Source organism: Crocodylus siamensis, chromosome 1 (genome assembly GCF_052110815.1).
Source record: "Crocodylus siamensis isolate JL-2025a chromosome 1, ASM5211081v1, whole genome shotgun sequence".
NCBI classification, from domain to species: domain Eukaryota; kingdom Metazoa; phylum Chordata; order Crocodylia; family Crocodylidae; genus Crocodylus; species Crocodylus siamensis.
The window spans coordinates 217,263,519-217,407,697 of record NC_143395.1 but is presented as its reverse complement, the minus strand read 5'-3'; positions in this window follow the sequence as shown (position 1 = coordinate 217,407,697).

Genomic DNA, 144,179 nt, shown 5'->3' with positions numbered 1-144,179 from the left:
AAAATGTGGCTCGGGGGCCGGATGTGGCCTGCCAGGCCATTCTATCCAGCTCGCAGGGCCCCCCCAAAAATTTAGAAAACGAATATTAATCTGCTCTGAGCTGCCTGTCATGCGGCCCTCAATGGCTTGCTGAAACTCAGTAAGCGGCCCTCTGCCCAAAATAATTGCCTGCCCCTGACCTATAGCATAGGTTTGTGTATGTGTGTAATTTTGTGTGTGTAGGTTTTCAAGGGGCTTCATAAATATTCATTCCAAACTCAGGAAGATAGATAATAGTAAAATAGCGTACCTTTTAAAGATGTTAAACAGAGGCCTGGAGAGATTTAATGACTTAGCCACAGTTTCATCTGGAGTCACTGGCAGTGATGGGAAAAGAAGCCATCTTCTTTAGTCCCAGTGTTCTGTTCTGAGCACCAGGTCAGGAAGTATTAGGGTTCCTGTGGATTGCCTACCTGTTCCTATGGGGGATACTGATCACAGAAAGAAAGACTGATATACTGATCAGGATGCTAGCTTAGACTTTTTGATATTCTGCTCTGTGGATTTCTTCTGTGACCTGGGCAAGACACCTAGGCACCTAGGCATTTTTAAAAAGCCTACCATATGTTCATGGACAATACATTGCACTGGCAGTCCCTTTGTGTCTTAGTTTCCCATTTCTAACATGAGACAACTCCACCATGCATTTAAAAAGGCATCCCCCCCATGTCCATTGTGAAGCAAATGTTTTGAGTGAGACAGTCCAGGGCAGGGTACAACCAGAGCTGCCTGTGCAGATTGAGGAGGAACATTTCTTGGGTCTATTCACAGATGCTGCCTTCGCTTGAGCTGGGACTTGGAGAGTCTGTCTTTCTCTCCCTCTCTGGTTATGATTTATGACTTCAATCCAATTTATGGCCATTTACAAGAATGCTGAACTGGCTGTAAATCAGCAAAAGACCATAAAATACTCATGAGAACTGCTGGAATCCATCTGGGTGAGCACTCTTTCCTCCCCAGAGCAGCCAGAGGAGGGCAGGGAGATGAACCCCTCCCATCACAGCTAGCAATGACTGAGGGTGTGAGGAAAAGGCAAGCTTAGGGGAAGGGAAACTTCAGCTTTCAATAAGATTTTATAGGACTTGGACACACTGTCCTTTGGGATCATTGGTGACAAAGGCAAGTATGAAAGGAGTCTGCCAAAAGGCTTTCCCAAAGAGCTGGTCAAATGTGCCATTCATGGCTGATGCTGAAAGGACAATAAAATGAAATCTGTTTTCATGAGCTATGTGTGCACCCCAGAAGTGCACCCAGTCATCCAAACTCTTCTTATACAGTGCCCAGGGAGGCCTAGATGCCTAACCGGGGCTTGTGGATTCTGCAAGGGGTCAGGGCACCTAAATGTTAAGGCATCACATTGCTGAGCCAAAGTCTTTCTAGTGAATCAAGTCCTGTAAGTCCCTGGTTATTTACTCTAGACTTCCAGATAAAGCAGGTGCCTGGTGGGAAAAAAAAAGCTCGAATTTAAGTGATACAGAAACCTGTCAGTGTCCCTAATTTGTTCTTGGTTTCATTGTCAAATGCCACGCAGGTAAAAAGATGATTCTCTATTCCACCTTTGCTAATTTGAGGCTGTGTGCACAGCCTGTTTATATCCACCTTGGCTCCTGCTCAGTTGTCCTGGGCCAGTTGCAGACTTCATCTCATACTGTGTCGCACCATATAGTTTCAGTCTCGCTGTGAATGCCAGAGCAATTTATGTACATTTCTGCTCTCTGCCTGGCAAGGGCCCACTTTCTGCGATGCTTCAATGGCCAAGTTGAGGGGAGATGGCCAGATAAGCTCTCATTCCACTCCCAGATATGGGTGTAAGGTTTCCTGGAGAATACAGCATTAGCTTCATTCCCCCCCACCCCCGCGGTCATGTATTGTTGTTTGGTCTTAATACCCAGTGGCTACAGTACAGAAAGTAGGGTCCAAGTCTATTGGGTAAGTTTTCTAGGGATAGAATCACCCCTGCAAACTGCACAGAGATGGAGAATCTTCCCATGGCCCTTACTTATTAAGTGGTTCCAACACCTTGGCTATAAAATTTGCTCCTCATTTCTAGCATGAATTTGCCTAGCTGATGTTTTGTCACCTATCCCAGCACTGTGTATCTGTGCACATTACAGCCTTCTACTCCTAAGTCGCTCGCTGACTCTAATCTGGCTGGCTCAGGCCGCCTTTCACCTCTGGGGTGCCAGCTGCAGTTTGCCAAGAGCAATGAACCCTGGCCAGCGCTGTGTGTCTCTTTTCTTTCTCCTGCACTGTGCCTTGGGGAGAGATAAGCAACTGTGCTGTCTCTGTGCAGCCTGTGACCCTGTCATGCCCTGAGAATGAAATCCAGGCTTCGCTCTGCTTCACATTCAAAACAACAGCAGCAAATAGCTTCCACTTTCTTCATTGCTTTTGGGCTCAGACTCACAGACAATGATAACGAGGAATTGCCACGGCCCAGTGGTGAGCAAGCGATGCTGTCTGAAATGGAATCCACCCTCTCTCTTTGCCTGGCATGGGGAGAGCAGTGCCAGGCCACTGGAGGTTCACTGCTTATACAGACAAAGCCAAATCCATCCTGGATGTAACTCCACTGCCTGAGAAGTGCAGGCCACAACGGGCACCTAGGTTTCTGAAGTCTGTAGTGTAATGGTTCAAGGTGCTTGTCCTGGCAGATAGGTGGGAATCCACACCTCTGCATGCGCCAATTGCATGTGGGCAATTGGGAATTAATTGGGAGTGGGGGTCGAGGGGGTACCCCAGCTCTAAGGCTGTCTAAGCTCCTCTGAGTTATGCAGTAGTCTGCTCCAATTCATGGTGCATTACACAATACAGTCTACCTCTTAGTGCAGTGGGCATCAGAACACTGGCTGACAAAGCCTGTGTACCTGCTGTTCACCTGAAAAATATCAGGGTGAGGGCAGTTTGCAAGTCCTTTTTACCATGCAGCAGAGACTTCAAGCCTGTCTAAGGAAAGAAACAGTTTCTTCATGACGTCAGCTGCTCACTGAGGTGACTGACCTCTTTCTATATATTTTTTTCCTGATATTTGTATAATACCACAATCTTGTGTCTATGACCATGAACAAAGTTCCTTCTTTAGCAGGCACCCTTCCTCTATGGAGTTTGGGGTGTAGGAGGCATACCATGATAAATGGTCCCTGTTGGACCCCAAATTGTTTGCACTGCCTACCCCCTCCCTTTCATGCACTGCGGAGGCTTAAGTCAGAGTCACTAGCTCATAGCTAAGAGTTTTAGTTAAAATGAAGGTCTTGACTAGTCCAAGATTCTGTGGCTGTAGAGTTTGCTGCAGTTTGCCATTGGCTATACATTCAGGCTTAAAACACTAAGAAATCCAGAGGTGGTGGGGTTTTTTCTCCAATTATTTTTTTCAAATAGAACCATTCAAATAATGGAGTTTTTTTAATGTGGTGACTAAATTTAAAGAAATTGGAGGTGAAAAGTTGCTGCCCTTTCAACTGGATAGGTTTCATTTGAACTTGTATGACAACAACCATAAAGATTTGTTTAATGTTTGCTTATTTAACTCTTTTTAGAAAAGAATTAAACTTCCTTTAAAAAGGTGTCAATTGAGAAACAAATATATAATCTATCTATATAAATTAAAACTTATTCTGAGCGCCAGATTCAGAGGCTTGTTACAGTCTACAAGAAAAGAAAGCAAATGAAAACAATGGTCTGAAAGCTTTTGAAGTTGAAACAGGCAATGATTCATAAACCATAAACTGAAAATGTTGATGACAAAAGGTTGTAATTTTTTTTTAAATCTTCCACAGCGAATCACGTGTTCAACTAGTTTTGCAATGAAAAGTCAAAATGTTTCATTTTGAAATGTTGAAAAGAAATGCGTTCACTTTTCTGAAATAGTTGCCTCATATAAATAGCAAATAGTGTGATTGCTGGTCCTGAAACAGTATTTTTTCAGTGAATTCACCCTAAATTTTGCCCACCTCTACTTACAGAGTCTATTGGGAGAGTCTGTTCCACAAAGTGACAGCAGACTGGCTTTTGAGGTCCTGTGTTTATATTCTCTCAGTTACTCTAGAGCAGTATGGTCAGGTTACAAGTAAAAATACTTTTCCAGAACTGGAAACTCAACTGCAATCTCAGAATCAAGTTCCCACAGGTCCTCAGAAGTGATAAAAGTTCTGCAAGCCAAATTAGGTCCTCAGTGACACCTTGTGCACTTCTGTTTCCTTCACTTGGTTTTCACAGATGAAACTGATTGGAACATAGTAAATAATTCTGTCGTATAAGGAAGTGTAGACTCCAACTGCCTCTTCCAGACTGGAGTTGTCTCTTGAGGGCTAGTAAAACTTATTTTGGTCAGTAATGACACTAAATCTAATACGGATATGCACAGATCACATGTTTGTTGAATGTGAAAAAGAATTGTTTTCTATCTGATAACAGACAGACAGGCAGCAAGCTCTGATTAATGCTTCTAACTTGGAACAATTATACACACGTTTGTTAACTCATATCTCTGATTCCCCCGCCACCCCATCCAGCTTAGTAGTCTTATCCACCTGTAACATTTTGTCCTTTAGATTATAAACTATTTTGGGCAGGCAATAACAATATTATTGACTCTTGCCTTCCCAGCTTGGCGACTGGTGCCTACTGGGTCTGGGGCGGGGCACCCAGGGTCCCCCTGTGGCTGATGGCTGAGCCGGGGGAGCATGGGGGGCCCCCAGTGCGCTCCCTGGCAGACCTAGAAGTGGACCAGAAGTATTTCCGGTCCACTTCCGGGTTCACTGCTCAGCATGTTAGACAGCCCCCCATGCTCCTGTGGGATGCTGCATCTGTCCCAGGGTCACAGCACTCAGGAGCCCTTGCTACCTCAAGGTATGTAGAAAAAACTTTTAAAGCTGTGCCTGTGTCCGAATCACTGATTTGCTGAATTGGCATCTAATCTTCAAATTTGTATTCAGCTGAATCTAATCAGGGACGGTGATCTGAATAAATGGATCAAATCAGTGTCCCTGATTCGGGCTGAATCTGAACTGAATAATGCCCATTTCACACAGCCCTGCTGATTTGGGTCAAACCAGTTTATGCAGTGTCTGTCCCAGACCCCCTCCTGGTTTAAGCAAAATCAGAATCCTCCAGCATCCCAGATGCTTTGCAACTCTGGGTGGGGCTCTACCCTCTGCTCAAGCCCAGCAGGGCTGGCTCTGCCCCTCTGCTCCCTGGCTGGAACTCTGGCAGAGACTGCAAGCACAGCAAGGTCTGCCTGGCTTTGCCCTGCTCCCATCACCCCCCAACCCCTCACCACTCCCTGCTCAAGAAGGGATTCCACCCTCCCCCCTGCCTTACACAGATACCTCTCAGCATTAGCTAGCATATCACATGCTGACTATGGTCTGTGCTGTGGGAGGTGGGACAAAGGCAGACAGGACTGTGTTGGCTTAGGGCTTTTTAGAGGTAATCAACAGGTAGCTGGTAATATCCCTCCATTCCTTCCTTGGAAAAAAAAGTTTTAGAGCTTGAACTAGTGAGAGAGGCTATTTTGTTTTGTTTGATGGGCTGATAAATGCTAACAAGTCCCTGTGTAATTCCCTGTGGTGTAACTCAGTGCTTTGTTATCAACTGTGAGGGGGGAATGGGACCCCTTTCCCTAATCAGAGAATCCTGCCAGGGCCTAGCCATCCCACCCTCAGCTCAGCATTATGGAAGGGAAGGGAGGGCTGCTTTAGCATCCTCCAGCTTCTAGCCTGAGCCACTGTGAGCATGTGCCAGCATTTTTTCAGTCTAGAGGGGATGTCTTTATGATTACAAATTGGTTTAGCCTACCCAGGTTAGACTAACCTGCAAAGATTGAATCAATTCAGGTTCAAGCTTTTTGAATGTCTGTCCCTATTCCTATTGTCTTTTTAATCTAGTATGGGCAAGTGTTCAGTGTAGGGAAGACGTACCACATGTTGGTGCTGGTTTTGTTTCATAAGGCTCTGTGAAGGAGGCACTATCTGAGCAGGAGATTTTGTCCTCTCCCTTGGATACTGTATAGATTCAATTACTGAGGCAGATTTGTTCCTTGGGAACTGGCCATTGGCAGTGGTATGAGATTACTGAAAGAAGGAATTATCTTGCATGCTTTTTGTGACATGCTCTTTTCCAGGACCAATAGCATGTAGCTAAAGCAAGTTGTCCACACTGTACAACGTTGATTACTCCTCCTTGGAGATAGCTCGGCAAGACCTTCTACTTCTATTACTATTTAGGAAGAAATAGCAGGGTGGTAGTGGGTGGAACTGAATGCATCAAGCCCAGATGTTGTCATAGAGCAGTGGGCATAACTGTCACAGAAGCCCCAGTCTAGCTGCAAGTAACTAAAGTGATCATCTCATCCAGCATTGCTTGTAACCAGCATGGGCAAGGGCTAAATCCAGCAAGCTAAGAAGAATTGGTGGTTTGATGGGGAAGGTATAAAGAAAGGCAGGGCAGAGAATACAAACAAATCGGTACAGATCAGCTTGCACAGCCATGTGTCTGAACTATGAGTCACAATTGTGAATGAATTGCTGAGGTCAGCATTTCCTGTTCAAGCCACCATTGGTTCACCCATGTGTTCATGGAGATGATGATGGCTGTGGTTGCTGGACTAGGCCATTGGTGCATTGATGTTCTTGTTACCAAACACAGCTCATATTAGGGAAAAACAGTAAGTGGTGTTTCTCTATCAGACCCAAGCTTCACTCATTCATGAAACTAAAACTGGGGCACAGTGAGTGTGTCTACACATGCATTTGATTCGGGCTCAGTGTACTATAGTGTAAATTACTGTGGATTAACTGCTCCTGGGCAGGTGTCTACACATGCAGGGACTAGGGACCAGATTTGCTGCTCTTAGCACCAAACCTCCTGCAGTTCTGCAGTGGGCCCCTGCCACCACTGGGGGATTTTCCAGGCTCTGACTGCAGCTGCCAGTAGCTGAAAGCCCTCTAAACACCAGCCCTGCTTTCTGCTCCTTGGTTAGCCCCTTCCCTGCGTAGGACCAGTGTGCTCAGTGCAGCAGCAGCATGCAGCAGCTGTCTCCCTGCCCACTCTGCCTCCCTGCAGTGTGGCTGCTCCAGCCCCTTCCCCTGGCAGCAGCCGGCACACAGGGCTCCTGCTGGCTGCTGTGATGGCCCTGTTGGCCTGTCATGCCAACAACCACCTGGCCCATGCCCATTGTACCCCCTCTGGCTCCCCCATGTCCAGTGATGACCTGCCTTCCCACTGTGCACCATCCAAGGGCCACCGCCACTGCCACACAGTTGCCACTGGCAGGGGCACCAGAGAGGGGCTTTTGGATGCCACTGCTGGGGCCACTATCACCCTCCTGGGCCTCCAGGCCTGCTGCCTCCGAGCCTGCCATGCCAGCCAGGACTAGTGGCTGCACGTTGTCCAGCACATCTGGGATGACAAGCAGTGGCTGGACACATTCCAGATGACCCAGGCCATCTTCTGGGACCTCCTCCAGCAGCTCTAACCCCACCTGGAACAACAACACACTGACATGGGCCTGGCCCTCCTTGTAGACACCTGGCTGGCCCTCACCTTCCTGAAGCTAGCCATGCCCACCAGCCTCTGGTATCTCAGACACCCGTTCGGTGTGGGCAAGGTCACCACTGGGAAGGCCATTCTGGAGGTATGTGGGTGGGGCCCTCCAGAATGTGCTGGGGCCCACCATATTCCATGTCCATAACCCCCTGGTGGTGATAGTGGGGGGGAATGGGGTTCCATGCCCTGGACTTCCCCCAGTGTATCAGGGCCTTGGACAGGACCCACATGCCCATCACATGCCTGCCCCATGGAGACTGGTCCTACTACAGCCACAGGGGATTTCACAGTGTGGTGCACCAGGCCATCATGGACTACAGTGGGACATTCACACGTAAGCATTGGCTAAGCAGGCAGCTCCCATGACACCCAAGTGTTTCAGAACTCCAGCCTGCCGGGGGTGCTGGGCCTGCAGCTGGGTGCCATCATGGTCCCACCCCTGCTATTGTAGACCCCGCTTACCGACTTCTGTCCTGGCTGATATGGCCCTACACTAGCCACCTGGACCCCCACCATGCCCACTTTACCCAGTGCCTGGACTGGACCCATTCCCTTGAGGAGTGCACCTTCAGCTTCCTCAAAAAACAATGATGCACCCTCACTACCTGCCTCAAGTTCACTGAGGAGAATCTTGCTTGGGTCATAGTCACAGTCTGTGCTGCATAACATCTGCATCTGTGAGACCTGGGGAGAGCTGTTCCATGAGGCCTGGGCAGAGGTTCCCTGGCAGTGGGAGTACCACCTGCGGCACCAGCAACAGCAGCAGGCCCGCCCTGCTGAGGAGAGCCACACACCTGCCAGTGGGGGCCAGGGGTCTGAGTGTGGGAGGCTCTAGCCAATCACTTCCTCCAGCACTTCCCACTTTAGCGTGCTTGCACAACCACCCATGGACCCCCAGCACCACACTCACTACTGACACGTCAGAAGAACAAGTCTTTATTTTCCTCACATCAGACAGATCCCCCTCAATACAAAAACCCCTCTTCTCTGTGAATTATGTACAAAGTGTTTTTTGTGGTGTCCCAGAGCGGGGGTCCATGGGTTGGGGAGCCTGGGGGCAGGTGGCCAGCACCTTGGCCTTTGGCCATTCCCCCATGGGTGGGGAACTTGCCCAGTGGGCAATGGCAGCCACTAGTCCCACAGTGCAGGCAGCTCCCCATCTGCCAGGCCCTGTCCAGGGCCAGCAGGGCTGGTGTGCAGTCCTGGCCCTGCTGCAGGCAACTGTACCTGCATAGAGCCAGGGCGAGCAGTGGCCTTAGACCTTGGCAGGGGGGCTGGGTGGTAGGGCATGCAGGGAGGGGACTGGGCCAGGGGCAGGGGATGTGCTGGAGAGGACCCTCCCCCCAGCACAGACCTTACCACGTGGCCAAAGCTGGTGTGGCTGGTGGATCCTTGCAGTCCTGCCTGTTGCTGATGGCATGTGGCTCCAGCCAGCATCCTTGGATTGCGGGGCATAGCATGCAGTAGAATTGTACAAAGCTTCAGGTAGTGATTCAATTCGGAGATTTTGGCCCAATTCAGTGGCTGAATCTCCAAATCCAAATCGAATCAGGGGACCAATAAAAAGGTCTAGATCGATTCGAAGCTCTTCCAATCTTCGGATAAGAGGCGGACAGCTTTGATGATTTGGGCAGTCCCTGCCCGCTGCATCAGGGACTTCATGCCAGTAAGCAGGGGGCAGGGGAGGTGGGGCTGGAGAACGGGGGAGGGGACCATGGGGGGATCTCTGCCAGGCCCCATCCCCCACCTGCTCCCCCATCCCTGCCCCATGGCTGTCCTGCTCACCCCAGTTCCTGGTGCGTTAAAAATAGCCCTGACTCTGCAGGTGCTGCCAGGTGGCGGGGGGGCGGGGGCGATCGCTGCTGCTCCCCACTGCCCCACACTGCATGGGGGGCTCTGCACAAGCTTCTGACCCCCACTTTCCCAGCCCCCACATGGCTGCCCTGCCCACCTCAGCTACAGCCATTCAGGAAAAAAACCCCTCCCCCCCGGACTCGCTAGCTCCTGCAGTGGCCTCAGGCTGGGAGAGCGGGGGGATGCGGGGTGGCAACGGGGATTGCCCTTGCCCCGCAGCCCCCGGTGAGTGGGGGCTTTTTTTTTTTCAAAGTGCCGGAGCTGGGTGGGCAGGGCAGCCATTGCCAGGCTGGGAGAGTGGACAGGGGGTCAGCCTAGCTGATGGGCCTGGCTGCTGCTGAATCTCCGAATCAGATTCAGCTGAATCGATTTGGGACAGTGATTCGAATCTCTGAATCAAATCACTGTCTCCCAAATCAGCTGAATCCAAATCTGAAGCAAATACTAGATGCTTTGCACAAGCCTAACATGCAGGCACCCAGGGCCCCCTTTGACACCCCCCCCCTCGGGAGGAGCTGGCACTACTGGCATCTAGTGATGTCATGGTCTGTCGTGTCTCATGGCTGGTCCTGGGGCTATGGAGCTGGTGAAACAGGCACTGGCCAGTTGCTGGATGGCTGAGGGGCCCTCCCTCTATTGACATGTTACCAGGGGTGTCAGGCCAGGGCAGGGACTCAGGCAGGCCACCTGTGCTGCTGTATATGGCATGGATGCAGCCTGGGTCCTGGGCTGCAAGGGCGTCTGCCAGGTGCCGCATAAAGGGCATAGACTTGTGGGCACAGCTGGACAAATGATTGTTGGTCATGGTGACCTACTGCACTGGCAAGACCTTGACCTTTATGTGGCACTGCTGTGCTGACCAGTTGTGCCCATGCTCCTGCATCCAGTCTGACAGGGCCTCATAGATGTGTACATTGGAGAACCCACCCCGCTCAAACTGGTTCTCAACTTCTGCTTTACCCCACATTACCACAAGGTCACCCATCTCCTCCTTGGTCCTGTTGGGGTTCTGGGTGGCAGGCACAGCTGTGGGCATATCTGTGGATGGGGAAGAGACCTAAGACACTTATCCTAAAAAAATCACACAACATGACATTTACTCAGAAATCAACACATGTCCTGTGCTGGCTGTCTGGGCCCCTGCGTGTCTGTCCCTTAGCTGCTGAGCCTGAACAACTGCCTGCTACACCCAGCATAGGGGCATGGTAGGGGACAGCAGCCAGCCACGTGGCAGAGGCTATGCCCTGCACCCCCTGCAGGCTCTGGGCAGGCTGCTGGGGGTATGCTGCAGGCAGGTGTACCTGGCCCTGCCATCCAGAAGCACAATTAAGGGCTTTTACTGCAGAATAAACGTGTGTGTGTAGACATGCACACTTACTGTGTAGTAAACTAGGGTACTACGCAGTAAAATGTCTGGTGTAGGCATGCCCAGTGGGAGATACCGCTTGCAGTAGGTTGTGCAAGTCTCCCTAATATGAATTTTCTTCTCCTTTCTTGTTGCTTTGCTTTGTTTTCTTTTCCCACTCCTCTTCCCTTCTTTTCCTCTTTCCTTGCTCCTTCCATATTTGATCTTCCTTCTCCCTAGCTTCTCCTTTCCCAGGGTGATAAGAGGGAGAACAGTGTTGATGCACAGGAATCCCTGGACACAGCTAGTTTTTTCATCTGTAGTTAATTTTCCACTTCTTTTATTTCCTTTGAGATTCAATACATCTACTTTCATGCTTGTGTGATTCAGTTTATGGAGGAGACAGACAAGGGAATGCAGAATAAATTTCTCTCTCTCTGTTTCAACCCTTCACTCTCATCTTTCGACCTCTGTTGCTTTCTTTCTTCAGAATATGTTTTTCTTACTTCTCTTTTGCTGCTGGGGAACTGCTATAGGTCCAGACCCTATGAGTGCTACCAGGGGCATAAGTAGCCAGAGGTTAGGGTAAGAGAAGGTTACAGTTTTAGAAAATGTATGCTGGACCCAGCTTAAGTTGTGACATGGCTCCACCCAGGAACTCCAGCCACCATGGGCTATGTTAACCCTCTGAAGACCTTCCAGCCTACATTGGAGTTTTCCCAGTCTGAGGAAAGAAAAAGTGCCAGTGGTTGTGTTTGGGTATGAGGAAATGGGTATGGTAAACTCTTCACCAACCAAAAAAATGGGAGTGGAGAAACAGGAGGGAAAGGAAAAGAGAGAACAGTATACTTCTCCAACACTATATAATGCAATCCATCCTGTCTCATCTCTCTGTTACATTAATACAAGTTCTCAGAATATGCCAACATTGTACCTTGGGACATTGTGTTTCACTGCCTCTCACTTATTCAATAAAGGGGCAATAATTTGCAGCTACAAACTAGTCTGACTCTAGTTATCACTTTATCTAGAGCAGAAAATGGTCATTATGTAGGATGAGTAGGTGACTGACAGGGGGCTAGCTAGCTAGCTAGTTTTTAGGCCTGTGCAAAGTAACTAGTATTTCCTTTCGATTTGGATTTGGTTGATTTGGGGGACAGTGATTCAATTTGGTGGTATGAATCACTGTCTTGAATCGATTTGGCCGAATCTGATTTGGAGATTTTGCTGCTGCCAAATCTCTGAATCTCTGAATCAGCCAGGCCCACCCCCTTCAGCCCAGCAATGGCTGCGCTGCCCACCCCAGCTCCTGGCTCTTTGGAAAAAAAAAGCCCCAGTTTACTGGGTGCTGCTGAGTGGGGGACAATCCCTGCTGCCCTCCACTGCCCACTCTCCCAGCCCTCCCCCCTCCATGGGTGCCTCACCTGGGCCAAGCCCTTTAAAAAAAAAAAAAGAGAGAGAGAAAACCCCAGACTCACCGCTTCTGCTGCTGGGGGTGATCCCTGCTGCCCCATGCCATGTGGGGGGCTCTGCATGAGCCCCTCAAAGCCCTGAGGCTGCACCAGGAGCGGTGAGTCCCAGGGCTTTTCTCTCTTTTTTTTCCTTAAAGGACCTGAGCTAGTCTGGGTGGGGCACCTGTGGGAGGGATGAGGGAGTGAGGAGGAGGTTGGGGGGCTCATGCAGAGCCCCCCCAAACAGTGTGGGGCAGTGGAGGGCAGCAGGAATTGCTCCCCTGCCTGGCAGCACGCAGTGAGCCGGGGCTTTTCTTCAAAGGCCCAGGAGCTTAGGCAGGTGGGAGCAGCCATGGGGGCTGGGGGAGCAGGTGGTGGTCAGGGGGGCTGGAGAAGCGGGGAGGGGTCAGGGGGGCTGGCAGGGGTCCCCCCATGGCACCCTCCCTCCTCCCCCAGCCCCACTTCCCCCGCCCCCTACTTACCAGCTCTGAGTCCAGCTACAGCACCCTGCTGCAGTCACTGGGGCTGCCCAAATCATCGAAGCTCTCCAGATCTTTTCCGAAAATTTGGAGAGCTTTGAATCTATTCGGACTTTTAAATTAGTCCCCTGATTTGATTCAGATTTGGAGATTCAGCCACCAAATCGGGCCAAATCTGCTCTGAATCGAATCACCACCCAAAGCTTTGCACAGCCCTACAGTAGTTTTTTATACCCTCCTCATCACCATGGTGTTTGAATAAGCCTCAGTAGCTGCAGCCACAGGCTAAGGGTACCTGTCATGTCTTGACGGGACACATGTTGATTTCTGAGTAACTGTCATGTTTTGTGAATTTTTTTAGGATGAGTGTCTTAGGAGACATACATGGCAGGGAACTGTCAAACACATTTCAAACTCATCTGGGGAAAGTCTGTTCTACAGCCAGCTAGGACTTATCTGTTGCATTAAAAAAACCAGGCAAATAGTATACAGAATATTAACAATGATCCCTATGAGCAAGAGAGAATATAGGACCAGTTCACATGAGAACAGAGGATATCGGGCTGAATTCTATTTGTTGTAACATGGAACATACCATGAAGGAAATCAATGGGAGTAACAATATGATGGAGAGCAGAACTTAGCTTTATGTACCAAAAGGCGCTTTCATGCACATACCTGCAGCTTCACCAACATCAGAAAGGTTGCAAGAGGTTATCATGTGGGCCTTTAAATGTTTGCTCCAAGCTTATGAGGCAGGAAGAAGGAAGGCCAGGGAGCTGGCAGGCCAGTGGTAGAAAATAGTGCTGCCCACCTGCTAAGTGCTAGTCTTCAGAGGCAATATAAAACAAGACTTCCTCAGCTTGGCCACTGTGAATCTCTTGACTTTTGTTGCAAATACCATGAAAACTCTTTAGCTTGTGTTTCTGCCACGTGCTGCTGGTTTTCATCCTAATGAGGCACTTAAGACACAGAACAATCTCTGGACTATATACCCTCTTTATTCCCTTTGCTTGATTCTCAAGATATTTTATTAATGGCACCAAAAGGAGGGATTCTGTGAACCTCTCAGGGAAGAAGTTTGAGAGTCTACAGAACCCTGTGCCTGAGACCTGGAGAGACTGCTTCATCCCCATCATCTGCCATCATTGTGTTCTTTACTTTGGAGGCTTGGACTATTTTTCCCTAAAGATGAACCGACTCCCAAGAGCCAGAGGGCTCTGAATGTGTTAGAACATAGTGAAAGACCTATCTGTCTCTTTGCTCAAGAAGTTACTTGGGGAAGGCCAAGTGGGAATTGTCCATTGCTTCCTATCTCTGAAAAGAGGCAGATTTATGATATTTTTATTCAACTATGCAAACGTGACCTGAGCCAGGGGAAAGGCACGTCTTATAAATCTAAAAATAGATCCATCAATTAAAATAAATGTTTATGTGTCTCATAGGGGAGTCCTTTTCTTTGAAACGTGCTGAAGTATCACTTACCTTGAGCTGAGGATTCATTGATAGCAGGCATAGTCTTTGACTGTCCCTGTCAAAGGCCATCTAGTCTGTTGTGGGTTCTGGTACAGCACTGGGCAAATAATAGCTTTTTTTGGTTTCTTGGACAAACTGAAAAGACTTTGGAAGGAAAGGAGGGGATTTGATATGAATCAAAACCAATTATTTGTGGATGTTTTTAAAATGAGATGGAAAAATAACATTTTTCAACCTAGAATATTTCATCTGAATCAAAACCAAAGTGTTTGATTTGATACTGTTTTTAAGTTTTTTAAAGACTTTTAAAAGCGTTTTTAAAATTGTTAATATAGTCTGACCATACAGAAATTGCCTCTTAAGAAAAATCCCATTTTCAAAATGAAAACTATAATTTATGTTTACAAAATCCCTCAAAAAACCCCCCAGTTATCTGTTTCTACACTGAAACATTTAATTTCATATTTTTGAAATTCCCACCTTTTTTTTCAGAATAAGGACTATACACCAGCTTCCATTCCATTTCTTAAATACTTTTGGTACTCCCAATCATCCATTCTCCTCCCCATTCCACCCCACATATTTTTAGTTCATTCTAGTCATTTTCATATATTCTAGTCATTAAAAAAATCACCTAGATATATAAATCTGTTCAAGAACTCAGGGAGCAATAGTACCAAACTACAGGAAGTCTAATACCCTTGTGTTAGTGATTTGGGTTACACTTTGATGATAAGAGGCTCTATTCTCCCCCTCAGGATTTGCGTAACTCTCACAAAGTGAAATGAGAATATCTTGTATTCTATGAGTGAAAATTAGGGGTGCACTGATAGAGATTTTTTGGGGCCGATACTGATGGCCAGTTGTTAAGGATCCATATCAGCTGATACCAATCTGATTCCAGTATGCAGACAGGCAGCTTGGAGACCAGCATTGGGTTGGTAAATCTGTTGTGGGGGAAAGGAAGAGGCATGGGGGGGGCAGATTGAGGCTCCCGTGGTGAGGGAGGGAGTGGGGCTGGGGCAGGCGCTACTCAGCCAGAATGGGATGGGGCAGGGCACAGGATGGAGCCATGCGTGGCTCACCTGGGGGGCACAGGTGGGGAGGCAGCTCCCACTGCTGCACACACCCCACGAGATCATGGAGGGCTGCTGCTGTGGACTGGGGCCAGGGCAGTGCCGGGCTCTTCCCAGCAGGGGCTGGACCGGGCTGTATTTGGGGTGGGCAGTGCTGGAAGGGGGTCTACGGAGGTGTGCACCCACCCCAAAATTTGCCATATTCCCCCTGATAGCCCTGCTCCCAGTGCTGTGCCATCTGCCTGGAGTGCAGCCCAGCCCAGCCACCCCACTGGGAAAAGCCTGGTGCCACCCCAGCCCCAGGCCGCAGCAGCATCCCACCCTGCCCAACACAGATCCAGGGGCACATGCCCCCCATGTCCTGCCAGGGTGCATGCAGCAGCAGGAGTTGCCTCCCCCTTGCACCGCGCAGATGAGCCACTTGTAGCTTTGTCTTCTGCCCCCCCGACTGTGCACCACCTGCCCCCACCCCACTCCCTCCCTCAGCATGGGGGCCTTGATTTGCACCCTCTGCCCCATCCCTCCCTCTGCCCACCCTTTTCCCCACAACGGACTTACCAGCCAATGCTGCTCTCCAAGCCACCAGGCTGCTTTCCTGGCCATGTGCATGCTGCAGCTGTGTGCATGCATGGGGCATTTATCAGCCACATTATTGGCCACATCAGGCAAAAAATTCTGATTGCCGATATTCTCAATTTTTCCTATATCGGTGCCAATCCAATATGGGACCGATGTATCAGTGTACCTCTAGTGAAAATAAACCAGAGTCAGACCTATTCCACTTGGACACCTTAGACATCTAATGGCTGAAGTGTGAGCCTCTTCCACCCTGTTGAGTCCCTGAAAGAACAACAAGTCTACTTTTGTATAGCATGCCTACATGTTGGCCATAAGGCTAATTAAAAACAAGTGGTTAGTTTGTTCCGTTAATTCTTTTCAGGTGTACATAGGGTGACACCAAGTGACAATAAAATGCCTAATAGGTGAAACAGGCTCTGGACCCAAGACAGTAATCCCAGCATGCTAGATTATGCCTTTTAATAACAGTAGAAGAACTCCTGTTCATATTGCTGGGAACAAGTCTGAGACCAAGGAATTTGTGTGACTACTCTAACGTTGTGATTGTTCTGTGTTTCAGTTCATCCCATTACTCACGTGTGACAGAGCTATGAGTGAATTATTCATGTTTGCCTGAATAAGTAGCACTAAAGACCTTGTAGCATCCAAGCACAATGACCTTCTCTGCTTTCTAGCAAGGAGGGAGAGTAAAATCTGGCTGAGAACTGATATGCACGCAAGGACCAGGAGGTGCCAGCCATGGCACCAGAAGAAGACATTGTCCCTGAACTCGGGCAGACAGGGGGAAACCTGCCTGCCTTTGAGGTGCACCATCTGCTGTTGCCCGTGGACAAGCCTGCTGCATGCCATAGTCACCACAGCCCTTGGATTCATGGGGGAACTGGCCGAGGCTGGTGTGCAGGTAGTCTGTCCCTGGGCTGTGCCCCCTAGGCACCCCAACCCCATAGCTCCCCACTTCAGGACTCAGATAGCAACTGAGACTATTGTAAATAAGTGTGTGTGCAGCAGGGCAGGTGGGGGGATGTGCAGGAGGGGGCTGGCCAGGTCCTCCTGCAGCCAGTGCCCTGGCCTCCACTGCCATGTGCATGGCTCTTTTGGGGCCTATTGAGGGGCGCTGCTGGGGCCAGCACCATGGCTAGCACGAGTGTGAGGCACTGGCTGTTGCTGGTGGTGGCAGGGCTGGAGCAGCCGGGCGCTGGGCATCACTGGCAGGGGCAGGGGCAGGGTGAGAGAAGAGGAACCAGCCACTGCTGCTCTGGTGCTGGGCATGTGGCTTCTGGGCAGGGAGGGGCTGGCCAGGGATCAGAGGGCAGGGCTGTGTTTCCAAGATGGCTGCCAAGTGCTGGCAGCTGGCTCTGGCTTCAACATGGCTGCCAAGTGCTGGCAGCCATGTGGCTGGAGCTCCCTCCACTAGTTGCAGGAGCACATGGCAGGGCTGGAGGGGCTTGGCATTAAATTTAGTAAATTTAGTTGTGCTTAAATGTGACTGTAGATGCACCCTAAGATGGGGGAAGTAATAGGATGGCTTAAGAGAGGAGAAACAATGGATATGAATTGTGGGATGGTTTCTTAAGGGAAGTGATGGAAGTACCATGACTTGGACCATTTCCACCTGAACTAGTCAAATTGCTGGGGAATGTACTGCAGGCCTCAGCAGCAAATGACCTGCAAGGATAATGTCAGAATAAACTGGGCAGCTCTTGTTTTTTCCATACTCATTTTCTGTACTAGTTATGACTTTTAGGAGTCTGTGATATGTTGGTTTTTCTTTCCAGGTACAGTGAAACATTATGTGCAATGCTAAGTTTGAAAAGTCAAGCACAGAATGCAGGGAGCTAAAATGTTAAGGTTTCTCTACAGGAGTGTAGGTTGTAGCTGTGTTGGTCTAAGGACATAGGCAGACAAGGTTCTTTGGGTGCATCTGATATCTTTTATTAGACCAGCATGGGGCAGCGGGGATCACCCCCTCACCCCAGACTGGCAGCACCTGGTGAGCTGGGCTTTTTTTTAAAGGGCTGGGAGCAGGGGTGGGTGGGGCAGCCATGGGGAGGGGAGGCTGGGGGAGCAGGCAGGGGATGGGGCCTGGTGGGGGTCCCCCATAGTCCCCTCCCCCCTTGTTCAGCCCCTCCTCCCCCTCCCATTACTTACTGGCATGGAGTCCTGCTCCAGGTCCCTGCTGCAGCCACCAGGGACTGCCCAAATCATGAAAGCTCTCTGAATCTTTGCCAAAGATTTGTAGAGCTTCAAATTAATGAGGATCTTTTTATTGGTCCCCTGATTTGATTCAGATTTGGAAATTAAACCACCAAATCAGGCTGAATCTCTTCCGAATTGAATCACCACCGGAAGCTTTGCACAGCCCTAGTGTATTGCTCCCTCACAGAGAGCTACACTTCCACCTTTCTTCCCTACTCCGTCCCTTCTATGCAGGGCGTAGCCCTCTATGGCTATGCTCCAATCATGTGATGAGTCCCACCAGGTCTCCATGAGCCCTAGTAGATCATAATGCCCACTGGAGAGTAGGAGGGCTACCTCCTCCTCCTTGTTCTCTATGATCTTGGCATTAGTGTACAGGCACCCAAGTCCTCCTGTTGAGATCTTTGGCTTCCTGTCACGCTGCAGAAGAGCTATTCCTTCAGCCCCTGCAAGAGTGGCTCTCCTAGTGTCCCTATCTACAGATCTTTCTTGCATGTCGGTCCCCAGGCATGTTTCAGTCAGTGTTTCTCCATCCCCCAGCTATCTTAGTTTAAAGCCCTATCTAGAAGATTGGCCATTTTAGCCAAGAACAGGGACTTACCTCTCCACGTGAGTCCTCTCTCCCTGAAATGTGTGCTGTGGTTGAGGAAACCAAAGCCCACTCGGTGGCACCACCATCGGAGTTATCAGTTCACTTCCTCAATGCATCCTTTCCTCCTAGGACCATGGGCTGCAACTGGGAACACAGAGGAAGACTACTTGGGCCTCCAACCCCTTAAGCCCAGCCCCCAGAGCCCTGCCGTCACTCATGACCTGGTCTGGATTGCTCCTGGCTGTGTCATTTGTTCCCACATGGATAAGAAACATGAGGTAGTATTTGGAGGGTTGGACGAGTCTGGGGATCCTCTCCACAACACCTCGGATGCAGGCCCCAGGAGGGGAGCACCCCTCGCAGGCTAGGGGTTCTGGATGGCAGATGGGTCCCTCAGAGCCCCACAGGAGGGAATCCCCCACCACCACCACCTTAAGCATCCTGCTTACCTTCCCCCTCCTCCGGTGTCACCCTTGGAGCCTCCTCATGCATGGGGAGGGCAGCATACCTGTTGCGCAGTGCAAGGGGTGGAGCAGTCATGGCCCTGCGCCTGGAGCAAGAGGTGACTGTCTTCCAAGAAGCTCCACATGGGTCTTTTTGTTTAGCCTTCTTGTTGGCCACCATCCTTCTATCTCCTTCTCTTCCTCCTTCTCCAGAAGAAGGGCCTGGCAGTAGCCATCAATGAAGTTTTTTTGGGTCCTGATGATGCATAATGTGTGGCCCTCCAGAGATTCCACTAGGGAGCACAACCCACAAGTGGGGGTGCCCCCATTGGCAGCTGCCAGCATCTGTGCCAGGCAGCCCCCACAACCCAGGGCCAGGGGCTCCGTCTGGTTGGGGGCCAGATCCACAGGCTCTGTCTAGGTGGAGATCTCGGCAGTGCCTGCGAGCCTCATGACTCGTCACCATGGCTGGGAGCGAGTTCTTGCCCTTCGTGGTCCCAGCAGCTCCTCTTCGGGCTTCTGGCCTCAGGCTCCTCACTCAGACCAGCCCTCCAGGTGCCTTCTGCGCACCTCTCTGCAGAAACTCCTGTGCAAACTGCTGCACCCAAGTACAGCCGCGCTTGTTTGCTCACTCTGTTCATGTGGCACTGGTCACAGGGCTCCCTGGGGCCTCAGCTAAATAGGGACCTGGGGTGGTGGGGTCCCCTCCCGGGCTCCACTCAGCCGGCACGACCCACCTAGCATGGCCCCTCACACTCACACACACGCACACACACACACACACACACGTGCTCATGTGGCATCCTCTGAGCGCCCTTGTGCTTGCCCACCCTCTCCTGGCTGTGGTTCACTTACCTCCTGGCTCTATGCTGGGGGGTCAATAGAGTTCAGGTCTGGGTCTAGGTCTTTGGCTTCCAGGGGCACAATGGGCATTATTACTCCATGCGTCTCCTCCAGAAGCAGGCCCAAACCGGGGAGCTTCTCCTCCGGTTTCTCTCTTCCAACTATCCTGGACCACATGGCTGGGCTCACAAAGCGGGAAACGCTAAACCTATTCCATGATGTACACCTCAATACTCCAGCATATTGTTGAGATCTCACTGAGATTCTAGGGAGGTAAGTGTAATGACAAGGGAATGAGGGGAAGTGAGCAGAAGAGTAGGAAGCAGAATACAGGAAGAACATAGAGCAAATGAAAGAAACTATTTGTGAGAATGGAGGGAAGGGGGTTGCCACAAGCATTACCGTTGGCTTAGCTACTAGGTGAAAGTCAAAATTGCTGTTGTGGGGGAATTCCAGTATTTTGACACTTCTTTTTGTTCTATATAGGGATGAAGGGTCAAAGTGTCTACATTTTTTTTCATGGAATGACAAGTTCAGAAAAATTTTGATTTGGAAATGTCGACATGTTTCACTTGTAGACAGCTTGATATTACATGGTGTCTGCTTACAGCACTGTAGTGCCCCATGGGAACTTGTAATTGGCTTGTAGTCCATAGGGATGAATTAGGGGTATGAGTCACCTGAAATACGTTTTGCATAACCCCAAAGGTTAGAGATTTATTCATCTGTATAAGGTAATGCTTCTGCTCACAGAAGTATGCCATACACACTATGAATGAATTGACCAGCCTGTGGTGAGTTAAACCCATGCAGTGGTAGCGCTGTAGAGTCTATTTCTTCCTTCCCTCTAAGCTCCATATTAGCTTGCTTAAGGCAAACAAAAAGACTGATGAGGGAGAAAACGGGGAGGGATGCTGGACTTGTCTGAGGGGAATGATACAAATGAAAAAAGAATGAGGAATGGTAGGGGGCGAATAGAGGAGGAGGGACACACTCTCTTGAGTCTACAGGGATCATGTTAGGGAGATAATATGGTGAGATCTGCTGTAGCTGGGTGATAAGCTGCCTAGTTAGAATCGGCTGGGAGGAGTCTTCTGCAGAACAAAGACCTCTTTAGCTGGCAAGCAAAGTCAAAGGGATGAAACAGCTGGCACAGCTAAGAAAAGACCTGCTTTGGGACTGCCAGCATTTCCAATTCCAGTGAGAACTGGCAGGCCTGTGGGCACTCCAGCCAGGCACTGGTGAGAGGAACAGGCAGGGTCTCAGAAAAAAGGAAGGGCAGCACATGGAGAAGTGGGGTTTGGAAGAGGTGAGGAGGAGTAGGAATGAGATGCAGGGCAAAGTTTGAACAGGAGTGAGGGAAGAAATGGGATTGAGTGCAAGCGGTCTCAGGTAGGGTGCCAGTGTTTACTATCTCAGGCAGGATGACTATGGGCATGTTTACATGTTCATTAATGTGCCATAGTTACTGTGCATTGTTTAGTACTTAGATAACCAAGTACTAAATCAGTGCACAGTAACTGGCACTACTGTACAGTAGCACTGGTGCATGGCTTTTTAGTGACACTAACTGTGCAGTAGCCTAATACTACTGCGCACTAGTGTATTAGCATGGGTTTTGCCCGGCACACTGTGCAGTGTTATTAGGCTACTACACAATTAACGTCTCATGAAGGTGCACCCTATAATGACCAAGCTTACAGAGCTAACTGAGATTTCATGTTGTCTGGCCTGTAAGATGATTGAAGTGCAGGGCCCTCATCCCTTCATTGCTGATCTAGGTGGGGTAAGTCTGTGTAATACTCTTCCTGGCTTGTATTCTGCTTCTGGCTAGTAGCAGAACCTCCCTGGGCACCTTCTTAGTCCCACTGCCTCCAGGTTGGAACTTGCTGATGACGGGCCAGAAGCCAGAAGGGAAAAATTACATTGAGGCATCCCTCCTCCAGCACAAACACACATTCATAGGCACCTTTCCAAAGCAAAAAGGGCTCCCCACACATCTGAGAAAATTCCCTCCTGATGATGGGTACTTCAACAAGCAGAGTGACTGCCCAACGAAAGGCAAGGGCACAGGCAAGATTCCCCATTTGAAGTGGGCGGATGTTTCATTGCCTCAGTGCAGTTCCCCAGCCGTGATATGCAGCAGTTGTGCTTGGCTCTGGAACCCACTAGATGACTGACTGTTCCTGTGATGTTGATGGATAGGATGCCCAGAGCATCCGGGACCATAAACACTTGTCACAGGAGATTTACAGTCCTGAATCTGAACCCTGCTCCAAAACTGCTGTTGGACCAAATCCCAAAGCCTTTATTCATTCAAAAATTCTTATGGCCTTAAGTAGAGTTTTGCCTGAGTAAAGACTGCTGGAGTTGGCCCATTAATCAGCTAATGTAACTCCACAGAATTGACATGATTTACAGTGCCCAGTGCTGGCTTGCATACAGATCAGTTTGGGTTGTGAACTTAGTTGCCCTCATAAGTTAAGCACGTTTGGAGCTGATAAGCTTGCAGGAAAGAAATAGCACTGGAAGTGCTGGTGTCGATTCAGTAGGGGATCCTCTGTCCTCTATCACAAGTGGGAAGCTGACTTATAAAGAGTTTTTGCAAAACTACAGCTTAAACTAAGACAGTTTAAAATTGTCTTACAATTGCTATGGCTTATGCTGGGTTACACTTCTCCCTTTTGTTTTGGGGAGTACTAATTACATTTAGGGCATTTAAAAAGCTTTTAAAATGTAGTTTCACTGGAGGGAAGTCACAGCACCTTTAGTGCTGAGATGAGCATACAGCCCCTACCCTAATCAGCCTGACACTTACCAGGAGACAGCCTGTAACACTGGCTATCACCAGATGCTTCAGGGAAAGATATAAAACCTTCACAGCAGGTAAATATGTAATGGCCTGTCAAAGACCAAGTTTCTTCTTCTCAGGCCACTCCTCATTGGCTGGTGTACCATTGCATGACAATTCCTATTCTATACAATTCTTTATTTTGTCTGATCTAACTGGAGATATTTGCCATACTAATACAAATGTCTAGTAGCTTTCTTTGCACCCTACCGAGTCTTAGTTTCAGTGGTGTCTTGTGGCAATGAGTTCTTCAAGTTATCTAAACATCATGGAAGAAGAAGCATGGCTTTATCACAAAATTCCCAATAGTGAGACACACCAACACTTTATTTCTTTCTTTCATGTTAAATTTCCCACGTGGTTGTAGATGTTTATGAGAGAGGATCATTCTTCTTCAAGAGACGTGGATTCCAGCTGCTTGTGCTGGGATCTATTCAGTAATGTGAAATGCTCTTTCAAGATTCTGGAAGGGCCAATTGTCAAAAGAAGTTGCAGGGATGTGGGGAGGAGGGTGGACTGCTAGGTCGGATGCTGATGGAAGGTTTTTCTGCACATGCTAATGAATTCAGAATGTACAATCACTGCAAACTTCAGGTGGTCCCCATGATAGTACAGGCCACTGCTGAGTTACATCTTGATATAGATGGGGAGCAAGAGTTCTTGGAGGATGGGAGCTGCAATACATTGGCTTACTAAGAATAGTCACGTCTCTCTTCAGCAGTTACTCCATGCAAAGACAAAAGGCTGCTTACTTACTCCCAGATAACAGTTATTCTTTTCAAGCCGCAGGTTGAACGTCCATGCTTTAGTTCCTAATGACAACCATTGCATCTATCTACATGAGGCTGGTTTTTTATTTTTACAGTAGCACTTCTCCATCCAGGTGAGATGGCAAACCCTGCACTGACTTGAGTCCTGATGAATAGGGAGGCCAAGTAGAAAAAGAAGTGGCATATCATCCTGATTTACCGCAAACTACCAGGATGCAACAGTAAACTCTGTGGCTATCTTCTCATTACTCTTATTTATATTTAACGTCCAATATTTTGGCTGTCATTCTTTAATCAAGATTTCTTTTAAACCTGCCTCAGATGCTAGGGAAAACCCTGGGTAAATATTGTTATTAGTTAAGTAATAAGACACAACAGGGTGTGAAATATTACCCTATAACTCATGCCTGCTCTGCAGTAGTGCATTGGGTGGCATGAAGCCAAATGGCTTTACATTTTATTTTTTTAGTTAAATCAAATTAAAAAGACAACGCAAAGTGTCTGTGGCTGTTAAAACATGGCCCTTGCTGCTGGAGGAGGAAAAGAGAAGTGTCATTTAATAAGGTGTGCTGTCAACTGCTTATTTTTTAATTTAGTGAATGGCAAGGAATTCCCAGGTGGAGAGCCCTGGAGAGAGCTGTCCTTCAGTTATCCAAAGGATAGAAAGCATGTGGGCAGAAGCACTGAATGTTTCCCTATGCAGCCCCACTATCCTGTGCAGGGAAGTTTCCCACTATGGGGTTATCAAAGTGCTCAGACTTAAAGGTCCATTCAGACCAAGGTGTCATTGCTGAAGGTGACCTTACAGGCTGATGAGCTGCAAACAAGACATTGAAGATTTAGGGGGAGTCTATCCACTAGAAAAGTTTTTGAGGCTCCTATTTAGAGAAGTCACCTGTTTGCAGATGGCTACCAGTAGTCTAGGACCAAACTTGGCCATTTCATCAGTGGCAACGGTTTCTTCAGAAATATGTGATACAAGAGGCAAGTAGGGTTGTAGGAAAAAATATTTTTATTAAGCATTCCCACGGGCCAGTGTTGCAAGCTGAGAAGCCTGGTATAGTAGGACCATGCCCCAGGGTTGGCCGTTACACTCTCCAGTGGCCACACAGCTCCTTGGGATATTCTCTCTTTTCCTCACCTGCCGTGCTTGGTGGAGTTAAGGTGTTACTGGAGGCTGTCCCAGAATGAGCCCTAGTTCACTTTAATGAGCTGGTACCTCTGGTACGCAGCTGAACCCAGTCTTGCCCCTCAGGCACTAAGTTGTGGTCCTTCTGGCCCTAGTAGGGCCTCAAGGCACCTGTTGCCTTATAGGCTACATTTGTGGTCTCTAGCCTCCCCTGTAGCAACACTCATGCCTCATAGACGTTATTCCATATTCATTCATAGGGGTGGCCCTAGCCCTAGTGTATCTTTTGGCCCTCAGGCTTTATCTGAGCTCCAACCATCCCCATCTTGGCCCTTTTTATTCTGGCTGCACCCCTCAGCCCAGGTCCACTGCCCCAGACCTTGGCTCCTGGGCCCCAGCCCTGCTTTGTACCTGTACGCTTTGGGACCCTGGCTCTGTCCTATGCTCTCATGCCCTTAGGCTCTCAGCACTTAGTCCTCTGGGTCCCTGTTCCCAGGCTGGGCTGCCTGTCACAGAGTACCCCATCAGGCACCCTTCCGTGGCCTCCACACCACCCCTGTATCTACAACCTGGTCCTCCAATATCAGACTTCAACACAGTCTAAGTGTAAGCAAGCTGCTTTACAAACTAAAAGCCTTCCCTACTCTGAGTCAATGTTCCCACAAGCCATACCTCCTCTCCTCCCAACTACTGTCTCCTGCCACCCTTCTCTCTTGGGAGCTCCTCTCCCTGCAGCACGCAGGACCAAACTGCCCCCCTTCCTTCAGTTGCTGGGATTAGTAAAGCATCAGAACAGGTTACCCAGAAAGGTGCTGGAATCTCCATTCTTGGAGATTTATGGGACCCAGCTAGACAAAGCCTTGGCAGCGATGAACTAGTTGGGGACGGTCCTGCTTTGAGCAGGTGGTTGGACTAGGTGACCTTTGAGGTCCCTTCCAATCCTCATTTTCTATGATTTTATATTACCCAGAGCCCTCCCCTTCTAGTCACATGACTCCCAGCCATGCACAGGGGGTTTCTTTTGGGCTTGATGGCCAGTTTGCTCTCCTCTGCTACAGCAGCCAGCAGTTTTCCCCTCTTAAAGTGACAGGGGCCTTGGCCCCTGTTACACCTCGGTTTGAGCAATAGGAGCCTGGGTACTATCTTGCACTTCTGAGCCTTTGGTGCACTGAACCAGGCTCCACTTGAAACCTTGACCATCTTTTTCCAATGTAGTTTCTCAAACTACACATACAATTCCTAGTGAAACCAGTGGGAGCTGAGCCTGTTAATGGCAGCCCTGAGCTTCGGCTGCAGAGATAAAAAAGACTGTTTCCTGAGCCAGCCAGTCATGTTTGACTGGTCTTTTGTTGCAGGTATTGGATTTTTATTCTTTGCTTTATCTAATAGTCTAATTGTCTTTTGTTGGAGTTTGGCACGAATTTCTCTGGAAGGAGCAGCACTTTGGTATCAGTTGAGTTGTATGCAGACTTACCAGGGGCACACTTCAAAGCAACCTTTAGAGTTTAGCATGTAGTTCCATCTTATTTAGAGCTGCTGTGTACCCAAGGCCTGGGATCCTGGTTTTCTCTGATTAAAAAAAATCCCCAATTTTTGGATTAAAAATGTAACCCAAAATCCACATTTTTCTATGATGTAAAATGTATCATATATAGCAGGTTCACCTTTCAGAGCTTGCATTGAGTCCCAGGCTTGAGATCCTGCTGTTTTGATTGGTGGAGCCCATCCACCAATCAGGAGGCAGCAGGAGAAATAAAGTCACGCCTCTTTCCTGAGGGGAGGGGGAGAAGAGCTCACCTGAAACTGTCAGGTCCGGAAAACTCCAGGGGCAGCCTGAGGGGGGATGCAGCGAGGGACTCAAGAAGAGCAGAGCCAAGAAAAGCGTGGGAGGTGTCCCTCAGCGGGCAATAGGCCCAAGGCTCCTGAAGCTGCCACTGAAGGAGCAACCTTGGGAGCGGTGTGAGACCACTTGGGCTTTTGATGGTGCACAGGGATGGTGTGTGGAGACCTGGCCTTGGGAGCGGTGTGAGGCTGCTCGGGCCCATCACGGTGCATAGTTTCGTGCATGAAGCACAGGCTTTGGGAGCCACAAGCGGCAGCTCAAGCCTGCAACCTGGGCAGCGCCAGCGGGCCACACAGTGCATGGGGCAGCGCATGGGGCAAAGGCCTTGGGGCTGCAGTAAGGCGTCTCAGGCCCCATCTCCCGGCAAGCGGCCAGGTCCCACAGTGCACAGGGTGGCACACAGGCCTGAGCCTTGGGAGCCAGGGACCAGCAGAGTCTGCTTGGGTTAGCCACCCTGCATGAGGACAGCTGGCTGGAGCCGGAAAGGCCCGGCTTGTGCTGAGAGCCCTCAGTGCCAAGCTAGGGCAGGGGGAAATGGTAGTGCTGCGACATGAGGCTCAGCACCCAGGAGCCAGCAGCAGTGGTGCAGCAGCTGAGGAGCTGAGCCCTCGGTGCCCAGAGCCGGGCACAGGGTGGGGAGGAGCCCAGCAGTGTGGGGGAGGCCTGGAGAGGCGCTCCAGCAGAGGAGACCCCATCGAGCTGCGTCCTGACCACCGCCACCTGAGGGGATGTGAGTCATTGGGCCCTTGGGTCCCTCAGGGGAAAGACATTTGGGGGGGCAAACCCAGAGAAGGGGCTGGGTGAGCAGCCCCCTGCCTAGTCAAAGCCATAAGGGGAGGGGCCCCTGGTGCTTCCTTGGACACCTCCCAAGGGACCCCATTGGAAGGAGGACTATCTCTTGCTATGGGTCAGGGACTATATTAAGATTATACTATTATAAGACTATATTATATTCACGCTAGTAGGGAGGGAAAGACTGCAGCAAGACCTGGACAGGTTACAGGGGTGGGGTAACAAAAACAGGATGCGTTTCAATACTGACAAATGTAGGGTGCTGCACCTGGGCAGTAGTAACCAGCAGCACACTTATAAGATGGGAAACTCCCTTCTTGAGAGCAGGGAGGCAGGAAGGGATCTTGGAGTCATTATTGACTCCAAGATGAACATGGGCCGGCAATGCGAGGTCACGGTTGGCAGGGCTAACAGGACCTTGTCGTGCATCCACAGGTGCATCTCAAGTAGGGCCAAGGGGGTGATCCTCCCCTCTACACGACACTGGTCAGGCCACAGCTGGAGTACTGCGTCCAGTTCTGTGCGCCCCAGTTCGGGAGGGATGTGGACAACATGGAGAGGGTCCAGAGGAGGGCCACTCGCATGATCCGGGGACAACAGGGCAGACCCTACAGTGAGAGACTGAGGGACCTGAACCTGTTCAGCCTTCACAAGAGAAGGCTGAGGGGGGACCTGGTGACAGTCTATAAACTCACTAGGGGGCACCAGAAGGGTTTGGAAGAGACCTTGTTTCCCCTAGCGCCCGCTAGCATAACAAGGAATACGGCCACAAGTTGTTGGAGAGGAGGTTTAGATTAGACATCCATAAGAACTACTTCCCAGTCAGGGCGGCTAGGATCTGGAACCAACTTGCAAGGGAAGTGGTGCTGGCTCCTACCCTGGGGGTCTTTAAGAAGAGGCTTGATGCCTACCTGGCTGGAGTCATTTGAGCCCAGTTTTTCTCCTGCCCAGGCAGGGGGTCGGACTTGAAGATCTACAAGGTCCCTTCCCACCCTACTCCTATGACTCTATGATTCTATGAAATAGATGTTATTAAGATTGTTCATGTTTGCACTTTATATTTTGTAAGTGAAATGTTGTATTGTGATGTTGTAAATAGTATTGTTTAGGGTTTGACCTTGGTTTTTGGCTAGTGGTCATGGTGTAAATGTATGCATATGATATTTAGTTTTATGTTTATGTATATTATAACTTAATAAATGTTATATCTGTATACATATACATACATATGTATGTAACCTGGGTACACCCAAGGGTGTGCCCTATTTTCAATTGAATGGGATGGGTAGGGAGTAGGGGGTGCTGTGTGAGGGATGCCAGAATTTCAAGGAGATCCCTCTTTCCTCTGTAGAATTAGCCCAAACCCAAAATTTTTCACTATATACAGTTTATTAAGTTATAATATACATAAACATGTGTGTGGGGGGGTATTATAGTGGTGTTTCATTTTAATCATGGAAAATGTGGATTTTGGGTTACTATTTTCAATTTAAAATTGGGATTTTTTTTTTTTTTTATTGGAGAAAACCAGGATCTCTGATGATCACCCATCAGACTTCCATTTAAGGAGTCAGGCCACCAGTGCACAGATTTACATAAAAACCATATAATGCTAGTTAATTCCTACCCTGTTCCTTTTTTCCCACATGTCCCAAACCTCTTGTGTCCCAGAACACTGTAAAAATGGAAGCTTATCTTATCTTGGACCTAGGCCTTTTTAAGGCCCACAAGTTCATATGAAGAAGGTGGGGCAAGTCACATTTCTGCTCCAGCTTTTGGAGTTTTAAGCATCACTCCTACCTTAGGCTACTGTGCAGTTTTGCTGCAAGCAATCAAATAGAGTCGGCATCTCTTCCTCTGTGATGTGGGGGAGGGAAATGGGTCCTAGATGAACTGGCAGGAAAGAGCGTTTAGTCTCCCCATCCACAAAGAGGACAGGCAATGAAGAGAAGGGTTGGTGACTTCAAATCCTACCACGGTACCTCAGGTCTGGGACAATTCCCAGAGCATTTTCACACCCTCTGTCTGTTGCTTTTAGTGCTGAGAGATATCAATATTCCTGATGACAATAAATACAGCTATTAGGATGAGTCCAAGGCTTATCTTAATTGGCTAACAGATGAACAGGCGTGTGGTGCTGTTGAATCCATCAGCATTAACTGGGGAGAGGTAAATTTGATCAATACTGACACTTGAGTACATGGGTAGCCACTGGAAAATATTAATTTACAATTATGACCGGCACCTCTCATTAACCAGAAATGTGTTAACCCTAATTGGTTCAACAGGCTGTGTTGTATCATACTGTGCCTCTCAGAACCTTTCCTCCAGTGTCTTGTGACTGTGCCAGGGTTTCCTGCAGACAGGAACCTGATGGATCTGAAACCTGTGTTGTGGGGTGGCCAAACAGGCAGCTGTACAGGCAGCTGGCTCTGGGGCTGTGCAGCATGCATATGTTGGTGTATAAACTTGTATCAGTGCGTGTGGATGTGTGTGTGGGACTCTGCGCACATGTCTGTTTATACCTTATGGGCAGAATGAGTAGGAGCCATACTGAGTAGGCTCTGTGCTGATTTATACCATCTGTAAACTTAATCTTATTGATCTGCACTTGTGCTCATGTCCATGCACCTGATGTATGCATGCTTGTGTACATGTGCAAGCTTGTTTACATATTCACCATCTGCAGGTGGATGATGTATATGCTTGTCTTAGCATTAAGAAGTGTGCAGGTCTGTATAAGGACAATGTGACTTTCTATGTGTTGTATGTCTGTGTACACAGAATACATATGCATGAAGGCGGGTTGAGTGATGTCTCTTTTACTGTAGTTGCTGCAATGAGCGATTGGCCTTTTCCAGCGCTGCAGAATCAGCACAGCAGCCCGTTCCAAGAACCAGAATGGCATGTGTAACAAGAATGCGTAGTGTACATAGAAATATGTGTTGTGGGAGTTGACATAATCATTTAATTAAAGCACAGGAGAGCGTCTTTACTTCTCTATGTCTCAGTTTCTCAGCTTGAAGGTGTTAATCATGAATAGTGCCTTCATTTAAGTTTTCCTTGTGGTTTATTTGCATTGCACTTATACACTGCTTTCCTGATTCTAAGTTTAGCACTTTACATGAGCAGCTTAAACTCCTTACTGACTTTCCACTTTCTCCAGTAGTCTGGAAGCTTTAAGGGAGGGCACTTAGGAAAATGAATCCTTTTCACATGAAATGGGTTTCAGGCTTAGGACATTTATATACCCTGAATTTTTTGTACTCCTTTCCAACTCCCCCAAATAATCTCCCTACCCCCATTCCCTCCCATCCCCTCTCATCCTTGTTATAGCACTGTGTGGTGCTCAAATGTCTTTAGATTGGCTTTCAGAGAAATATACATGATTCACATATGATCATATTCTCACTTCAGCCTGTCCTGTGGTCCATATTGGGCATTCTCTGCTTATATTATACTTTGTCTTCAATCCAGTTCTTCCAGTGTCCTGATTTATTTTGTTTCTCTCTCCTTCACTTTATTCTTCTGGTACTGAAATGTCCAGAAGAGAATGAAATATCTTCACTGTGGTAACACCAAGTCACAGCCTAAGAAATTATTATTTCTGTAGGATTCCACAGAATCAGATCACTTTTTTCTTCCCTGCTCCCTCTCCTTCATCCCCCACCTTACCCAGGTCGAACTCTTCCCCCACATGATTCAAACTCCTGACCATCACTTGCTACAGAATCAGAAGGAAAATCCTCTATTTTATAGACACAGCCACATTGTCTTACACCAAAGGAATGTGGAGGAAAAAGACTAGTAACTCCACCAATCTCAGTATTTGACCTAATACAGGGCATCAACAATCCCAATGAGTCTAGCTGAGAAAGATTTATTAGTTGGCAACAGATTAAAGGAAGCAGAATTACCATTGGCTTAACAATGCTTTGGAAGACAATTAGAACAGTACATGAAGAATATAAAACACAAGGTCGCACCCTTTAAACCAGAGCCTGTTCAGTGATAGAAATGGACTATGTGCTTATCTGCTGCCTGTTAAATAGCATTTCTATATACACTCAGACACACACCACACACCTATATCTGGTTTTGTCCCAATGCAGAATGTGAATTTTATGAAGTTTTTATAGGGGACTAGCAAACCATTTTCTGTCCAGCTCTATCGGAAACAGATGATTCAGAGAGGTGAATTAGAAATGGATGTGGAAGGGGCTAAGGGGCTAGGGGGAAGGAGGGGAATTAGGAGACAGAGAGTATGGAGGAGGTAAAGCCAGAATGGAATTAGAAAGAAGATGAGGGAAGACAGTCAGAAGAAAGTACAGGAAGGAAAGAAGACATAGAGCAGCAAGGGTGAAAGAATGAAAATGAGGAGGAGAAGGAGAAGGAAGCAAAGTGAAGTAAAATATGTGGAGTATGGATGCTCATTGCTGTTCTGCTTGAACTCAGATACAAACAACTGTTGCCAGTGCAGGGAATTGCACCTTCTGACCTGGGGCCTGGAGTTGGGACTAAGTCTAGGGAGCTTTAGCAAAAGATTTAATTACCAGTCTGACTTTATGGAAGATCAGATTTATGGCTTGGCTGAATCTGACTGTAATGCACTCCCACTATCTTGGATCTGCACTGCACCTACTCAGTAAAGAAGCTGCCATAGATGAGGCTGACAAAACCACTACCCCCTGTGATTGGATGTTAGTGTTTGGAATCCAGCCTCACCAGGATTTATAGGGAGGATGCTGAGCATCCATTTGTAGTTTAGACAGCTAATCAGTTTAAGGCTCTTCCAAGTGACTGCAGCTTCTTTTCTTCCTCTTTGTACTCTAATTTCATTCTGGGTGGTCGTATTCCTAGTTTTTAGGTACTGCTGTGAGGCTGGACCAGAATTTCTTCCAGGTGGTTCCAAATTCATATTCTTTTTTGCTTCCACAAGTTCTTTGTGGAAGCTCTTCTATATTTTTTTTTCTACAGAATCAAATCCAACAGTGCCCAGATCTTGGCTGAGGCTTCTAGGAACTACAGTAGTAAGGAAAGTTCTGGGAAGAACTCACCTGGCACAGCACATGATTTACTGCCTCTTGCATCAGTAAGAGTAATTTGTACCCTGTAATGGGGGAATGGGACTTCTGGAGTTTGTATGTTGAATTGAAATGGATATTGGTGCTTGCTTGATGCTAGCGGGCTGAGGGAAGAGGGCAGGAATGTGAAGGACAGAAGAAAGAACTTGCTCAGGGGAGCTACTGACAGTGTTGAGGTTGGATGATTTGCATTGTCTGAGCATCCATATTTTAAGTCCACCTGAGCTGATGGCTGCATTTCTGCTCACAATGTTGCTTAACTGAGTAGAGTTTTATTTCCCGGCTGTACAATAAGGAGCACAAAGGTTACTACAGTCGTTAAATCCCAACGGAGGGAGAAAGAAAGAGATGTGAATGCACACAGTTCATCTCCGAAGTGACAGAGAATAGGGAGAAGATCACAGAGGTCTTCAAAGCAATTTATTGCCTCCTCTTCATCATTAGTGGTATTTCCAGAGTACATGAACAATAGGTGCAACCAATCCAGCCCGGTCACTTGCTTTTTGTTGTTGTTTTGTTGTTCCTCAACACTTTCCTTTTATCTGCCTCTTGGATTTTCTCACTAAGTTATTTTTGTTGTCACTTTGGATTGCCATAGCCCATGAACATGAGGCAGGGTGACAGCTCCCAACAGCTTAGCAGCAGAGTCAGTGGAAGGCAGAAGCACAAAAAGGCAGAAAGAGAAGTTCTCATTCCACGCCTTTGTATTATTACCTGTTTGTAGCAACTAAAATAAGGAAAAATACTACAACACATTGCTTGACTGTTAATTATATCTGATGGCCAAGTCTGACATTGTTGAGTCATTCTGAGGAACTGTCATCAAGTTTTTCTTCTCATTCCCTTTCCACATCCTTCCACATTTTGGTTAAGAATACATAGCTGCCATTGCTCATGGGTAGGACTGCAAATTCATGATTTAACATGCCTGTATATTGTCTGGCCATAAATTAAAGAAATCTGAGTCCAGCTAAAACATAACTATGTTAGTGAGCAAAAATGGACAGAACTGAACCTCCAAAATCTGGTTTAAGAATCTTATATGCTCCTTATAACCCCTCAAGATGTTCATAAACTCTGTGGAAACTTCAGTCTCTGAGGTTACCCAGGGCACCGCCTATATTATAGAAAGTGTCACCAATGTCATAACATGGAGGGTAAGGTACAATATTGCTCAATACCTTAATATAGGCAGAGCCGAGACCTCCACCTAAAAAATGAAGCTGAAATAAAATGTAAATTATCCAGAGCAAGCTACGATTTTTAGAGGAATATTAGAAAATTTCTGAGAAAGTGAGAACCATTTTTTTCCTGTCCCACTTACCTCCAAAATACCTTTTCTCAATTGCAGGTTTTCCAGAAAATTCTCTTCAAGCAAGAGACCCAAATTTCAGGAGGATAAGGTTTTTCTTGAGAAGCTAGAAAAATTAGCTAGAAGCTAAAAATTGGGAGTTGAATGACAAATTGCAGCCCTACCCTGGCAATTTTGGATCACAGAACATAGAGGTGTTCTAAAAAAAACTCCTTCTTTGCCGATAACAGCCAGAAGATCTTGCTTCCTACTGATGCAGAGGCCTTCAGGGAGCACTTAGAAGTTCAGAATGTTTGCATTTGAGTGCCAGATTGTCCATCCAATCTGCAAAAACAGTTCCTTCCTCTCCCCTGCACTTCTTTTTAATGGGCTGCAAACTGAAGTCCCTCCACTCTATAAAAGCCTCTGATGGAACAAGAGAGGGCAGGCACTGTTAAGACAGGTATTTAACCCTGTAGTTGCTTGCTGGCTGGAGGTTACCTAACCTTACCTTGTGTTCCCTCTTAGCAACTGTCATTTTAGACCTGCTACGTTTGTCCTCCCCATGACTGTGATCCCAGGGCTGCTCCAGTGCTTGGGATAAGGCTTGGGAAGGCAGTTTTGTACAAGTGGCTTCATCTCTTACTAAACCATATATGAGAATTTCTGCTCATTAAGGAAATAAGAACATAAGGTCTGCCAGGTTTCTGGAGGATACTGAGTGCGTTGGGACCCCGAGGCTTAGTGACCTCTGCTCCTCTGTTCTGCTGCTCTTGGCACTATTGAGAAGGCCTCCCCCCACATCCTGTAAACAGGGTTGCAGCCCCTCTGGCCTCGGGGGAGGAGACCTCTTTTAGCCCTTTGGGTTCTGTGCCTTCCATGATCAGTGGCTGAAGTTGTGGCCCTTTTGTGATCCGGACATGGGAGAACTTTGACCCCTTGAGCAGGGGGCCTGGACCTGATGATCATGCAAGATCCCTTCCAGCCTTACTGTCTATGAAATCTACTGGGACAGACAATTGGTCTATCTTGCCCAGTATCCTACATCATGCAGTGGCAGAAGGTGGATGCTGACAGGAAGCGTAAGCTGGGTATGACCAGGGTTTTTTCCAAATCCAAATTAGTGTCTTCTCCCAAATATAAATTAGTATCTTTTGAGCCTTCCATAGGCTGTAGGTAAACTTGTTTCCATCTTATGAGGTGGTTGAAGAATGCAAAACAAAATTCCCAAGTAATAAACAGAATTCCCAAATAATTTGAGGATTGGGAATTCTGTATAAATGGTTTGAGGAGCTTTTAAGTTATGCAGCACATTTTGTAGTTAGGGACTCTGAGGCCAGGAAAGGAAGGGATTGTTAAAAACCCTAGCGGTGTCACAGGGAGAAAGAATATAAGAACTGCTATTTACTGGCTGCAGCTACATGAGCCACTGACTGTGCAGTTGTTACTGCACATTTTAGTACTTGTATAACATCGCCAAATGGCTTTTAGTTGATACTGACTGCACAGTAGCTCATTACTACTGCGCAGTACCATCACATCATGCTTTGTGCCACCCCTTGCTACTTGGGTAGTAATAACGAGCTACTGTGCTGTCAGTGTCTCATGTAGACGTGGCTACTGTGTCAGACCATAGGTCCATCTTGCCCGGTTACCTGTCACATAGTGGCGGAAGATGGATGCTGAAAGGGAGAATGAGCTGGGTATGACCAGGGTTCTTTCCCCTGTTCCTCTCCCACTTTCTGCCTCCAGCATTTAAGATTTAGGAAGCTTTGATTCAGTGGCTGTACCTCTAGTTCCCATGTTCAGTAGCTTGGAATGCACCCTGCCTCCAAGTATTAGCCCAATCTCTTTTTGAATCTGGTGAAACTCAGCTTCCACAGCATCTTGTGGCAATGAGTTCCATACTCATTGTGAGGTCTGATCACATCATCAGAATTCTTTTCATACCCAATCAGTGTTTTTTTAATACTGTGAAGCCGGTCTTGGGCAGAACCTTCAGAGAAACAATATGAGAGAACCAGCTAATTGCCCTTTGCTGACTAGCTGAAGTTATTTAGGAAAGTCGATCTATATTTGGTAAGAAGGGCGTCATTACAACATGATTATAATGAGCAAACTAAACACATCAGAGCCTACCCAGGAAGTACCCCATTATTGCCCGTAGTTATGGTATCCACATCTGAACGTGCTTATCAGACTCTTTTCAGATGCACGTGTTCTGACAAACTCACCTGGCATTAACCTGGCCACATTCTAATTATCAAAAATTAATATTAATCCCTGAAATATGGGAGGCATGAGCAGGTCAGAAGGCATGTACATCCTTGTACCTCAATAAGGTCTTCTGTCCAGTGCACAGTAGCAGAGACTAACATGTGAGCAGATTGACACTGTGACCCTGTATGGCAAGTTTGTATCTTTCTCCAGTGTGCCTCTCCCAGAGATAGTAGAAAGGCTGCAAGCAGTGTAATTATTCCCAGCTATTGCATGAGCCCCTGTGTGTGCAGTCACCTCACACGTACTCTGAGAACAGCCAAGCGTGGCTGCTCAGGCTGGGAGTTCTAAATCATTCTAACCTTTCACAATGTTTTAAATTTGCTACTGTTTTTTTAAAAAATCTATTTAATTTCCAATGCTGAATTTCAGTCTCTACACTCCAGTGCACTCTTTGCAGTGGCAGGGATATCACGTGCGTATGCCCACCTAGAGTGAGGGCTGATCCAGATTGCTTTGCAAGTAATGGGTCCAAAAGCGTTCCCTATTGTCTTGCTGGAATTGGGACAAAAAATACCAGTGTTTAGCCTCTGCCTTTCAGTCCTTGCCTCCCTTCGCCTTCCTGTACACCAGGGAATGCCTCTTACTTTGAAGGTAATGCACATAATTCCAGTGCTATGAGGACACTCATGCTGGAGCAAGGCTGGAACTAACTCAATTCAAATCAGGTCATCCGTCTAAAAGATGCTGTTCCAAGGGCTATAGCTGTGTCACTGCTGAATGCCCTAAATCCAGCAGCTGACACAGACACTGGTTGTTGCATATGCCTTGCTTCACAGTCATGTACACTTGTCTGCATGTCCAAGGACACTCTTGCACAGGTGTGCATATACCCACCCTAGACCAGCAGGGTTTTCATTGTGGTTTCCGAAATGGTGCTAAGCCTGGTTTCTCCTTGTCAGTACTGGCAATTAAATTATATCTGCAGCTATTAAGCTACACTCATTGCTAACATGCTTTGTCAGTGCTGAATATTTTTCATAGTGTAGACAAGCCAGAAGTCATCCTGCTTTTTTGATTGGAAAGGCCCATCTGGCTTTAGGAGATTAAGGGTGGGCGGAACAGATTGATCAGCTGATTTGTGCCTCATGCTCATAGAAGGATAAGCCCATCCTGCAAAAGGAAGCACTCTAATTTCTTCTCCTGTCAGATCCACAATATCCTTTGTTGTCAGGCTGCTTGCTGTCTTTCTTTTTTCATGCATGTGGGGTTTTTTTAATCTCCATGTAACCCTCCACCCCATTCCCATCATTACATAACCAGAGAAAAGTAGGACTGAAAGGGACCTTGGGAGGTCATCTAGTCCAATCCAAGGCAGGATCTGTTTACCATCCCAACTCAGCATTTGTATAACCTACTCCTAAAAAGGATTCCAGTGATGGAGATTCCATGGCCTCTCTAGGTAATCTGTTCTAATGCTGAACCACCCTCCTACCTGGATTTTTTTTCCTAAAATCCAACCTAAATTTCCTTTGTTGCAGTTAAGCCCCATTACTTCTATTCTTGTTTCCTGTGCAACCAAAGAACAGTTTATTTCCAACCTCTTTATAACAGCCCTTTTTGTATTTGAAAATGGATAACAAATTTTTAAAAATCATGGAGGGTTTCGTCCTAATAGTATGTCTCCGGAGATTCAGGAGGGACAAGGCTGAGGTGGGAAGATTTTTTGTGGGATTGGGGGGGCGGGCAAGGGCTGGTAGTTGCATAATTAGTTGCTGTGTTGGGAGGTGGGCAGATGTGGGGCTGGTGGGGGAGGCACATAATTAAGTACAGTGTTGGGTTTTGGGGAAAAGCTGGAAACCCTGAACTCTGCAGTCTTAGAAACCCAGTGAAAGCCCCTTCCTTGGGGTCAAAATCACCTCATGCCTCATCCATGTGCAGGAGACACAAATTGTCCCATCTGCACACTGTGGATGGACAAGGGGCATTCAAGCATTGAAAGACTCAACCAACCAAAATATAATAAATTTTGTTAAAAGTTTGTAATTTTGAAGCCAATCTCAGGAGAGATTTTTGGGGGATCTGACCTTCTGAGCTTTTGGAATTAGGAGCACTATGTCATATAGGCAGATCATGAGTGCCCTTTGGCTGACATTGTAGACAGCTGCAGAGAAATTAAATAGCACAAGCATTGAGTTATGTTTTTTTTTCTAGTCACCTTGTAGTTCAGGGAGATGTGTCTGTTGGGTTTAAGGTATGGTGGGGTGGCGGATATGCAGTTGGTAGCTGCTGGCGGTATCCCCTGGGAGGTATGGTGGATGTTTCTTCAAGGGGCTTCTCTTTTCTTCTCTGTTGGTAGAGCACGCAACTCCTGTGGGCTGCCAATCCAGGCCTACCGCTCCTGGAACCTTGTCCAGCAGCTGAGCCTTCTGCAGCTAAGAGGTGGCTGAGGCTGAGAATCAGTGGTGGGGCTGGATTGTGGGCACAAACAGGCAGCTTCAGCAACAGCAGGAGAGGCAAGACTAGCTGGTTACTTCCTGCTCTTCCCTAGGCTCCTGCTAGGTTGTAGGGACTCTCCCAACTTGTGCTCCCATATGGAGGCAGTCTTTGTTTACATGACTTTAGCTCAGGGATGCATAGTTATATTGGCTGGAGGGACGCTTAATGGATTTTGGTGAGCTGTTGAGGGCTGTAAGGGTAGCTCTGCCCCTTGATAGGCACCCCACCCCCTCATTGCCATCTTGGGACTAGAAGTCCCACCCCCTAACCCCTGACCTTTGCCACCAGAAGACCCTTTCCTTGCCCCCCAGAAGTACTCTTTTTGGAGGGGTGGGGGGACTGCCATCTTGGAACCAGAAAAAACCCAAATCATACGCTAAAAGTCAATCATTTACTATAACATATTTTAATTTCCAAAAATATTTTGTCTGTATTTATTTGTGTTTGCATAGTGTATATAGAGATGATTACATAATAACTCAAAGTATATTGCATGTGGGGTGTGGTTGGGGGTGGGGGTGTGTGTATAGTAGGGTGTGGGGTTTGTAAGGGGGTGTGGCTGTATGTGGGGGATAGCGTATGTTGTGGAGTATGTATAAAGTTGGGGGGGTTGTGGGCTCAGGCTGTCAGTGTGAGAGTGTTTGGGGTGTGGAACCCCCCCCCCCCCACACACACGCATACAATCCCCCCCATGGCGTACAGCCCCTGCCACCGGCAGCAGCAGCAGCAGATGGCAGTGACCCTGTGGGGTGCTCTTGGCTCATGCAGGCACTGCTGCTTAGTGGTGTGCAAATCCAGCCAGTTCCAGAAGCTGCATGTGGCAGCAAGGAGCGGAGCCAAGCCGGCCCACCTTTATTGCATGGGGCTCCCCGTGGCGCATGTGCAGCTCCCAGCACCCACCTGTCACTGGGGGGAAGCCCCATGCAATAGAACCTGTCACCTTCCCTGCTCCCTGCCACCACGTGCAACTCATGGGCTCCATTGGAAATGGCCCTCCACCCTCTCTCATACCCCACAAACCCCACACACCCACACCCTGCTCCCAACCCCCTACCTGCCATCACACCTCACACACCCTCACATCCTGCCTGCCCAAATGCTATACTCCCACTGCCCTGTTGGGCACAGGCCCCAGGCTCTTGCTTTTGCCAGCCCAGCCACATGGTCCGTGCTGCTGCCCAGGTGCGGTTCCACCCCTCAACCGCCCACCCACCCACCCATCACTGCTTTCCTACCTGCTGCCTGTGGCCAGCGCTGCACCAGGGATAGGAAAAATTGCTGCTGGAGACCCAGAAAGCTGAGCAGGTCCCCCAGAAGCTGCAGCACTGGCGGCAGTGGCCCTGCCTGGAAGCTGTTTGCACTGGCCTCCCACACATGAGGGTAGGAACGAGGCACGCAGGCTGGGGAGGGTACAATTAATTGGCACCTGTGGGATTGATGAAATTGCCTGACAGGTCACATCCAGCCCACAGGCCGTATTTTGCCTGCCCCTGCTTTAGCTCCACTCTGAAACAGCTGCAACTCCACTGAAGTCAAGGCTCAGCTGGGGTCCAAGCTGCCCACAAGTCACTTTAGTGTAGTAAGTCAGAATGTTTTTCCTCAAAAAACATTTTTTGGAACATTTTATAAGATTTTCAAAATAAACATTTTTAGGGGAGTTTGGTTTCGTCTGAGTTTGATTTTTCAATTAAAAAATCCTGAACTAGTTTAAGTAGCTATTTTCATTTCATCAAAATGGAAAAACCTCTTTTGTTTCTGCACTGGAGTTGGGATGTTAAGAGGGGCTTTGGGTGATGTCCCTTCCTCAGCCCATGTATTCAGATCTATAGCAGGTCAGGGAAGGGATGAAGCTGTGTGGAGTTTGGAGGCCTAGTTATGGACATTACCATACTTTATACACAGTAAACCCAGTGCCTGCATTACTGTTGCTAATAGCAGTGTGTGTGTTTTTGCAGGGTGCACACTCATTAAGTGGTGCTGAAAAAGCCCCATGTTCTCCTAGCATTAGCTTTGTCTTGGAGTATTTCCATGGAAAGTAGGTTTTAGAGCTGCAACCTCACGAACAACAGAGAGGCTGCCAGAATCCCATTATCCCAGCAGAGAAGATAAGTGACCTTGGGCTGCGCTGTGCTTCTAGCTTCATTCTGATAGATGCCGTGACACCCCCAGCTTCCGTTCACCTGTGACATCTCTGTGTTTTGTACACTGCAGTACTCCGTTCAGGATAAAACCAACATGCGCTGAACATGCTCATAGCAGCATGGGACTGGATAGCCAGACAAGGGATGTAGGGAGGTTTTAAAAGCGGTGGTAAAAAAGAAATAGATGAAAATATCCTGCTAGCAAAAGAAAAAACTGGTTAAATTCTGCCAGTGAGAAGTACAAAATGGTCTGCTGCAGTCAAATGCAAGTTACTGAGGTCAATATAGGAAAAGCAGAGAGGGATCTTGTGGCCTGTTTTATAGAGGAAGTCAGTCAAAATGATCTAATGATCCCTTCTGGCCTTAAATTTTTTGAGTGACCTCTCCCATTATTTCATCACCTTCACTGTGGAGTAGGCAGGAGTCTGACGGGATACATAAGGAGGCAGCCTATCCTCATGTGGGGCAGAGGCAACTCTGGCACAGGAGGCAGAGAATGGATTCTGATGGAGGGGAGGAAGGCACGGAAGTGGCTTCTTCCAAGTGAGCTCAAGAATATGTGGACAACAGAACCCAGTCTAGTAACTAATAATATTTAATCATTTATTGTGCATTTGAATAGCTCTTTTCCTCACAGTTTCCAAAAGCTCTTTGAAGACTATATGTAGTAACTGAATTATGGTGTGGTATGCAAATATCATGGTTTGGGGATATGTTATGCAAGTTCCTCTAAACAAAGGCCAGCAAAGGTTTTCACCTCATGTGTCCTGCAGAAGGCAGATGCTTTGCTGCAGAAATATTCAGGGGAGTGTTTGAGAGTAGGGTTTAGGTGTGGGTCAATAAGAATGAATGCTTATAACAATGACTTAAAATCCCTCTTTTATTCATTGAGAGAGTGATTTTAATAGGGCCTATGTCTTGTGATTGGCCAAGTGTGCGTCATGATGGATCATGCAATATTAGGTTGCTTCAGAAAGAAATTTGTCCATTCTTCAATCCAGTTTGCTCAGGGCAGGGACACGTTTGAGGCAGGTGGGGAAAGAAGAGGGATGCATAGTCATAGTATCAGTGAAGTGGTCAGTGACAGGTAAATACCATGAGTTGACCCATGGACGACATCATGTATGTGCTATTCAGTGTCTCCTAGTTGACTCCATCCCAGGATTAGAATGCTTTCACCACTGAACTAAAACATTTTTGCAACACTTTAGGACAGGAAGTGAAGAGCAATGCTGAGCCCCATTGAAACAATAAGGAAAAATATCACGATTGAAAATGCAATTCAAGGAGCTGAGCGAAAGATGCATAATGAGCAACATAATACACCTTAAGATGATAATGCTGGCCTCTGCACTGAACTTGAAAGGGGTAACACCCAGCTCACGGAATTCATCAGGTAGTGACTCAATCTGCAGTAGCATTTATGGAGGAAAGTGCTTTCCACATTGCTTTTAGGGAGATTGCTTGCAGTTAAGTTTAGGTGGGTGATAAAACCCCAGTGAATTGCCTAATGCTGCTGTTTTTAAAATGAAAGCTTATTTATGTAAATGTGTTTAAGAGATGCCTTTCCGTGGAATTGTTTGCTGCATTTCCCTGCAAAGAGCTAATGGAAATTCTTCCCTTGGAGACTGTGCTGTTAGGACTGCTTTATGGATTCAACCTGTGGATGAGTGAAGCCCAGGTGGCCAGCTGTGGAGTTTATATGCTGAGGATACCAACTGGCTTTTCCAGTAGATGTGGACAATACTGAATTCTTGGGGGAGCTACAATTTTCTGCTTGTTTGATTGGGTTATGATAGGCGTATGGATCTTGTGAGTGCATTGCAGGGAGTATTTCTTGTCAAAAGCCATTGCTATCCTGAGGGTTTGGAGTTTTTTTTCTCCTACATAGATTTGTAATTATAAAAGTATTTAAATTCATATGAAGGGCCTGATTTTTCAAACCAGGCCTTCAGTTACAATTAGCAATTAACGGCATCTACTATTTGTGTTGGTAATGAATTGCCAGGGGAAAGCATGAATTAGCTGCTGGTACAACAGTATGTCTGCAAAAAAATTCTGGTTGGAAAATATTGCCTTCAATTCAGCCCAGTACCATTCTGTAAGCTGTATGGGAGCAACTCAAGGCCCTGCCCCAGCCCCTCTGCCCCCCCATGTAACAGCATAAACGGGTGATAGAGATATCATGAGAGAATTCTTCTGGTGCAGGAGTAGCACAGAGCCAGTATAAGCACTCTTCTGTTGCCTTCCCACCCAGGCCTCATGTTAAGCATATGCAGGGAATGGGGGAGGGTTATGCCCACAAGCCCCATACAGGGAAGGGTTTGAGACAGCAGTGGTGGGAAAACTACTATAAGTTAGAGCAGCAGCTGCCAGGGCTACTTCAGCTTATGCTAGACCCAGTATGGCATTTGCAATAGCAGAAAATCTGGCCAGTGGTGCAATATACATTTCTGCTCCTCTATCAGCCTTCTAGACTGTGCTTCTCAGAAGATGCAGACTCTGTCCTTATTTCTTTTTATCTTTAGCTGCCTTGATTTAAACACTTAATTTAATTTACTTGATTTTATTTATATACATATAATTTCTTTTTGTATTGGAATGTTTGACCTACCTGAAATATGTTATATCTGACCACTTGAATGGACTAAGGATTATCATACAAAGTATGGTAGAAAAGTAAGGTCCTAGGTGCTCCATATTGGACACCCAGAATTAGTAGGTACTTTTTATCTTCATCTCTCCATGCCTCGGTTCCCTGTTTGGAAGAATGAAGATAATATAAGAACCTTACATTACAAGTATCTCATGAAAATAAATCCATTATGGTTTGTGAAGCGCACAGACTCCATAGTGATGAAAAGTCCATACAGAAATTAATAGCATTATGTTTTGAGCAGGGTCTGAATAAGCTAAAGTCCCAGTTTCTAACCTAAACTCCCTGACTCCTTAGCTATCCACTCCCATTCTCCCTGCCAGTGGTCCTTAACTCACTTTGACTCAAACCTGCCTCCTCTCAAGTTCAGTTCTTGATGCACTGTGATCAGATCAAGGAGCTTCCTCTTCTATGCTAATATTGCCTGACAAAGAAGTCATTCAAAGTGCAGAAGAGATGGCCCCCATTCTTCTCCAGCCCTTGCATTGATGGTGTCAGCCCAGAACAGCAATTGCAAGCCCAACTGAACCATGCTCAGTGGGGACAGAAGCTTCAAAAACCATTGCTACTAACATCTCAGAAGACTCTGTGGAGCATGGGCGAACTGTGATTACTCAAAGTTCAAAACTAAGCCAAATGTGTCCATTTTTTCACAGTAATAGTAAATGGTACATCCTTGACCTAAAGCCCAATCTCTGGCCAAATTTCAAGATCCTTTTTCACAGCAAAAGGATACTAAGTTCAAAGATAAGAATTTTCCCATGGGCAGAATAGGGGTGAAGTTGCATGTTACATTTAGCCCATACTAAGGGCCCTTTAAATGCAAGTGTTCATACATTAAAACTCATTAACTCATGCTGATTGTCCTCTGAGGCTGCATCCAGATGATTGCAGCTGTGCAGTATGTGGCCACATACCACACATTTGGTGGGGAGGGGTTGACCCTGGGAGATCCATATAAGAAGTTGGCCAGTACATCAGAGCAAACACCTCTATGCTACCAAAAAATGGCAGGCTTTTTACATACAACAAGTGGTAGTTGCATCAGTTTTATGCCTCACCTGGCACAGAGCAGGATGGGGAAGAGTCCTAGAGCAGGATGGGCAAGAGTCCCAACATCACAACATCCAGAGTACCACACTGGGATACACTGTGCTCATGTCGAGTAGATAGTCATCAAGAGTAGAGAGTCATCAATAGTTCTCTCATATAGTTTTCTCGTATAGTTCCTTGTTTTTCTTTGCATCTTGAGCACTTACCAGGCCCAATCTTCTTTATCTCTGCTCTTCCAGAATTTCAGCCCGTGATGGCATTGGCTCCAGGCTTCAGATATTTGGGTCCTCACAGAAGACAGTTCCAAAACTGTTCTTCTGACCTTGTGCCCTTATTGTGACTTGGGACATCAAAAGACTTTGCTGTGCAGAACAGAAAACAGGATTTTTTGTCTTTTGGTGATTTCAAATGCATTGCTCGAGTCTCTTCATTGCTTTGAATCTATGCTTTATTCAAGCCTCTCCACGGAGACATTATACTACCTCCGCTCTCTTCCCTGTTGCTCTTGGTAAAGCCTCTTTTGAGGTTTTGTGAGCAATGCAGGAGGAATAGACAGTGCCTTAGGCTCTCCATGTGGACTAGCCACTTCTCCTTTATTCTAGCTTCTTGCAACTGCATGACACATTCCCTGGAGGTTTGTTGCTCTCACTTCCATCTTTTACAGAGCCCCAGGCACAGAGCTAGCAAGAAGGGCTGGGAAGAGAGGTGGGGGACAAGAGAGAAGGATAGCGAATAGGGGGGGAGGCCTGAAGAGAAATGATCCTTGTCTGATCTGTTATGAAGCCTCATGGGAGACAGCCAGTTAGGCTGGAAAGTGAGTGATAGCCAAGGAATAAGGAACTGTTCTGTATCCCTGATGTATTTTATCCTCAGCAGGGATTTAGTCTCTTGAAATATCAAACCAACTGTTTTTCACACATGTGCGCACACACTCACTCATTCTCTATCTCACACTCATACTCACTCTCTCACTCTTCGCTTTCCTGCTTTTAAAACCCCTCTCCATTTCTCCATCCTCATTTCTCTAACCTCCAAATTCAAATAACTCCATTTCCAGTAGAAGATGCTAGGGTTTTCTGCTGCTGCACAGTGCAGGAAGCAATAAGTGTACTGAATATAAGGGCAATGAGTAACATAAAGCCAATGGGAGGAGCTATGTTTACCCTAGCCCACAAGCTGATGGAAGCCTTTAAATCAGAGGTGGGCAAAATACGATCTGTGGGCTGGATCCAGCCTGCCAAGGGATTTTGTCCAGTATGCAGCAGGTCTCTTGGCCTCGCCTGGCTTAGCTGGAGTGGGGGAAGCACAATCCAAGCATGCAGTGGGGCTGAGGCAGTGTGAAGGACAGACTTGCTTCCTGGCAGCCCCAGCAGCGGTGGCTTCTGCTAGCTGCTGCCACCTCCAGGCCCAGCCCCACTGCCAAGGCACCCTGTTTGATCTGCGCTGCACCTACTGCCAGGGGTGGGATCCATGTGGGCAGGGTGCATGGCCAGGTGGATGGGATGGGGCTGTGGGTGGTGTCCAGGAGTGGGACAGGTGACTGGGGTTGGGATTGTGGGGTGGGATAATGGAGCAGTGACAGTGCAGGGCTGGGGCCCAAGGCAGAGCTGTAAACCACTGCTTGTACGTCCCTGTGATGGGCATTCCCCAGGCAGGGGTGTGTGGGGAGCGGATCATAGATCTGTCCTGGCCCCATGCTGTCACTTCCCCAAGATCCTGGATCTGGCCCCACCTATCTAACCTGCTCCCAGATGTTGCTCCCCACCCACCTGTGGTCCCATCCCATCTGCACAGCCACATACCCTGCCTGCATTTGTCCTGGCTAGTCTCCACAGAGACCCTGGGATCACTTGGCAGTGCCAGCATGGGGCTGGGGCTGGGACAGAGCCACAGTTTGCTTCCCACACACCCCTGCTGGCAGAACTGGCACCCATTGCAGGGACATGTGGGAAGCTGATCATGGCTCTGCCCCAGGCTATGAGCCCTGGGCCCTGGCCCTGAGCCGTCACAGCCCTATGATAACAGCCCTGGCCCTGCCCACTCATCCTGCTCCCAGATGCTGCTCCCCACCTGCCTGCAGTTTAATCCCAGCTGCCTGGCTGAGGGTGGAGTTTTGGTGAACTGTTTGCGGGGTGGGGAACAGTACTGACCTGTGACTGCTCACCAAAACTCCACAAGTGGCTGTTGGGCCCCCAAAATTGCCCGCCCCTGCTTTACATGCCGAAGAAGTTTCTTTGTGGCTCTGCAGAAATTGGGAATATGGAGGGGCTACAGGTCAGTGGAACCATGTGGGGTGTCTGTTGCTGATGAGTTTTGAATCCCTTAGAAACCTGTTTATCTTTGGGAAGAGATTAGTATATAAATGAATGTGGAATTAAAGAATAATATGGCCTTTGCATGCATATGCCCAGACTGGCAGAAGGTTGATGCATGCACAGGAACTACAGAACAGACCAGAGCCCAAGACATGAGCCAATTGTGACGGCAGCCTCATAAACCTTTTCCAATTGTAAAGTTATCCCCTTTGTCTCTTGCTCCATCTATTAGGCTTGTAAGTGGATTTTGGCATCTAAGTGTGATTCTCTTCCACACTGTTCAGGTCCTAAATATCCATTAACACTCATGCATCTGTCATACACCATCAGCTTACCCTTACAATTAGGTCACAACAAACAGTGAAAGGGAGGAGCCCACCTACCTTTTGTATTAACAATATTTTAGGGCTTGACCAGGGCAGAATACAATCACACTTAGCTGCCTGAGATTGAAGTTACATGTTACACTTAGGTCATACTTGAGGAACTTAAAACACAATTATTTGCACATTGAAGCTTGTTAACCCATGCTAAGTGCCCTCTGAGAGTCTCAAAGTTATGCCACTTCAAGTGAGGGTTAACTCTAGGCCATGCTAACTAGCTTGGGTTAGGGTAACTGTTAGTGTGCTTCACAGAGATAAAATAAGCAGCAGTCCTGCAGCACTCCAGGAAGCACTGCTCCCAACCCCCTCCAGCCTCCTGCCCAGAGCAGGGATAGAGCCTAGGAGTCCTGACTCCTAGCCATGCCTCTGCTTACCAGCCCTCTGGTAGCAAGTCAGAACCGTGCAGGCAAGAAGCAGTATTGACCCATAACACATGACTGCTCACAGGTCATTCATTCTAACTTTTACCATTCAGCATTCCGCAGGTTTTATACCATCTAAGTGTAGTGTGTAACTTTGCCCTGAGCCTAATAGCTGGCATAGAAACTGGCCTCTTGGTTTTTTTTCAATTCTGCTTCACCTGAGCCCCCGGTAATTTACATTCTGCCCCTAACAGAAAGTGTGACATGGTTTTTTCTCATTTTTTTCTGCAGGAGGGAGGGTTTGGGCTATCATTGTATAGTAGCTTGCCAGTACACAGATTTTTTAATATAAAACAAAAAGACAGAGGCAGATTGAGATTTGCTGGTAACAAAATTCTACCAGGCTTTATTTTCCCCCTCCAAGCACAAACCTGACCTGTTTCCCACAGAGGATTATGTAGTCCTGAAATACATCTCCTGTACTAAGAAATACTACAATAAGTAGTCAACACAGGCAGTGAACCTGTATTGCTATCTATAATGGCTTAAATCATCAGAGTAGTAATTGCAAATTATATTCCGTTGAACATGTATACAAGGCACTTCTAATCTGCTGACAAGGTACAATATATTCCAAAGTTATTTTGGTTCTGAATTGCAGAAGTGCTCAATATCCAAAGCTCCAAGTAAAATCAATAGGAGCTGCAGTGCTCTGAGAGCCAGGTCCTTTTTCTCTCTCTCTCCCCCCCTCCCCCCGTTTTCACCTTAAATTAACTCACTTTTTTTCTTTAACTCTTAGCTCAGTCTTTTATTATGTCTGTGAGAGCTAAAGAACGTTTTTCTCCTCTTGTATCTTCCACAATGGAGAACATAATACCTTTGCTTTCATGTGTTTGCTGTTGCCCTGCCTACAAACCTTACCTTCTTTTGGCTTCCAGTTTAATTAAGATGTGTCTACCCCAGACAAGGAAGCCACTGCAGTAAGCCCAGTTATCTGCAATGGCCTTTTCTCTCTGTTCCTTGTGATGGTTCAGGTCATCTCCACAGCAGCATCATTTCTCTAACACTTCTGATGCAGGTCCATTTTGCAGTCACCACTGTACTGGTACTTCCAGGAACTCTCATTGTTCTTGAGCATAGAAGACTTTGAGATACTTTACAAGAGTTAGGTACTGCATGACATCCCGCAGTCTGCAGCTGAAGTGTCTTCTGAACTGGTGGATCCATTTGTCTTCTTCCCCATGATGGGAGATGAAGATGAGCAATTTCAGCTTAGGACCTTGTTGTAGACATTTGGAATCAACCAGTCTAGTCAAGAACTGAAAATACCTGGAATGGCTTTGTGCAGGACTTGTCTTCAAGGAGTATACATTATGTACCTGAAATGCAAGTCTAAAGTGACCCAAGCAATAATATATAATAACATTTTCCTGCTCATTTAGACAAGCTAGTCTCCCCTATTTTCCTTCTCTATCTACTGCTCACCAATTAGACAGTGTAGAAGGGAAAATGGTGTTGAGGTACACTGTACTCTTGGCAGTTTTTTTGTGATGGTTATTTGCTATTTACTTATGGAAGGAAGTTTTGTCACTGTGAAAGGTGTAAACTCAGAATTTGAAACTACTTTCCTGTAAGGTGAATAGAGTAAGGAATCCCCAGTGCTCTAGTCTGGGACTATTGTTTGGGTAATTTCCGATTGAATGATAGCAGTCAGTAAAGCTATACTAGGAATGACTTTTAGCCCAGAGTTTATCTACTTGCAGTTTGTACTATCCTGCATAATTTCTATTGATTGCCAGGCCCTAATTTTCACTACCTAGTAATTAGGGATGGACCCAATTAGCAATGTTCAGATCTGGACCTTCAGTGCTCAATATTAGGCCAGCTAAGATGGCTTCTAGCCATTGATTACATCCATAACACTCCAGGATGAGCATCATATAATCCCTCCTAAATAGCTTTCTGTAACCTTTGGGGAATTGCAGTTCTGATCTACTGCATGAGACATCCCTTGTGAACATTCAGTCTATAACAGCCTTAGAAAAAAAGATGTAACCAGAGCAATTGCTTTGCCATCCCTTTTGCAGCAACAAATATGGCCAATTGAATACCCTGTCTCTACATCTTTGTGTTGATAATTGTGCATTTGTTACTATGCTGTGTCTGGTGCAGATTAATCAATTTACTCCTCCTGTTTAGAGAAGGTGTATTAAGTGTATCAAGTGCCAGACAGGATAACCAGTCAGTGTTATCAGGCTGCACTATGGGCTAGATTCTATTCTACCTATTAGCTATGTAAGTGGACTTAGGCATCTGAATGTTGAGGCCCTGAAAAATCAATTAATGAATCTATTTAGGTGGCACACCAGCATCTTACCATTAAGAATGGATCACAAAAATCTGCAAGGAGGCAGACTCACCCATCTTTTGTAATAATTGTTTTTTAGGGACTAGAGGAGGATGGAATATAATCATACCTCAGCACTAACTTGGTATTATAAATACAAACTGCAGGAAACAAGGCCTACACCTGTGTTTTGCCTGCTGCCATGAGAGGTGGTGCTTTGGATAGGGGGAAATATGTGCACAGCATTTTGTTCTCTGCTCTAAACATAATCTTTTCTCCATAAAGGTATTGCAAAGGATGTCACATTTCCCCTACCAGCTTCACAATTTTCCAGTCAGGATGGGTATAGTTTCTATCCACCGATGGAAACAAATTTGATGCAAATACAATGCCATCATTGCCATCATTCACGGTCCAGATGATAACAGCCCTTATGCCAGATGTACTTGTGTCGCAGGTTGGTCTAATTGGTAGCTTTGATTTGAAAAGTACTAGAACATCTGCAGATGCTATTTTTTTTAGACTGCAAGTGCTTCTGCAGATTTTTCAAGTACTAGGCAACTTCGGCTCTGTACAGATCTTCAGAAATGCTTGGTCAGCACCCAGCCACCCCGATTTGTGGCCAAAATTTTCAAAAGAGATTAGCCTGTTTTTCTTTTAAAAAACCAAACCAAACCAATTATTTTGAAGGAGGCCTAACTCTTCTGAAAATCTGGATCAGAGTGCCTGCTGATAACTTTTAATGTATACATGCTGTCCAGCAAATGTTATATGCCATTGAGGTGTGTTTTGTGACTTGGGAGTCTGTGTGCAAGGGTGTGGTGGACATTTATATGAACCTTTCTGAATTTGTCTATTTATATCATTGCTTACTGTGTGGGATTGGACTTAATGAACCAAGTTCCTGTCACTGTAGGCCAAGAGCTAGTCGCATTGCATTGGAAACTTTGAGTAAAATCTTTCTGGCATGAGTCCCTCAGGTCTTGTACTTCAGTCAAAAGGAACTTCTTGAGTTTTCCTGATAACCCAGGTGGATTGGGTGGTCTTTGGTTTATCTGCTTTTATCCACACTCCAGATGGCTTCATTCCTTACTACCACACTCTGGTTTAACCTCAGCAAATTTTCACCTGAATCAGGTGAGTTCTCCCAAAGGATGCTCCAATAGAGTGTGAAACCCTAGGAACTCAGGTGGTTCACTGTGTGACTGGTGATCTATTACGTGGACTTACATTTGACAATGTTGAGGCTCTCTGACTTTCTTTCAGCTTGACCTTATCCCTCTCTTTCCTTTCTCTGCTCTTCCACCTCAATCCTTCTGGACCTATGGTGTTCCCATAGCCTTTGAATTTGCGGAATGCCAAGCAGAACCTATGCTCCCTCTCATGGTGATTTGTTTTAGTGCACTTGAAACATGGTTCAACACAGCCTCCATCTAATATATTGATTTCAGGCTTCCTCTGTGCCCCATGGCCCCTCTCACTGTACTTTCCATTGGCACAGTGATTGCAATTGCTTACTCAAAGGTCAAGGCCTTTTCAGACAACAGTTTCTTTTTCATGCTTTGATTCCACAACCCGCATACCAGATGGTCCTTTAATGAGCCTGTTATATTTACTCCAAACTTGCAAAACTCTGTGAGCTTCTTCAGTTCATCCTATGTTAACCAAAAGATTCCAGGGGGTTTTGATCACAGTTACTAAATCAAACCATCTCCACTATAATGAGTGGCTTAGGGATGGGAGGGCACCAACATACTGCACAATCTTAGCCAACACAGGCATATGGTTTTCACTAGGAATATAGTCTGTAATAGGATACAGTTTGTCCTAGGGAGATAATCTCCCCAGTTCAGATCTGCAGTGGCATACAGGTGCCTCACTCCTGTTTAGGGCCCTAAATACCTTTGTGGATCTGGGCCTCCTTTGCTCTTTGTTTTCATTATATTTTGTCACATGGCCAACTGCTGCTGTGATTGCAATAACTGAGAAAATAGCAAGTGAAAAAAAATGTTTGCTTTGTTTGTTTCCACAGCTCTTACACTTGCAGCCAATGACTTTTAATCCAGACTTTTTTTTCCGCATTGGCTAATGATGCTTGATGACAAGGGTTGAGGACAGAGCAGAAATGGAGGCTATAGAGGAGTGATTGCTGTTTGCTCTGAAGCCACGTTTCTAATTCCTATGTACAGTGGTATTGACTACATAATATAGGAGCTCCACTCCTGAAAACTAGTATTTTGTGCACCAGAGACCTCATCTTTGAAGAAGGCTAAGGGTTTGGGGTCTAGGGCACATCATAGTTTACAGCAGAACTGGCCCATGTATTCTAATGAAAAAAATTAGCATTCATTGTATTAGAAGCCGAAGGACTGGTCTGTCTCTCTCTCTCTTAATGGTGTAGAAAGCTTGAAGGTTTTTCTTTCTTTTTTTTTTTTTTGATGGGATTTTTATCACCACTGTGGTAGTTGAATGGTCAGGTGCCTTGGAACATTATGCTGATCGCATGCTGTTACCAAGGAAACTCGAGATGCAGATTCCAGAAGTGCTCTTGTAAAGGATGGAAAAGCTAAAGTTAGTCTTAGTCTGGGGCAGCATACTTTCTTTAAAAAAGGAAGTAAAGCCCCAGAGTAGACTAGTGAGTGGGCCAAAGGTTGAGTACTTGGCCTAAAATGGCTGATTTAGCTCTTGGAGGGAATGAAAAGCTGGCTTAGCTGCATGTTTGGTTATATAGGCTACAGAAGAGTTGGCATTTTGCATTTCTAAAGATAAGATATAACTCAAGGATGATTGTAGTGGCTATCATGACTGGCTAAGTAGTCCAAAGATATAAAAGGTACATTCTAACAACATTTGACATGCCTTTACAAAATAGCTGAAACTAGCAAACTATTTTTTCTAATAGCTTCTAACAAAGCTTAGCCTGCAACCAAACCTTCACAAAACCCTCCACTATATTGCATAAAACCATAACCCCTATCACCAAAAACCAGTGACTTTATTTATACAGAAAATGTGTATTGCTTTATTGTACTGGTACATCAACAATAATACAGTCCTACTTAGTGTATGAACAGTTGAACTGGTGGTAAAGGAATTTGTATCAACACACCCATTCCTTTATAGGAAGGGTAATAAACTATTCTGATATAAGATACCTTTGCACTGGTTTCATCTTACTGGTAAAAAAAAATGATACCCTTCATCAATGTAGTTGTGTTGGCACAAAAAGTGTGCACAATCCATGTCTCAGTAAATAACATTCTGTACTCCGAACATCAACAGGACTGATTTACTTTGGACCAAGCAGGCATTCATCCAGAATCTATTACAAAAAATTAAACTTTCAAACAACTCAACTAATAGCAACTGTATCAGTATGGTACCAAGGAGCTATCTCTCAGATGGGAAGTATCTAAGACATTCAAGATATTTACTTGGGCTGATTAAAAAAAAAAAAGATGTTCTCCTGGGTGGGGGAGCAAAAATGTGGGTAGACTGCTAACGTTTCAAAACAAGTACCTGTTTTTTCAGGTCCAAAATGGACTTTTCTTTTCTTTTCTCCAAAAATGCTTGCATCCATTTTTAGTTTCTGTTTTTACCAAAATATTGAATATGAATGGTCTGTTTGGAAAAAAAGGCAGGCTTAGGATGAATGGTTTAGTGGAAGGAGAAAAAAAAAGTTTTTCCAGCAAATTAAAATGAACCCTGTTAAATAAAAAGAAACCATTCTGATGAGCCTTGCTGAAAAATAGCATGAAAAAGTAACCCAACAGATTTTCACATAATTTTTCCAGAACAGCCGTTTTTGAGCAAAAAATTGTTTCAAATATTTCAGCCAGTTCTTTATCAGGTCACAAACCGACACCTTAAACTTAACCCCAAAGTCAATAGACAGTCCGTGCATTTTACAGAGCACAGGTGTTTTGTGCTGCCACTGTGAAAAGCTTCATGAGATTGGTGCCACATTCTGCACCAGCTGAAGTTTCTGGGTTAACCAAATGTCCTGCTCTAGGTAGAAAAGACTTCTGCAGTCCAACCATGAAGTGACAAAGGCATGTAAAAGCAGTAGCAAGGCCTTCATTTAAAAGAATGAACCATACCCTTCTCATTGGATGGAGGTGGAAAAATACACAGTTGTAGCTATTGTTGTACCATGGCAAAATTCTCACAGCAGCTGGAAACCCGGGAGAAGCCCCAGATTACAAACAAGTCCTGAATGACAGGAAGACACCTTCAGTTGTGCCTTACTCTAAACTCAGTCTAGGAGGAACATCAGCCAGATAACTGCTATCCATACATTGACCTCAAATGTTTCCTAAAGTCATGAGAAATTCAAGGAAATAGTTTTTGGTTGTAGTTCATCCTAAATTCACCTGGCGGCTCCTGGGTTTTGGTGTTTGTTGATTCTTTTAATATATGCTTGCTAGTTATTTTGAGACCTGTTTTAATAAGCATGTTTTCTAACTTGGCATCCTTGGAAAGAACCCAATAATCATGTTAGACTATCTCCTTCTTTCTCTAAGAGGGAATAAAAGCAACAAGAAAAGCCTTTCTTGAACATGAAAAAAACCCAAAGCAAAAACAAACAAACAGTAAAAACCATGGCTGCTGAGAGCTCTTAGTCAGGGCTCAGATTCCCAGCCCTTCCCAGTTTCCTGCACTTTGCCTAATTTTTTTTTCAAGTTTTTTACAGCCCATAAATGTGTGTAAAGAGCTGTATACCCTGTGGTGTTATATAAATGAAATAACAACAATGCTATTGAATTAATTGGGTGCTTCTACATACAGTAGTCTCTTCCCAAAATCCTTCTCTCTATGCAGGCCCTTCCCAGCTGAGGCTTCCCCTGGTCCAACTGGCACAAAGAACTCAGGGATCTTGATTTTCTTCTCTGGCTACCTTCTGAGTCCCCTGCAGGGGGAACTGGTCCTGGCTTTAAAAGTATATGTATGTACAGGATTTCTTTTCCATTCTTCCCCCCAACTCCTTTTTTTAAAGATTTTCTTGACATCTCCCAAAGCTTTCCCTGAGATTTTTCTTTTGCTCTCATTAAAGGAGTGCAGCCCAGCATCCCTCACCATTGACTACTGGCTAAGAAAGATGTTTGTCTGCTTGCTTCTATTGTTTGTGGCTGTCATAGTAAAACAAACCATGCCAACCTCTCAAGCTGCTGGGCTGCTGCTGATAAAACCCTCCACTTCTCACACAGGGCATCCTGTTCAGAGGGGAAGACGATGACTCTATTATACCCCAGGGAACGACTTCCCATTATACATTCCATACCCAGGCCTCAATCAGAATGCTGCACTGTTTTACAGGACTCTGATTCATGTAGTCTCAGAGAGCAGTTGGTTTATTTATTCCAGGAGCCAGTTCGTGCCCTTTATCTTGTAGCCTGTTAGGACTCAGAAGCTATTAAGTATGTAGAATGAAGTGAGATGAATGAAGTTAGTGTAATTCAGCTAACATCCCCTTTAATTTCTTCTTTCCCTTGTGCAGGATGAATGACTACCCAGGTGCAAGTTTAACAGCTATAAATGCTGCCGCAAACTCAAGTGTGGGCCATTATTTGCTCCATGTGTGGAGAAGGACAGAGGTAGGTGAACAGAGCACTGAGCTAACTTTGCCTCTGCTGGGAAGAGCCTCCAGCCTTTCCCACCCCTGAGAAAACAGCCATTGGAATAATAATAATAACACGTAGTTTCTGAATAGTTTTATTCATCGATTTATCTGAAAGTGCCTTGCAAAGGAAATTAGGATTTTGCCTTCAAGGAAACTGAGGCAAAAGGAAGTGCGGTGACATTCCGAAGGTCACTTGCTCTTGGACAGACAACGTTGCTAATGTATAAACCACTTCTACCAGCACATCTATAGTTTTACCAATATGGTTTGCTATAGGCCACAGGCCTAGAATGAAAGGTTAATCCATCAGGGGGTCTTCATTAGACCCAGATTATGCCAAAGACAATAAAAAAAATGGGAGAGGTCTCCTGTGGATGTTAATGACAACTGTGATGAATAGTGTACTAGTGACCTAGACCATCCAGGGGAGTCCCACAATTAATCAAGCTGTCCCATAGTAGGAGAGAACAGCTCGTGGGGGATCCAAGGGCACAGGACTCTTCCTGCAGAGTCTCTGAGTGGCCCTCCATCAATGCCCCACATCCTGCATCCCCATTGGATAGAAGCACTCATCACAAATCACAGCAGAGGTCCCTTCTATCCAAAAGAAGGGGGAGAGGACAAGACCGGTGGCAGCATGGATCCTAGGGTAGTGAGGTGCTCAAACTGGAAGCACCCACATGATGCTCCAGTCGAGTGCAGGGCACTGATCAGATTTGTGAACCTTACAGTTCTACCTGCATGAAGAGTAGTATGGGGAGGGGAGTGACAGCCAAATCCATTGGAAAGAAACCCAGTGAGGTGTGGGTCAGGCCTCTGGGAGTAACCCTTAGTAGGTGAGGCAGGGATGGTGAGCAGAGTGAATTTGAAACAGAGTCAGAGAAATGAGTAAGAGCTCAGTGCAACAGAGATCTGGGACTGGCTAAATCACCCGAGATCCTTCTCTTTCTCTTTCTACTTTCTCTCTCTCTCTCTCTCTCTAATTTTGCCCATTTTCTAAGTTTCCATTAACATCTTAGAGCTGTCAGTCATCAACCGCCCCACTCATCTGCCAGTTATCTGGACAGCTGTCGTCTAAATCCATACTTTCCTGCCCCTTCCCTTCACCAGTGTGACAGCTGAAACTGGAGATAGCCTCATTCAGTGGGATTATTTGCAGATAACACCCTTGCCAAATGCCAGGCAGAGAGAGGTGGAGCGATTTGAGGAAGAGGTTGAGGGGAGGGGGGTTGGGTATCTCCAGTCTCTTCAGAGGAATAGATGAAACCAGAGACACCCCAAAGCAGGGGACATATTTCTCCTGATCCCAACAGCTATATACTGTCATGAAATAAAGGTGAGAGGAGGTGGATGTCTATTGTGCATTCTAGGAAGTTGCATAGCATCAGTGTGCAAAAACACCACCTGTGAGAATCACTCTGGGAGTCTGAGAGCCAAGGAGAACCACAGGGTCTGTCTGTGTCTGGCAGCCTTCCCTAGAACCTCCTTAGCTTTCATTTTAGGCTGGCCCCCAGCCCTGTCTCTCCTTCACAGTGAAAAGCAATACCTACCTGCACTTAAAGAGGTGTGCACTTTACCTAGATCCCTATTTGGGAGCTGGCAATAAGAGGTCAAACCCTCCAGTACGGCCAAGGTATCCTTGGTACAGAACTACAGTAAGGAGGAAGAAATGGTGCTTTTAAGCCAGTTCTCAATGCTAAGCAAGCTTCCAAGTGAAACTAAGGGAAGCTACTGTTGGCTCATAAACTGAGCCTATTTGATGTTGAATCAGAAAAGACATCAAAACAGTGTAATGCCATTTTCTTTTCAGAATCACTGCTCTGGCTATAATTGCAATTAAGTACCTTCCAAAACCTACACCTGATACTAGGCATAGGAATCCACTGATGAGACAGGGGGTCATAAAAGGTTCTGTAATAAATATTGCAATTGATTTTTAAATGCTACCTTGAAACATCTCTGTTATCACCATACTGGCTATCATACCTCTTCAGAGCTCCATGGCAAACATGGTGAAAGGAGTGAGATATTCTCTGAAGGGAAGGCCCTTTTGACATTCAGGTAAAAGGAGAATCTTTCAGGGCTCTTTGAATTCTGAAGGTCCCCTCCTTTTTCTGATGAAAATGACATGTTTGGTTAGAATACATAAATGGGAAGAAAATACATGGTCTCCACAGTATTATCATGGTCTCTGAAGGAGTATTCAGTCCATTCAAAACCCTTGTATGATTCATATGGAAGGATAAACATTTATACAAGCTATTTTCATCACAAGCTCTCCTGGGATACTTCAGGGATTGCAGTGTGTCTGTCTCCAAAGTAGAACAGTGCCCAGAAATGGATAGTGAAACGCTAATAAAACTTCAGAGGGAATAGCTCAGCAGATTGCAACAGCCTAACCAGAAATTTGGTCAGGATAATATGCTGTGATTCCCCTCAGACTGTAACAAGAATGGGTGAGACCTCAGTGCTACAAGTTGTCCTGAAAGCCAGCACCTCCCTTATTCTGAGGCAGTGATTCAGCACTGTCTGTGGAAGTCAGGTGCTCCTATTAGATCTATCCATGGTGCTTATAAGCACCCTTCCTCTCTCTGTTCACTCAACATTTGAGAACTTCTTAAGTCTTCAGCATACACTATTTATTTGCATAATGTCTGCAGATGGGTACACTGTTATGACAATTTTACTAATGGGAGAACAAAGGAACAGTTCACCACCTCCACCTACTAGAGGGCTAACTGTGAGCATCAGCATTTTGGGGAGGTGACTAGGGTGGAATAGGACTGAGCAGTAATAAGGAGCTACTGCACAGTAGTAACGAGCTACTGCTGGGTCAGCATCAATGAGTCAGCATCACCAGGAAGCTGGGCAGGGGTGCTACTATGCCATAACACTGGCTACAGCACAGTCATTTAGTACTTGTATATGCAGGTGGAATAGGAACTGGTGGAACAGGTGGAATAGGATCTGCCCCTAAGATTCCCGTGGTTTTTCAAGCCCAGGATCAACCTTTCTCCCCGCCCTAAATGCATCCAAGAGAGAATATTTGGCTGTTCCTGACTTTTGAGTGCTAACCTGTAGAATAAGCATTTCTGTAATTTCTTCTTTGAGACAAAGTTAAAGCTGCTCAGACAGATTCTCATGTGTCTCATTATGATATACCCCACAGTTACATCACTGAATGATTTCTCAATGAATACAGTAGACTGTCAGACAATATTTCCTTCTGCAGCCTTCTACAGACATGTAGAATCTCCTGCTTCTGTCTAGTCCTCTGTGTGTTAGGCAGTGTCTGTACGGAGTTAGTCTGATCCGCCTATGACTCAGGAGACCTGTGGTCTATTTCTGTCAGAAACTGTTGGCAAATCATTTCACCTATGTTACCACTCCCACCCTTTGTCTGTCTTGTCTGTTTTGATTCTAAGCTCTTTAGGCCAGGAACTCTCTCTCGCTATCCGTTTGTAAAGTATCTTGTACAAGGGGACCCTGCTCTCAGGTCTCTAGGCACTACGATACAAACAGTAAACAATAACAGTGGAAGAAATGCACATACCTAGTGCATAGCAAATGAAGGAATAGGCTGTATTAGAGAAGCTATTTTAATAAAGGAGTGGATCCAAAGTATGCTGAATTCAACAGGAGTCTTTTGACTGACTTCAGTGGGCTTCAGGTCAGGCTCTCGATGGCACCTGTATGGAGGCCTGGCCTTGCTCAGTGCCCATATGCTGTGCAGTGCTAAATACTAACCATTTGTCTTCTGCATGGAAAAAGTGTGGTTTTCAAAGGCATATGACTTAGCCAAATCAAAGCCCACTTATCCCAGCACATGCAAAGGCCCTGTAATACCCAGGGGTGCAGGTTATAGCCATGTTGGTCTAAGGACATAGGCAGACAAGGTTCTTTGGGTAAATCTTTTATTATATTTTTTATTAGGCCAACTCAAATAGTTGGAAAAATTCTTCTGAGCAAGCTTTCATGTTTTTACAAGGATTTTTGTAAAGTCTTTACTATTCATTCCATCCAGGAAGAGCACACACCAACTGCAGATGCTTCCTCAGCCTGATGAAGGGTATTTAAGCCCAAAAGCTTGCAAAGAATAATTTTTCCAACTACTTGAGTTGGTTGAATAAAAGATATCAGATTTACCCAAAAAACCTTACCTGTAATACTCAGGCCATTTCTGGCAATCTGGATAGATGAAGGGTCTTCATCAGCATAGAATCGGGGGACCTATTTGCCTTTCAGCTCTCTGCCCTCTGTCATTTCAGCACTGGAGCTGTTCAAAACACACAAATCATTTCTTTGAATAGTCGTAAAGCATTGCCAAGGTCCCAGTATGGAAAACAGCGCAACACATGTTTTCTTAAGCTTTCAAAAATAAAAATAAAATCATAAAGCTCCACCTTTGGGTAAGAAGCTAAGTCTGGAAAATATCAGCCTGGGAGTTCCTCATTTCAGTTATGAGCCACTGAAAGCAGAATCTTACAGTAGGAAAGCTTATACAGTCTACAGAGTCTTAAATGTCTTAAGCACAGCTGTTGACAACAGTTCACCAATACTAGGTAACAGATGGCGCTGCACAAGATACAACTTTGGACAGCCCCACATTTCTCCAGGAGCCAACTCGGGGTATCTGCATTTAAGACCACTGTTATCTAGATAAGATCCTAGCCCCTTTTGTTTGGCTGACCTGGCCCTTTTTAAAGGGCTTGAGTCAACAGATTGCCTCTCTCCCATTAGCAAATGCCTTTTTTATAATCCAAATACAGCTTCCTCAAATGAGTTGCAGCAAACTTGTCAGTAAGATTGGGAATCTATATAGTGCTAGGGATCCATATATACAGGGAAACCAGGAAGAAAGAGAAAACAAATAAAAACATCATTTTTTGTTCCTCATGGGTCTCAGTGACAAGTTTCCTCAGTTTTCTTCCCCACGCACAACTGAACATGTACCCATTGTACACAGGGGTGTACCATGTAGGCTGGAGGACTAGGGGAGTGGTGACTGAAAGGGCTGATATACTCTTGGCAGCCTTTCCCAAAGCAGATTTCTTATTCTACATAACTGGGCCTGACCAAGTGTGAGACTATTTATCCAATTTATGATGTAGTTTGTCCCATCCATGAAAACTGCATGGGACACACTACATTGTTCATAGATGATACCAAGTTATGGGGCAAAGTTAACACACTGGACGGCAGGGAGCAGATACAGGCTGATCTGGACAGTTTGGATCAATGGGCAGAATTAAATAGGATGCAATTCAAAAAAGATAAATGCAAGGTACTCCACTGAATCCCCAGCATACCTATAGGTTGGGGGATGACCTCCTCAGCAGCTGAGCAGCTGAGAGGGATCTTGGAGTCTTAGTTGACTCCAAGATGAACATGAGCCGGTAGTATAACAAGGCCATCAACAAAGCCAATTGCACCTTGTTGTGCATAAGCAGATGCATGACCAACAGATTGAAGGAGGTGATGCTGCCCCTCTATGCGTCATTGGTCAAGCCGCAGTTGGAGTACTGTCCAGTTTTGGGCACCGCATTTCAAGAGGGACACGGAGAGGGTTCAGAGGAGGGCCACTTACATGATTAGTGGCCTCCGTGAAAGACCCTGCGAGGGGAGGTTGAGGGATCTGGATCTCTTCAGCCTTCGAAAGAGATGTCTGAAGGGAGGCCTTGTAGCCACCTATAAGTTTATCAAAGGAGGACAACAGGGAATTGGAGATGCAGTATTTACCAGAGCACCCCTACGAGTAACTAGGAATAATGGGTGTAAACTAGTGGAGAGTAGATTCAGATTAGACATTAGGAAGAAATTTTTTACAGTAAGGGTGGCCAGAATTTGGAACAGGCTTCCAAGAGAGGTGGTACTATCACTTAACTTGGAGGTCTTCAAGAGGAGGCTTGATGGTCACCTGGCTGGGATCATCTGACCTTGGTCCTCTTTCTTGCCAGGGGCAGGGGGTCAGATATGATGATCGTTTGTGGTCCCTTCTGACCCTACAATCTATGAATCTATGAAACTCTCAATTCTGGACATTCTGTAGCCCTTGACCTTCATCAGCTCTTGATCTTATACAGTCATATGACAAATGAGTATTTCTCACCTAGAAAGTATGTCTTCTACTTCCTTAATGCATGCTCACTTCCCTTCTCACATATGGCACATGCCACAACAAGCTGTAAATCACTCTGAAAATGCAGGATTCCTCCGAGAGACAAGTCCCAAGGTACATCATGCAACGCTCAGATACAACACTCATTAGAACGCAGAGCAACACACACATGTCACAGACAGACACCTGGAGGACAGTACACAAAAGATACTTGCACAAATTACACACCACAACAATAAGTGCCTCTTGCCTCCTGCCTGCTCTACGTTGCCATCACAGCTTTAAACAGCAGAATCATCCATATTTATATGTAAACCCTGCAAAATGTGCCCAACCAAACTTGTGCCATCAGTGCTATGCTAATGAAATAGGGGACCTGGGTAATGGTTTTTTTGTTTTGTTTTGCTATCACAGCATTAAGGCTGCACAGTAAACATAAAACTATTTTGTTACAAACGATTTAAAGCCAACAGTTTAAAAAATAGGCAATGAAAAATGTAGTTATTTTATCAATTTCAGCTTGCCTATATTTGCAGATATAACACAAAAATATAGGTATGGAAAATACTATATATCTATACACACACATATATACACACACAATGGCCAAGATAATTTTGATATGGGTGAAGGGTACTATAGCTAATGCCTGAATGGAAGAGATAGCATAAGTGCTTAAACAGTTAATGGCATAAAGCATATTTATAAAAGAATGGACACACAACCATGCACAGTGAATCTAAATGGGTACACTCAGACTTAATGAAATATTTTTATTATGCATTCAAAGTAGCCAGCTTTCAATCATCCAGAGCTTTATTTGTATCCAACTATTTTCTTTTCCAAACATGGTCATGGATGTTCTCTTCAATAAGCACTATTTCCATGCCAACTTTCACGGTTCATCTAGTTTTTGAGTCCTTAGGTGGGAACTAATATTTTTTTATTAAAAAAAGAATTTGGGGAGCTTATGGGGGTTTGGTTTTGTTTTGTTTAGTTCTTTCCGTACAAATTTCAAGTTGTCAAAGGGATTTTGTTCATTCTTTTCTAATAAAATCCCTCTTTGGCCAGAGAATAATCGCAGAGAATTTCAGCCTGTGAGTTCTGATGCTCTTTTGATACTCCTACTCATTATGATGTAGGGTCTGATTCCACATGTATCCCCATTGATTTCCAAAACATTATTTGAATAGCAAGGTACATCTTGGTTTGAGTAAATGAGCCAAGATCTGACCCTGAGTGCTTTTGAAATTTTGGAGCATATCAAAATGGGGTTATTACTGGCCACAAGAAGTGAAGGGACAGGCAGAGTCAGGTAACTGTTTTTCATGTTAATACAAGATATAGCAATATCTCTCTTCAGTTGCACAAACTTCACAAGCGAAACACAGACACTATGACCTCAAGATTTTTCCCCTTTCACTGCAACTTCCTTATAAAAACAGGAAGTTTTTCCAAATTCATTCCAAATCATCTCCCAGAAACTTCTCTATAGCCCATTCCAGATTGGAATGGAAATCTGCTCAGATTTATTATTTCAGCACCTGTGTTCCTGAAGAGAGCGAGGATCTCAGCCAGGATGGAACTCAGTATTCAGCATGTTGCAAGTACCAATAATCTACGTGGTCCCATTTCAGGCCTGAGGTTCTCCTGGCACTGCACCTGCTTCCAAGGGAGAACAGAAATCTGGTTCAGGCCATTTTTCTTAGTCTAGATCAGCAGCCGGCAAAGTTATTCTGGTGGCAGTCTGGAGTGACCCATATCAGGCCCACAGCTAGGCCAATACTTTTCCTTGCCTCCCAGTCATGGCACACCATGGGCAAGGACCATCCCACCAAATGCCACCTAACCCCCCTTGGCTCTGGCCTGGATCTGGCCTGCAAGCCGTAGGTTGCAGACCTCTGGGCTAAATCAATGAACCAACAAGACCAAGGAACTCCTAGATTCCTATAGGACACTCCGATAGGAATCTGAAATTATGGACAAACAACCAAGCTGCAGCAAGGTAAGAAAGGGTGGGGACTGACCATAGAGTGGCTAATGTATGATAACAATCTCTATGCTTGCTCATATACCACAATAACTCAAAGTTCAACTGCAGTAACTTAGAACTGCTTCACTGAGGGCTACTCTCCTGCATTTTAGCTTCTGCTTACCCTGGGGTAAGAGCAGGCACTTCTATTCTATTGCTGAGCAGCTGACATGCAGCAAGTCTCTGCCTTCTTTTAACTCCCTGTAATTTATTCATTTGCCCAGACCCTCAGTATACTCAGCATTTATCAGGGGAGTAAATGAGGGGAGGAATGTGCTTCTTAATTAACTTCTTTGTTAATTAACCCATTTAATTTTTTTAGATGGTCTAATATGATAGGAAAATATTTGTTTAAGTAGTGCTGTCTCTTTAACAGGAACAATTCCCCGCTTGCTTGACAGTGTGTTCTGGGTTCATGAGATGAGATATGTTTCTCTCCACACACGCGCGCACACACACATTTCTACTTGCGTGTGAAATGAAGGTCTCCAACACCTCACAGAATACTTTGAGAAATATTCTATTTACAGCCTCTGTAGCTGCTGCAGTATGTCATACCTGATGTTACTTCTCTTCCCCCAGCTTCTTTTACTGGGATGGCAGCATCAGAATGACATCTTTTGTCTCCAGTGACTACCTGAGATTCCACCTGGAGGCCTCAACCAGTTGTTGAATGAGATGTTGGAGACGTTTCAGACCCTGTGGCACCAACAGTGAAAGGTAGTTGTGGTTTTGCAGGCCAAAACCAAAAGTGTGTATTCACACTCTTCCTTCTAAATCCCACTTGCTAACCTGTTATTCACAGGTTGCTGCTATATGGGATAGTTTTTCTCTACTTGTGAAACCACTGTGGTGGGGTAGCACAGCCTGGCAGATGGGCGCACAAGTCTATGAAATCGGCTGGACTCCTGAGCTCTGAGCCCAGCTCAGTCACAGACTTACTTCTCAAAGGGCGCACAGTTGCATTGCTTCTCTCTGCCTCCTCTTACCACGCATAAGCGCTTTGAGACTGACCAAGGTAGAGGCCCAGATAAATGTGAAGTTTTACTTTGTTATTATGGCCATTATGTCTCACATGAAAATCAATTACATCAGATGGGAATTAAGGTGCAGGAATTGCTAAACTCCCAAGAGGAAGTTTCTGTTTTCAGGGGAAGGAAAGAAAAACAGGAAGGGAGGGGGGAGCTTCCCCAAGCAATATTTGATGTTGCAAATAGAATTTTATGAGCAGAACAAGTCCAGTTTATACCTGGTAAAGCTGCAGCAAAGTCAGTGGCATGCCAGGAAGGATGAACCTAGCCCACTGCTTCATACCTTTCCTGGAGGATTCAGCATCTCTGTGATTACAATCAACATTTCCAAGCCTCCCATTAGCCTCCCTTTTCCTGTCCAATAGTGATCCCCATGTGAAAGAGAGGCTCGCACTGGAATTCATAAAACAGAACTTTGCTGTCTGGTCAGAAAAAATCAGGGCTGAAAAGTCAGATCTGCTGGTAGCTTTTTCTGTTGCCTTAAGGAGGAAATTATTCTCCCTTTTGCTAAATAATTTCCCCTGTGGCAACTGAAGGAAGAGCCTGGTGCAGTGGGGAGCCCAGCACAGTCTGTGTACCCAAGATCTGAGAGGAACATTGGCAGAGGGAGGATTTATCCATATTCCTCTAGTATAAATATATATAAAATGATCTGGCTTACAACACTAGGTGGCAGAGGTGGGATCTTTTCTGCTCTGAGCACTGTCCTATAAGGCATTGCTTGTTTAAGTACAGTCGCATTTAGTTGGAGCTGCAGGAGAGAGACAGAGAGATTCTCTGTGTTTACAGCCAACGCAGGCTATGACAACCATCTAACCTGGCCCCCTTTTCTCCGGCACTTGAAGGAGAGAGTGTGAGGTTATTTGGGAATCTGACTATTGTGGGTCAGCTTTCTCAGCACTGGATTGCCTGAGCTGTTAAAGCAGAGACTTGGGAGACGGAAGGGAGACAAGAATCCCATATTATTTTTTAAAAAAAAGAGAGAGAAAGAGACAGACAGAGACCGAAAGCAAGCGAGCGAGAACAAGCAGATCAAACAAGAGAGAAGCATGAGGACCTACTGGCTGCACAGTATCTGGGTGCTGGGATTTTTCCTATCCCTCTTCTCCTTGCAAGGTAGGCGATGAGTTCTTTCTCACTACCTTCTCTAGCCCCCGCTAGCTCAAGATGAGGCTGATGGACTGAGGCTGGCTCGGAACATGAAGCTGTCTGTATTTTGACTCCTCTGCCCCCAACTCCTCCCTCCCTCCCTAACCCGATCAGAAATAAGAGCCAAGGAGAGATCCCTGCTAGTGAATCTGATGGTTAGAGGGCACCTCATGAGCCTGACTCGCTGCTGTATTTGTGCTTTTGCGGGGACTGGTGGGGGAAGCAGCTTTGCAAAGGAAGGGGTTGGAGGATGTGGGTGTCCTCATTCCACCTCCATCCACAAGCTGCATTCCTTGCCACTTTCAGGTTACTGTTGCCAATGCTCTTGGATCCTTCATCTTCCTAAGGGAATCAGTGTTAAGTTTTCAGAAGCTTCCTTTATGGCTTTGGTCCATCTGCAAAAGCACTGCTCTCTTCCCCTCTGCTAGTCAAAAAAAGTGGGGGAAGCAGAGAAGGAAGATACATTGGATATTGAGTTTTGTCCAGCAGAGAAATAGCCAGCTGGGTTTCGTGCTTAGGGAGTTATGTGCAAGTGAGATTTAGTTTGATGTGATGACAATCATTTCCATTATTTTTGCAATGCTTTCTGTAAACAGGAGGAAAGGGTTAATGCACAACATACTGTATGTACACACTCACACACATGCCCCCATATGCACAGACTTGTATCGCTTTGCGAGTCATACACTCATTCCCACATGCCAGTAATCATCTCCACACATACACTCATGAATATAACATATAGCATGCCTTAACTCACTCAGGCACACTCTGCCACATGCGCTCCCAACTCCCCATCACATGCAATTCCTCCAGTGTCACACACGTTCATAGATTCCCTTTCTGTAACCCTCTAACCAACTGTACACACACATGCACACATTCCTCTTACCAGTACCGTTGCTTGTACACATTCACTTTGCCCATCACTAACTATGAATCACATAGCAGCTTGCTGCATTTGTGCACATGTACACACACTCATTGCATTCCAGCTTTTCATATGTCTATATCTCAGGAAGACTATCTCTTAACACTGCTTTGCTTTTGCTTGGTCACACACTCACAGGCTCTTGAGCACTGTCTCTGTTTTAGCCATGTACTTTCTCTCACACTCTCTCTTGCACATTGCATGGCATCTGAACACACTCCATCACATAGCCCTCCCTTCCCCTTAGCTAATCTTTTTGGACACGTACTGTGTCCCCCCCCCGCTCTTGCAGCCTGTACCAAGTGCACACACAATATCAGACCAGGCTTCCTTTTTGCATTCATACATGTGTGCATGCACACACACATGCATGCATGTGCACTTTCCATCACAAGCTCTCAGCCTTGCATGCTCCCACTATCATCTGCACCCAGTCCCATACCCTTTTCCCTGCTCCTCGCATCATCTGGCTTCTCTCTCTTTCAGGCTCTTTCTGTCTCTTTTTCTGTCTCACACATGCATTTCTTGATCACAGATTTTCTCTTACTCAAACTCATATTCTTTTAGGCTCTGGATAGTGCAGCTGGTACCAAGACCCTCCACCTACTTCCCTTTGCTCTGTGTCCCTTGCTGAGGGAGGAGGGAGAATTGTCCAACATGCTCATAAACATGTGCCCATCCTGAAAAATTAGTAGCCACTTTCAGCAATGAAGTCCAGTGCCTTGGGTGAACTTCCCTCTGCTCTGAAAGCATAGGCACAGACAGACCCATCAAGGATGGACACTGGCAGGATCACACAGTCTCCAAATGCCTCCTTCATTTCCAGTGCTTCTTTCCCAACCAATGCTAACAGTGCTTGCTCTACACAGTACTCCCAGTCCACATGCTTGGGTGAACTATGACCAGAGGTTCCCAGCTGGAGCAGAGGTTGGTGTTGGTTTATCCCCTTATAGCAAAGCTGGCTCTTGGCAGAGCTTGGGTGCTGCTCCTGTTTTGCCTTCTTTGCTACTGCTCTACAAATGTCACAGTCACACAAGCCTCCAGACAGCATCCTTCCCTGCTGCCTTCAAAAGGAGATCGAACCTTCCAACACTGAGTGAACACACATCCTCTGGCAACAGGGAAGGTATGAATCTGCCCCTCCTAAGATGTCAAGTAAAAATGCATCAAAGCAAGGACTAGCTTTACCATTCCTCCCTCCTTCCACATTGTGGTTCAGCTGGAGCCCAGACCCAAGCCAGGCAGCAACAGATTTCCCATCTTTAGCTTTGAGAGTGGAAACTGTAGGAAATAGGGCATTGGGGCTGCCTGAGAGGGGCAGGGCACTGTGGCAAGCAAACCACAAGGCACTGGAGGGGTTAAATAAAGAAACGCCACACCCTTTAAGACATACTGTTCACCAAAGGAAAAAAATCAGAAGTAATGAGCCCAAAATGTTTCAGTGACATTGGAGAGTGGGACTATAGGGAGCTACTGTTCTGGAATGCTATGGTCGTGGTTCTGAAAGGGAACAAACCCCCCTGGCTATGGCTGTTTCCTGAGCAGTGCGTGTCTCCAATGCTGGGGCCTGTTATTCTTCAAGTAACCCTCAAAACGGTGCCGTCCCCTGCCCCCTTGGTCTGTTTGGGGGTACGTTTGTGTATGTGAAGTGGACTTCCCTCTTGTTCTGGTATCCACCTATTGTATGAGCTGGAAGTAAAATGGAAGTGAGCTGGTGTTGCTGGGCACTGCCAGGATGTAACTGAATGGCACGCAATGGGAGGGGGGATGAGAGGGGTGGAATATGGGGTGAGAGACACAGCTGAGGCTGGCAGGAGACCTAAGGACTCTGTAGTGCCAAGTGACTCACACAGCCTGTCTCCTCTAATGCCTTTGCCAGGGTACTTACCGTTGGCTGCTTGTCCCCTCTGCTTGACTGGGTTCAATGGCTTGGGGACGAGATGGGGCTTTGCTTTCCTCCCCTTTTTCTGAATAAAGGCTTTGCAGCCTCAGAGGAAGCTGTGCTGTTCTCAGTGCTTGGCTTTGCTTTGCTTTGTGCCTTGGGCTTCTGCATCACTTCAGAGTAGCAGAATAAGGCTCTGATTCTCCCTGCCACCCTCTTCAGGCTGCTGGCTTCTGCACTGGGTCCCTTTCCCAAGCTACCTGCACCAGGCTCAAAAGGGGGCTGTGATAAGTTCTGCCTCATGGTACCTCAACCCTGCTCCCCGAGATGAGCTGGAGTTTTGCAGTCTCCCACGTTTCCTTCTACAGCACTGATCATAGAGTCCTTGGGGCCTGGCTTTACTATTCTGTTCTCAGATTTCTCTGCCTATATTTTAAGGCTGGGCCAGGAAATGGTTTTCTTATCCCAGGAAAATGATTGATATGTTTAATTACTGTTCCATATTCCAAACAGCTTGGGCCAGTCAAAACTTTGTGTCGTGATAATTTGGAAATGTTCCATTTTGGGTGTGACTACATTTTCAACAATAAATGAACTAACATTTCACAAGGAAACATCCTTTTGAAGCAAAACAAAATGGAACTTTTTGTTTACACAAAGGACATGTTGAATAATCGTAATTTTTTTCCTTTTTTTTTTGTGCGTGTCACTGGCCCTTTCATATGAAAAGTTTTACTTTTGAGAAAAAAAGTCAAAAAATCCCAACCAGCTCCCCCCCATTTCCATGTATTGGATTAGTTGCAGCAGTCTTATGTCTATACCCTTTTTCTCTGAACGTTTCATTAGGATGATGGTAGTCTGGCTGCTGCATACAGTCTTTGCCAAGGATGTACTTTTAGAGTATACATGTACCATGCCATCATATAGCTGGTGTGAGTGAAGGTCACAAGGATTCTCTTGTGTTTTGTACCCAGTACAGATATAGAGGTATGATAAGGTACATTTGTAGCATGTGCATATATACATGAAAGTGTGTGTGAGCCTGTAGAGTAGCATCTATGTTAATTTGCAGTGGTTAGGCCACTAGTATGGTTGTCTGTATCTAGCATAGTGTTATGTGGTAATGCTATGTAATATAGGTAGGTGGGGGGGCTATGGGTGATAGTCTCTGTGGTGGTGATGGATTTGTTTTGTATTTATGTACCTCTGATGAGGGGGGAAAAAGGCCTTTCCCTGGTGCCTTGGATATACTTTTCTCTCCAGCTGTTTTCAGGTTGTCTGTATCTAATGCAATCAGGGAACACTTACCACGTTAGGCTATATTGATGAGGTAACGACTCTCTCAGCTGCCTTGCATTCCCTTAAGTGATGAAGATGTTCAAGGCTTAGGGTGAAGTCAAGTTTGCTTGTAGGCTTAGAGCTGGGGAGAAGGCAGAAGCAATTGCTTTTATTTGCACACGGAAAACAGGGAGCTGGGAGAATAAAAGCTCCAGATTTTCAACTGGCTCTTTCTCACCACTTTAACCCCTTTGTAACTCAATAGGGTCAGTAGCTACCTCCCTATTTATGACCCCCCCATTCCACCCCTCAGTTATAAATCTGGACTCTCAGCTATGTGATCTGAAGGCTGTGTTATGGCAGACAGAGTCCTGCTCCTGGAATCCAATGCTCCCCTACCCCAAACCTCCTTTGCCCTTTCACAAACCTCACCACAGCTACTGAAACTCAGTGGCTGTCCCTGGCTTTAGAGCCTGTACCTTCTTATCCTGTTTGAACACAAGGGGCCCAGACCCTGGTAGTGTAGGATTAACCCTCTTTAGGGGAGATAAGATCCCTCACTGAGGTGATATGGCTAGAGGTGGTTTCAAGTTGCAATATTTGCACAAGGGTTTAAATCTCAGCAAGCCTAAGGCTAACTATAATTGCTGAGGTGAGAGCCTGCTCCTTCCCAGGCTTCAGGCTCTATGGTTAAGCAAACTGTGCTGGGGGTGGTGAGTAGGTAAATGAAATGGAAGATGTGACGGTGTGGCAGATATGGGGGACCACTAGAAACAATATCTCACCTCTGTGCTGCAAGCAAGAAAGCCAAGGGTGGATCCAAGGTGAAAGGGAACCACCTTCAGCTGATATATAGAGAACCTGCTGCAGGATTGTAAGTTGGGTCAGTTACAGAAAACGGGCTTTTGAGAGGCTGGAGTATTTTATACCCATCAGTAAACCTTAGCAACAGTACTATGTTAATAGGGCACTGCCTGAGTCACAGAAGGATCTGTGTGTGATGTGTGCTATTGAACAGGTATGTCACTAGTTGGACAGGCCTATTTTTCACCTTCAGTCACATGGGTCTAGCCCACCAAGTTTCTTCTTGGCCTCCCTTATTCAGGGAAGTTACCGTAAAAGGTGACAACAGATTGCTTGGGACAAATAATGATAAAAAAAAGTGTTGATCAAAGGTTTAAAACAAGAGGGCCAAGGGGGAACACCAAGCAGAGCACACCACCACTGGCCCTCAAATGAGTCCAAGGAGCCAGCAGACACTGCCCAGTGATACTCTGTTTGGAGATGGGAATGAACAAGGGCCTAGTGGGACAGACCTATTTGTCATCCTTCAATCACATGGGCCTAGGCCCACCAGGTTTCTCATTGACCTCCCTCAGGTAGGGAGGCTACAGGAAAAGATGACAATAGATTCCTTGGGGCAAATAAAAAAACCCCAAAAACAAGGATGGGTTTGGAGGTCAGAGGTTCGTAACAGGAGTGCCAAGGGGGACACCAGGCAGAGCACACCGGACAGCGCCCACTGGCTCTCAGATGAGTCCAAGGAGCCAGGAGACACTACCCAGTGATACTCTGCTTGGAGATGGGAATGAACATCAGTGCCTGGTGGGACAGGCTACTGGGTTCTGTAGCTTAGCCGTGGGATCCAGAATGGTTAATCCTCCCTTCTTAAGTGTCTTCCTTTTCCTTAAAGAGAGAATGTGCTGTGATCTTATGCACTGTTCAAGCTTGGCGAGGGAATTGCTTTGACAGTTAAAGTGTTCTTGTTATTGTTTTATCCAGAGGAGTGGGGGGAAGTGTATGTATACATCAGTTGCAGCACAGACCATCTTGTTCACCTCTGATAACAAGAGCAATGTGTGGTGAGGGTGAGAAGCATGTGGCAGGGCGGGTGAAAAGAGGGCATACTAAATAAGAGCCCCCTACAGTGAAGGTGGTCTGGCACAAGGTAGGGGAGCACAGAGTTTGGTATAGAGATACTGGCCGAGGCAGCAGGTCTTTGGGAGCTGAAGTGATTTGAGTGGAAACTGGTGAAGGAACTGAGGTAGCGTCCTGATTTTGTTTTAGGTTGCCAGCTTTAACAGAGGTCAGAGGATGGTGAATGTTTACAGTGATGGGCCTAGAGGAGAGTTGGACTCATTGATGATCATCAAAGCTCAGTCCTGCCTTGGTTGGAGCACAGACAGGAGAGCTGGGATGCTTCCCAGCACGCCTTGTCCAGAAGGAGTCCTGCCAGCCAGACAAGGTTGCCCAGCTTAGTGGCTCTCACAGAAAAGAGTAGTGCTGCAGAGGGCCAACTTCTGCCTCTCTGAGCCAGAAACACATTTGTCCTGTCTTAAGCTTACAGCAACATGCTAGGCTGGGTGCAATCTACTTCAGGGCTGCTGCTGTCCTGAGCTTTATCCAAGAACCTTGCCAGAAAAAAGTCCCTTAACATTTTTACTGACCCACCACTCCCTCTTCCCCTGTCCCTCATTCTTCCACACAGAGCAGAGCTTAGGTCTTGTTCACAGTTAATGCCACTGTTGGATTTAGTTGCTCAGCTTTCAAGGGTGGTCAAGTAGATGGAGAGTCTGTGAACATGTTCATGGCATTTGCAGGTACAGGGGCTGGAGGTTAGGTGAGGGTGCTGGCATCAGAAAACTGGTTTAAGATCAGGGCCTGTGCTTAAAATGAGAGGGGAATAGATGGAGACTTGGAGCAATATGAAGGGTTTGAGGGTCCTGTATGAGTTAGAGCTACCCAAAACATGCCGAAGTCTGAAGCCAGGTTATGTTTGAAGCCAGCTTCTCTCTGAAGGGTTTTTCCTAACCATGGGAGAGATGTCTTTCCTTTCAGGGCAGGAGGGGTTGTCTGTAAAGTGATTCTTAAGGGTTTTTTTGTCACTTCTATAAAATAGATACATGAAGAAGTATAGCCTTCTGAAGGACATGTGACAGAGACAGAATGTGAGTGATGGTAGGGGAAGGGAAGGGGTGAGCCACATGACAAATGGACTGCACTCATGACTGCCATGGAGCTTTCCAGCAGGAAATCAATAGTGTTATCAGAATGCAGCCATCAGGGTGTGAGTGTGCAAAGCCTGTATGTAATTACAGCTTCCCCAGTCTGCCCCTTAGCACTCTCATAGATAGTGTGTTGCAGGCTGGAACCAATTAATTCTTCCACCCCAGTGGAACAATAACTAATGTGCCTCCTTATCCACCTATGTAAGACTAGGGACAAACTAGCCCTGAGGGACTGACCTAAGGCCATGCAGCAAATCAGTGGCAGAACTTGCAATATTTTGGAATGCTTCTGCCCGTTGCACTGGTCCACATGGCCTCCAGGCACTATTGATATAGACCAGGGGTCAGCAACATTTTTGGGCAGCATGCCAAAAACACCACAACCTCGACTCGTAAGATGTCACCTAACCTCCAGTTTACATATCCCTGTATTCAGTCATGATTTGGTGCATGGTTTTTTGTCTTTTCATAGATCTGGAAGGATGTGGAAGATTGATAGAGAGAATAGATCTAGAGGGGTGGAGAGAGGAGGTGGGTGCAAGTACTGGTGTGCATTAAAGGGCACGTGTCTCTCTGTGTGGCCATGACTGGAAAGTATGTTTATACTGTGTTAAAATATCTAGTTGGTGGCCATGGGGAGAATGTGATTGTATAGTTCAATGTATTTTTGTGTTGGAGTGCATCTGCACACGGGCAAGGACATTTGTTCAGCCCTTCGGGAATGAATGTGTTTGTGCAAGTACTGTTCTTCACAGAAGATGCGGGTCTGGTTGTGCTATTATAACTAAAAGACAAGAGTTGCAGTTCTGGTTCTGCTGACCATTTGAAGTGGACCTGAGGTGATAGCCTCCTGGTATAGTTACTGAAGTGAAATTCAGTGGGAGCATATGTAGCTTAGCTCTTGTACTTGGATGCTGGAGAATGAAGGAGAATTCACAGAAGTTTTGGGCTGGAAGCAATCTCATGAGATCATCGGATTCAACTGCCTGCTCTGGACAGAGAGAGAGTTTCTTTGAGCATGCACATACACATGCACACACCATTTTCCTTCATGCATGCTGGTACAGTTCATGTGCTATATGGACTATGCCCTGTGTATAGGTAGGCCAGGTATACAGTGGGAGCATATGCTGATAGAGCCATCCTGAAACATTGTATCAGCCAAGTGCTCCTAGCATGAACACAGCATATGTTGGCAAAACTGCTCATTCCAGCAAAATAAACCTTACCAGGAAAAGCATGGCACTGCATGCTTTACCGCATCTGTACCGAGGCTGTTACCAGCCCAACTGTGTCAGTCATGTTTTGTCATATCCCTCAGTGATGTAGTTAGGCTGCCAAGAGTTTGTCATGAAGATCTAGTCACAGTTCTACCATCAGAGAGGTGTTTTATATTCTGGTAATGTTGAGTGATATTATAACCATGGTGTTCTAGGAAATATATGAGAGCCAATGATTTTTGTGAGTACCATCTTTTATTGGACCAACTGCATGGATGGGATTAGAGTTACGCAAGCTTCCAAATGCAGTGCATTCCTCTTCAGGCCTGCTTTTCCCTCAAACCTGAAGAAGCTTGTCTAGCTCTGTCACAACCATCCAGTTGATCCAATATAAGATATCACCCACAAAAACCCTTGCCTTATGGTAGTATACATATTCCTGTACAAAAAAAAAAAAAAGTTGGGGGGATAACTGTGCCAGTTTAAGCCTGTATGCCACAATAGCTGTGCCCACACAGATACTTTCCTGGGTATCGCTATTTTGGTAAAAGGTATTGCACGCTTGGCTAACATTGTTATACCAGTACAAAGGCTGCACATAAACCAAGCTTGGCAGAAAGGTGGGGGCAGATGAGCAGAAACCGGTGCAGCAAGATGAGGAATGGAGAAGAAAGCAAAGGGAGGAGCAGGCTGTTTTCTCTGTCAGAGCATTAGGACTTCTGTGGTCTGACTGTGGCTTGTGTGCAAACCAGCAAGGCGGAAAGCTGCAACAGATTGGGATGCTAATAAAAGCGGCTGCAGCATGAGGTAAATGAGCTGTGGCATTGTCCGAAAGGGACCCTGAGCTAAGGTCAGCAGCATGGAGACCTTTTGCTTTTCCCCTTGGCTGGGGCTCGCTGGCTGCTCTGTGTGCGCTGGCGTGGGAAAGGCCATTTCAGCTGGCCTTGTGTTCTGCTCTGAAGCAAGTTGCCAGCTTTGCTCCATGCTCCAAGGACAGGCAGATTTGCCTTGAAAGGCCCTGCTAGCCCATCATGTCAGCAAACTCCACTGCCTTGCTATTGATCCTGAAACATTTCCTGATCAGTTTTTCCTCAAAATGAAACGGAGCAGCTGTCTGCCTCCTGTACTCTCCCACTCCACAGAATGGGAGAATGAAGGCAGCCTAAAGCTCCTGCCTCCCTTCCTCCCCTACCACGAGAAGGGAACTCCAGTTGTACTGGCTTGTGCTGAAGTTCCAGCAGCTTCAGGCTGCCTGTCTAAGAGCTGAGACCCTGGAAGCAATAAGGTCGTCGGCCTGTGACAGTTAGAAGAAGGTGGCTGTTCCAGGGCAGTGGATTGTGGAAGCCCAGCCTTCTCAGCTGCCTGCCAGGTGAGCTGGCAGGAAACCAGTCAGGTGCCAGTGGAATCTTGCCTGTGATTCATCAGAAGTTTGTTGCAAGATAAACATTTTCAGGGAGCACTTCTGCATCAACAAACTAGCATTTTCCACGGCAAGGATGCTCTGCTGGAAAATCCCCAGCCAGCTCTGTGCTCGGTACTGACAGCATGTGCAAAGGGTAGCAGCTCCTGGAGTTGTATGACTCCAGCAAACTTTCATGTAATTACAAGCAAGAAAACAAACCCACAAGTAATTTATAGCCCCTGTGGGTGTGAAGTGAATTTTGAAAATGGTAGCAGAGAGTAACCAATGAAGCGTCATCCAGGAGTAAGTCATCCAGTCATCGCACTGAAGTGCTAACTCCCAGAGTCATTTGTGATCGTGTCACCCCTGCACAGGGCTCTGTGTGCAGGCAGTGAAATGTATGGTAGGTCTGGCCCGCCTATCCTAGCAGATGCTCCAGCAGGCAGGGTGTAAATACAGAAGGATACACTGTTGCTTTGGCCAGGAGGAAATGAGAAGAAGAGATCCATTCTGCTACTCCTAGAGAGGGGAGGAAGGAAGTCATTGACGTGACCTCCTCAGAAAGACAGGGGAAGGCTTGCAAAGAGAGGAATGGAGCTGCCAGCATGAAGGGTCTATGTCAGGGGTGAGCAATTATTTTTGCACTGAATGACTTTTGATGAGCTGACAAGGGCTGCATGGGTAGCCCTGCCCCTTGACAGGTGCCCCGCCCCCCATTGCCATTTTGGGACTGGAATTCCCACCCCCTAACCCCTGACCTTTGCCACTGGAAGGTCCTTCCCACCCCATCCCCCCACTCCCATTGCCCACAGAAGAAGTCCTTTTGAGAGGGGGGTTGCCATCTTGGAACTAGAATTAAAAAAACCCCCTAAAAATCAAACATCTACTATAACATATTTTAATTTGATTTCAAAAAATATTTTCGTCCTGATTTACTTGTGTTTGCACAGTATATATACAGGTGATTGCATAATAGCTCAATAAAGTCATACTCTTATATATTGGGTGGGGGGGCATGTATGCGTGGGGTTTGTGGTGTGGGGTCTGTGGGGAGGTGTGGATGTGGGGTTGGGGTGGTACACAGCCCTTGCTGTGAGCGGCAGCAGCAGCAGGCAGTGTGCCCTTGGGGTACGCCTGGCCTATGGCAGGCAGAGCCCCCTGGTAGCATGCAGCTCTGGCTGAATCCCAGGAACTGCACATGGCAGTATGAAGCCAGCCCAGTCTGGCCTGTTCGTACGTGCCCTCAAGCCAGACTGGGCTGGCTCCTTGCCAGCATGTGGGGCTCCCAGCACAGCAGGTGAGAGCTATGTGCCATCAGGCTGGGCCAGCTCCACACCTCCAAGTGGGCCTTCCAGCACTTCAGCAGGTAGCTTCACTTGGAGGCATGGAGCCTGCCCCAGCCTCATGGCAAGTGGACTGAGAGTCACATGCCATCAAGTCAGGCAGGCTCAGTGCCACTATATGCATCTCCCCACTGGAATGCTGGAAGTCCTATGTGGAGGCACAGAGCCAGTTTGGCTCAACCCAATGGCACACAGCTCCCACCTATGGTGCTGGGAGCCCCATGTACTGGCACAGAAGCAACTTGGTTTGGCTTGAAGGTATATGCCAGTGAGCCAGGTTGAGTTGGCTCTGGGCCACCTCTTGCAGCTCCTGAGATTCAGATGGAGCCACGTGCCACCAGGGGACTCTGCCTGCAGCAGACCAGGAACACCCTGAGGGCCTGCTGTTGCTGGCAGGGGCAGTGTGCCATGCTGGAGGGGTCCACACCCACCCCACCCTCTTGCAAGCAAGAGCACCCTTTCCCACTCACCAGCTGTCCAGCTATGTGCCATCACACTTGGTGCCTCCACACAGACCCCATGGAGGTGGAAACATAGAGCCTGCCCGGTCCAATGGTGTGTGACCTCTGAAAGCCCGTGCCTCCTGCCGGCTTTCAAAGGGGCAGCTGTGGGATGGTAGTAATTGTTTTTTGGAGGGACATCTTGGTGGGCCAGATCTGACCCCTGGGCTGTATTTTGCTTGCCACTGGTCTATGTGGTGTGCCCAGGGCTTTGACTGCTTTCAATTATTGTTATGGTTCAGTGGCAGAATCCCTGCCTGCTACACAGGAGACTGGGGTTTGATTCCTGCATGTGCATGTAACTATAGCCATCGAGGCACTGACCATCCAGTCTCGGTCTGGCCTTTGGATTCTGTCTTGGTGCTCTAACGAGGGGATGGAAGGTCTGGGTAGCCCCCACTCCTGCTTAGGTGTACTCCTTAAAGGTTCTGGTGACTGGTCATGTGTATACCATGATCCAAAAGGATTGATGGTTGCCTACTAGTACTAATTGCATGTGCCTCTACTCCTGTCTGGGACAGGAAAGTGCAGGGCTAGGTGATAATGCAAAACAAAGAGAAATGAATTTCCCTAGTAAACTTTTGGAAATGTCCACAGAATTCTGGTGTGATTAGGGTTCTGGGTAACATTTGAGTTGGATTTGATCTATAGTAGCTCAACCTATCTTCTCAGGGTGAAAAGCTGAAGGAGGCTGGCACCTACCTGACATATCACTAATGGCGTTAAAAGCACTTTGACCAGAGCATGCCTCCATGTGCAGCACCCATGCTCTGATTGCTTGGAATTACTGTCTAGTCAGATAACGAGCTGTTGTTGTTTACTATGTTCAGTTCTGGGCACTTCAGTTCCAGAAAGATGTAAACAAAATTAGAGAGAATTCAGAGAAGTTCAACAAAAATGATTAAGGGGCTGGAGGGACTAACTGACTTATGAGGAAAGCTTGTGGGAGCTAAAAATATAGTGAGCTTGGCTAAGTGACTAATGAAGGGACACACTAATGATCTATGCATAGCAGAAGGTGTGGAGAAGGACTTCTTGGGATGGGCTGAGACAAGAACTAGAAGTCATGGTACAAAAAAAAGGGTGTGTGTGTGGGGGGGAGATTTGGGCAGGTAAAAATGCCTAATAATGAAGAGATGTTAGATTCTAGAACAGTTTTTCTATAGGAAGTGGTGGAATTGCAGCCTTTTGGGATATTTAAAATGTGGCTCAAGAAAGCTCTGGAGGTTAATGTGTGTACAGCCATCCCCAAAAGCTCCCTGGTTGGGGGAAAAGGAATAATCTAGATGGCTCAATAGATTTTTTCTTTTCTTTTTTAATGTCATGCCTAATTCCTCTTCAATGATTGAAAAAGAGCTAATTTGCCTGGTCTGACAAATAACCACATTCCTCATCCTTTAAGCATTAAGGCATTTTTCTTTCTACCTTTTTGGGGATATTGTTATTTGACTATAAGAAAGACATTTTGGAGCAAGGCTGAGAATAATTAGCAGCCTTTTACCATAGTCACTGAAGAGAGATCTTGATTATTATAGTCATAATTTGCAGTCCTCTCCTCTCCTCTAACAAAAGACTAGGATGACTTCAGCGACTGTTGATCCTTTGATGACTACTTGATAGTTTGGTGAGGGTGATGTCTTGGACCTCAGCCTCCTTCCAGGTGAACCTGCATGGCCTGTGATCTATCTTCAGGAAACACTGAACAGTTGAGGTTTGAAGTATGGCACTCTTCTCTACCCATTTGTGATCCTATATAATATGCCCCTTCCCTCCTTTAGGCTGTCTAAGCGTGTAGCTGAACACTAGAAGACCTGGCATCCATAAGGTTTCATGGTTGGGGCCATATTGGACTCATACCCTTTAGAGCACCAAAAGGCTTACCAAGCAGAGTTTGCACCCTGGGCAAACCATGTGTGTTGGCGGGGAGGGGGGCATGAAGCAGTGAGGTGCTACTGAGTGCCAGAGAAGAGGGGCTTCTGAGACTTGGGGAACAGGGAGGCAAGAGCCTTACCTACTTTGGGGACTCAGAAACAGTGCTCTGCAGCCTGACAGCCACAATGTGGTCTTCTTGCCTCACCTGTTATTCCAAAGCAGCAGCGTGGTGTCCAGGAACCTGGCAGCTGCTGCATCAGCAATGCTGTAGGGACATTTCTGCTGTTGGGGTTCAGACTCCATGATGGTGGAGGAGCCATTCTGGTGTCCCTACTAAGTTGGCACCTAGGGCTGGGGCTGGGGCTGGGGCCCCTTTTGCCCTCCTGAAGTTACATTACTGAAATCACCACAGTAGGTTGCGGTTGCTCAGTGTGGATACCATTGGAGACTCTGTGATGTAACATGGACAGGATCCGTGTTGCTAGGTCATGTACAGTATCTCCAAATGACTCCCCAACCAGCTTTGCCTCAGTCTAAAGAGTGTTCATGCTCTGTCTTGTGAAGTTCCTTAGATCTGTTCCCTACTGCTACCTTACTGTGGAGAAACTACAAAATCATGTCACTGCCTGTCTAGGGACCAATCAGAATTTATCCCCTTTTATAGCCCTGTAAAGAATATGCTCCTTTAGTTCAGGGGAGAAGGGGAAATGATTTTCCACAGCAAAAAGAGGAGAGGTAAACATGGAGTCAATGATGACACATTCTTTTTTTTTTCCTCCTCAGTGACCAGAAAAAAAGAGAGGGCAGTTGACTAAATATGCAGCCTAGGAGTGAGATTCTTTACGGAAAACCCACATTTATGCATGTTTCGTAGTTTCATAGTTTCTAGGGTCGGAAGGAACTTGAGTAGGTCGTCTAGTCCGACCCCCTGTCATAGCAGGAAAGAGTACTGGGGTCAAACGACCCCAGCAAGGTGTTCATCCAGCCTCCTCTTAAAGACCCCCAGGGTAGGAGCCAGCACCACTTCTCTTGGAAGTTGGTTCCAGATCCTAGCCACCCTGATCGTGAAGTAGTGCCTCCTGATGTCTAGCCTAAATCTACCCTCTGCCAGCTTGTGACCGTTATTTCTAGTCACTCCTGGCAGTGCTTGGGGGACTAGGGACTCCCCCAGTGCTTGCTGGTCCCCTCTGACTAGTTTGTAACAGGCCACTAGATCCCCCCTCAGCCTTCTCTTGTGGAGGCTGAACAGGTTCAGGTCCCGTAGCCTCTCCTCATAGGGCCTGCTCTGCTGTCCCCGGATCATACGAGTGGCCCTCCTCTGGACTCTCTCCATGTTGTCCACATCCCTCTTGAAGTGCGGCGCCCAGACCTGGACGCAGTACTCCAGCTGCGGCCTGACCAGTGTTGCATAGAAGGGGAGGATCACCTTCCCGGACCTGTTTGAGATGCATCTGTGGATGCATGACAAGGTGCGGTTGGCTTTCCTGACTGCCTCCCCACACTGCTGGCCCATGTTCATCTTGGAGTCAACGATGACTCCAGGATCCTTTTCTGCCTCTGTACTGACAAGAAGAGAGTTCCCCAGCCTATAGGTATGGTGCCAGTTATTCCTCCCCAGGTGCATCACTTTGCACTTGTTGGTGTTGAATCCCATCCTATTCTCATCTGCCCACCCTTGTAACCTGTCTAGGTCCGATTGCAGCCTATTCCTCCCTTCTAGCGTGCCCACTTCTCCCCACGTGTTAGTGTCATCAGCAAATTTGAACAAGGTGCTTTTTACCCCCTTGTCCAAGTCACTGATGAAGATGTTGAACAGTGCAGGCCCGAGGACCGAGCCCTGGGGGACCCCACTACTCACATCCCTCCAGGTCGAAAATGACCCATCCACCACCACTCTCTGGGTGCGGCCCTCCAGCCAGTTGGCGACCCAATTGACTGTGTGGGGGTCGACACCACAGCCCCCCAGTTTCTGAATGAGAACAGGGTGAGAGACAGTGTCGAAGGCTTTCTGGAAGTCCAGGAAGAGTACGTCCACTGCTCCCCCTGCATCTAATGATTTGGTGACCTGGTCGTAGAAGGCCACCAGGTTGGTCTGACAGGACCTGCCACTGATGAACCCATGTTGGTTGCCCCTAAGCATGCAGTCCCCTGCTGGCCCCTCCTGGATGTGTGCCAGCATAATTTTCTCAAAAAGCTTCCCCAGGATTGAGGTAAGACTAACCGGCCTATAGTTTCCTGGGTCCTCCTTCTTCCTCTTTTTGAAGATGGGAACCATGTTGGCCCTCTTCCAGTCCTCTGGAACCACACCAGAGCACCACGAGTGCTCGTAAAGCTGTGCCAGGGGTCCTGCAATGACCTCTGCCAATTCCCTTAGTACTCTAGGGTGGAGATTGTCTGGAGCAGCTGACTTGAATACGTCCAGTCCCTCCAGAATTTCCCTAACTAGTTCCTCACTAATCCTTGGCCTAGGTGTGCCTCCCCTGGGGCCTGAGGGGGGCCCAGCAGGGGCGTGACTGTTCCGGTCCCTGCTTAGGTAAATGGAGGCAAAGAAATTGTTAACTATGTTGGCTTTGTCGTCTGGTGTGACGACCAAATTTCCTAACATGTCCTGCAGGGGTCCCACATTACCTGGAACCTTCGTTTTAGCCCCCTTTGTATTTTAAAAAGGACTTGTTGTCCTTGATCTGGGAAGCCAGTCCCAGTTCCATCTATGCCTTGGCCTTCCTGACCGCCCCTCTACATCCCCAAGCAACCGCAGTATAGTCATCTCTGGTGATGGCCCCTCCTTTCCATTGAGTGTACGCCTCCCTTTTTGCTAGGAGACATTCCTGGATGCTTTTGGTGAGCCATGGGGGCTTGTGTGCCCTCCTGCTCCCTTTGATCCATGTTGGGATTACCTCCCTTTGGGCTTGGAGGATCGTCTCCTTAAGGAGCGACTACTGTCCTTGGACACCTGGCTCCCCTTCCCTCCGGGATCTCAGTGCTTCCCTGACTATTCTCCTTAGCTCATTGAAGTCCATCCTCCTGAAATCTAGGGCTGCTGCCTTGCTGTAGGCCTTTGCCACCTTGTGCTGGATGGTGAATCCCAGCAGGCGATGATCGCTGTCGCCTAGGTGGTTGAGCACCCGCAGCCCCCTCACCAGGTCATCACCCATGGCCAGCACCAGGTCCAACAAGGCGTCTCCCGTGGTGGAGCTGTGCAGCTCCTGGGTTAGATGGAGGTCCTGCATTTGGGCTAAGAACCTATGTGAGCGGTCAGATCTGGCTGACTGCTCTTCCCAGCAGATGTCTGGGAAGTTCAGGTCCCCCATGACAACCACGTCCTTAGATTTCACTACCTCAGTGAGCTGACCTAAGAATTCCTGGTCGAGCTCTTCCCCTTGGTTGGGAGGTCTGTAGTAGACCCCCACTGTTAAGTCTCTTTCCCCTCGACTGCCTTGTATTCTAACCCAAAGCACTTCAGAGTGCCCCTCCTCTGATTCTTTGTTAATTGACAAGGATGGGTATTCCTCCTTAATGTAGAGTGCCACGCCCCAACCTTTCCTTCCTATCCTGTCCCTCCTGTACAGCCTATAGCCCTTGATATTCACCGCCCAGTCATGCGTTGGGTCCCACCATGTTTCAGTGATCCCCACTACGTCTGGGTTGGTGTCAGCAGGAGGGCAAGTTCCTCCTGCTTGTTTCCCATACTGTGAGCATTAGCGTAGAGGCATTTGAGGCCTCCTGTGGATGTGTCTACTACCCCCCTACTTTCAGCATTACTCTGGCCCCTGTCGCTTACCTGTGTATATGTTTCACTCGTCGGTCTAGGCTGGGCTGCGCGTGCGCACACACACACACGTGCATGTGTGCATTCTTGTTTGCTTGGGTTTGAGGAATTGAAAAACATGACTGTGATCCAGCATATTTGAAATTTTTATTGTAACAGTCTAGCACCCTACCTGCCCTTCTGCTGCCCTCTAGTGGTTGAACCCAGACAGGCTAAAAGATGTATTTCTACAAGTTTCAGGAGATCCCCTTAGCTTAAGTAGCGGGGATCTGTGTTTTAGAGGCTTAAGGACTAGGGTTCTACTTCTGGTTCAGGGGGGAGGGGGATGTGATTTATCTAGTAATTCTGTTTGTTGCATGTAGCAAATGGATTCGTTACAGCAACTTTTAATCATTGTTCCGTGGGATTTAACTAATCTCATTCTAACCCCATCACAGTGTTTGCCACTTCACACTGAGATGTTGAGTCAACACCTATTGTTGCACCAATACTTGAGAAGGATGCAATGCCCTAGCATCGCAAGGCTTTGAAATATATTTAGGTTCTCTAATTTTTTTGAAACTGGTTGTCTGGGACTGCGGTCTGGAAACCAGGATCACTCTATGAACTACATGGGGAAGGAGAAATCAAACCATACAAAGGTAGAATAGATAAGTGGTGAATTTGTCTCCTTGCTTAGTGCAAGATATTGCAGCAGACAATTTTTGCTATGTGCATTGTCATCATCAAACAGAACTGGTGTCAGTTACTTTTTAGATCTCAAATTAAGGTTTTATTATAAAGAATGTCTTTAGGGGCTCTTGGCTGTTGTTTTATTTTCAGAAAATGAAGAACTTTTTTATTTAGTTTTTTTTTTCTTTTTACCTGTGAATTTGAGCATGTGCCTATGCTAGAAGTCTAAACGCATCAGCACTGACTGAGTTCAAGACCTGCAGAAAGTGGAACTGATGCTCATCAGAAAGTGAAAGTTCCCAGGGTAAATCCGAGGTCCTTGATGAGCACAGTATCAGAAGCAAACCCAATGTATTTTTAAAGCTGTTTTTGTATTGTGCTTGTACTCAATGGAGTTATGCTAGGCCACTGGACAAACAGAACCTGGTTTACTAAACAGAGACTTTTTTTTGTGGAAATGTGTTTGGTTTTGACAAAACATTCACTGCAAAGGATTTCTCAAATCCAGGGTGGAATTTGTAGACCAAATTGAGGGGGCACGGACTGGGGGGAAGCAAGGAGGAGATTGGAAGAAACTGACTCCAGCCTGATAACCTCAGCTCATTTGAATCCAGTGGGAAGAATCCCAAAGCAATTTTTATTCTCTGAGCTCAGTCAAGGTCTAGGCTCAAAGAGGAGGGCAGAGAAAATGCTTCAAGGAGGTCCTCAAGGCCAACTTAAAAAATGCAACATTGACCTCAACTCATGGGAGACTATTGCCCAGGACAGCAATTGGAGGAGGAGTCTGCTGCAAGGATCTCAGTACTTTGAAACCTTACAACAATAACAGGAGATGGAAAAGCAGGAGTGGCAAAAATGACATGTCACAGACCTAATCGATAGTCTGGAGCCACCCACACAGCACAGAAACATTTGCCCAAGTTGCTACAGGGCCTTTCAATTCTAGATCATACTAGTCAGCGATTTTTGGACCCACAGATAAGGCAGTCATGGAAGACAATCATCCTCAACTGTGAGGGATTGCCGAGGAAAAAAGTCTCAGCTCCTCCATGATGGCTCCCCATGTGCACACTTCTATCTTGTGGTTGGTGGAAACCAAACTGGTAACTCATGTTTTTTTTTTAATATCAGAGGCTGAGCTGCCCTGGGTTTACTTCCACTTAATACATGGTACATGTGAGCAGTGGATGTGGAAAAGCCGTACCCTCTTTCAATCATAACTCCCAGGAAACTGTTTGTTTTTCCACACCCCAAAATGAAGCCACTGGATGAATTATGCCAAAGAGCCTGTCTGCCCTACAGATACAGGTTGGATCCCAGACTCTCAGTACAGTACAAATTCCATATCCTTCAGTGGCTGAACCAGGGACCAAACTGTTAAGTGACCCACCCAGACAAGTGAGGGCACTGTTAAAAAGCCAATGATTGGGCAAGTGAAGGTGAGAAGCAGGAAACAGCTGAGCAGAACAGTTTCAAAATGTTTCAGCAAGAGCCCATGTATGGAGAGAGAGCAACAGCCAAAGGTGAAAAAACAGGAGAGAGAGAGATATTTGTCTGAGTCAGCTGTGGATTAAAGAGAAGTAGCAGCAAAATGGAATTGTCATGCTCAAGGCTCCTCAGGGGCAAATCCTACCAGTATGGAAAGAGTGTGAGCTGGAAAAACTAACACTAAAGAATGATATAGACATGTAGCTTTTAAGAATACCATGCCCACTTTCAGCTGCTGTTCACGTGGACCCTTGTCTGCTCAGGCCTGTGGGGATCAACAGCCAAGACTTTGAGGCCTTCTACAGCTGCCCTGCTACTCATGCAGCAAAGTCCCTGCAACTCGCATTGCCAGCAGCGAGATGGGAGCTGGGTGGAAGCCCAGTCCTCCAGTTTGTAATTAAGTCTATTGCCCTCAGCAGATACAGAGGCAGACAGCTCTGTCACATTTGTAAAATGTCCAGTTCTCTGTGTGTATTCTACTCAGAAGCTGTTATAGTCAGTAAAGTCAATTCATTGCTTTCTATTCCTGCTAGCCCTGCAGAGCCAACAAAGCTGAGACCGGGAGAGTGCTGGAATCTGTTCTTTTTCTGTCCAGCACTGACAGCATTCAGTTCCAAACCATCACACCTATTTGATTTGTCCATGAGGGACACGATTCACACATCCCTCATGGCAAGGGGAGTGTAAGGACAAAGACTTGGTGCTGTGATAAGACTGAATTGGCTCTCTGAGCAGCTTAGAGTAGCCTTAAGGCTGCTCTAATTCATGCCTTTTGCAGTATGGGAATTGTCAGAACATGGAAATAATCAGTTGGTGCTTTGTGGAACATGAGGCAGTGACTGGTGACCTATAGGTAGTGCAGTGTGGTGTGAGAGCTTCAGTCTTATGCCACTGGATTCCCAATTCATTAATTCATTGTTTGTGTCACGCCAGCAAAGTCTAGGCTACTCCACTCTTTTCTAAGCTAGTCCCAATCCAATCCTTGCTATGCCTGACAGGATGTCTAATCTGTACAAATGCCCACACCAACTCAGTTTTCTTTTATCATTATTATTTTTCCCTAGTGATGATGATTGCTGTTGACCTGCTTTTTTGCTTGACGCTTTGATTTGTGACTTCCTTCTGTCATGCCATTCCAAAATTCTAGACATTGACTTTGCATTTTTTGGCTTTTCTTGATTCCAAAGCTACAGGTTAGCTCTGAGATCATATCGCTGTTTTACAGATATTTTGTCTCCAAATGTACAACATTCTGCCTCCGTATGTTAACTGAAAATCAAGACTTCCACTGTTTTGAGAAAGAAAACAAACCCAAAACTCTAAAGTTTTCCGAAGGGAAACTATAGTCAGTAGGGGGAAGGGGGCTGCCTACCTTGTGGGAGACATGGGTTCAAGTCCCTGGCCCCAAAAAGCTAAAGCAAGGACTTAAATTTCCATTTTACTCATTCAGGAAGTGTCCTAACCATTCAGCTCTTGCCTATTTTAGATACGTCTTCCTTTTTCTCCATCTCTGCACACACAGATAAACCCTTTTGGATCCTAGGAACTTCTAAATGGATTGGTTTCACTAGAATTTTTGGTTTCAGTGAGCTAGTATGCTTTTGGCACAATTGTGGTGGGGAGTGAGGGAAGGGTGGAAATGTTTGACCCTTTCTAACCAGCTGTTGGAAAGAGCTGTTTCCAACCAGCTCTAGCTTGAGCTTAGTTGCCATACTACCAGGGGCTCCCAAGTGAGAAGATTTCTGTTCCAAGGGTATCCTGGGGAATGTTGAAATTCTTCCCTTATGACTAGAATGAACTGAGCTTAATATGAGACAGTGATATTACCCAGGTATGACAAGGAACATAATTTAGCCTGTTGAACCTATAGAAATGTTGATGCATATGGAAGAAAAGCATCTATGTGAAATCTCAGGTTCAGACAGTGTTTGCAGCACTAGCAGTTAGAAGCAAATAGCTTTTCATGTGTAAACTGGGCACATTCTGGAGTTCCAGCTGATGGAGACAATAAATACTCAATGGCAGTTTCCTAAAGGTGCTTTTTAGGGTAGAATTGCACTTCTAGTTAAATACACCATCTACAGCCAAAGCTGACAGTGCATAACATTTTCATAATTTCACTTTTTAAAAACATATCAGTATGTTTCACTTGTACATCTTTCCTGAAAATTTCATGAATTGCACATTTCCTGGTGTTAGATGTTCAATAAACCTAAATAATACAGCTATTTACATCTGGAAGGTTTATTTTGCAACCATGAAAAAATAGAGGCTATTCTTTTTGTTTGTTTTGTTCAAAATGAAGACAAAAGCCTTGATCAGCTTACAGTTTTTGTTAGAGCTTGAGCTGTTTCCTGTGGCTATGGCTGAATCATGACTTGAAGATAGCAGAACCCTGAGCAAAGGCGTCTGATGGAAAGACTGCTTGCAAGATTCACTATGTCTAAGTAAAAAGCAGAAATGTTATCATTCTTTGGGCCCAGTTCAGTGTTCTCGTCTTCTTGACAAGTATTGGTGTTAGACATGGTCAGAAATTCTACAGCACTTTTAATCAGAAAATGTTTATCCATTAGAACAGAGCTTCCTGAGGGAAAAGGAAGTTTGCTGCATTGAAACAAGACATAGGAAGTTAAGGTTGGAAGGGACCTCAGGAGGTCACCTACTCCAACCCCCTGGTCAAAGCAGGACCAGACCCAACAATTTGGAAGTTTTCTTGGGTTCAGTGGAAAATGTTTAGGTAGAGACATCAGAATAGTCAGAATGATAGGATGCTCCCTGAAACATATGGGAGAGACAGGTTCAGGTCCTTGCCTGGTGGGGTTGGGAGGAGGAGCATGACATCTTCTTAATGAACTTCCTTGATTTTGGAAGTTAATATTTCCCTGGACATTTCATCCACTTATAAAATGTGTATGTCCCTCCACCCCTCCCCATGCTACTGACCTCCAAGTAAGCAATAATGCTACCCACCATGCTTGTTAGAACTCAGGCCCACGCTGCTGCTTCATAAAGCTTTTCTTTCATTCTTTCTGATTTTTTCCCCCTCGTTTTGTAGTTACTCACAATTAATCATGGATTCCTGCTCCTTCCTCCCGTCTTTTGTCAATGCTGAGATGCATATGCAAATCCTTCCACACCCCCACTTGATCTTCTAAGACATTCCCCTAATTCAGCTGACAAAGAATGCTAGAAAAAGCCAGGGAGCCCAAAATACCCACAGTACAGTCCCGAGAGAACAGTGCAAAGGATCTCAGATCCAGATATACATCAGTTCTTCAAAGTTATTCATTTGCCTTTCACTGAGGTAGAGGCAGAGTCCTTTACAACTGTTGTGGATTTTCTAGGCAACATCCAGAACCGCTGCACAGATCACTTCCACTTCCTTCTGTATGGGGTACTTGTAACCTTGGAGACTTGACCTGAAGTCTGTGCCTATTATGGAATAGTTGATGTTTTCACTTCGTTCTCTCTTAGGACCGTATTTTGTTCTACCTGTTGGGCATGTTAAGTGGACTTAGATGCCCAAGTGTGATTGTGTTCCACTCTGTTCAAGTCCCTGAGCATGCACTTTCTTTTGCAACATGCTGTCATTTGACCCTTAACACCGAGGCCCAAAGAAGCACTAAGGAGAGAGGTGACCCAACCAGCTTATGTATTACATGTTTTTTAAGGGATCACAAAAGGCGGAATAAAATCACCTATGTCCATTTACATGCCCAATAAGTGGACTAGAATCTGACCCTGAATGCATTGTTAGAGGCAGATAAGCTATGTTAGCCTTGGTTTCCCCATGTATAAAATAGAGGTAAGAGACATGGCTAAGGCAATGCCACGGGTCAGTTACAGAGCAGAGACTAGTTTACAAGGTTCTGTCTGCCTGGGGTTTGATCCATAGACCTTAGCACATTTTTTGTACAATGCTGACACACCATGGAAAAGTACTGATTCAAGGTGGTGCCACAGGGTACCAGTAGAGAAGTGGCAGATTAAGATTTAGTGGAGCCATGGGTAAACAGATAATTGGAGGGCCTCCACATCCCATTATAAGTGTGATACATTCATGAATATATCATGAATGTATCGTGCCACTCCTTCCCTGCAGCTGGGCCCCAGGTCCCGGGAGCTGGACTCTAGCAGGGAGACAGGCCCCTTCCCCTCCTGGTGCTGCCACTGCCAGGGGTGAAGCAGGCCGCTATACCTGGCGGGGGAGGCTGAATGGACCCGGCCGGGCTGGTGGTGGGGTGGCACATGCCCGACTCTCCTGCCTGCTCTCTTCCCCACATCCCTTCTGCCATGGCCAGAGTGGAGCTGAGCTGGGCGAGGGCAGAGGTGAGCTGCCCACTGTGGGCTTGGGGCTCTCCACTCTGCTGCCTTTGCCCTGGGGACCCCGCACTGGCTATGCACCCCCTGCCCTCTTGGCAGTGGGGGACACAACTTGCCACCCCTACTGCTGCCAGGTAGGCAAGGGGTACTTGACCAGCGTGGGACTCTTGAGGGAAAGGTAACAGAGTGGAGAACCCTGGGCCCACAGCAGGCAGCCTACATCTGGTCCACACAGAAATGTGGGAGGGCACATGGCCCCCCCTTACCTCCCCTGGGGAGTGCATGCAGTGGCAGGGAGCCAAACCCCGGCACCCGCTAGATGAGTCACCCATGGCTCTGTCCCACTCCCTGCCTCAGCCCCAGGTCCTGTGCACCACCCTGGCTGGGCAGCAGCCCCAGCCCCTGCCCCACTCCCACCCTCACCATGGGGGCCTTGATCTGCACCCCTGTCTCCCCTACTCCCCTTCCCCTCCATAGATATACCTGCAGGGAGCTGCCTGGATGTATTCCTGGCCACAAGCATGAGTGCAGCCGTGTGCATGCACATAGCACCCCCTGCATCTTGCTCCCAGCAGCCCCAAGCAGGACCCCTTGCAGGCTAGGATGCTTCCTTCTTGCAAGGGGAAACCTGCTGTTTCTTGAGGGAACCCAGGCACCTGGGCTCCCTGATTGTCAGGGGCCTGTGGGCCCATGTGTTAGTCCACCTCTGCAGGAGAGGGAGAGCTGGTGGCAGGAGAAGTAGAAATCTGTGAGAGAGGCATGCAAGATCTGTGAAAGGGTAGCATGCACAGTAGAGTCTGGAGTAGCACTAGGGAAGGAAAAGGAGGGCAACTGACAAGTTTAGGAGGCTTGTTTGCTTAATATGAGCCTCTGCAAAGGCAGGAGCTGTGTGAGCCATTAAAGAAGATGACTTCTCCCAGGGCCTTTGCAGCTGCACCAGGCTATGATAACAGAAATTAACTTCATCTTCTTTGTCTTGCCATCCAAGTGCCCCAGCATAGTAGTTCTGAAAACAGTGCTGTTTAATATTGCCTTTGATCGAGCAATCTGACGGGAGCCCTGGGCTTGTATCACTCAGCTTTGTTAGTTTCAGACCCTAAGGCAACAAGCCGTTTGCCTTCAAAGTCTAAGCAGGGCTGCAGTAAGCGAAGCACACAGAAGAAATCCCAGTTTGTCAGTTCAAATGGCAGTTGCCTTTCAGAATGCCTGCATCCATTCATTGGTACTGGGGTACATGAGGCAGGGCATGGGGAGCCATCCCCTCAGTGAAAAGAGATCTCAGGAGTCAGCAAACAAAGGGCCAGCCTCCCCAGGTTCCTTAAAAGGAAATGAGGCAGGATGGACAGTTTTTGGCAGTGCAATCTAGCATCCATGCACTACCTCTTCTGCATTAGGGCCCCAATGCACCTTCTCATTTACTAAGATTTGGAAGCACAGACTTGTAAGAGGACAAGACCTCTGGAGCAAGTGGCTGGGTGGTCTTATTGTCCCCTTAACTCTCTGAACTGTTGTATTTTAGATACAACACCTTAGTCCTGGCTTGGGTCTCCAGTCTAATCTGACACAAGTCTCTGCAATAGTGGAGTCTGTGACAGACAGGGGTAATCAGAGTCAAGACTTAGATTCTCTCTCATTCTCCTCACCTAGCAGATAACCTACCTTTTTAGTTGTCACTCCAAAGATGTGGTCTGTGAATGTAATAGCTAAGGAGGCTTTTTAGAACTGCATCTCTGGCTTCTTCTGCCAGTACTCATCACCACATGATTGGACTACAGCATGACCCAAAGGGACTCAGATGTACAGACTGAAGGCACCTTTGTTTATGATGCTGAGAGAGAGAGCAATGTGTTCTGATGGTCTGATCTGACCTGAAAATTGACTCAGACCCTACCATGGATTCACTGAGGCTGTAGGCATTCCCACAGCACTCCTTGCCTCCATTTGCCCACATGTAAAATGGGACCAATGAGATCAACCACACTTGATTTTTGTATCATTTTGATGCCCCAAAGAGCTCCTGTGTAAGCACAACAAAAGAAGGTTGTTTAACAAAAGTCTTACTAAATTAAACCCAAGAACCCCATATGAGGCCATCTTGGGACCTGCAATGGCTTGGAACCCAGCAGGCTCTTTCACATCCAAACAAGGCAGGGCACCAGGACATGAAATGGCAGCATATTTAGAATGGAGCAAAATGCACGATCATTTTTAAAACTTAATTTGTAGCAAGGGCATTTGTTTTAGGTGGGTCATACGCAGAGATGTCTGGGCTCTCTTCCAGCCAGGGAAGAACCTTTGCAACCTTTTGCACCCCATGAGCTCACTCTGGTTTTACCGTTGAGAATGAAGAACATGCGATAACAACTGAATTTCTCCCAAGAGACAACCAAATATCACTTCTGGCCTATAAATTTTACTATCTCTTTTTACTGTAATCACAGCAGGGGGTGGCCAGCTAGGGCAGATGAGTCTTCTCTTCTCTGCCCTGTAAGACAGCAAGGCTGAGGAGAGGAGACTTCTGCAAGCTGGAAGTGAGCATTTAGTGAGGAGGAATTGCACAGGTGCTTTAAGTGAAGGTCAACTCTACACAAAGAAACACTGCTGTTCTGTCATGGAGTAAGCAGTTTTCCTACTCCAAACATGCCTGAAAGGCAACTACGGCAAAAGACCTGTAGTGTGTGTGGCCGAGGGGAAAGTGCTAAGAGACAGTTCTCCTGCAGCGGAGGTCAACGTTGGTCTCCAATAGGCTGCGTGAGTCACTTCTGCCTCTGCATCCATTTTGTGAAACAGGGATAACCACATCTTGTAGGAGTCCTGGGCTTTCATTGCTGTTTGTAAAATACTTTGAGTGCCTCAGAAGGAAGCTGCTTGAAGAGGATGAAGGATTCACGTTCCCAGATACAAGAGAGGATCTCTTGAATAGCTTCTAAGCCTCTGGTGTCAGCAAAAGTTCATGGAACCAAGGGTGGGGGCTAGAGCACTGGGGGAGCTGAAAATTAGGATAAACTGATGTCCTAAACTTTATTTTAATCAAGTTTTCAATATCGTCACCTTGGAGATTACAATACGCAGATATTAAGCCTGCACACGTTATTCTGTAACCATATGTTCAGGACAATAAAAGCTCTAGCTATTAAGATGAGGAGCATAAAAAGCTCTTTCAGTATGCCTTCAAAATTATTCAGTGCTGTTGCTTATGAAATCCTAGAAGCCTAGAAATAAGTAAAGGCCTCTTTGGTTCGCAAGGCAATTCCTCCCCACTCAACCAGTGCCCGATTGTTCAGTTCAATGACAGTTACAACTGGCCACCTCCAATCCATTAAGTTGAATCGCTCCAGGGGAAATGACAGAATTCCAGGACAGAATGGTTCAGGTTTGCAAAAGCACCGCGCTGTTCCTTCAGAGGCTCAGACTTCATTCTAAGTGCTCCCATGAGTTCTTTGTGTGGCCTTGCACAAGTCGCTTAATTAGCCTGGGCTTTTATTTCATTCCCTGAAATGAGAATGAAATACTTCCTTCATCTTATCTAGTTAAATATTCGGCACCTCAGGATGGGAAGCATGTGTATATATGTGCGTATATGCTTGTGTGTGTGTATATCCAGTGAGTGGCACAATGGGTCCCCAGTTGTCTCTAGGCAGTTCAGTAACAAAGATTTAAAGCCTTTTTTTGAAAAAAAAAAGACAAATCAAGGGAAAAAGGAACCCCAATAGACACATGGCTGTTCAATTATTACATATTTTAGTTCTGTGTCCCCGTATGTGGATATGATAGTTTGAGGCTTGTCTGGCTCCATGCTACTTCTGGGTTCACTGTCATGAAATGCTCCCAGTCCTCTCACTCCCACTCTACGCGTGCCAACTCCCCCAAAATGAGTCAGTGTAGCCACTTTAAAATTGTCCTGAGCATGTGCCAATATTCATGGCGAAAACAGAGAATCCAGGACTGATAATGGGCATGCAGTCAGGGCCACTCTAAGGCAGCTACATGGCCTCAGTTCTGGGGTCAATGGGTGGGGAATGGAATGGGCGCAGGTTGGTGGGGTCTGCTGTGTGGTGGTGGAAGGACAGTATGGGAAACCCTCGCTATTCACAGGTTTGACATTCAAAGTTTCAAATATTCACGAATGCCAAACCCGCATCTTAAATACCCTTAAAGGAGCTCCTCAGGAGCTCCATGCTTGACACCACCACGCTCCCGCCATTGCCAGAGCAGCCGTACCCCACCCTCAGCCACCAGGGGTGCTGCATTCATGAACGCAGATGGCATTCATGAATGCAGTGCCTTATTCATGGATTTTGCCATTTTCACGGGATATGAAAACATCCCCCGCAAATAGTGAGGGTTGCCTTTATAGACATGTGTCACAGGATGGGGTCCCCCAGGATGGCCACGATACCCTTAGGGCTCCTGGACCATGCCAATCTTGCCCCACAGGCACCCTTTCTCCCCTGCCACATCTTACTGTAACTATAATAGATGGGGAGGCTTCCCTTGAGTTTGTATTCTTGGACACAGTCCTGATGGACCCCACTGAACCCTGTGGGTTTTCGGACCCCTTTTGGGTCCTGCTCCAAAATGCATGCCTCTTGAGACACCCTCAGCCTTATGGGCTAGATGCATGGCTTTAAACTACCCCTTTACCATGCCCCAAGCCTCACAGATGGTATTCACACAGCGTCCCTCCAGTGCCTTATTTTCACTCGGCCTCTGGTCATCACTGGGCTCTCCGCAGCCCTGTCTCTCTCTCTGCAACCCTCAGCACTGGGTTTTCCACAGCCCCCTTTGTCACTGTACCTACACTGGCGCTGGGGTCTGTACACGCCAGATACTGCACCCACCCTGGGACTGGGGCCCCGCACTGTAGTGGGCCCCCAGTGAGGCCTCCTCCTTCCTCAATAGCCTCAACCCAATCCTCCGGTTTACAAACAGAAATCAAAATACGAGCTCCTGGGCTATAACATAATTCAAGCAGCTCAGGGTGTGCTCTGTCCCTTTAAATTAATCACCGTTCCCCCAGCACAACATGCCTTGTAAGCCAGAGTCTGGTGAGCTCCTGAAGTCCCTTAATCTTACCAAAAGCAGGAGATGGGCCATCATACCTCTTCACTTAGCTTCCTTTAGAAGACCTCTTTCCCCCTTGGCTGGTGACAAAGAACTGACTCTCTGGTCCCAGCCCTGGAGTTTATATATGCCCCAGGTCCTGCCTTTTCCAGTCAGCTGATCACCTCCAGGTGCGGGCTAATGCCCCCATTCCTGCTGCGATGGTAACTTGCAGCTGAGGGGTTCCTGAGTGACTGCTAGGGATCTCTCCCTAGGCAGTTTCAGCCCCTAAAGCATCTAATTACCCTGCAACAACATGCCATTAAAGAACTAAGCAGAGACTTAGTCCCTGCCTCAAAGAAGCCCAGAAGCACAGAAATTACTCCTATCCTGTCATCTGGTTTGTTTTCTTGCCAGTGGAGTATTATTCTTTATTCTTAATCAGTTAAAAAGCAACAGATTTTCATAGATTCATAGATTTTGGGGTGAAAGGGACCTCAGTAAATCATTGAGTCTGATCCTGTTCCCTGGGCAGGAAAGAGAATTGGGGTCAGATGACCCCAGCCAAGTGCTTGTCCAGTCTTCTCTTAAAGACCATCAGGGTCAGGGAGAGCACCACCTCCCTTGGAAGCCCATTCCAGATTCTGGCAACCCTTACCGTGAAGAAGTTCTTTATGTTGTCTAACCTAAATCTTCTCTCTGTCAGTTTGTGGCCATTGTTCCTAGTTACTCCAAGGGGTGCCCTGGTAAACAGAGCATCTCCTATTCCTTGCTGTCCCTCCCGATGAATTTGTAGGTGGCCACAAGATAACGTCTCAGCCTTCTCTTACGGAGGCTGAAGAGATCCAGGTCCCTCAATCTCTCCTTGTAGGGCTTTGCCTGCAGGCCCCTAACCATATGAATGGCCCTCCCATGAACCCTCTAGATGTTGTCCACATCCCTCTTGAAGTGCGGCTCCTGAAGCTAGATGCAGTACTCCAACTGCAGCCTGACCAATGCTGCATAGAGGGGAAGTATCACCTCCCTGGACCTATTTGTCACACACCTGCTAATGCATGATAAAGTGTGGTTAGTTTTACTGATCACTTTGTCATGCTGATGACTTATGTTCATCTTGGAATCAACTATTACTCTGAGATCCATTTTCACTGTTGTGCTGCTGAGAAGGTCATCCCCTAGCCTGTAAGTGTATTGGTGATCCCTTCTTCCTAGATGCAGCACTTTGTACTTGTCTTTAATGAACTGCATCCTGTTCTGTTCTGCCCACACCCTCTAGTGTGTTAACTTTACCCCATCATTTGGTATCACTCATAGATTTGGACAGAGATCTCTCCACGCCCTCATCCAAGTCATTGATGAAGACATTGAACACCACAGGTCCAAAAACTGAACCTTGTGGGACTCCACTGCCTACATCTTTCCAGGTTGATACCGACCCATCCACCACCACTCTTTGGGAGCAACCGCTAAGTCAATTTGCCACCCACCTGACTATCTACCTCCCAGCTGCTCAGTTTATTTATGAGAATAGGATGGGTTACCATATCAAAGGCCTTCTTAAAATCCAAGTAAATGACATCTACCTCAACTCCTGCATCTAAGTATTTTGTGACCTAGTTATAAAAAGAAACAAGGTTAGTCAGGCAAGATCTATCTGCACCCATGTCACAAGTTTTGCCTGTCAGCAGTCAGGGGTGTAGGGCCCCAGAACCCCCCTGCACCGATCTCCTTGACAGCTGGCAGGCTTCGTGGCCGCAGCACAGGCTACCATCCCTGCAGCTGTCACCCCACTGCACCTTAACACACACAGTGTCACCCATGGCACAAGTTTTGCTTGTCCACAGCTTGAGGTACAGTTTCCCCCAAGCCCCTACACTGATCTCTTTGAAACTTGGCATGCTTTGTGGCCTCTTCCGGGGCTAGCAAGCCTGTAGTTTTGACCCCACTGTGGCTTAACACATACATGTGACGTGAGTTTTGCTTTCAAGAATTTGGGGTACAGTTTTCCCCAAACCACTGCACTTGTTTCCTTAAAACTTGGCAGGCTTTGTGGCCTCAGCAGGGGCTAACATAAATGCAGTTTTGACCCCATTGCAGCTTAACACGTACACGTGACACAAGTTTTGCTTTCAAAATTTCGGGGTGCCGTTTCCCTGAACCCCCTACACCTATCTCCTTGAAATGTGGCAGGCTTCATGCCCTCAGAAGGGGCTACCATTCCTGCAAGTTGCATTCAACTCAAACCAGAAATGACAAGGTTATATGCTATTTTGTCCTTCCCCATTATATCCTATGGGCAAAACATCGAAACAGTTTCACCGTTTCAGCGGAACAAAACGGAACAGCTGTTTCAAATCAAAACAAAATTTGAAACAAAACCCTGTTCCGTTGAAACGTTGAGACACTGGTCGAAGCGGAACACTGCTGTTTTGCACAGCCCTACTGCTTTGTCTCCCAGGCCTGTGCCATAAATAAGAGGATTTGGTTTCAAAACAGGTAGGACAGGTTTTTGGCCAAGACAGAATTTTTGTAATACATTTTGATGTCAATTGGATACGGGCTTCCTATTTTCTTTTTTTCTTTTTCTTTCTTTTTTTTTTTTGACTCCCTAACATAGAAAGACTGTTGCATTCTGGTTAACATGGCTAAATTTTTTGAAGGGGAATGAGAATACATTTTGGTTTTCTGGATTTACTGAGTTAAAATCAATGAAACTGGAGCAAAGATGAGTTGATTCAGATTTAATTTTAAAAATGTAAGATTTTAGATAATGAGATCAAAATAGATCTTTGGCTTGTTCCAGCAAATGACTACTGGAGGTGTAAGATTTAATTTTTAAAAATATCTATCTATCTATCTATCTATCTATCCTTTTCCCAGAGACAGAGCTCACAGTGCTCATGGGTCCCTAGGGAGGTCTGTCACTGGAGGGAGGGGAAGGCTTCCACCAAATGTTAAGAGGAGAAGGTGATTGTAAAGTAAGGCCAATTTGCAAAAGTGGTAGCTGCTGCCCTTTGAGAATTATTTTACACCAGACTGTCATTTTGGAAAGGGGTGTGGGAAATAATAAGGTTTATGTTCATGGGTTTCATCTTTTTTGATTGGGGGAGGGACTGTCAAAGTTGTGGTTACTTTAATGTTTGGCTCTCTCTCTCCCAAATTGTGTTGTAGTCCTAAAAACTGCAAGGTCTCTGAAGGTCTGCAATAGAGTTGGACGACAGCAAAATATTTGGAGCGTTATAGGGAAGGAGGCATGAGGCAAATGTCAGAAAAGTGGGGCCTATGCAACAGAAGGAAATAAAGCCTGGCAGTGTTGGGGTGGAGGGGGATGTGATGAAAGGGAAACATGTGAAAGCCACAGAACTATGGTCACCCTACCATTCCTCTCAAACCCAAAGGCTTTTTAGGCCCATATTGGTGGTAAAACTGGATGGCATTATCAGAACCCTGAAAACTCTAAACAAGACTGACTAGAGAATGATAATCCTTCTTAGGCTTGTCAGATGGCTGGTGATCCTATCTGAGCTGGTCAGACTGATTATCTAAGGATTTCCAGAGGAGGATATGACTGGCACCTGAGGAACAGGACTGATCAATAAACTTTGAACAACACGTAGAGGGTTTTGTTGGCATCAGAAAGTTATTTGGGAAATGATAGGGGAAGCAGGTGGGGAGCGCAGAGGCATGTTGGCAGAATTTTCCATGAATTTTCTAAATAAAACATTTAGTTTTTGGTTGGTAACAATCTCTGCATCTGCCTGAGATGCTACAGTGCCTCATGAGATGTGTCATTCCAAATCTCTTGTGACCTCCCATCTTCCATGATATACTGAAGCCTCTCATTTTGGATGGTCCATTGCAGCTTATGGTATGTAGCATTTGATATGCTCTACCAAATGTTCTGTATCTTCAAGTGTGAAGCAGAGAATATCAGGTAAGTGTCTATTTTCCCCCTTCTTTCAAAATAGTTACTTACCCATCTCTCAAGAGAACTGTGAGGCTAAAACTATTAATGTTCATTAATTGCTTTGGAATTCTGAGTATTATTATTATTATTATCGTTATCATCATGCAACAACATTGAGTAAATGCTGCCAAAAGTCTGACTTTTCACTTTGATTATGGTGTAGGTGCCAAACAGATGGTCATAAAAAGGTAGCTTTTCAAAGACACCAGTACTTTACACAGTGTTTTTGTAAATGCAGCTGTCAAAGGAGTTAACGGAAAATACGTTTGGATTTTGAATGTGTTATCATGACTATAGTTAAGAATGAGACTATGCTAGCATTCTCAGTCCTATTTTTTTTAACCTTCCTTCCAACTTCTGACTGGAGAAATAGATTAATTTGCAAATTCAGATATCTTGGGTCAGAAGTAGATACATTTTTGCCATAAGTTTGGAGAGTGAAAAATTAACACGTGTGTGGGTGTGTGCATGCTTTTATCACTGGTAAATTGAATGTAATCACTTTTTTCCTTCACAACTTTGTTTTCTGGATTGTTCAGCTTGTGTTGTAAGGATGATTCCCAGAGCACCCGGCATCCTATACTGATCTAGCTTTTCTCCCACACAACACTAGGCATTTTCCACATGTACTCCAGTGGGGTGAAAATTCATTCCTCTGGTCACCTGCTGCTTTCTGTGCTCCAGGCAGGGACTTCCAAGGACTTTCTCTTAAACGGCTTAGGAGCTCATCCCCCTCACAACAACCCAGTAAGCCATGCCAGCTTAGCTGAAGCTGACAAACCTTGTTAAGCACTATAGATAATACAAGAAACAAATAATTCACTGAGTTTAATGGAAGAAATATTTTCCAGTGAATGAAGAACTCTCTCTGTCCCTGCTTTAGCTGCATCCTGGTGCTTTCTTGGCTCTGTGTGAGTAGGAGAAGCCTTTCCTAATGGCAGGACTCAAGAAACTTGAAGTTTTCCAATATTAAAAACAAACAAACACAAAACCCCCTGGGGAAATGTCCCAGCCAAAAACTTTGCTCAGTGGAAGCTGAGGTTGGGAAAGAAGAGTGAGACAATTCGATTCCTGCATTGGTTTCTTTTGTTCAAGCAGGGGAACAGCAAGGAGGTGGCTACCTCCCTGCTCTGTTCTAGTTTAAGAGTAAGGATACCATAAAAAAAATTGTGCCTTAACGATAGAAGTGTCTTTTTAAGAATGTGTGGAGATTGTAAAAACAAACTTTAGGGACCACAGGAAATTCAGAATTAAGGTTATTCTTTAAAGAAGGCCAAACATGTAAAGGGGAATGTCATTTGTTTGTTTATGATTTGGATGAGGACTGTAGGGAGGTACATGGCCCTCAAGGGCTTGGAGCCCAGGTGCAGGCAGTTAGCGGATGATAGTGTGCCTGCCTGGGAGGATGGGGCAGCTCAAAGTGAGAACTTGCTCATGAGAATGGAGCCCCAAAGAATTCCAGGAGGGCGTGCTGAAGGGGAAGCTAAAATTAGCCCTCTCCTAATGTTTGGAGGAGGACAGAGAAATATTTGGTGTGGTTTGGTTGGTCTGTTTATTGTGGCTTCAAAGCTGTTTCCAAAAGGAACAAAACTAACAGGAGAACCTGACGCCAAAGCTGAACTTGCTTTATCTGAGGAAGTGAGGTAAGTGACCAGTGTATCTAGATTAATTGCTCAGGTACCCAGCACATCTATGTTCTGCACCTGGAGTGATACCTGCCTCTGGGCTTCCTGTTTTTAATTCTAGGTCCTGATCCTGAAAACTACAGCTGGTCAGACAATTTCTGATACAACGAAGCTTTGTTGGGAAATATAATTTTGTGGAGCCCAGGGTGTTTCATTTGAAACCTCTTGGTTTCTGTGAATTTTTAACCAAAGCCACAGCAAGGTTCCAATGACACTGTAGGTGCAGTTTCTGAAAGCTGAGGACATAGGGCTAGGTGCCTGGAGTCTGGAGTTGTTGGTTGCCCAACCCTTGGGTGAGGAAGCTCAGCAGGACTTTAGAGCCTGTTGAGGAGAAAGACCCTGAGGCTGGGACTCTGTTTGGGCCAAAGCTATCAGGGCTTTCAAGATCACTGCTTCATAGTCAGGCCTCAGATTCTGAAAGGTCCTGAGACAGGCTTATCACTTCAGTGGACAGGGCTGGGAAGGAGCTATAGATCCCCGGAGCAAACTTAGTTGCTTACGGAAACTGACATCTCGCTACTATCACTGACTTGTTGTGAAGTCTGGGAAACACATTGTTTTGGAAATGCCAGACTTTGCTTTTTCTAAAACTAAATTTGATCAGAATCCCTAGTGGATGGGAATTTTTCCTTTGTTTTTACTCTGATCTGGACCAAAAAGAATATGAAATTTCCTGTGAATCTGGTACCCTCTACTGAAAATACATACATGCGCTGTTAGGATTAGGGTTTCTGTTGTAACATGCTGTTGTTCTTGGATCCAAAACTAAGGGATATGAGAAGTTCACAGATTACGGCTGTGAACCCTGTATACTTCCGAAAGACACTGTCCTGCAATAGTTACCACATTGTCGCTGTTATCCCATCTTACTTTTTAACTCTTCAGTGTCAAGATGCAGCTGGTGCAAACGTTTGTGCATCACTTCAACTAGAAGCATGTTGTTTGTTGTCAGCAAATTCACCTTTGCCTCTTTCAATGCAAGTCCTATAATTCCTTGACCAACGCCTAAGGGAAGTATATGTTACTGATTCTTGTATAATACCTGGCCCATGGAGCCTTAATGAAGAATGTGGCCTTCAGTACACTGTTTGCTGAATCAGGATTTTGGAAACTGCATTCTTTTTCTGTGGATGGGGGATAAAGTGTGCCCTGTTACTGTATACGTCAAGAGTAAATCTTTCTAGGCTGTGTCACTAATGAAATTAAACTGTTCCTTCTGGATGGATGATGTTATCTCTAAGGGCTTGTCTCTTCAAGGGCATTATGGGAAGTTCAGCTGATTTAACGAAAACTGTAAATTTCAAGTGGATTGAATACAGAGCACTAAACCAATGCTTGGGCTTTTTCATATGGAATCAGTGGTCTAAATATGATTCACATTCATTCCTTTTGGAAGTGAATTAAGTTTAACAAAATCAAGACCATTTTTTAAATTTCTTAATGGGAGCGCTAACAAACTTGTCTAACTAATCTGCTTAAAAAATTAATATGGATTAATTGTACTGTGTGTCCCATGTGGGCAACCTCTGTATCTTTCCCACCCAGGGCATTACGTAGGGGCAAAGTTGAGAAGCGTGCTCAGTTTCTTTAACTGTGGAGTTGAATATTTTTCAAGAATTGTAGGTGTATCACAGATCTTAGTGCTTAACTTCCTGAATCCCAAAGGCTTAAGGCTTTCTCCTTTCTTCTTCTTTTTTTAATAATATTTTAAATAAGTATATAATCAACTTACTTTCTTGTAATTCCAATACCAACTTTAGATGAAGGACTATTGTGGGGGGGCTTTTCCCCTCTGTAACCCAATATTCTGATTTTGTACAAGGGGAAAACTGAGGAACAAAGATAACAAGTGATTTGTCCATGGTAATGCATAGTGAATTCACAACAGAATTTGACCACAATCTGGCCAATTTCCAGCCTTGGTCTTTAGCCACTAGACCAATGGTTCTCCACCCGTTTAAACTTGATTAAGATTCCAGGCACCCCTGGGAAAATGCCAGTTCCTAGTTTTCATCCATTTTGACTAAAAAGAGCAATTCTTCTGTTGGAAATAACTCAGAAAAATCACACCAGCATGTTCTTGACAGTTAGATTCCTATTTGAAAACTCTGGGTTTATCTTGTAAATCTGTTTGCATGCCTAGCAGTGCTAACATTGTGTGACACCCTGCTGCACCCTTGAAAGGGTCTCTCAGCGTCTGGTTTGAGAATCACTGCGCTAGACCTTGCCTATCTCTGGACCCCAAGCCAGGCCCCTTCTGTTATAATAGGAGAACTACATGGAAAAAAAATCTAGATTTCCACTGGGATTTCAGTTGCAGAATTTGGCCCACTTATGTGGAAGAAACCACATCTTTAACTCAACCCAGCATCAGTTAGAGGGGAACAGCTAGTCTACTGTGCATACATGCAAGGCATCTTTTTGGCAAGTCATATTGAGAAAAGTCATATTCTGCACTGACACCAACCTTTATCACTACCCTACTGTTTTACTCACTAAAGCTTGTCACCTAGTTAGGTAAAAAAGTGAATACAAGGCTCCTGCTCATATAAAGTCTGGCTGAACTGCAAGGATGTGGAGAGAGTAAACTGGAAAAAAATGATATTGCTTTTTAATGTAGAATGCTTGAGGAGCTGTTTAAAATGAGCAGGAGGGTCCTCATTTGAAATGAAATAAATCTTCAGAGCCCCAGAGTTTTAATGTGCTTTTCATAAATAGATTCCATTTGTAGCCATCTCACTGTTAGCTACTCAAGGAAGAAGACTTCTCAAGGAAGAAGACTTTCGTTTGAATTATTCCATGTTTTCTTTCAGTTGTACTTTCTGAGACATGGCTATATTGAGGTATCAATTGCCTGGCTGCTTAATCCAGGCCAGGAGTTGGGACACTGGTGATGACACTTGGCAACCTTGAGTGTGCTAAGCTACTGGGACCTGGAGAGTCAGAAAGAACCACAGGGTTTGTCTGTGTCCAGCTGTTTTATTGAATTCCTTTAACATTCATTACAGCTAAGTCCTCGCTGTCCTTTTAATGCCATACACTGTGCTTCTGCAAGTACTTAAATCTGCATAGGCTTGTACTTGCTGATTAAAAGTAGTACAGCCAATTTTTACCAACATAGTTAACAGTATGTTGGAGGCTAAGGAGAACATGTATTCCCATTTTTCTTTCATAAGAAAAAAAAATCCTGTTTCCTCAAATGCCAAGATACATTTTCAGTGCCTTATCATTAAGCGCTAGTTTAAAAAAAGTCAAGGCCATGCTCAAGCATTGGCAGTAACTGGAGATATGGCACCTACTTAATACGTGTCATCAAAATACACATCCAGAAATTGTATTGTGACGTTACAATCACTTCACCAACATTTCCAAAGTTCATAGCTCATTTGGTTCTGGGGTTTTCATTCACTCCTATCTCTGTCCAACATTGATGCTTCTGACATCCTTTTTTTTCCTCCTGTTTTTTTCTTCTTCTTTTTTTTATATATTCTCTATTTGTTCCTTCCGTGGACTCCTGCTGACTGTCCAGCCATCTGGTTTTGGATTTGGCCATTGGCAGCTGAAGGCAAATACAATCACCTGCTCTTTTTGCTGTTACAATGCTGTATTAGAAGCTCATGGTTAACTGAACTCAACAGTTTTCTGTGACTTCAGTACTTAAGTGCCTCAGGTGCTTTGGGGCAAACAGAGAGCTGTTTTGTAGCATCCATATTCATGCTAATTAGCTCTATAACATCTAGCTTGGTGTTGTCTTGGTCTGTGCTTATAACACACCACATCCTTGAGTAGTAAAGCAGTATGATGGTCATCATCGCGTCATCCATGTTTACCAGTAACCACCATCCTAATACTTCAGTATATCATCTTCTCAGTGCTATACAGGGATAACTGCCATAAATCAGATAACACCATGAGGTACCTTGGTAAATATTGGCCCTTTAATAATAGCTATTTTATTTCCTGTTGAACAAACATAAGGACAAATCCTGCTGTTCATCCTTTAGCATTAAAAACACTGAACATTTTCTCTATCATCCTGTTCTTAGAACATTTTTTCCTCAATAGACCTTTCCTCAATAGACCTTCATAGGTCATGTATCTACACATCACTGTACAATGACATTGCTATGACTCTGTGCTTTAGTACTTCCTTTTGGAAGTACTAGAGCTTGGTGCGGCATGGGTGGTTACTGCACTGTGCACCTGGTGCAAGGTTAGATTTTGCCACTACATTGTCATAGCAGCACACTATAACCAGGGAGCACACTGCTATGGCAATGTGGCTGGTGGTCACGTGTAGAGCCAGCAGTTGCTGCATGGAAGTTCATAGAGTCATAGATGTTATGGTGAAAGAGACCTCAGTAGATCATTGAGTCCAAGCCCCTGCATATACAAGAAAGAGTGCTGGGTTCAGATGACCCCAGCCAGACGCCCATCCAACCTCCTCTTGAAGACCCCCAGGGTAGGGGAGAGCACCACCTCCCTTGGGAGCCCATCCCAGACCTTGGCCACTCTAACTGTGAAGAAGTTCCTCCTAATGTCCAGTCTAAATCTGCTCTCTGCTAGCTTATGGCCAGTATTTCTTGTGACCACCAGGGGCGCCTTGGTGAGTAGAGCCTCACCAATTCCCTTCTGCACCTCCATGATGAATTTTTAGGCAGCCACAAGGTCGTCCCTTAACCTTCTCTTGCGGAGGCTGAAGAGGTCCAGGTGCCCAAGTCTCTCCTCATAGGGCTTGGCCTGCGAGCCCTTAACCATATGAGTGGCCTTTCTCTGGACCTTCTCCAAGTTATCCACATCCCTCTTGAAGTGTGGCACCCAAAACTGCACGCAGTATTCCAACTGCAGTCTGACCAGTGCCCAATAGAGGGGAAGTATCATTTCCTTGGTTCTGTTTGTCATGCATCTGCTGATGCATGATGAAGTGCAGTTAGCTTTTCTGATGACTTTGTCACACTGACGACTCATGTTCATCTTGGAGTCCACTAGGACTCCAAGATCCCTTTCCGCTTCTGTGCTACTGAGCAGGTCATTTCCTAGGCAGTAGGTGTGCTGGATATTTTTCCTCCCTAGGTGCAGCACTTTGCATTTCTCCTTGTTAAATCTCATTCTATTGTTTTCTGCCCATTTGTCCAACCTGTTCAGGTCTGCCTGTAGTTGTTCCCTGCCCTCTGGTGTGTCCACTTCTCCCCACAGTTTTGTATCATCCGCAAACTTGGACAGAGTACGCTTCACTCCTTCGTCCAAGTCACTGATGAAGACATTGAAGAGTATCAGTCCAAGGACCGAGCCCTGCGGGACCCCAGTACCCATGCCCTTCCAGGATGATACTGACCCATCCACTACCACTCTCTGGGTACAACCCTCTAGCTAATTTGCCACCTACTCGACTATGTGATCATCCAAGTCACAGCCTCTTAACTTGTTCACCAGTATGGGGTGGAATACCATATCAAAGGCCTTCCTGAAATCTAAGTAAATGATATCAACTCCTACTCCTGTGTCGAGGTGTTTTGTAACCTGGTCATAAAAAGAGACTAGATTAGTCAGGCATGATCTACCTGCTATGAACCTGTGCTGGTTTCCCCTCAGCATAATTTTTCCTGCTGGGCTCTCACATATATGAGCCTTAATAATCTTTTCAAAGACTTTGTCCAAGGATGGACGTGAGATTGACTGGCCTATAGTTGCCTGGATCCTCCTTCCTCCCCTTCTTGAAAATAGGGACCATGTTGGCCCTTTTCCAGTCCTCCGGGACCTGTCCCGTGTGCCACGAGTGCTCAAATATTCTCCCCAGTGGCTGTGCAATGACATCAGCCAGCACCTTCAGTTCCCTTGGATGGAGCTCATTCAGGCCTGCTGACTTGAACACATCCAGTCCTTCCAAGTGACACTGCAACATCTCAGGATCAACGTTTGATAGTCTGACTCCCTGCAGTTGCCTCTCTACAATCCTATTGTGAGACTTGTCTTGCCCCTCGTTTAGGAAGATTGAGGCAAAGAACATTGAGGAATTCACCTTTGTCCTCCCTGTCTGTCACCAATTGCTTTTGCCCATTCAGTAGCGGTCCTAGTCCACCCTGGGCCTTCCTTTTACTCCTTATATATCTGAAAAACAATTTTTTGTTGCTGGAGTAACATCACCAGCCTGAGCTCTTCTGTTCCCAGGAGCACTCCATAGATCAGGGTAGGATCTATGGGGAAGGAGGAAGTTCCTAGGGACCCAGGGGGTCCCAACCCTCAAGGAAATGGCTATGTACCTAAGGAAGAGCTAGGCCAGCCTAGGAAGGGGGCTTTGAGAGTGCAGGCCTACTGAGAGGCTAGACAAGCCCCTGATTACAACTGGTGGTGAAGCCAGGGGCTTAGATGAGCCCAGTGGAGGAAAAGGATGCTGGGTATAAGACCTCTGGGGCTCTAGGCAAACCTGGTGTGAGTTGTAGGCTTTATGGTGGGTCCCAGGGGAAATCCCTGCTGAGGAGGAAGGATATCTGCTGCTAGACTGACCCTTTGGACCTCAGCTGGTCAAAGTAAGGGGGCCAGGACTGATAGGCCAAAGGGCATGTAAACCCCACCATGAGGGGTAGGTCAGGGCTACAGAGAGCTACTTCCTCCCCTACTGGCCTAGAGGCAAGGCCAGAGCCTAGAAGAGGCTGATGGTCCCCTCGGTGGGGGGAGACATCACTGCCAAAAGAGGATAGGCAGTCAGCTGGCCAGTACGCTAATATGACAGAGGCTGAAGCCCAGCCTCCTGATGGGAGGTAGCTTATAAGGGGCCTGAGAGAGATGGGGCCAAGGACTGAGCGTGATGTGATGGTGGAGGCTGGAATAGAGTGCCCAGGAGGGAGCAGCTCCAAAAGAATCTCAAAAAGCCCAGAGGAGCAAAGAAAGAGTTGGTCCTCGGGCATGACCTAAAACTACACACTGCTAGGGATGGATGGTGCGGTGGGACTGCCTGTGGCTGGGCAGTTTCCAAGAAATGCTACGCCAATGCCTCCCCAGTGAAAGGTGAGTCAAGGCGGACTGCCCTAGACAGGTGGGTGAGCCGATATTGTGACTGGCCCCAGGAGGGCCCCTTGTCACAGAAGGTTTTGCATTTCTTGTCCTGGCATGGCCTGGATCCATTCAGTGTGCTTTGGGCCATAGGAAGTTTGCTTCTGGTGATGAGGTTGGCGAGGTTCGGTGCTTGTTTAAAGGCAAGGATGGGTGGTTCTGGAAATATCTCTCTAAGAGTTGGGTTGTCTTCTTGTATGGGCTGCAATTATTTGAGGATTTTCCACATAGGTTCCAGGGAAACGTGGTATGTCATAACTAATGGTGCATTGTTCACAGGGATTTTCTTTTTGTATTGCAGCAGTTGTCTGCTTCTGCCCTTAGCCCAACACAGCTACAACCAACAACCCTAAAGCGTGAAAAAAGCACGCAGTTTTAATCCTGCTGACTGCCTCCCACTTCATGCATTATGCTGGTCTAAACTTGGCTTCCTTTGCCTAGAAACCCATTGCTGGAGGGAAGGTCTTTGCTAGTTAGCCTGGCTTGCCTGCAGAGTCCTTATGGTGGGTGCTTGGATGGATAGGGCTATAAACCAGTAATGACAGATTTAGCATGGTTATGACAAGTGGTGCTAATTGCTTCTTGGTAATCTGTGTTTTGTGGTGATAAGCCCATAATTACAATTCAAGTAAACCAACTCAAATTACAACTCGCAAGCCTGGGAGTGTCTCCTTCCATTAGTGGGAAGGAAAACCTCAGAGTCTGACCCTTTCATCACTTGTTAAAGGCATAAATGGAGCTAATAATAACCCCATGTATTTCTGCGGGGCCGCTCTTTTTTTTTCTTTTTCTTTTCTTTTTTTTTCTCCCCACAAGAACCTGGTTCCCCAAGAGAAATTTTCTATCATTCTCTCTCTCTTTTCCCCCTCCCCCCTTCCTCCTCCCTTTCACACTCCATTAGAAGAACTTTTCTCATCTGGCAGGATTCTCTTAAGCCCAGCTGCCTCCTTTGGTTTAGCCAGTCCTTGAATAAGGTGGCCACCTATTCATTTTAATAATCACAATATGCTCAATTTGTTCAGGAAGCTCTGGATGCCTTAACTGATGGTTTTCACTCCAGAGATCATTTATAATGCTTGTAAATAGGCAGCCACTTCCTTGAGTTGAATTTCCTGAGATCCCATCACACATGCTCCAAACTCCAGCATTCCATTTTATAGCATGTGGGTTGTTCCCAAACCTTTTGCAGCAGATGACTGATGTGGTATTTGAGCTATAGCTGGTCAGTTATGATTAGTCACTTAAGTCGCATGTTGATATTTATCCTGAATAGATTACGACAATGTTTGTCGTCAGGAGGGTGCGAAGAAGCCATTGAAGGTTTGATTTTCTTGGGTAGATGGAAGAACAGGACAGACAGGGGGCAGATGAGCAGGACTAGAGCAATGTTTCTCAACCCAGATGTCATAAAGGAGAAAAGAAGAAAAGCTTGGGAAGCTGTGGTTTTTCCCTTGCAGGCTGGGAGAGTTCCAGCATGCAAGGGGCTGCTTGGGGCCCACCATACCTCACACCACCCCTGCTTCCACCCCCCACACACCCCCACTGCCCCACCTACTGGGGGAGTGGGGGCAGCAGGAAATGGGGGGCACCGGGTCAGGACTGGCCATCAATGTTTATAAATAGGTCCTGGCTAAAAAAAGGTTGAAAACCACTGGACTAGAGGACTGCTAAACATTGGTTCTAAACATTGGTTCCTCCCTTTTGGGGATGTACAGTTTTTGCCCAAGTCATGATCCCTGGAAAAAATCAGGAAACTGTAAGATTGATTGGCTGGTGGCAGAGCTGAAATGTAATTTTTTTCTTATGCAGAAGAACACATGGCAATTGCATGTGTACCTACACATGCAATTACCACGTTCTTTCGCGTAAGAAAAATATATTTGTGTGCATGCAAGATGCTGGCTATCACAGATGGGGGTCATATACTTTTCCAACTCAATTGCCTCTGACCAGGGATATGCAAAAGGCTTTTTGAGAAGCCAGCCCTTTTGCAATGGAAAGCAGTCTCCCCTATGAAATATGCTAACTGCCTTTACTGATCCATCAGCAAGCAATGAAGAGAGATGGCCATAGCAGCAGAGAAGAGACAAATTTATCTTCAAAATGGATTTGTTTAGACATGAGGAAGATGCAAAGGACAGGTCCTAACAACTGCACCCATATAGTTTGGTCATTATAGCCTGCTGCTTCTGATGTCCAGTAAGCCACTAGGGCCCTGTCAGCTCACATGCTTGCACCAGCTTAGTAAAACCAGAGTGAAATGTCCTATGGATGTTCTCATTGAAGAATGGCTTTCTTTTGTTTGGCTGGCTGTTCCTCATTGATGCAAATTAAATTGAAATAAGGATGTCCTCAGACTTTTGCTCCTATTTAAATCAGCTTAAATAACCCCCTAATGTAGAATGATCCAATGCGGAGAGCAGTCCAACAGTTAAAGTGATGGGCCTGGTTTCAGTTCCATGTGCTTCCTATTGCAACAATGGGCATGAAACTTTGTCTCTCTGCTATGTTGCCACATAAGTCAAACTCAAGTTAAAGGTACATGCAAGCCTAATCGCCCCCAGGCTAGTGAGGTTCAAACACTTCAGTTTCTTAGCCAGTGGCACACAAGGGAGTGATGTGGCCTGCGTTAAATCCAGACAACTTTTACTCCCCAACGCAAATGACTAGATCTCCATTAATAGTTGGTTCAGCTAAGAGCAACCTTCAACATGCCTCCAGAGCCATAACAAGAAACTGTAGCTTATCTGTTACCTCACTCCAGTTTCAGAGTGAGGAAAATAGTACTGTCCTACCTTGCAAGGGTGTGAGGCATTGGATGTTCAAGGTGTTTGGATACTACAATGACAAGAGGGAACAATATACGTAACTAAGATGGATAATCTTCTGCTTGTCAACAAACCCTGGCATGCACCGACTTGAAATCTGCTTTCTGTGATCATTCACATATGAGTAAAACTCAATTACAGGGCACATGTACTACCAAAACCACTGGAGAAAGTACTCACAGAAAAATTTTTTTTGGAGTCCTCCTTTTATCCCACCTGTCCTGAGAAGTTCCTCTTAGAGCAGCATGGCATAGGCCTTGCCTCTCCCAGCTGGATATTTTCACAGCTATCCTGAAAGACTTGCAGGAGGCATAGGGGCAGGCTTTCCTTATAAGGGCTTTTCGAAGTAAAACTGGGACTCTAACATTTGATTTGAAGTAAATGGGATTGTAAAGTAGTGTCTGCAGGTGCAATACATACATTGCGTGACTTCAGGCTGCCTTGAGAGGCAGGACTGTATAATGGGTGAGTGGGTGAGATTGGATGGGGAATTGGTAGGCCTGGATTAAAATCCCATCCCTGTCACTGACCTGCTATGTGACCCTAGGGAATGCACTTTTCCTTGTCTCATTTCCTGTCTTTTGTCAATTAAGACTGGGAGTTGTTTGGGGTAGGGACTGTCTCTTTCTTCATGTGTTTACATGTAGTTGGTCACAGTGTGGTTTTGATTTCAGCTGGGGTCTTTAGAAATGTCTCTGTCCATTTCCAGGAGGAGGTGACAGAAGTGTGATGAAACTGGTGATCCTTGCTACAAGGAATCAACACAGCAAGGAACTCCCTACCTCCACTGGGGTTTTAGACTGCAGACTTACAACCTACAGCTGAACAAAGGGCACATGGTTTTTGGCTGCACCAGTAGGACATTAGGTGCAAGGCATGGGAGGTGATAGTGCTACTTCATTTAGTACTGGTTAAGCCTTATCTAAAGTACTGTGTGCAGTTTTGGGCTCCACATTTTAAAAAGGACAAGGAGGTTAGAGAAAGTCCAGAGGTGAGTTCCCGCCTGCCCATCACCTAAGCAGCAAGTGCAGCTAGCAGGGGGTGCACGTGCACCTCCGTGCACCCCCTATGTGTCGCCACTGAGGATTTGTATGGGATGGATTGATTCTCATGGGGGACTTCAATCACCCTGATGTCTGCTGAGAGGGCAATACAGCAGTGCTCAGGCAATCCAGGAAGTTTTTGGAGAGTACTGGGGACAACTTCCTGGTGCAAGTGCTGGAGCAGCCAACCAGGGGTGTGCTGTTCTTGCCCTGCTGCTCACAAACAGGGGTGAATTGGTGGGGAATGTAGTAGTGGGTGGCAACTTGGGCAGCAGTGACCACGAGATGATTTGAGTTCAGGATTCTGAGGAAAGGAAGGATGGAGAGCAACAGAGTAAGGACCCTGGACTTCAGAAAAGCAGACTTCAACTCACTTGGGGAATTCACGGGCAGGATCCCCTGGGAAGCCAGACTGTTTCATAGTTTCATAGTTTCATAGTTTGTAGGGTCGGAAGGGACCTGAGCAGATCATCTAGTCCGATCCCCTGCCATGGCAGGAAAGAATACTGGGGTCAAATGACCCCAGCAAGGTCTTCATCTAACCTCCTCTTAAAGACCCCCAGGGTAGGAGCCTGCACCACTTCTCTTGGAAGCTGGTTCCAGACCCTAGCCGCCCTGACTGTGAAGTAGCACCTCCTGATATCTAACCTAAATCTACCCTCTGCCAGCTTGTGACCGTTATTCCTGGTCACTCCTGGTGGTGCTCGGGGAAACAGTGACTTCCCCAATGCCTGTTGATCCCCCTTGACTAGTTTATAACAGGTCACAAGATCCCCCCTCAGCCTTCTCTTTTGGAGGCTGAACAGGTTCAGGTCCCGCAGTCTGTCCTCATAGGGCCTGCCCTGTTGTCCCCTGATCATACGAATGGGCCTCCTCTGGACCCTCTCCATGCTGTCCACATCCCTCTTGAAGTGCGGCGCCCAGAACTGGAAGCAGTACTCCAACTGTGGCCTGACCAGTGCTGCATAGAGGGGGAGGATCACCTCCTTGGACCTGCTCGAGATGCATCTGTGGATGCATGATAAGGTGCAGTTGGCCTTCCTGACTGCCTCCCCACACTGCCGGCCCATGTTCATCTTGGAGTCAATGATGACCCCCAGATCCCTTTCCGCCTCCGTGCTAATAAGAGGGGAGTTCCCCAACCTGTAGGTATGGTGCCGGTTGTTCCTCCCGAGGTGCATCACCTTGCACTTGTCTGTGTTGAAACCCATCCTATTCTTGTCCACCCACCCTTGTAACCTGTCAAGGTCTGATTGTAGCCTGTTGCATCCTTCCAATGTACCCACGTCCCCCCATATCTTAGTGTCATCAGGAAATTTGAACAGGGTGCTTTTTACCCCCTCGTCCAAATCGCTGATGAAGATGTTGAACAGTGCGGGCCCGAGGACCGAGCCCTGCAGAACCCCACTGCCCACGTCCTTCTAGGTTGAGAAGGACCCATCCACCACCACCTTCTGTGTGCGGCCCTCCAGCCAGTTGGCGACCCATTTGACTGTGTGGGTGTCTACACCACAGCCCCCCAGTTTCTTAATGAGAACAGGGTGAGAGACAGTGTCAAAAGCCTTCTGGAAGTCCAGGAAGATTATATCCACTGCTACCCCTGTGTCTAACGATCTGGTGATTTGATTGTAGAAGGCCACCAGGTTGGTCTGACAGTACCTTCCACTGATGAACCCATGTTGGTTGCCCCTAAGCATGCAGTCTCCTGCTGGCCCTTCCTGGATGTGTGCCAGCATAATTTTCTCGAGCAGCTTGCCTAGGATCGAGGTGAGACTAACCGGCCTATAGTTTCCCGGGTCCTCCTCCCTGCCTTTTTTGAGGATGGGGACCACGTTGGCCCTCTTCCAGTCCTCCGGTACCTCAGCAGAGCACCACGAGTGCTCATAAAGTTGTGCCAGGGGACTTGCAATGACCCCGGCCAGTTCCTTTAGAACTCTAGGGTGGAGATCATCCGGGCTGGCTGACTTGAATACGTCCAACCCCTCCAGAAGCCCCCTAACTAAATCCTCGCTAACCCGTGATCCAGGTGTGCCTCCCCCGGGGCTGAAGCGGGGCCCAAAAGGGAGGTGGCTGTTCTGGTCCCTACTTAGGAAGACGGAGGCAAAGAAATCGTTAAACATGTTAGCTTTGCCGTCTGGTGTGACGACCAAGTTACCCATGTCGTCCTGCAAGGGCCCCACATTACCTGGGACCTTCTTTTTACCCCCTACGTATTTAAAAAAAGACTTCTTATTGTCCTTAATCTGGGAAGCTAGTCCCAGTTCCATCTCTGCCTTGGCCTTCCTAACTGCCCCCCTACATCCCCGAGCAACTACAGAATAGTCCTCCCTGGTGATGACCCCTTCTTTCCACTGGGTATAAGCCTCCTTTTTAGCAAGGAGACATTCCCGGATGCTTTTGGTGAGCCACAGAGGCTTGTGTGCTCTCCTGCTCCCTTTGATCCTCATTGGGATTACCTTCCTTTGGGCTTGGAGGATCATCTCCTTAAGGAGCGACCACTCTCCTTGGACACCTGGCTCCCCTCTCCCCCGGGACCTCAGCGCTTCTCCAACTATCCTCCTTTGCTCATTGAAGTCTGCCCTCCTAAAATCTAGGGCCGCTGCCTTACTGCATGCCTTTGCCACCTTGCGCTGGATGGTGAATTCCAGCAGGTGATGATCGCTGTCGCCCAGGTGGTCAAGCACTCGCAGCCCCCTCACCAGGTCATCACCCGTGGCCAGCACTAGGTCCAACAAGGCATCCCCCCTGGTGGGGCTGTGCACCTCCTGGGTTAGATGGAGGTCCTGCACGCTGGCCAAGAACCTACGGGAGCGTTCAGACCTGGGTGACTGCTCTTCCCAGCAGATGTCTGGGAAATGTGGGGGAGAGGAGCTCAGAAGAGTTGCTGTACCTTAAGGAAGCCTTACTGAGAGTGCAGGAATAAACCATCTGGATGTGCAGGAAAACTAGCAAGGCAGATAACTGGCTTGGTTTAGCAGGGAGCTCTTCAGTAAACTAAATCACAAAAATGCAGCTTTTAAGAAGTAGAAACTTGAAGAAATAACTAGGGAAGAAAATAAGAGCATTGCTCGGGCATGCAGGGATGAAATCAGGAAGGCCAAAGCGCAATTGAAGTTACAGCTAGCAAGGGGTGTGAAGGATAACAAGAAGTATTTCTAAAAATATGTCAGTAGCAAGAGGAGAATCAGGGAAAGTATGGGTCCCTTACTGAATGGGGGAGGTAACCTTGTGATAGAGGGTGCAGAAAAGGCTGAAGTGCTCAATGTTGTTTTTGCTTCCATCTTCACAGGCAAGGGCAGCTCCCAGACTACTGTGCTGGGCAGCACAGTTTGGAGAGGAGGTGAGCAGCCCTCAGTGCTGGAAGAGCAGGTTAGGGACTACTTAGAAAAGCTGGATGTGTACAAGTCCATGGGGCCAGATGGGATGCACCCAAAGGTGCTGAGGGAGTTGTCTAATGTGATTGCAGAGCCATTGGCCTTCATCTTTGAAAACTCATGGCGATCAGGAGAGGTTCTGGATATTTGGAAAAGGGCAAACATAGTGCCCATATTTAAGAAAGGGGAAAATAAGGATCCAGGGAACTACAGACCAGTCGGCTTCACCTCAGTTCCTAGTAAAATCATTGAGCAGATCCTCAAGGAATCCATTTGTAAGCACTTGGAGGATAAAAGGGTGATCAGGAACAGTCAGCATGGATTCACCAGGGGCAAGTCATGCCTGACCAACCTGATCGCTTTCTATGATAAGGTGACTGGCTCTGTGGATGCAGGGAGACTAGTGGATGTTGTGTACCTTGATTTTTGGCAAGGCTTTTGATACGGGCTTCCATAGCATTCTCGCAGGCAAGCTAAGGAAGTATGAACTGGATGAATGGACTGTAAGGTAGATAGAAAACTGGCAGGAGCATCGGGCTTAGACAGTAGTAGTCAATGGCTTGATGTCTACTTGGCACCTGGTATCAAGTGGAGTACCCCAGGGGTTGGTCCTGGGGCTGGTTTTGTTCAGTGTCTTCATCGATGACCTGGAAGATACCACAGAGTGCACCCTCAGTAAGCTTGCAGATGACACCAAGCTGGCAGGAGGAATAGGTACACTTGAGGTTAGGGTTAGGATTCAGAGAGACCTAGACAAATTGGAGGATTGGACCAAAAGGAATCTCATGAGATTCCATGAGGATACATGCAAAGTCTTGCACTTAAGACGGAACAATCCCATGCACCAGTACAGATTGGGGGCTGCCTGGCTGGCTGTGCAGAAAAGGACCTGGGGTTTACAGACATGGACAATAAGCTGAATATTAGGCCTGTGTGAAGTGGCTAGCTTTCACTTCAGATTCAGCTGATTCAGGGGACAGGGATTCAGTTCAGTGATTCACTGGGAGCTGGGGGCAGCCATGGGGGGGTCTGGGGGAGTGAGAGGGGTGGGGGGCTCATGGCAAAGCCCCCCATGTGGTGGCAGCAGCGTGGATTGCCCCCCGCCTGGCAGCACCCGGTGAGTTGTGGATTTTTTTTCCCCCAAGTACTGGGAGCTGGGGCAGGTGGGTGAGCCATTGCCGGGGCTGGGGGAGCAGGCGGAGGATGGGACCTTGCAGGGATCCCCCCATTATCCTCCCTCCCCCCCACACTTACCAGCTCAGAGTCTAGCTCCAGTTCCCTGCTGCAGTGAGCGCGGACTGCTCTAATCGTCGAAGCTCTCTGAATCTTTTCTGAATCAATTCAGAGAGCTTTGAATCATTTCAGACCTTTTTACTGGTCCCCTGATTCAATTCAGATTTGGAGATTTGGCCACTGAATTGGGCTGAATCTCCTTCAAATCGAATCAGCACCCAAAGCTTTGCACAGCCCTACTGGATATAAGCCAGCAATATGCCCTTGTTGTGAAGAAAGCTAACAGCATACTGGAGTGCATTGGAAGGTGTGTTGCCAGTAGGTCAAATGAAGTGATTATTCACCTCTATTCAGCACTGGTGAGGCCACATCCAGAGTACTGTGTTCAGTTTTGGGCCCCTCATACAAAAATGATGTGGACAAATTGGAGAGAGTCCAGTGGAGGGCGATAAAAATGGTGAGGGCACTGGGGTACAGGACTTATGAGGAAAGACTGACAGAACTGGGTTTATTTAGTGCAGAGAAGAGGAGACTTAACAGCAGTCTTCAACTGCCTGAAGAGGCATTCAAAAGAGGATGGAGCTAGACTGTTCTCAGTGGTGGCAGATGACAGAACAAGGAGCAATGGTCTCAAGTTGCAGCAAGGGAAGTTTAAGTTAGATATTAAGAAGAATTTTCTCACTAGGAGGGTAGTAAAACACTGGAACAGGTTACCCAGAGAGGTGGTGGAAGCTCCATTCTTTGGGGGGTTTTCACAACCTGGATAGACAAAGCTTTGGCTGGGATAATGTAGTTGTGGCTGGTCCTGCTCTGAGCAGGGGGTTGGACTAGATGACTTCTTGAGGTCTCTTCTAACCCTAACTTTCTATGATTGGATAGGGATGATTCTGCTTTGGGCAGAAGTTTGGACTAGATGACCTCCAGAGGCCCCTTCTAGCCCTATTTTTGTCAGATTCTGTGATTCTGTTTTGAGGTTCACATCTTGCTTGGGATAGGCTTTTTGCTCTGGATGTTTAGGTTTTTAGTGACTTAAGTCATGGTGGTTGTTCTTGAAGTTGTTTTTTTTCAGGGTTATTCTCATCACTCTGAATTTTCTGGTTAGTTGGTTTTTCAGGTAGAAGGTCTAGAAGTCATGAGTGCTGTCCTTATGGTGGAAAGTCCTTTTCTCTGATTTTACTACAGTAGGCAATCAATCAACACTCCCATTGGCTTCAGTGAAGGCTGTGTCTGAAAGAAAGAACCAAGGACAGGACTCAATTATGACTTGACATTTTACATAGTAATATAAGGACATTTGCTAACAAATATGAGACAGAGCCCAGCAACAGACAGCTTGCAACCTAATAAGATAAGAAAATACATTTGGAGCTAATCCTTCCGTTGCAAAACTACACAGAGGAAACACCACACACGCCTTCTGGTTGTTTCTCTTGGTCAATTCAATGCAGCAGCCCCCCACGTTCCAGGAAGGAAAGCCATCCATTCTGCCTCCAGATGTCTCTCTCTGTTTAATTAAATTTGACTTGGGAAGCTTTTAGAGGTAATTGCCATTGGTGGGGAGTCGCATGGGTCAGCTGCAGCTCTTGCTGCTTCTCTCAGACTAGTATTTAAATAACGGCATTAATGGCTGGAAATATGTAGTAGCAGTGGCCTGCTCTTTGCAAGAATCCCAGGGCAGCTAACAGGAGACAAATTTTGGTTGGTGTTTTTCAGTCATTTTTGTCATCTGATTCATTTTTTTTCCACCCCTTCTTCTAGTGCCACTTGTCAATGATCGAGCATTTAAGACCAGAATGTCTCGTGAAGGGAAAGCAAAGTGGTTCCCAGCCCTACCCAAAAGATTGGGATTTATGTGTATGACACTCGTAAGGCATTGCTGCCTTATAGAGTGTGCTGGATCTTCTTCCATCTATGAGGTGCCTAAGTGTTACTTAAGTGTCTAAGTACAACCCTATCCTACCCCACTCATGACCCTGGAAAACTACTCCACATCAAATTTATGTCCATCATAGGCTAAGTCACAAAAATGAGGATCAGGAGCTAGAGGGGGAACCACCTGCCTTTTGGTTTTCCATGGATACCATCCAGGTAGATTAATGTTACATTTAAAAGTCTCATAAGCAGAATAACATCCGTCCCACTGTGACCATATGACCATGTTATGAAGACTGACAATGTTTCCAGCCTCACAGCACTCCACCCTACCTCACCCCAAGCGCTGCTGGTATAATGAATAAAAAGGGACATCCATGTTTTGGTGATCAACAGCAGGGTGGCCCCTGTGAGAACCAGTTGGCAGCATGAGTGTTTCTTGTCTCTCGCCTTTTTCTATTGCTTGCTTAAGGAAAATGTTGCCTGGGGTTGCATCCTCTGCAGGCCGTCAGAACAAACCTTCTCCACCTGTCACTGAGTAGATAGTGATACCCGCTCAGTATTCAGCAAGCATCATGTGGTTGCCATGTTCCTAGCCCTTGACTCTGCAATCAGTGTGTGCTAACAACACACAACGCAGAGATCGATGCCAGCTATGGACAATGTGGACACCAAAGAGTATCGTGGTCAAGAGCCCATTGTGGAACAGGGCAGGTGCCATAGTTAGTATTGATCAGGAGCTGAGACATCAACGGCTGTTATATAATTATTGATGTAGTTGGGAAATGCCAGAGGCGTACTGTTTGTTATGCACTATTGTCTCCCCAGCCTATATCCAACCTCTCACATTCCCATTCCATGTTTATTTATGCCGTGTGCCTTAAACTTTAAGATTTCTCTTGTGAATCCAACTTGGAAAAACAGGCAGTAGTGTTTTGTCTGGGAGGGAGAGGTGCATAAAAGGAAATAAATTCCTCCAAAGGTTCACACTAGTCCAACCTGAATACATAAGAGTGGGCAGAGAGATGAGTGGGGAAGAGGGGCTGGAAGGCAGGGCTTTTTCATTTCACCAGAGCTGGGGGAGATTGCCAACTGCTTAATAAAAATTCTAGCTTTCACAATCCTAGCATACAGCCTCCTTCAATGGCATAGTCAACACAAGGGAATTAGGGCTTGATTCTCAGCAGCTATGGGGGTGCCCTTAAAGGGAATTTGTATTACAAGTGCTCACCACTTCTCCAGACCAGGGGAGGATGATGGTGGCTTGTAGAAGGCTTAGTTGAGTCCCTGTAAGTGCAGTAGGTAGGTAGGAATACTTGTTTTTCCATGCCGCTGAGCACATTCTTATGGAAGTTGGATGTGAAAAGGTTGGGCGATGGTAACTTAGTCACTGAGGGGTGTTTTTTATATCATCTACTGTGCAGCACACTGGAGGTCTCTTCAGGGGAGGTCTACAGACTAGGAAAGTGAAGCGTTCTACAAGGAAGGATTATGGAGCACTGGCAGAGCTGTATGGGGAACCCAAGACTGGAACAGCAGAGAGGACTGCAGGGAAGGAGTGAGGGGAACTGGGAGAGCTGTGGAGGGAGATGAGGACTGGAGAAAAGGGAAAGTAGGTGCTTTGAGTTGCATTGTGGTATTGTGTGGGGAAAAAAAACCCTTGTATTATCTGACCTCTGCGTACTCTCATTCAAGTCCGTGTTAAATAATTCATTTCCCCAAGAACAAAAAGTTATTACTCAAAATGTAAAGATAAGAGAACACAATTTGCAGGATTAAAGAACTGAACAGATCCCAGGGAACAATCCTATACCAGATGAGGTCAGATGAGCTGGCTACTGGTCTACTGGCTTTTGTGTTTCGCCCTGCCTGGCTGCATATGTGCACTCATCTTCCCTCTACTGGATGAAATCTTGTGCTCATCCATGCTGGCAATACCTCTGCTCCTTGCTCTCAGGATGGTGGCTTAGAGTTATACATGCAGTGAAGCAGACACTGCAGTTTTTATGGGCCCCCTGAAACACTAGTGCTGGAAGCTGTTTCATCTTCTGTCAGTGCTGTACTCTTAACGTGGAAGCCAAATGCTGCCTTAGCTGAGAAGGGGGCTTAAAGTACAGTATTAGAAACAAGCATGAACCAAGTCTCTGAAGTGATGTGGCCTTGAAGACGGACTTGGAGTTGGACTTTTTACATGTGTCCATTTCCCAGAGTGGATCTAGATGGGGTGCAGTAGTACAGCTACACCTCCTACTCCTTTCAGTCAACCGTGCCACAAGTCCCTGAAGCAAATAAGAATCCTCCTTGCCTTCCCCTCCATGCTCATGACCCCTTCCTGTCTCTCCACTCTGCTCTTGCCAGCTGCTGCTGCAGTCTCTGGCTGTGTGTGGGGTGGAGAGGGGGAGCTCCAGAACCACTCCTACCCACTCCAGCAGGGGTTAGCCAGGGACAGTGGCAGCAGCAGTAGGCAGGTTCTTCCTCCTGCCTGGTTCCCACCCCACCAGGGTTTTCACTGCCAGTCTGGGAGCTGGTGCAGTGTAAAGGAACTTAGCCGCTACCACCACTATTGCTGTCTCTGGCTGATCCTGGCTGGAGTTGGGCAAGAGTGGCTCTAGAACCTCCCACCTCTGCCTCCAGGTCGGCTGGGGGCAGCAGCAGTGGCAGGTGGGGGGAGAAGATTTTTACCTGCTTATGGGTCTTAAAGAGTCCCCAGCTGCTGCTGCTGCTCCTGCACCATGGCCTGCCCACCCTGTTGTGCATGAGGAAGGGAGCTGGAGGTTCAACCAAACATGCAGCACAGGACGCTGGTCTCACATCCTCTGTGAGATCCTGGATCTGTTCATGCCCATGTTGCTAAGAAATCCTGGCCCTTCCTGTCTGTTCATGGGAAGATGAATGTCACCTTGTGTGTTATGAAGGTTTCACACTACAGCTTGTGCATATTGGCAGGGGAAGAACATTTAGCGCAAATTTTTAGTTACATTTTTGGGGCTGTTAGGTTTAAATGAACCCACACATTTGAGAGTGGGGGAAATAGCATCTGCTGGTTTTGAACAGCTGTGCTACCCTCAGTTTTGCCAGATTTTATCATGAGATGTGATAGCTGATTGTTTGTCATTAAAGTCCTGGCTGCTGGAGTCATATGATTACATGTTACTCAGCTTTCATGAAAAACAGGGAATCTGTGGTCTTCACGACTCAAAGAAGCTTGAAAATGTGGAATGAGTAGGAGAGAGCCTCAGAAGCCAGAAAGTAAAGAATTCAAACCCCATTCATAAAACCTTATGGGTTTGCATTTCGTCAATCATGATTTAGGAACACATGGATGTAGCAGTACCCTGGCATTCATTCTTTCTTTTGCTGCTTCCCATTTGGAGGTGTAGCATGGAAAAATGCACCCTGGGCAGCTGTCTCTTCCTACCTCTCTTCCCTGCCCTGTTTCTCTTACCTTCTCTAGTTGAAGGTACAGGAACAGACCAGACATCCTAGGCCTTGGAATTTCATAGATTGCAAGGCATTCTGGGAGTCATAGTTCTCTAAACTGGCAGTGAAGTTTACTGCTGCTGGGGGGAGGGAACTTCATCCTTTTTGTTTGGTCACTACAGCCCATGTCTAGAGGGCAAAAACAACCTGCCACGTTTGTAAGCAAAAAAGTTGGGGGCACTCCCAGCAGCAGTAAGCTGCACCGCTGCTCTACAAAACTGTTTCCCAGAATGCCTTGTGTTCCAAGATACACATTGCCAGCAAAGGCAGTGTATGTCAAAAAGGCAAGCAATAGCCCTAATATGAGGCAGACTTTCCCTTTCTCCCAGCTTCCCTCCCCACCCCTTGTCCATCTTTCTGGCGCCTCTCTCCTTAAGTGGTACTCATATCTGAGATATATGCCCTGCTTGCCCACTCCATGTTACACTCCTGCCCTGCTTTTAAACTTTGTTCCTGTTGACAGGCCCCTTGATTGGCTAGTTCCAAACACCCCTGCCTCAGATCCTCACCAGAATCCTTTGCTTTTTTTCTAGTGGTGATTATAGTTGGTTTAGGGTACATTTCTGCAATGAATTTTGGAGCATCCCAGCAGAGAGCAGATCCACGGAGTAGGCTACAAGGAACAGTCACGTCACAGATCAAAAAGCCTTCTTCTCTTGGCTGCATTCAGGGCAGAAAGAGCAAAATATTTTTCTCCCATCTGCTGTTGCTTCTAGACAGTATTTCAGGTCTGTGCACTTCTTTACCACTGGGGGAGGGCCTGTTCTCTTTGGCTTAGCATCATGGCATACTTCCACCTCCAGCCATAGAATAAAACACTGCTGCCCCACTCTTCTGAGCACAGTACTGTCATAGGAGGCATCCAGCCATCTACAGAGATTCACTGAGGGAAGTGATATTGTAAAATAGCCTCTCAGCACAAGACACACAGAGCGCTTACTGGGGTGACAGGGAAACTATACGATTCTTTTTCAACCCATTAATCAAAGCACCCGCAGTTCCCCATGTCAAAGAGGCAGGCAAAGCTCTAATAAATATTGAACAGGGGAAGCTGATCTGCATCCAGGCTCCTCAAGCATTTTCATAAATAAAGAAGTTGTAAAAATAAAACACAGAGCATCTCCTAGGGCTCCTTCATGAACTTATTTGTGGTTGCACGGAGGGTGGAATGTCAGTGCCAAGCCTGCTGTGGGTTGAATAGTGGGATGCAGAAGATGATGCTTGAGCTGTGTAGGGTGCATGAGGACTTCCTGTAGAATGGTGAGAGAAAGCAAAGTGAGGGTTCTCTTTTTCACATCCCTCCCTTTTCCTTTCCCCCTTGCCTGGCCTCTTCCTTTCCACACATGCACACCACTGATTTGTAGAAGTGTGTGACTGGCAACGCAGCTATACTGCAAAGATCACCCTCCACACACACACACACACACACACACGCATGCACGCACGCACACACATACACAGACTGCTGCAACTGTGACATGGAACCTTATTGATGTCCCCTTGTGATCTCATTATTGGTGACGTGTTGGGACTTCACCCGCCATCTTTACTCAAAAGGCCAAGGAAACCTATTTTGGGGCCTGACTCACCAGTCTTTATACAGCAAGTAGCTCTATCAGTGGTAACAGGATGAGGAAGAGGCCTGCTTCCTGCCTGTATCTTTGACCTAACACTTTAGAGAAAAGTGAAGAAAATGCCATAATTCCCTTGTTCACATGTGCACTGTGGAGGGTAAGGGAGTAGAGTAATCATTTGAATCCACTTAGGTTGTGAAGCCAGGAATTTGATGGCCTTATTATCCTAGCTTGCCAATCAAGAGCAAGGTAGCTAGGTCCTGTTATTAGAGCACAGAACTGGGAGTCAGGGCTCTTGGGTATTCTGCCCAGCTCCGCCAATGAGGTTTTGTGTGACTATGGACCTCTTTGCTCCCTCTTCACCAGCAGTATCATGGGAATAGTAATACTTAACCATCTTTTGTAAAGTGATTTGAAACCTCTGGATGGAAGGTGCTCCAGGAGTGCAAAGAATCATTATTATTGCTATGATCTATGAATGTTATTAATAGGCATGACATTTTCCATCCCTCTTTAAAACTCCAGTCACGATATTTGACTCTCTGCAGTGTGAACTTCATAGATGGACGTGCACTTTCACGTGGATTGGTTCAAAATCTAGCCTTTTAGCTCCATTTTATTGCAGGGCTGCTTTTAAAATCAGTCTGTCTGGTTCCTCAGGTTCACTGTCACCAATGTGGATGCAGCAAATTGCTTTCCCAGCTTAAAAGCATTATCAACCCACCCTCCAGTTTTACATTTTTGTTGATTCTTGTGACCTCTGGTGCCACTTCATTTCCTCCAGGCCTGAAGGAGAGGTTGTTCTATAAGTGCATTTCCAGTGAGACCAGAAGCAGGGATTACTGGAAGTCCTCTGGGAAACCCTGGCCTTGCTGGATCACCTGGGCATAGAGGGTTAGAGAATATGACATAAGCTTCTAATCTTTATAGATGCTTATCAGACCTGAATCCCTGAGCTTTTGGAGCCCTCCCTCTTTTTTTTTTTTTATTCAGTTGTTTGAAGAATATTATTCAATCACTGTGGACATGCGAGTAAGACTTGAAGGTTGCCCTCAGTAATCTGGGCCACCTGTGCTGCTGTCCCTTCCCATGTACCTTATCCAGAAGGAGAGACAAATAGTGGGCAGACTACTTTTTTAATAGGGTTTCATATGAAGAAGCTTCTTGCTCCTATCCCTCAAATGGTGCCTTTCTAGCAAATAGTCTGCCAATTAAGTTGTCTGTCCTCCTGACCTTGGCTCTAGTCATGAGCACTGGGGAGAAGAAGTGGGATATAGGAGAGCCAGAAGTCAGGCATAGGGAGTAATGGGATTGTCATTGGTAGACTTCTTGTGCTACCCTCTACCTCAGAGTATGGCCTGTGGGTTAGATCCAGCTTGCAGACCTGTGTCATCCAGCCTGTAGGTGCAGACCTGTGCATCCAGCCTGTAGGAGCCCCCACGGGTCCAAACATTTGGTAGCTAGCAAGCAAGATGCCATTAATTGCGACAGGTCATGGAAGTGCAGCAATTCATTCTGCACTGTCTGTCTTACCACCAAATTTCTGGATCTCTGGGGACTCTGTGGGCTGAATCCGGAAGGCAGAGCTGCATCATTTGGGCTGTGGCGCCAGAAACTTGGTGGTGAGAGGAGCAGCAGCTGCTGTGCTTTTACTAATTGCTGCAATTAACATTGCCGCTGCCAAAATTCCGGTTCCATAGGCCAGATGATGCACAGCCCTGTGTGCCAGATCCAGCCTGCAGACCAGTCCTGTGCACTGGATCTGGCCCACAGAACCAGATGATTTGGAAACCATTGCTCTGTATCATATTTTTGTACTGAATATCCTGCACAAGGGTGAGAGTACCCTGGGGGAAATGTAACTTTAGGCCCTAATGCGCAGGAGAACTACTTGGGGTCATGCTGGACTGCTGCTATGGATGAGTGAGGTGTTTTGTAATGTGGATGACTAGTGTATTTGAGTTATAGAGTGATCCTAGGTTTAGAATAAGTTGACAGAATAGACATATTCAGCGTGTCTCTTTATGGTGCAGAAAGCCACACAGTGCACAGAGTTACTGGCAGGTGCATGAGGTAAAGTTGGCACTGAAACTTTGTGGAAGCCTGTTTAATTCTCTGCCATTGCAGTTTATCACTCTGGACCAGACAGGGAACAGGTCCCAAGTATACTTTTCTATTCACTTCAATAGCACTACAAGAGTTTACACAATTAGACAATCTGGCTCATCATCTTCAGTATGGATAGCAATTTATACATTGTGAACCCACAATAGCTTAAAAAATAAACATTATGCCATGAATATATTTTCTTGGCTTTAAATATGTAGTCTCATTCCAGCCACTATTGGGCAGGCATATGTTTTGCCCCAGAAAATAAGCCTTAAATTAGACCTGGAGCCAAATCTTCAGTTCTTTCTAAGTTATACTAAGCAGAGTCATGGTGAAGGAAGCAGATGAACTGTCTTGGTATTTTGCCAGTCCAAGGCTAGACTGGAACCAAAGTTACCAAAAAGCTTGTTCTGTGAATGTCAGTCTTCAATATATAACTAAATATTTAGGTGGATTGTCATTGGGTGTGGTTAGTTTTGGTGTGGTTAGTTTTAGTGTGGTTAGACCCTTAGCTTAATCCTCTTGTAAAAAGTGCCGTGGGGTTCTTCAGTAGCTGTGAGCACTGACAGACGTGCAGCTCTCTGCTGTAACTCATGGTGTTTTGCAGAAAATGCCATGAGTTACAGTGACCCTCCCCCCAACCCAACAGGCTGTTGGGTTGGAGGGGTTGGGGATTAAGCTCTACTTTGGAGACAATCCCAGAGGAGCTATGTGCCTGCAGGTTCTCTCCCCTAGGCCCCCCTCCCAGACCCCCCCAGCTCCGGTACTATCTTCAGGATGGGAGTGGGGAGAAGGCAGGAAGAGGGAGCTCCAGGCTAGGGTTTGCCCAGCCTTCACTGGAGGTGGGGTGGGTTGGTATATTGGAGCCCAGGGTCTCCAGTCCCTGCCCCTCCTCCAGTGCGGGCTAGGCAAACCCCAGCTCAGAGCTCCCTCCCTTCCTTTCTCCCCCCTTCCGTCCTGTAGACAGCACCAGGAATGGCGCTGGGCTGCATCAGCGCAGCCCCAATCAGACTGGAAGCGCCAGCCCTAATCAGGTCATGGAGGTGCTCTGTTTTGGAGCATCTTCATCTGAACCCTCATTACATGAGGGTTAATTTATTGTGCAATCGGGCACTTTTAAAGCACTCTGCGACTATGCACTTTGGTCCCGACACAGCTGATCTCATGACATATGTCACTTTTGTCAGCACTTTATACATCCTGTGGATCCAGCTCCCCCATGAAAATAGACTGAATCTATGAATACCTTAATACCATGTCAGGCATCAGTTCAACACTGAGTAAGGATAAAGAGCACCCTCTGCTGAATGGCTAACACCATTGACCTTAGTACTCCAAGTTTCCCTTATGCTATCCCATCCAAGTATTGACCAGGCTGAATGTTCCTTATCTTAGGAGATCAATGAAATGACAGCCCAAGGTACTGCAGTAAGGAGACAGGAAGGAAGATATGTATCTCTCTCAGAGTTTTTGTTTTTTCCCCCCAGCCTCAATAAATGTGTTTCCCTAATTCAATGCCATTGTAACAATGTGCAGCAATTACTGCAGCTACATCCATCTCCTTTGATTTAATCAGACAGATATATGTTAAGTATCAATTGATTATTAAAAGCATATTTGCTGAGGTTTCCAAATCCACGTAATAGACACATAAACAGTTATTTACTGCTTGGCTGTTAAAAACTCAGTGACTCTGCTTGCCTTTTACAGTCAGTATTTATTTAACATGCAATGACCATCCTATCCCATTAAAACTAAATGTGTTAACTATGTTTTGGGCATTTAATTTTAATGCTTTTCTTAGCCTAATATCAAGCAATTCTGAAAAAGCCATTGTCTTGGCAAGTTTGCTGTGCAGACACATATTTGAGGAAGGCACATCTCCCCCGTGCCGTGATTTTATTTTGGGTCATGATGGATACCACATCAGTGTGCCTCAAGGCACAGTTAGCAGTAGTACAGTTGGGTCTCCTCAGCTGCCAGTCTAAATTTATAACTTCTGGTGGCCTGATGCCCTTTGAGAAGTTGAATACCCTTAGTTATTGTTGATTTCATTGGGCTTTGAGGGTGCTGGATCCTATGTGCAAGCCACATCCCTTCTTGCTCTGCAAGGCTGTGGGAATCCAGAGAGCTCTATGGAAAGTAGCGCAAGTTGCTAGAGGCCCGCTTCCCAACTTCCCACCTCCAATTCCCAACAAGCCAAAGTATGGGAAAAGAAAATCCGTGGATCCGCCCTGGAAGTAAAACATGTAGGTTCTCCCAAACCCAATCTTCTATCTTTGTGGAGTGTAAAATACACCCAACTTCTTTGTCCTACAGCACATGAAGGAATGATGCAGCCAGCATCATATCTGGCCATCTTTAACTTCTTGATGTGAATGAGCACCTCCCTTCCCACTTTTACATCTAGGTTAACAGGGAGTAGCTTTCAGTGTGAGTCCAGAATGGAGTGTGAACTCAAACCCCTGGAGGGGTAGCAAGATGTCTCACCTGGTCTACCCACAGCCTCCCATATAACAGAGGTAGGGTGGTGCTCCCAGGCTGATAGCCCAAGGGAAGACATTGTGCCTCATTTAAAGAACAGAGAAAATGGCACAGGAGAAGTAGACTTTTCCAGTGCTCTTGACAAGGAGGAAGGTCAATATCTGTGATCTGCATGCTTTTGTAGCAGAAGGGAAAGCAGGTGAGGTGATTTGTTGGCCTGCTTGGAGGCAAAAGTGTCAAATTCTGGTTAAATGTAAAATGTTTCTTTTGGTCCATGCAATATGGAAGGTTGGTAGGAAACTGAAGGTTTGAGATCAGTTTGAGCTACCCAAGGCTGCGCTATGAGAAGTGTGATGCTTCTGGCATCTTGTTTCCCTACATTTTCTGTACTTCCTGTGTAGTGGGGAACAAATGGAGGGAACACAGGGTTGTGCTGATTTGTCTGCATGTGTGCAGGTGGCCATGAGTGTGAGTTTTGTATATATAATGGGATAGTGAAGGTATGAATTCACATGGACAGTGGTTTTTTACATTCATTGGTTACTTTTGAAAATCCATTTCAGTTTGAAAGCAAACCAGTCACTTTCAAAACAAATGGAATTTGAAGTTTTGGGCTGACCAGCATTTTTATTTTGACTTCAAAGTTCTAATTTAAAAAAAATAAAGGAAACCCTTGCAACAAATCTCATGAATGAAAACCGACAAGGAAATATGTAGTTAAAATAAAAACTCAAAAGTGGACATTTTAGATTTTTTTCAGAATTAAATAAACAAGTAAACTGACAACTAGGTAGAATTGATGCACGTTCCTGAAAAGCTTTGGCACCACTCAACCTTCAACACTTTCTTTGCTTTAAAAAGAAGTTTTACCCACTTCCATTTGTAGCTTAAGTATTGCAATGTATGAAGTGTGAATATGTGGAGGAGAGGGTGTGGACTTGTCTGTGCACCACCCTGGGGAGAGAATGTTAAAGGGGTGCAGTCTTTGATGTGGGATGCCTCTAGAATATGACTGTTAGTGTAATTTTGAGTCATGCCATGTCTGGGGTAAGTAGTTGGTCATGGGTGTTGCATTCTGTTGGTTGATGGGGTGTATATATAATTTTTTGAGGTAATATGGGTGGCTCCCCATCCCATTTTCTATAGGTTCACCCCCAACTTTCTTTGCCCCTGTGTAGGTTAGGAGTGGAGCAATAAAACAGCTAAGTTGACTTTTCAGCAAGGGGGCATTTAACACTGTACTAGGAGGGGTGCAGATTTCTATCTGCTAGCCCTTTCTGGAGTCTACAGAGCTTTCTTGCAATCCCCTTAAATTTCTGAAGCAAATAAATAAATATTTGCTGAGTTATTAAAGATTTATTGAAAATGCTGTATATTTAAACCATCTCACACAAAAAAATAGATGGCTGAATATTTATTATTTACATGTTAGGCAACCTCTGCATATTTATTTATTCCTCCTTAATCCTATCTCCATTTCATAAATACTGCAAAAGATCCGTCAATAATATAACATGTTTTCATTAATCCAGAGGAATAATTAGAAAACATTTAGGATAACATTGCTTTGCACAAATATTGCATGAATGCTTTGAAAGCACGATTGAAAGAGCAGCTGCTTCCCTCGGCAGTGCCCATCACCCTGGCATCTAAGTAGAACCCATATGTGCTTTCTAATTTACAACAGCAGTTCTTTTATAATAAAGAAATCTGAGTGGCAGGTCTATAGTCATAAGCTATCAGCACAGTATTTATCATCCATCTTTTTCTATAGAAGGACCCCCTCCCGCCTAGCTGGGATCTATCTAGCTCTACTTAGTAATAAGGGTACTTGTATGATCTTCTAACAGTGGTTTGTGACTCCCCTGCCATGAGCAAAATATTTGGAGTCCAGTTTATACCTTGCTCCTCAACCTATCTAATATTGGATGGTTCTGTACAATGTATTTGGCTTTGACCCCCTACTTTTAAATGTCCTGGTTGGACTGTCTTTCATAGCCTCCTTCAGGACTTTCTGATGCAGCTTATCAAGCAACATCAGAATAATGGATCAGACCTGAGGATCATCTAGATCAGCATTCTATCTATAATGCTGCAGAGGAAGGTGGAAAAGTGTTGCTTTAGGTTGATATGAGAGAATTCCCTCCCTTCCCTCCAATATTAAGCATCTTCCCACACCCAGATAGAGATAAGTTTGACTCCTGAAGCAGGAAGTTTAATGTCTCTCCCAAAATTAAGTATTGACTATTGCAGCTCTAGATAGTCAATCCCTGTTTGAATCTAAGTATTAAATGCCGAGGGAAGGTCTGATGATTATAAAAGGCCTGTAAGACTGTAAAGTCTTCGAACTGGGATTGTATGTATGGTGCTTGTAAAATGAGGTCCTACCTCTAAATAAGGCAAAAAATACATCAGAATTGTGATGCAAGTCAACTGAAACTTTATCTCATTCACAGTAACTGTGTTTAAATATTTCAGTTTCAGAGGACAGCCTAATATAAATTAGTATCTTCTGAACTTTCCCTGGGCTGTAGGTAACCTTTATTGTTTCCATCTTGTGAGATGGTTGAGTAATTCAAAACAAAATTCCCAAGTAATTTGAGGACCGGAGATTGCTGCAAAAATGGTTTGAGGAGCTTTCAAATCATTTGACACATTTTGTGGTTAGGGAAACTGAGGCTGGGAAAGGAAGTGGTCATTAAAAAGCCCCCGCAGTGTCAGAGGGAGAACATAAGAACTGCCATTTACTGTGTTGGACCATAGGTCCCTCTTGCCCGGTTTCCTATGTCACACAGTGACAGAATATGGGTGCGGAAAGGTAGAATGAGCTGGGTATGACCATGAGAGCTAGCTGTTCCTCTCCCACTTGCAGCCTCTATCATTTAAGGTTTAGGAAGCTTTGATTCAGTGGCTGCACCTCTAGTTCCCATGTTCAGTGGCTCCTGATGCACCTTTCCTCCAAGTATTTGTCCAGTCCCTTTTTGAATCTGGTTAAACTGTCAACTTCCAAAGCATCTTGTGGCAATGAGTTCCACATTTTAATTAAACAGTGTGTGAAAAAGCTTTCTTTGATCAGTTTCAAACTTACTACCTACTAGTTTCATTTTGTGACTCCTAGTTCTTGTATGGAGAGAGACAATAAATAATAAATCCATATCTACTTTATCTTCACCATTCAGTATTTTGAATCCATTATCATATCTCTCCCTCAGGCATTTCTCTTCTCATGTGAATAGGCCTAACCTCTTTAGTCTGTCTTCATATGGAAGCCCCTCCATAACACTATCTGTATTTTGGGAACTTCTGGTTTCCATGCCTGTGTGGAGACCATGGAGCTCCTCTTCTGCTTGTTATATACACAACTTTTTTTTTCCCTGGGCCATATTTATTTCTGTAGGTAATGATAGTGAATGAAATTAGAATAAATTATTTATAGTTAGAGAGTCTATCAGAGGCCAGGGTCCTTGTTGTTCTTGCCATTTTCCTAATGCATTTTAAGAGTCTTTATGTCATGGATGGGCAAAATCCAGCGCATGGGCCAGATCCAGCCCATGGACAGGCTCACAGCAGGCCCCTCAGTCCCACTGTTCCAGGCACTGTCTGGCTTGTCCTGCCATCCTCTGAGCACGCAGCAGGGCTGGAGTGGCTTCACAGCTGGACTGCCTTCCAATCCCCACTGACTCACATCCACACATACCCCCAGACCCCCCCCCAACCCTGCAATATATAAGAGTAAGACTTCATTTTGAGCTATTGTGCAATCTCCTCTATAGGACACATGCATACAAATCAGGACAAAAATATTTCTTAAAATTAAAATACATTACTGTGGATGTTTGATTTTTAGTATAGAATTTTTTTTTTTGTTCCAGTTCCAAGATGGGAAATCCCCTTCCCAAAAGGAGCACTTCTGGGGGGAGGGGAGGGACTTCTGGTAGCAAAGGTCAGGGACCGGGGGTGGGACTTCTAGTCCCAAGGTGGGGACCAGGGGGCAGGGCACCTGCCAAGGGGCGGAGCTACCCTTGCAGCCTTCAACAATTCGCCAAAACTTGTTAAATGGCCCTCCAGCCAAAATAATTGCCTGCCCCTGCCACATGTGCTGGAAAAGCTCACAAAAATGCATAAGAGAAAAGGAACAGCAATTTCCATTGCCTAGGTAAGGAAAGCAGGCCCTCCAGAGTTTTATATGACTTGCTCATGGTCTGGTAGGAAGTTTGTATGAAACTGAACCCAGGTCCTATGTCTGCCCATTCTGCCTGTGCAACTCCTTTGAAGCCAGCCTTCAAAATGGCAGTGCAGAAAACTGTGCTTTTCTCCAACTGATAGTTGCACAAACAAATGTTCAGAGAAGACAAAGCATGCAAGTTGCCTCAATAGCTTGCCATGGGATTCATTGTTTGAAATCACTATATTCTCCTGCGTAGAGCACCCAGATGTCTCACAAGATATTTGGCATGCCTACCTCTTAAGGCCTAATAAGGGACCTGTCAAAATGCCCTGCCACCTGATGCTCCTTGCCAGGCTCCCATACTGAGTGCTCTAGAACAGCTGAAATAAGTTGCTGCTCCACAAGGACGTTTCTGGGACATCCAGTGCAGCAGGTACATGAGGATGAGCCCCAAAGAGACTGGGCTTGGTGTCAGTTTGCAGAATGGTCACAAGCATATAGGGGAGAGGAGGACAGGGTGATCCAGGGCGTGGAACAGGGATGTGGTACTGTGCTTGAGGGGAAAGGAACAAAAAATCTGAGTGTAAAGGAGGAGTGGAGGGAAGGCCTTGAGCATGGACAGCAGCTTAGGAGGGCAAAGGAGAATGGAGAAGGAAGGGCCATGAATCTGTGGGCACAAGGGAAAAGCCCCTTGTTGGAAGGCATGAGGGCCGTGGGCCATATTGAATCAGTAGGTGAAGGCGTCAGTTCCTTGAATCATGATAGAAACTGGGGTGATTCCCATGCTTTAAAGTTCAACATGCACTCAGTGCTTAGTTCAATCAGGTACTGAAAACTCAGACTCTTGCTTGATAGAGCTAAAAATCTGCAGGATTGAGGCCTGACTGAACCCAGAAACATTGGGGAATCCTCCTACCAGAGCCCAAAATGACAGAAGCCACAAAACATGGGGGGATTGCATTAATCGGCTACTTGACCAATGAAGTGCTGAAGTGTATGCTGTAGAGGGACAAGCAGATCTGCCTCACCATGCTAGAGGCACACCAGCCCCCTGCATTGTCCTAGACAATTGGCTTCCATTTCAAAAGATGAAGTCTTAAATACCTTCCCAGGAGAGCTGAGATGGTAGGGAATGTAGTCATGGTGATCAGGCTGCCAAGACAGGGGAGGCAGAGCAGCTTCAGGTCATGCCTGGACTATTTGGGAGTTTTCCAGATAGCAAAGAGCAAGAAGGCCAGCAGGAAGGTCAAGTCATGGTAAATAGAAGGTTTCCTTCTTGTTCAAACTGTCTTAATGCTGTACTGCTGCGGCCCCCCTGTGCAGGGCAGAGAGGCCTTTAGAGATGACGTGTAAAGAGCGCCTCCCTGTGCAGAGCCCTTAGGAATGTGGAAAGGGGTTAGGGCCCTTTCCCATGTGAGGCAGAGAAGCCTCTTGGGGGCAAGAAAGGGGTACATCAGGTGGATGGGATTTCAGGAGTTCAGGTTAGAGCCCCTCCTGGCATGGGGCAGGGGGGCCTCTGGAGAAGGGGGAGAGGTGCACAGGCACTGGAAGATGAAGCGAGCCCCCCTCCGCACGCGCAGTGCGTTGGCTTTTTTGGCAAACGGCTGAGCCTGGATTAATAAAACGTTCAGATAAAAATCAGAGTTTTATTAAAGTGTGCTCACACAGCGGCAGCGCCCGGCCGCGCTCCCAGAACGTGAGCTGGAAGCTTGCCAGCCGCGCTCAGGAGTGCTGCTTATCATACCTGATAAGAAGGTCCTGCTGAGAGAGAGAGCTTGAGCAAGGGAGCGAGGGGGAGGAAGCTGGCAGCAGCCTGCCCCTCAGCCTGAGCCTCTGTGTGAGCCCACTTGCCCACAAGGGTCTGCCCCCTATATAAAACCAGCGCACGTTGGAGGAAGTACATACAGAGACTTCCAGGAGAACAAACAAGGCCAATGATGCCAGGCAGCAGCTCCCTGCCCCCACCCCGCAGCCCTGCTCAGCATTCCACAGTGTGCTCAGAACCGTATTTCAAACCGGCCTTTTTCTTTACTTTGTCTCTTCTTCTTTGAGGTTCTTTTCTTCCTCCCCCCTCCCATTGCCAGATCCCGGAGCTAATTAAAAGAAGCATGGACAGGCTTGCTTTTTTTTTTCTTTTTCTGTCCCTTCAGTAGCAAGCTATTGGCAGAGTTTCTGAGCTGCCAGGATGGAGGCTGTGAAAAGCAAGTTGGTACCAAGCAGGGAGTGGGGAGCCAACAACACCATGGCTGTGACCAGGACAATGAATAAAGCATAATTGGAGAGTCGCTTACACTCGCACGCCTCCTTACTCCTACATCCGTATGGCTCTTGCTCACAACCTGCCACACACAAAACTTGCCCGCATGAACACACTCTCAGGTTTGTTTTTTTTTCCCTTTGTGCCTATCCACCAAAACATTCTCCCTGCCTCCTCCGCTGCATGTGTGCCCTCTCTCTAATTTTTCACCCTACTGTACTCCCTCCATATGCACATGCACACTTCTCAATTACGGTAGGCTAATATCACAAACAATTAACTGTTGAATATGGGTGCATGAGTTCAGTCCTCCTGGATTGAATGTTCTTGGAATATTGCCACATTGAGTTTTCTTACTGAAAATGTCCAGACGTGGTGGATTTGAATGGAGTGTCAGGGAAGGTTGAGCACAAAACTGAATTTTGAATGTAAAGACAAGTTTTACAAGAAACCTGATCCTAAGGCAGTCAGGTAGCAGGAATAATATCAAGTGACTTAGCCACAATTAAGTAACACTGTTGGCCTTCAAAGCAGAATTTGAAAGGAAAGAAAAAGTTTTGTTTAATGCATTTGAGAAAATATCAGATGATAAGATGGAAATGGCGGAGAGTGCTATTTTGTTGACATATCTGCCCAATTCTAGTTGCTAGTTCTAAATGTGGTGGGGAGATGAGTACGTTGGCTGCTAGTGAAAGTGCACAGGTTGATAGCAGCAATCAGGGCTACTGTTGTTTGTTGTGTACAGACCATGAGAGCAAGGACTACAACCAGCTTCTGCAGAAGGAGGCTGATGGTCAGAAACAGATGTAGCAGCTGCTTTACTGGAAGTAAGGAAACTGTTGCATTCCATAAGCATTATCCTTCTACCACCTATACTAAGTGCGTCTTAGGACCTGGCTAATCTTTGGGAATGTTTCAGTGAGTTTCATCCCTCAGAGTTATTGATACCTTATTGATTGTGCTTGAAGAAGATGGGGTGGGAGACTTAAGGGAACTTCGCTCTTCAGAAGGTAAGTGACAGTTGCATATGATGGGTGCAAGGACTTCTTTGCTTGGGAACTTCCTCACTGGTAAGTCTGTTGAATCCAGAGATAGAGGGGTTGGAAACACTCTCTCAGCAGTGTTGGCAGGATCTTCTTGCACTGAAGAACAGCTGTTTCACCTCAGTATCTTCATGGGCCAAAGTTAGTGCTGGCATAAGTGAATGAAGTGTCCAGCGTTGTATCTGCTTGCACACAGGATAGTTTTTTTCATTTTCTGTCCTTTCATTGGACTGATGCTTCTGAGATGTTCTCTGCAAGAAGGACATGGCATGAACTCCTTCCTCCATGACAGGTGGGACAAGACCTTCAATTAGCCAAGGGTAAGCAAAACTTTCCAAAGGGATGGTTTATATCAAGCCTGGTATCACTGCTGTGATGCATACTGCATCCACTATATGTATTCCAAATCCCAGAAATGAGACAAGGTAGCTGGCGTAGGGCAGCCACAAGCAAGTGTTGATCCACATGCCCAAGACAGAGCCTTTAGGAGGCTCCAGGCACAGGACCAAAAACACATTTAAAGCAGCTATGTTGCCTCATTTACAGGATTTAGTGCATGCTGTGTGAATCACGCATTAACAGTAGTGTGCCCAGATGTGGCAACGAGGTAGTAGAGCCATGCCCTAAGTCAATCCAGCACCACATGAGGGGAGATGAGATGAGGCCGGGCAGCTGGCAGGAGGGTCAGGAGTCTGTGGAAAGATGGTTCAGTCATGCCCTTCTTGCACACAGAAGGTCTGTTCAACCTTATCCATGTTTAAACACAAGTCATTGTTTATCTTTGGTTTACCTTGAAAATGAGTCCCGTTGTGTCCATAGTTCTAGAGAGACGTGAATTAATATGATCAGGCTTAGTATGGATTGGAAGAGCTAGCAGCTTTATTGAATGCATCCAGCTTGGCTTTATGGCCATGCATTACTAATGAAGTACTTCCTGCAGTGTCCCCATTCTAGCATTTGCGTAATACCTGTGATGGACTCTTTGGAGGCGTCTCTCTGTGCGTTGGGCGTTCTAATGTTCTGGCCAAGAGTAAGGAATGGGGAAGGCTACAGACAAAGGCTGCATTACACTCTCTGTGTCAAGCAGCTCTTTAGCTAACATCAAGAAAAAAGGGGAGTCCATTTTTGGGTTAAATGGCATCCAGGAATATGTTACTCCCCTTTCCCCCTAACTTGTGTTGTCCTTGAAAATCCATGTTGAATTGCCTGCCTTTCCCTATCCATGGTATTGCACGATGTTTAGTACAGGGGAGTCTGGCCCCTCAGGTTTAGAAAGTATGGGGTCCCACTTCTCAAGATTGCCTCTCTGGTAGGCTGCTTTCCAGCTCATCATGTGACCACCTGCTGCATCAAGGCCCCTACCCCCCACTGCTTCCCTTCAGTCATCTGCCCCTAACCGTGTTTGTGCTGACGGGCCCATCTTTCCTCATACACAGACAGGAGATGTGATTAGAGAGAATCTAATTTGTTTGGAGTGCTCCAGCAATGGAAGGAAATTATGCTGCAGCAATATTTGTAAATCCATTCATCATGGACTCCCTGGCAATCCGTCACCTCCAGATGATGACTTTGTGATCTTCATGAAGGACTGATTAGAAGAGTGTTCTAACTGTCAGTCTAACGTCACACCTTTGCTCCTGTGCTTCATTCTTGGAGCAAAGAAATGTAGGGTTGGGAAAGCAGAGTAGAACATACTCAGCAATTCTTTCCATGACTGGTGAAAACCTGGCCAGGCCCTAGGGAGGTCCAGTGGGATGATGACGTGTTGCAGACACAAGACATGGAGTAACTTGATTTGATTCTAGCTTAAAAGAATGATGTACAGCATTATACTAGTGCATACTGCTTGACTGTGGGATAATGTTGCCTCTTAGAAAGTGAGGAGTTACACTAGTGTACCTGTTGTCAGCTGTCTCAGGCTGAGATTCTCTCTTTCTCTCCCATGATACTCCACTTATATGTGGCCTGGAATCATGCAGCAGGAAAGAGGATTGCATTCAAGCCTTTTTAGACCTAACTTACAATACTTAGTATTCGACCATCCGACCATCCCTCCTTCTCTCTTCTCCTCCTCTTTTTCCCTTTCCTGTCCTAGACACCTTCTATTCAGCAGTGGCTTTCAAACTTCCTAAACCTTTTCATAACATTTCTTCTGCCATGGAACCTTGATCCCTGTCTTAAAGACTGACATGGAGCCAGGAAGCCGGCCTGGCAATGATGGCACTGGCCCACACCACCTATACCCTCAGTCTATTTGTGGAACCCTTGATGACCCATCGCAGAACCGGATGGTTTCAAGGAACACAGTTTGAAAACCCCCGCTGTATTGTTCACAATACACACACTGACAGCTGACTAGAACTGGAATGAACAAATGTATTGTATACCATGATAGTTGTTGTCTTACTCTGTCTGCCTTGTGAGTGGACTGGTAGCCCTGATGAGTTACAGTTCATGGCTGCTTTTCATCTTCTGTTCAGGAACCTGCCAAGCATGGCTTATTCTCTAGTAAATAACTGACCTTCCCACGCTTTGGATTTCTGTGTTTTTTCCTGTTCTCAGTGGTGCAGCATAGCCAAACGTGCCTCTGGTTCCATGCCCTGTCCTCAGAAAATAGCTTTGCTGTTGGTGGCATTGTGCAGGCATATCTAGAGGCAGAATGGCTTCCTATGTGTTTTTCATGCCCTCTTGTGGTGGATCCTGTTCTTGTATTACTACTGTACTGCCTAGGACCCAGAACAAGAGTATGGCCCTGTGTGGGGCATGGTGAAACCTGGGCAATTCTTAACAGCAGTCCTGTGTTTCCTTTCAGAAACTTGCATCCCTCCTGAGAACTGAAGCAATGGGGCACACTGATACATTTGTCAGTCCCCACAGCACCAGAGAGTAGTTTCTGGGCCAGGAACCCAACACAGGGCCATGACTGCATGAAATATTTGTCTTTCTCATTTGCCTTTGTGACGAGTTGCCCTGCCTTTTGCAGAACCTCTCTTTCTCATATGTAGACATGCTCTGCATTGTACCTTCTGTACACAAGGGAGGAGGAATAAGAGTAACGATTGAACCAGGTTATCTGCTATGATCCATGTAGCCAAACCAAGTTGCTGCCCCTGAGTGGTAGCAGCAGCACTTATGAAACGCCTAGGGTAGCAGCTGAGTGAGGACACAAGAACTTGAAGAGGCACTGGACATTGCACCATTCCCACCAATGACTTGTGGCAGCATGCTATGACCAGTAGATGGACATCTCTCCTGCTTCTGCTCAGGTAGCCTGTACATTAGGTAGCTAGAAGGGACTGTTTGCTTAAAATCCATTCACTGATCTTTTGCTTGCCTTATAAAGGATGTCGTATGGCTCTGATTCTCTCCTGAAGAAGGTGTGAATAGCAATCCCTGATATGAGCAGGAGTTAGGCACCACCTGCTATGAGAAAACCAGCCCCCTCATAGAGATCTCTCTCACAAATTGATCCTGCTTATCTTGCATCTAGTGTCCCAGGATTTCTGACTTCAGTTGCACACTCATGCTGATCTCCCCTTGCCTCAGGCCCTGAGGGGCTGGAGCTTCCTAATTTGCATTTTGCACACAACTTTCTCTAACACTTAATGAAGCTGTCTCTTCTTTCAGTCAGGTGGAGGTCTGGTGTCATGGGCCAGAAGATCACACTGACTAATGGGAAAGCAATGAGATTTAGAAAGAATTTGATGCTAACCCGAAGGGAAAGGGGTAGGCTGTGTAATAAAACAAGCACCCAGCAGAGCTCTGACCTGCACTAAGTTAACTCCTCTGATAAACAAGAGTGAGGTTGAAAGAACAAACACTATGGTCCATGTGACATTGCTGGGCTGAAAATGAGTCCATTAGCAGCATCTGAACTGGCTTCCACTATACACCCCTTTTTTTCTCCCACACTTGGTGAGCGAGGTGTCAGCAATCCTCATGCTGATTTAATAGGAGGAAACCTTACAGTCCTACAATGTAAAGGGCTGAGGGCAGGCAACATGGAGAGGCAAATGATGGTGAACCAGGGTGTGGGATTGTTCAATCAACAGCCCATGGGCTGCATGTGGCCAACCAGGGTTTAATCTGTGCCCCCCAGCTCCCACCCAGCAGTTGCTCCCCTCATCTCATCAATTGCAGCAGTGCTTGGGGCTCTGGGCTCCCTCTCTGGCTCTGGTCACCTCCACTGCTTGAGGTGTGTTGGGGGGAATGCCTGCATGGCCTGGGGGCCTGTGGCTCATGTGTGGCCCTTGTTGATATAGCCTCTATCTTCTAAAAATTTGGACAACCTTTCTGTATAGTATTAGGGGTGCTGGGTGCTATACTGCTCCACTACAAATCCAACAGAGTTGCATTGGAAGTTTAGGCATAGAGTGCTCTGTAATAGGGTGCAATGATAATAGGCATGCCCCTGCCCCTATCTATTCAGATGAATGCTCCCACCCCCTTGGGCAGTTAACTATTGTAGACAGAGGTATCAGCCCTAACCTTGTGCTCTGTGCGCCAGGGTGTTTCTCTCCTGCATTAGGCCATTTAGATCTCTCTGTTCCCTCCATGCCCCACCCAGAAACATACCCCCAGCACCAATGCTGTGCAGTTAAATTCACCAGTCACCAGGAAATGCAAACTGTAAAGCCCCTGGTGCAAAATTAGTTTGATTGTATTATGGACCCAACATGTCCATGTAACATCTTGGAGCTAGATATTACTACGAGTCATGGACTGATTAACCCACTGTCCAGCATCCTGAAGCAATTGTGTGGGTCTGTAAAGGCTACTGTAACCCCGTCACAGTGAAAACAAACAGATCCTCTCCCCACTTCTGGGGGTGAAGCAAAAACAGACCATATATTCCTGACTCCCTAGGTTTTCTTCCACCCTGCTCAAGTCCCTGAGAAGCAGTTAGCACTCCAAGTGGGTAGATGGGTAAAGTTACAAGTTACTCTTATACCATACTAAACTTACGGAATTTAAGCTGCATTTAAAGTTAGAACATGTTGTGAGCAGTCGCATGTGAAGGATTAGTACCAAAAAGCCAGGGTGCACAGCTCTGGTTTGCCACTAGAGGGCTTATGAGCAGGGACATAACTAGCACCCAGGACACCTGGGCTCTGTCCCTGCTGTAGGTGGGAGGGGGATGGGATCAGTATATCCTGGGATGCTGGAGGACTACAAATTATTCATTTTATATCCATGGAGCACACTGACATTACCCTAACATGAGCTAGGAAGCACTGTCAGAGCTACTCAGAGGGCACTTAACAAATAAAAAGATTTACCTTCCAGATGCTCACGTTTTAAAGCGCCCTTAGTGTGGTCTAAGTGTAAGGTGTTACTTCACCATTACAAAAGTAGATGGGACTTGACCAGAGTGGAAAAGAATCACACCTAGGTGCCTAAATCCACTTGTATGCCAAATATGTGGAATAGGATTAAGCCCCTAGTAGCTCTTCTCATGTTCATGCATTTTAAAGGAAATTTGGCTATACTGATTAAAAGATCCAGGTGACTTGAGAGCTCCTTCCCATCAACAGTCTTAGGCTTGTGCTCCTAGGTGACTTAGGCTCCTTTGAGATTCCCATCTTGCAATGTCCTGAGGCATGACCAGTCACATCTCACTGAATCACTGCCTGAGGCTCACATAAGAGAAGCAGTAGCTTTGGGCCATCGGGAATCGCATCCAAACTCTTCCTATCCACTGAGAGTATAGCCAGTATTCCCAGTTCAACTGGAGAAAGCCACCAACAATGCCTGGGGTCCTGTTCCAAGCCAAGTGAAGCAGACTGACACCTTCCCTGTGGCACAGGAAATGGGGACTGTGTTTGAAGAGTCCTATATTAAAGCTTAATCCCATCCTGGTGGACAGAACTGCCCCAAAATACAAGAGTCTAGGTAAAGAGGCAAAGCCCAAAGAATGTCCACACCCAGGCACTGGAGCAGAAATGCAGGCATAAAACTAGCCACAATCTATAGCCCAGCTAGGAACTCAATCAGACCCTTGTTTAACAACTACCCATAGTCCCATTATGTTAAATCCATAGCATTATGCCAGTACTAGGGCTGGATACAAAGTAACCAGCTGTCCTGGATTTTCTGGCACCATCCTGAATTTCAGGGTGGCATCTCCAAAGGGTCTCTGAAAAGGAGTCACTCTTTGATCAGCACCAGAAAGCATGCTAATGAGGGCTGGCATCTATCAACCAAGCAATCACCAATTTCAGGGCTGTCAGTGGAGCATTCAGTCCTGTGCACTAGTGCCTGGGGTGAGGAAACTGATTTTTTGTCCTTAGGACGAGAGGCTAGGAGTGAAGGAAGTGGTGTCAGGAATCTTCCCCTTGACACAGGCTGAGCCTCAGAGCAAGATAGATAAGGTGATGCCATATGACATGGCATACACCCTGTGGCACCAGGTAGCCATAGCGCCACCTCCTGGGAACAGGTGGGGCTCATACAGCACGGGCTTGCTGCTGGTCTGCATTCTCCCAGGATGTTTAACCCAGCAATTTCTGGAAAAGCCATCAAATATTTATCTGTTATGGAGATGGCTTTCTAGAGGGCAGTCAGTGCCAGCACAGCTGTGTATTCAACACAAACACTGTCAGGGGAAGGATTTACATGGTCTTTGGCCACTAGCAAGTTGCAGGGACCCTGCTCGGCTAAGCTTGCTAGCACCCCCAATAAATCCCATCCGTCTGGCTTCCCTTGATATACATTACAGCAGAAACAGCACTGTGCACTTGGAGGCCACAGGTGCTCTCCCTGTCAACTGCAAGGATAATACAGCCTGCCTTAAATCAAAGGCTGGACACAGACATTGAGAGCAAGGACTTCATAATGCTGGGTCTTTCCCTCTGCTATTCACCAGACATGGCAGGTATTTTAGGCTTCAGTCTCTCCTCACATCAGATAGTGAAATAGAGCAGAGCTATGAAAATGCTCTCCAGGCACCCTCTGCTGCCACCCCAAGTGTGCCACGTGATGAAAAATGCCATGTAACTGTAGTTAGAGCAGCACTGTGCTTGCCCAGCCCTGCTCTTGTGAGTACCTATAGGAGGGAAAGCTGGAGTGGTGCTGGACATGTGCCAAAAAGCAGCTGTGCATTTTTTGGCATGCTGTGTGCACAGAAAGGGAATGGGTGGGCAGGGAATGTTTTCACGGTGGTGCTCCCTAACTCTGCCCAACATGGTGCAGCTGATGCTAATGCTTCCTTCGACAGCAAAAGAGGCTGAGATGCACAATTCTGCCCTTCCTTTCTCTCTGAAATCTCAGCTGCCCTGAGCTTGATTCCAAGACGAGGCAGATAAGCTTCATTCCATTACAGTTATCATTTGTATTGTATTGGGGTGGGGCAGAGGTGGGGTGCTGTTCATGGATGAGGTTCCACTTTACAACTCAGAATAGGAAAGGCCTTCTCTGTCACATGGCCCAACTCCTGAGTGGAAACACAATGGTCTCTCATCTAGAACCACAGAGCTGGACTCCCCATAAATATGTAGGACGTGGGTCTTCCCCTACAAGGGGTGTCTCACTCAGCTGGCCTTATCCTGGTGACCTCGTGGCTTGAGCATCAACTTGTTCACCAGTTTAGATTCTCTGTGGACCATTTCCAGTACTCAGACAATATTATCTGGGAGAGAGAACAAGAAGTGGTTGATAGATTTTCCTGCTGAAAAGAAGAATATTATTTAGTTGAAAGGGAAAATTGTATTTCTTTGTGGGGAAAATGTCAACTTTGACAAAAAAAATTGGTTTTCCAGAGGGAATTTTCTAAGCAAAAATGTTTGTTTCGAACTGACGTTTTGACTGAAAATATTCCATTTTGGTTTCTTGGTTTTAAAAAGGCGAAACAAAATGACATCTTCAGTGTAAATGTCAGTTTGACATGAGCATTGTCATTCCGTTCCCCAAAAAAGAACAAAATGACATTTTAAGCTGAAATGAAAGGAAAATTGTTGTTTCGAACCAGTTCAAAAATTCCTGTGGGGAAAATTGACATTTTTTTTAAGCTGAAAAAAATCTTTTTTTGTTTTTTTGTTTCTTGTTTGAAATTTTCTTACATGGATTTCTCCCCCCTGCTTCTTTCCCCACCAGCTGCCAGGCATCACAGTCCACAAAATGGGTGTTTTATCTGAGGCTGCTCCATACTGGTTTATTATGAAACTCTTGTGAGCATAGATAGCTATTCTGCTTCTTCTGGATTCTGTTGACAAAGCATCTCTACCCCATGGCCCACACTCACTCTTCCAGTGTTTTTATCTTCTGATTGATTCAGGGATTGTGTACCATAGTGTTTACTGGGCATGGAATCAAACATGATACTGAGCAAGCACTTAGACTTCAGAGCAGCTACAGGGTTTGGGTAAACGATCGCATGAACCATGTTGGTAATAAGTAAAGCTGGTCAGAAACCTTCCAGTGAAACAGTTTGCCATTGGAAAATGATGGTTCCAGGAAATCAACCTGCTTTGCATTGGGGAGTTATTAAAATATGTTCAGTTTCAGTAAGGATGAAATGTTTTGGTGTTCTTCAATATTTTAAATATGAATACGAGGACAAAATAATATGGTTGAAACACTTTCAGATGTTCAGGGGTTGCAAGTGGTTGCCAACAATGGCTGCTGCTGGAGGAGCCAGCAGCCAGACCTGCACAGCCTGGCATAACATGGGGTCAGTGGTAACTGGCCTCTGGCTGCCATGCTGCAGCTGCCAAGCTCTGCCCTGCTCCAGCCCCCCAACCTGCCCTTTGGAAAGGGGGAGGTGAAGGGGCAGTGTCTAGATCCTTGAGGCCCAATCCTTTTTTTTTCTTCTCCAGAGCTTGCCACCCCCACACCACTCCTGGCTGGGCTGCTGGCCAGACGGACATCATCTAAGTTCTGAGGGGCCCAATCCTCTTCAGAGCTCAGGTGGCACCTGGTGAGCCAGCAACCTGGCCAGAGGTGGTGTAGGGGGCTGAGTTCTAGAAAAAAGGTTTGGACCCCTCGCAGCTCAAACAGCAAGCTAGTCCTGCCCCTACACAAAAAGCTTCTAGTGTGGGAGTGGGCAAAATATGGCCCATGGACAGGATCCAGCCTGCCAACTGATTCAGTCCAGCTTGTGGCTGTCCCCATGGTGCTCTTCATGGGGCCAAGACCAGCTTGGGGCAGTGGTCTGAGCCAGCACACACAGCTTCCAGTGGGGCTGCTCCTGGTGCAGCTGCAGCTGCCTGGGTGGAGCTGCTGTAGGCAGGGAGGAAATTTCACCTGGGCAGCCCCTGCCCCAGCATGTGGGGCTCTGGCTTTAGCTCCCAGCTGCCTTCCACCTACTCTGCCTGCCTGGTGTGGGTGGCCAAATGGCTGGAAGGCAGCTGGAAGCTTCAGCCAGGTTGTTCCTGCCCAAGCAGGATTTCTGGCTCCAGTTCCCTGTGTGGAGGAAGGCAGCCACTTGTCATCCACCTTGCAGAGATTGATCCAGTGCTGAGAAGGCAGGGCTACTTGCTGTTCACCCCTTGTGGAGGCAAGAGCTGGGGGCCAACATGAGAGCTCAGCATGGATGTGGGCTTGTGGGGATACCCAGCGGGTGAAGGGGCTCTGAGCGCCCTTCCTGCACTCCAGCTGTGCAGTGCCAGCCTGCTATCAGGGTAGGGATGAGAGTGAAACTCCTCACCTCCTCCCATGTTTAGTCCCTGCCATCTCAGCTTCAC